This window comes from Perognathus longimembris, chromosome 20 (assembly GCF_023159225.1).
Source record: "Perognathus longimembris pacificus isolate PPM17 chromosome 20, ASM2315922v1, whole genome shotgun sequence".
In the NCBI taxonomy this organism is placed as follows: Eukaryota; Metazoa; Chordata; class Mammalia; order Rodentia; family Heteromyidae; genus Perognathus; species Perognathus longimembris.
In genome coordinates, this window is record NC_063180.1 from 30,370,767 (window position 1) to 30,509,797 (window position 139,031).

Consider the following 139,031-nt stretch of genomic DNA (forward strand, 5'->3'; position numbering starts at 1 on the left):
AGCATGGGCCTAGCAAGGTGGGACTGTGCTCCACACAGCACCTGAGCACAATTCCAAGAAGCACAGGAAAGAGAGATTGGAAGGGACAGTGAGAGGCCAGAGACCAGACAGCCCATCCCCTACCTCAGCCACCTGGATACAAAATTCCAGCAGACCGGCTCTGACTGAGGCATTCATGCTGAGGTCCCCAAGACAGAGGGTTGGAACCAAGGACACGACGTTGTTAAAGTGTATCAAGATGGCCCGGATGCTGCGGGCCAGGTGCGGCTTTCCCCTGCTGTACCTCTGGGACCAGTTGTGTAGCATACACTGGACGGGCTCCGCCTTCTCAAAGAGCTCCTGTGGAGGAAGGCCAGGGTTGCCAGGCTCTGTCACACAGAACAGTGCCCACGCCGAGGCCTGGGATCCCTGTCCCCACACAAACACGAGCACGCTCAAACACACACACACACACACAGAGACACATGGCTCTGGAGTTCAGAGCAGGAAGTAGGACAGCCCAGCCCCTGGGATTCTCTGGATCTGCTGGGCTGACTGCCCAGCACACCAAGCCCCACAGGGACTCCAAGGGAACTAAGGTGGGAAGGAGACAGTGTGCTTGACCAAGTGCGCTCAGTCTTCCCAAATGCCTTTCTGACCCCTGAAAAACTTCATTCGCCCAGGCCCAGCCAGCACATGTCTGTGTCCAAAACCACTGGTCTAAGTCCTACCACAAAAACTAGCACCCTTTCCCATCCCTGGCCTTAGCTCCCATCACGTTCACTTCAGGTGCCTGCTGAGGGAGTGAGGAGACCACCGGCGCCTGGTAATTTAGGCTGAGCTCTATCCTGCCTGCCTCTCTTTCTGCTCCACCGCTTGATTCCACACAGTTCCTGGCATGGGAGCAGGGCTCGCCTCTTTAGGGATTGCACTTAACCAAATGGTCCTAGACAGACAGGTGCCAGGTGTGCTGGGGCTGGGGCTGGGGCAAAAATCCTTAGGCCCCAGGGAAAGGAAGCTCAGGCCTGGGCAGCAGAGGGCACAGGGAACCCAACCCCCCACATGCAGCCCAAACCAGCCCCTCACCACATCCATCCTGGTGAGCTGTTTCGAAATCACGTCGGGAACTGCAGTCAGGGCAGGAGCCACCTCCTGGCTGGCCCCAGTCTCTCTGCCCACCACAGGATGGTGGCAAGGTTCTTGGGCAGGAGCTGCTGCCCAATGCAGCTGCGAATGGCCAGAAGTGGAGGGAGCCTGCTTCTTCACCACGGCCAGGCAGTTATGGGACACTTGCTGAGGTCTCCAGGCAGCGAGCCCTGGAGCACAGGCATCGCCTGCTGCTGTTGAAAGCAGGCCCAACACCGGAGTCGAGCTTCTCGGGCATTCCCTCTCATCCCCGGAGGCTGCTGTGTCCTCACGCCTGAGATCTGAAACCATGGTGGAATCTGGCCCCATCCGAGCACTCCATGATGGTGTGTGGGAAATTGGGGCTCCTACGAGGAGGAGCACAATATATAGTGCTGCTCCAACACACAATGCCAGAACTGGTGTTTGCACCAGAGACACCATCGCAGCCAGGGGCAGACACACGTCCAGGTCTGCACTGGGGGCTGCGACTCTGACACTGAATCCTGGAGCCGAGCTAGATCGTGGCTCCGCCGCAGGCCTGGAGGGTGGAGCTCCATCTACACTGTTCACCTGAGCCCAGGTGGCCGATGGCTCCAAGTCTGCGTGACATTCTATACCTCTGACCACGGCAAGAACCATGGCCGGTACTCCAACCAGAAAGAGCACCACAGCTGGTGCTCCAAGAAGGTAGAACAACAGACCTAGGGTGAGAAGCACCTCCAGTTCTGCACTGGAGTCTGGTTCTTTGAGACTGAGACGAGGAGACAAGGGAAAACTGGGCTCCTTGTCATCGCTACTTCCCATTGCTCCTTGAGCACTGTGCACCAGAGCCAAGCTGGTAGGTGACTCTGATTTGGCACAAGAATTGAGTGCTCTGAAAGCATGGAGCAGCAGCATGAGTACTCCCACAGCTGAGAGCAGCCGGTCGGGTCCTCCGGAGAGAAGCAGCGCCAGGGCCAGGATCAGGAACACTGGCAGCTCAGCACTAAAGGCCGGCTGGCTGCAAGGGAGCACACGAGCCCAGCTGGCACACGGCTCCCTGTTGGCAGCACTCCATGCTGGAGCTCCATCAGCACCGGGGCCCCGAGCCATGGGGGAAGCTGGCTCCGATGGGACACAAGAGCCTACAGCTCTCATGGCACAGAGCAGCAGAGTCAGTACTACTAATCCAGAGAGCAGCCCAGCTGTAGCTCCCAGGACAAAGAGCAAGAGAGAGAAGGACAGAAGCAGCTCCAACTCAGGACTGAAGGTTGAAGAACTATCGCCTAGAAGGGGAGCCAAGGTGGATGCTGGCTCTGCCTCAGCGATGGCTTCTGCTGCAGGCTGGGCCCCAAGCACAGGCGACAAGCTGGAGCAGGGCTGCATCTCCCCAGCGCCCACTGCTGCTTCTCCTACACTCAACCCAGGAGCCCCGGAGCAGGAGGGCTCCAGCTCAGCACTGGCCGCCACTGGTCCCTGGCCACTAAGCTCCGAAGCCCAAGTGGGGGATGATGACGTTTCCCCGCGGGCTGCTCCTGCCCCTTCAGGCCGTGGCAGCAGAGCCGGCGTGGCCCGTGGTTCTTCATCCACACACACTGGTTGGGCTCCCAGAGGCCTGCAAGCCGGATTCAAGGCTGAAGGGGTCTCCGCTTGGGCAGCCGTCCGTGCTCCACCCAGTGTGCTGGGGGCCACCTTTAGACATGGAGCGCAATCCAGCTCGGGAGTCGGGGTCACAGTCACCAGTGGGGCTGCTGCTGGAGCTGCAGGAAGACACAAGACCATCTCCACGACTGCTTTGCAGCCCAGTCTTTGAGGAGTCCCACAACACCCGCCACCCTGGGGTTTCCCAGCATGGCATCTTCCCCATATCCTAGAGCTCAAGCTGGGCCCATGCTTGTCTTGCTCCGGTTCCAGGGCTCCATTGGGAGCCTGCTCCCTGGGTTGCCCTGAATCATCCACCATGCCCAGCCCACAACTCTGAAGCAGGCTCCGCACCCATGGACTTGCCCTGGATGGATTCCTGGATCCCCAACTGCGCCAGGAGATGGGAGACACCGCGCTCCACCTCGGAGCCACACATATGGAGCCGCAGATGAACCAAGAGGCGCTGGAGGCACGGATGCTGGGCAGCTTCTAAAAAGTCCTGGGGGCGATGATCCAGCCAGGTGTTTATGAGACCCGAGATGGCACTGGAGGCACATGGGTGGCAAGCAGAGTCTCAAAAAAGGCCAGCACCTCCCATGGTCTTCTTTATCCCCCTATGTTGCTCAAAGTCCTGGCAGAGACCAGTATTTGCCAACACGAGCACCTTTGAGCTATGCCACCAGTGCCAAGCCATCCCAGGCCAGGCCTGCAGACAAGCTGCAAGGAGCGCTGCAAGACCCACAGCTGGAAACAGCTCTGTCCTCTTCTGCAAGTTGCACCACCTTCTTGCTCTCTCCCCTGGGCCTCTACACGCTAGACTCCAAAAAGGCTTGCTGTCTTGCCTGGCACGCACAGGGTTCTGACACATTTCCTTGGAAACTCCTCTGCCTCCTTCCCCAGCAACCCACATGGGCTGTCTACACACTTCACACCTTCTACTTGCTGATGTGCCTCAGGGTGGCCCTGAGCTGTCATCCTGGCTCCTAACAGCGTGTCCAGGGACCTGTCCAAGGACACATGTCCCTTGACCTAAGCTGGACCTTAAGGAGAGCTGGGCAAGCCTGGATGACATGGGCTGTGCTGAGGATGGATTCTCACAGGGCTCTGTGCTGAGCCTCAGACTCCACTGGTATTGTATACTAGTACCCAGCCCCTAGATTCTTCCTCCTCCCACAGATGGAGCCCGCAACCCAAGTCTCTGGTGACAAGTACAAGAGCAGAGGGCTCCTCGGTTAGCCAAGCCTCACCCTGCAAAACACACACACACACACACACACACACACACACACACACACACATTTGTCAGCACTGTGGAGGCATGGGCCTTCCCTGGCAATCAAATTCCACTCACTAGCAGAGCTGGTCCCGAGGAATGACCTCCTGGCTGCAGTGGGGAAGGGCAGCCATCTGTCCTGAGGAGCCCATGGGGGCTTCACAAGTCTTGAACCTGTGGAGGAATTTAAGTATCACTGGCCAGCCCAGGACAGCTGGCACATCCTGCTCTTCTCCCATCTCTTAGCTCATTGCCTGCATCATGGCCTTACCATTCGTGCTACTTGTTATCTCTGCCCTGCATGAGGACAAGCAGCTCTTGCCCTGATCAACTGATGAGTCCAGGTGTCTTGCCTCTGCCCTAGACATGCCTGCTCTGTCTACATCTAGGTTGACACCCTTCGCCCAGCAAGCATCGCTTTCCTTCTTGCTAATGAGAGACACTGCTTTGTGGGAGGCCTCAAACAAACAGAGTCAAAGGGAAGAGCCCGCAGCCCCACACGGGACAATGGAAGCTGCCAGCCAGGCCTGGCCTCTCCAAGGACTTCCCTGCTCGATTGCCCAGGCAAAAACAACTGCCAGAGAGTGAGTTTCTAGGCACACTCATTCCCAAGGCTCCCAGTGCAGCTGAGGAACCCCATCCCATTCCAGTTGGCACTCACCTTTGGAAAAGTAGATCCAGGACCTCCTGGGTGTCCTGAAACATCCTGTAGGTGTCTAAGAAATTGTAGATAAAGATGGAGTCCTGGATCAACTGGGCAAGCACCAAGCGCTCTACATGCTCCTCCGGTGTGCCTGCCTTGAAGAACTCGGACCCGCAGGCCACCTCCATGCCTGGGGCCAAGCCATCTTCATTCTAGAGGACGACCATGGAGGGACAGGTCAAGTGTGACCAGAAGACTCATCACCACTCACTTGACTCAGGTACCTGAAGAGAAAAGACCCCACACAAAAGAAGGACACACACACACACACACACACACACACACACACACACACACACACACAAACACACGGCAGGGAGAGCCTATGAGGGAGCCTGGTGAGTCGGCCCACCAGTTTCCGGCCCTTCACTGCCCCATGTCACCTGTGTTGTCCTCCGGAACAATCTCCGGAGGCGACGGCAGAGGCCAGGGCGCAGCCAGCATGGACAGACACGCGCCAAGCAGCCTCTCCGCCTTTCATTCAGGCCTGAGCCTCGACGAATTTGCCAACAACAACCAAACATTTTTCAATAGTCACGATCCATACAAGTGCACGGTCTGTGGCTTGTATGGACTGTGGCTGCCTCGAAGCACCAGGGCTCTAGATTCTCTGAGCCATTGTGAGGTCATCGCTCCACAGCTCATCAGTTGAGCCTTTCTGCCCTCACCTCTGCAGAGTACCCTCCCTGTTCATGCCTTGGATGGGCCTACCCCAGACCCCCACTGGCCAGGGTGACCCCACCTCCAGCTCAGTGTCCCAACCTAGCCCCTGACAGTGGTGTCCACCTTCAGGGAGATCAATCCATGTGGTGTCCTAAGCACACTGTCTCTCCCCACCCACATGGGACCCTGGAGGTGACATTTCTCAGAGGCTCCAAGGCCACTTGGCCCTGATCCCTGGGGATCCCATTCAGGCTACTTCCTGCCAGATCATCAAATGTTGGGGCTCCTAAGTCCCCATCTCACCAAGAACCAGAAATGGCCCACGTCACTCAGGTTCTCCCTTGGCAGCACAGAAAACTAAATGTGTGGTGCTGGGAATATGGCCTAGTGGTAAAGTGTTTGCCCCATATACATGAAGCCCTGGTTCAATTCCTCAGCACCAAATATATAGAAAAAAGCCAGAAGTGGCACTTTGGCTCAAGAGGTCGAGTGCTAGCCTTGAGCAAAATGAAGCCAGGGACAGTGCTCAGGCCCTGAGTTCAAGCCCCACGACTGGCAACATAAACAAAACAAAACAAAACAAAAACAAGCTGTTTTCACGTGAATGGCTTAAAAGAAAATAAGTTTGCTGATCTAACAATTAGATTAAAAAAAAGAAAAACTAAAGGCGTTGGCTCGGAATATGGCCTAGTGACAAGAGTGCTTGCCTCGTATACATGAAGCCCTGGGTTCGATTTCTCAGCACCACATATATAGAAAAGGCGAGAAGTAGCGGGTGGATCAAGTGGCAGAGTGCTAACCTTGAGCACAAAGAAGCTTGGGGACTGCTCAGGCCTGAGTTCAAGCCCCAGGACTAGCAAAAAATCCTAAATGCAACTTGAGCAAGCCCTAGGCTTCTGCTGTGCCATCTAGAAAATGCTGCTTGAAATTCTTTGTAGGCATTCTTGGGATCCTAGGCAGATGGGAATGGCTGAGACTCAGAGACCAGGCCCTTGTGCCATAGACCTGCCTGTTTCCTTCCAGGACTCCCAGAATTGAGCCCTGTGGCTTGGCTCTGCATGTGGCCACTGAGCTAGAGGACACACTCACAGGAGCTTCTTGGTGCCCAAGCCCCTAGGGCCCTCCCCTCCACATAGTCTGCTTCTCCACACCTGACTGCTAAGGAATGGGACAGGGGGAATGACCACCAAGTTCCAGGCCAGAGAACTTGGGACTTGGGGTGGCTCTGTCTCTCTTCTTCCTCTCTCCTTCCTGTCTGTTCCACCTCCCATCCCTGATGCCAAGGACTCATCTGCGATAGTGTGGGCTGCTGTTTGGGAGGCCTCAGGGTTCAAGAGCCCCCAGGGCCCATCCACCAGACAGAAAAACAACACAAAATGGGGGCTCAGTTCAACAGGGCACTGCTACTGCCCACCTTCTGCCTCAGTGGAGCCCATAGCCACCTCCTCTTGGAAACCAGAAGGACGAGGCCTGGCTGGAGCCTGCAGGGTTCGGGGATCCCAGGCCTTACTCCGTGTGTGGCTGGTTGTCAATGCCGCTTTGGGAGAGGCTGTTCTTTGGGCCCTGAGTCCTGTCTTGTCCACCCTCCTCCAACCTGTCTCCAGCCATCCAGGCCTCCTCCCCGATACTCAACTCCTTCTGCTCCTTTCCTGCTGTGGATTTCTCTTCTTCCCCTATGCTTTCTTTTCCTATGAAATTGTCACCCTAAGAGAGGTCTTATTACCCTGAGATGTCCAATTCCCATATCTCTGTTCACCAGTGGCCCACAGAGGCACTGTCATGTCTAGCCCCAGGCCAGTGGCAGGTGAGGCTCAGGGAAACCAGGAGGATACCCTGATCCTTTCCATCCCCAGTCCACCAGGCACTGAGGCCATGACAAGGCAGTGAATGCTCTGGCTGATGGGTGTGGCTGAGCAGTCACCTTGGCCAACTGCACATGCGCTGCCCGCTCAGGGTGTGGTGATAGCTCCATGCCTGATGGTCACCTCTGTGGTGAGGATCACTTTTCTAGGCAAAGGCATGATGCCCAGTGTGTTCAGGACATGGAACACCCTCATGGGTCATTTTGGCCTCGTTGGTGACAGCACAACTACAAGGCCCATGACTTGGAACGACCTCCAGGAACAGCCAGCCAGGCACCAGTGGCTCATGTCTGTCATTGTAGCTACTCCAAAGGCTGGGCGTCAAAGCCAGCCCAGGCAGGGTGTTCTTGACACTCTGAAGTTCCAATGAAGCACCGAAAAGCCATGTTCTGAACATCGCTTAAAGTGGTAGAGTACTCGCTTTAGGCACATAAGCAGAGAGACAGTGCCCAGGCACTGTTAAAGGAATTTCACTTTGTTTGCTCTTTTTACATAGCAGATAGTAGTAGCTCCCTTGTGTTCCCGCCTCTGTTGTCATCTCCGCTAGTACTTGCCGCCAGAGTCAGAAAAGCTGTAGGCTTCACAACAAAGAGTCACAGAATTACGGTTTCCTACAACCTCATAAAATTGATGTCCAGGGCTGGAAATATGGCTTAGGTGTAGAGTGCTTGCCTAGCATGCACGAAGCCCTGGGTTTGATTCCTCAGAACGACATAAACAGTAAAAGCCAGAAGTGGCGCTGTACCTCAAGAGGTAGAGTGCTAACTAACGTTGAGGACAAAAAGAAGAAGAAGCCAGGGACACAGCTCAGGTCCTGAGTCCCAAGCCCCAAGACAGGCCTAGCCACGACTCAAGGCCTAAATAAGCTGCATGGAGGGGCATGGCAGAGAACACTGGCAAACACAACAGCACCCACCAAGCTGGGGTCAGAGCCCTGCATCCAGAGGGTGCTGGGGGGGGGGGTGACAGTGTGGGGGTCTGTGGCATTTGGGTTTGTGTGAGATTTGTTCCAACTGTGGCCTTCTACGTCTGAAGGTGCTGTCAGTCACCCTAAGCTTTCCCAGCCACACAGCTAAGCCCACGTTCAAGCACACTTCACAGCAGAAGCCATTTTTGTTACACTTCCAGGTTTACTGGATAAAGGAAAAGCTGAGTTTCAAGTCAAGCTGTACCCATTAAGTAACACTACAGCTGAGCATGAGAAGATCCGTGGTTTCGTGGTTAAGAATGTGTGTGTTGAACAGGACTGCCCGCATCCTCTTGGGTGTCCGAGCTGTCTGCTGTGGCAACCTTCCTTACACTAGGACACGACTGTGAGCAGCAAACCATAGCGCGCAGTGAGGGGAGAGCCGTGTTGGCACCTAGTGAACTTCAGAGGTTTTAACTTAAACCTGCTCTTTCTCTTGGTGTTCAGACTTCAGGAAAAGGGTCTGGTCACAACTTCTAGGATGCCTGAGAACATTTTATACAAGGCAACTTGGGTCTTAGTTATGGCGGAAGTGCAAACCTGGTACTTGGATCTTCCCAACTTTAACCTTAGGTCTGAGAGTGGCCTTTACCTGGATGAGGCGAATGTGTGCCTCAGGCACCACGCGTGGGGGCTGGCCCCGAGGTCTTCCTGTTTGGGGATGTCTTCAGAAGCCACACGGACAGTGTAGTTGGAGCGTTCATCCACCTCCACCTCCCAGTAGATTTCCCATGACGGCGACACACCTGGGTTTACAAAGTGGAAGCATGGCCCAGGGCTTCCTCCCCCACCCCTTGTTTCCTGCCACACTTCACTGTGAACTTTCTGAAATGCAAATCTCATCCTGCACTAAATCTTCCAACAGTCCTCTCCTCCTTGACTTTGTCCTCCATCCCCCCATTTCCTCCATGGCCCGCCCTCTGCTGCAGCCTGGTGAGATTCCTTGTACTATTAACTGACTCCTGACCCTCCTCCCATCCCGTCCAGAGGGCCCGCCCTCCCAGAGGTCACCTTCAGATCTCCCCTGCCTGCACTGGCCTCAACCTTCCCACCAGCTATGTCTGTCCATCTGCTTTTCCCTCTGTGACAGTGTGGTTAGGGAAGTCTCCAGAACGTTCTCAAGGGCCATGCGTTATGTACCTGCTGAACCGGGTCTGGCTGGGTGGTGGCTCCCTGGCTGGGGTTTTCCTTTCGCTTCGAACCACCGTCAGCTCTTCCTCAGCAATGGTCAGCGCAGGATGGCAGGTGTCCTTGTTCAGGTGGAAGGCACTGCCTGTGGGGAGGGAACATGGGGGAACCCCGGGCAGTCACTCTGTGCAGTGGCGGCTCTCAGTTATTCAAAACAACCTTTTCCCAGAGGACAAAGAAGAAGCATAGAGTGCACTTCAGCCTTCTTCCTAGGTAGAGAAAGGGCCAAAACCTTTAATATCATCTCCCCTTGGTCTGGCTGGACAGGGGCTAATCACCACAAACCTACAGTGGCCCAGGCCTCCTCTCCCCTACATTCACCTCCAATCCTGAAACCCTATGAATCCTTCTTTCACAATCCTATTTTAAGTGAAATATGGCAGCCTAGCCTATTAGAATGTTACAAAACAAATACAAAAAAAAAAAAAACAACCTAACAAACAAAGTAACTCTCTACAGTGACCCTTGTGAGCCTGGGGGGGGTGCCAACTCCTTGGGGGAAAGTCACTGGAGAGCTTCCTGGAGGGAGATAGGATCAGCTTCTTTGAAGAGTCATGAAGTCACACTGTGTTGGGCTTCCTGTAGCCCTGCTGACATCCCTGGTGGGTCTCCCTGAATCACAGAGCTGTAACAAAGCACTCTGTGCTAGTGGTGTGAGCAAATGTCTCATTCAGGAGCTTGCCATCGTGGGCCGGGAGAAGGAAATTTTTCCTGCTCTAAAGAGTGTATGCTGTGTTTTGGGGCACTTTGGGACAAGTGCTGTGATTGTGGTGGTATGTGTCATCCTCGGAAGTACAGTGACACTCCTCCCACTTCAAAGAGCACAGTAGAAGAACTGCATGAGCCTATCCCCTCTCTCTTCAGGGCTCTCACAGAAGGAAACACCCAGTTGAATTGAAACTTTGTTTCCTTCCCTCGTGCAGAAGAACTTTCAGAACATGAGAACCTGGTTTCATTTTTAGAAACTGTGAACCAGCCTCATTACCCAAATGTGTGTGTTCCAAAAAGTAATGTTCATGGCCCTTATTCCAGTGACAAATTGCACCCGTTTACCGTGGTCTGTTTTGATGACCGCATGTCCATACATCAGTGTAAAATATCCTGTGAGTCTATGAGAGCATCCAACTACTGCTAGTTTCATAACACCCGCTGTGAGTACAATGGTCCCGAATGGGTGGACTATGGTAGTAAAACAATCAAGTCTATGAACTGTATGTTTTTTTTTCAATTTATTAATTAAATTTTGTTGACAAGTTGTTGTGTGAAAGGGGTAAAATTACATACTAGGGCAGTGAGTACATTTCTTGTGATATCTTACACCCTCATTTTTCTTTCCCTTCCCTAGATCAGGTAGGCATACATACAATACCCAGTGTACCAAAAACATATGCAGTAGCCTCGTGGCATACGCCAAAGGAAATTCAGCTAGAACTTTAAATATAATGACAACAAAAGAGTTTGCTTATCCTTGTCTTATGTGATCATACATATATAGCTTTTGAGCTATTGTGATCCACTGAGAGGTCTATTTTAGACCTTTCTATGTTTAGCAGTTGTTTGGTTTTAGTTACATAATGTAAAGTCGCTGACCCAAACCTGTGGGAAATACCATTTGACAAGAAGTTTTTTGTTTTACAGACTTGGTCTCTAGTGTCCCCCCCCCCCCACACACCTTAATAGTCATATATCATGGAGACCATGCCCTTTTGTTTCCTGTGTTCTAGGCTTGTCTCACTCAACATTAATTGTTCAAGTTCTTACCATTTCCTTGCAAATACCAATATTTTATCATTTCTAATCACTATGTAGTATTCCATTGTGTATAGGTACCACATTTTTTGGATCTATTCACCTGTAGAGGGGCATCTGGGTTGTTTCCATATTTTGGCTATTGCGAATTGTGCAGCGATAAAAATGGATGTGCAGATGTCTTTTTGATATCCTGGGAGCTGTTGTTCAGGACAGATGCCTAGGAGTGGTATGGCTGGGTCATAGGGTAGGTCTATGTTGAGCTTTTTGAGGAACCTGCATACTGTTCTCCAAAGTGGTTGTACTAGTTTGCACTCCCACCAACAGTGGAGAAGGGTTTCTCTTTCCTCGCATCCCCTCCAGCATTTGTTGTTGCCTGAGTTCAGAGTATAGGCCATTCTAACTGGAGTGAGGTGGTATCTCAGTGTTGTTTTTATTTGCATTTCCTTTCCTGCCAGGAATGTTGAACATTTCCTCATATGTTTCTTTGCCATTTTTATCCCTTTCCTGTGAAGTCTCTCTTTAGCTCCTTTGCCCATTTAATAACTGGTTTACTGGGCTTGGAGGGGCTTAGTTTTTTGAGTTCTCTGTAGATGGCAGTTATTAGGCCTTTGTCTGTTCCTGTGCTGGTGAAGATCCTTTCCCATATGGTTGGCTGTCTTTGTAGTTTGGTGGCCTTGTCTTTACCTGTGCAGAAACATTTTATTTTGTAGAGGTTCCATTCGTCGAGACTCTCCTCATCTGCTCTGCCCCTGGGACTCTGTTCTATCCTTCCTGTGCCTATAAGTTCTAGCGTCTTTCCTACTCTGTCCCTCAGTAGTTTCAAAGATTCAGGTCTGATGTTGAGGTCCTTGATCCATTTTGAGTTGATCTTGGTGGATGCTGATAGGCTAGGGTCTACTTTAGGTTTTCTACATATGGCTGCCCAGTTTTCCCAGCACCAGTAGTTGAAGAGGCTATGTTTTTTTCCATTGTATGTCTTTAGCTCCTTTGTCAAATATCAGCTGACTGTAAGAATGCAGCTTTATTTCTGGGTCTTCTGTTCTATTCCATTGTTATTCAGGTCTGTTTTTATACCAATACCAGGCTGTTTTTGATATGATGGCTGTATTATAGAGCTTGAAATCTGGTATTGTGATACCTCCTGCACTGCTTTTTTGCCTGAATTGCTTTGGCTCTTCTGGGTGTTTTGCTGTTCCATATGAATTTATGGGTTGCTTTTTCTATTTCAGTGAAGAATGTAGCTGGGATCTTGATGGGATTGCATTGAATTTGTATAACAATTTGGGCAATATGGCCATTTTCACTATATTGATTCTGCCTACCCATGAGCATAGGAGGTCTTTCCATCCCCTTGTGTCCTCTTTGATTTCCCTTTTTAGATTTTTGTTTGTTTGTTTGTTTTGGCCAGTCCTGGGGCTTGGACTCAGGGCCTGAGCTCTGTCCCTGGCTTCTTTTTGCTCAAGGCTAGCACTCTGCCACTTGAGCCACAGCACCACTTCTGGCGTTTTCTGTATATGTGATGCTGGGGAATTGAACCCAGGGCCCCATGTATACGAGGCAAGCACTCTTGCCACTAGGCCATATCGCCAGCCACCCCTTTTTAGATTTTTATAGTTCTCATTAAATAGGTCATTCATGTCTTTAGTTAGGTTGATACCTAGGTAATTTATTCTTTTTTAGCTATTGTAAATGGTATTATTTCCATAATTTCCTTTTCTGCTTGTACATTGCTGGTGTACAGAAAAGCTGCAGACTTTTGTGGGTTGATTTTGTATCCTGCTACTTTGCCAAAATGGTTTATTAGGTGTAGGAGATTGGGGACTGAGTTTTTTGGGTCCTTCAGATATAAGATTGTGTCATCTGTGAATAGGGATAGTTTGATTTCTTCTTGGCCAATGTGGATCCCTTTGATGCCCTCCTCTTGCCTTATTTCTATGGCTAGGGATTCCAGCACTATGTGGAAAAGAAGTGGGGAGATTGGGCATCCTTTTCTTGTTCCTGAGTTTAGGGGGCTGGTTTTAGTTTCTCCCCACTTAATATGATATTAGCAGTTGGTCTGTTGTATATGGCTTTTATTGTTTTAAAGAATGTTCTATCCCTGTTCTCTCCAGGGCTTTTATCATGTATGGATGTTATCATGTATTTTGTCAAAGGCTTTTTGGGCATCAACTGAGATGACGATATGATTCTTGGTCTTAGCTCTGTTTATGTGGTGAATTACTTTTATTGATTTACAGATGTTGAACCATCCTGTGTCTGTGGTATGAAGCCCACTGGATCATGATGTATAATTTTCTTGATCAGTTTCTGGATCCTGTTAGCTAATATTTTGTTGAGGAGCTTTGCATCTGTGTTCATTAGTGATATTGGTCTGTAGTTCTCTTTTTTGTTGGGTCTTTGCCTGGTTTGGGGATGAGTATAATATTAGCTTCCTAGAATGAGTTTGGGATTTCTCCCTCTGTTTCTATTTCGCGGAAGAGTTTGAGGAGTATTGGTATTAGCTCCTCACTAAAGATTTTATAGAATTCATTGGTGCATCCATCTGGGCCTGGGCTTTTCTTTGTTGGGAGGCTCTTGATTATCCTCTGTATCTCCCTGTAAGTTATTGGTTTAATTACTTGATGTATTTCTTCTTGGTTCAGTTTGGGCAGTTTATACTTCTCTAAGAATTGATCCATTTCTGTAAAATTGTTGTTTAGTGAGTAGAAGTTCTGGAAATAGTTCCTTATGGCTGTTTTAATATCATGTGTATTTGTTGTAATTTTTCCAGTGGCGTCCCTGATCTTACGGATATGAGCCTCTTCTTTTTTTTTTGTAAGTCTTGCAAGGGGTCTGTCAATTTTATTTATTTTCTCAAAGAACCAGCTTTTAGTTTTATTTATTTGTTGATCTATTTTCAATCAGATTTATCTCTTCTTTAGTCTTTGTGATCTCTCTCCTCCTAGTCATTTTAGATTCAATTATTTCTTTTTTTTTTTTTTTTTGGCCAGTCGTGGGCCTTGGACTCAGGGCCTGAGCACTGTCCCTGGCTTCTTCCCGCTCAAGGCTAGCACTCTGCCACTTGAGCCACAGCGCCGCTTCTGGCCGTTTTCTGTATATGTGGTGCTGGGGAATCGAACCTAGGGCCTCGTGTATCCGAGGCAGGCACTCTTAGCCACTAGGCTATATCCCCAGCCCAATTATTTCTTGTTTCTCCAAATGTTTTAGTTTCATTGTGAAGTTATTCACCTGCTCTGCTTCCATTCTTTTAATGTTTGTGCTGAGGGCAATGATCTTGCCCCTCAGCACTGCCTCAGCTGTATCCCATAGGTTTCTTTGTGATGTATTTTCATTGTTGTTGTGGCTTACGAATTCGTTAATTTCATCCTTAATTTACTCTGTGACCCAAGTGTTAGATAACAATGAGGGGTTTAGCACTTCAAGAGCCAATCTAAGACATTAATATTTCTATTACACAGATAATTCCATGGATTGCCAATTTTTCTAGGGCATATGTGAATTACAAGTACTTTAAAAAATACTTCTTTAAAACACATATTTTAGTATATAAAATAGATCATGTTTGGATACATTTGTAAACACTAGTTGTTAGATCATTTATAACACTGTAAATATTATAAACATTAAAGCCCTGGGACTGGGAATATGGCCTAGTGGTGGAGTGCTTGCCTGGCATATGGGAAGCCCTGGGTTTGATTCCTCAGTACCACATATATAGAAAACACCAGAAGTGTCGCTGTGGCTCAAGTGGCAGTGTGCTAGCCTGGAGCCAAAAGAAGCCAGGGACAGCGCTCAGGCCCTGAGTTCAAGCCTGAGGACTGGCAAAAAGAAAGAAAAACAATGAAAGCCTTGATTTTTCCTGTTCTTTCCAATAAATCTAGTGAATATTCAACGTACTTTGGCCTTTTGAGAGGCTGAGGGTTATCTCATTTATACAATTGATACTTAGATATTAGTATGTCCTTTCTTACTTTTTACTTGAAGTACATTTGTTTAAAAGTGCCTGAAATCGGGGCTGGGAATATGGCCTAGTGGTAGTGTGCTCCCCTCGCATACATGAAGCCCTGGCTTTTGATTCCTCAGCACCACATATACAGACAAAGCCACAAGTGGTGCTGTGGCTCAAGTGGTAGAGTGCTAGCCTTGAAGAAAAGAAGCCAGGTACAGTGCTCAGACACTGAGTGCAAGCCCCAGGACTGGCAAAAAAAAATAAAAAGAACAGGACAGTGAAGAAGAGGGAGACAGAAAGAGAGAGAGGAAGGGAGGGAGAGGGACAGAGATAATAAATGAGAATCAGATGTTTTGGTATTTTTGCCAAATTGGGGGCTTGTGAACTCAGGGCCTAGGCACTGTCCCTGGATTTTGGCTCAAGGATTACACTCCACCATCTGACCCCCAGCACCACTTCTGGCTTTTTCTATGTATGTGGTGCTGAGGAATCCAAACCAGGGTTTCATGTACGCATGTTAGGCAAGCACTGTACCGCTAAGCCACATTCTCAGCCCTTGGTTTTGGCCCTGTTTTTTTTACCCACCTGCTCACAAAAGCCACCTTCAGGTATGGCTGGCCATGCCTCAGAAATTTGCTGTGACAAGTTCCCTATTTGATAGATTACATTCGAGTTGACTTGTGCTCACCTATAACATGGCAGCCATTCCTTCTTCCTAGTACACAAGGAAAAGAATAGCCACACAGTAGCAGGTGCAGGGATGAAGAAAACCAAAAGTCCAATGTCCTTTAGCACATAGAGTACACTCAAGTCTCAGTCATAATAGGACAAAAAGGCCAAGTACAATGTTCAAGGTTCCTCACTCGTTCTGGTAAGGACAGTCTGGCCACCATCTGTCATGATTCCATCCATATCTACTGATATTACGGTTGTGTCCCAATATTATGCTCTCCTGGCCTTTCCTCACTGGATAACTGCATTATGTTAGAGCCCCTCTTGCTCTATGCACTGAGCTGTTTTTCTCACAAGGTCCTCACCTCCCCACTCGATACTGAACCAGCACTGCACCACTCCAGCACTGCTTCAGCACTCTAACCTTAGCACCTCTAGGCTGCCTATCCCACGAAGGCTGTTCACACTAACCCTGGGCTCATGTGTAACAAGCACACCAAATAAAACATGCTGAGGAAATGAGTGTGATCGGCATTGGCCTACTGCTGCTGCTGTGAGGGACGGCAGGGTTCTCCCGCACCCACTGCAAAGGACCTGTGGCCGGGGGGTAAACACCAGGGAAGGAGAGCGTAGCTGAATGGTGAGACTTCTGGTACAAAACGACACACAACCCACTCCTGGGTGTTGTGCAGATGAGGAACTGCCCTGCAATGTGCAGGAAGAGACTGGAAGCCAAGACCTGGGAGGTGTTGCTGTCCGGCCCATGACCCTGGACAGACACCCATCTTCCACCACTGCCTCCCTTCAAAGGGAAACCACTCTGGGAGGTTTATGGTCCACCGAACAACCACCAACACAGTCTTAGCAAGTGCACAGAGCAGCACGGCATCCTGGAGAGCAAAGTGGACCTTGGGTGCCTGCCTCACCGCTTGGCCATCTTAGCTGCATTCTGTTACCCAGTTAGCACTGCACACAGCACACCGAGGCTCGAGTCAGGCTCCGAGCAAAAACTCCACTCATGAACCAATGCAGACACAGTTCCAGTACTGTGCCTCTAAGCACAGGCCTGCCCTCTTCTCATCACCTAAGATTTTGTTAGAAACAATCTAAAGCCTGGCACTGGTGGCTCACACCTGTCATCCTAACTACTCTGGAGGCTGTGTTCTGAGGATCACGGTTCAAAACCATCCCAGGCAGAAAAGACCCATGAGATTCTTATCTCCAACTAACCACTCAAAAACCAAAAGTGGAGCTGTGGCGCAGAGAGCTCCTCAGAGACAGCACCCTAGCCATAAGTAAAATAAAAATAAAGATAAAAATAATCTAAGCTGGTACCCCTCACTCTCCACTGAACTGTTTCAGTTTAAACAGTAGCACGGATTTTAGAATTAACCACTTACCCTGACAATTTCTCACACACCACCCCCTTCCTTGCCCCAAGATGAGGTACAGGAGGTGTAAGCACAGAAATGGCTCAGATTTTAAACAACTGCAATAGATGTCCACTTATTCAGATACATTCTTAGTATATGATGGGGCAAGGGTGAATTCAGGCTCTACTAGGCTTCATGGAGTACTTCACGTTGTAATTGTTGATGAACGGAAAAGTGGATAAGAACTTGACACTGTAAGACTTTAATAATACTTTTATTTAGCAAGAAAAGAGCTACTTACAATTACCTTTGACCTGAAAATCCTGTCAGAGGAAACCAGAGACTACTTTGCAGCACTGTAGTTCTCAGCCTGCCGGCCTGGGCCTCTCCATCTTCTCCAAGAAGAAAAATTAAGTCCAGAACAAATAACCCCCAAAAGCTTTTTACTTTTCCAGTAAGGTACCTCAATTCCTTAAAATAACCATGAATAATCTGATGAAACTAAATTTCAGCGAGGAAAAGGTTTACCTCATGGAATTGCTCACTGGAAACTTGTTGACAAGTCTGTTAGAAAACAAAACAGAAGACATTTTAAAACTCTTGACCACTGTAGCCACAATCCCTGACACTGGGAGATTAAACAACAAAGGATATAAAAATCTGTTCTTCTCTTAGCTTTACACATATCAATTTTAAACCCTTAAGGTAAGTCATTACACTAGCTTTTGCGCTTCACATTAACAAAGGGAATGAAGGCCTGGGTAAGTGATGGAGTAAATGTCCTGGAGTTCACATTCCAGTGCCCCCCAGCCCCCACAAACAAGGAGGGGGGTATGTAAAACAACCACAGAGCCTTTGTGAATACTAGCAAGTATGGGTGTATGTGTGTGTTTACCAGAGCTTGAACTAAAAAGGACTAGAGCTCTCTGCTTTTCTGCTCACGGCTGTCACTTTACCACTTAAGTTACACCTGTAGCCCAGCTTTTTTGTTGGTTAGAGAGACTTTTCTGCCTAGGCTGACTTCAAACCTTGATCCTCAGATCTCAGGCCACCAATACCTTCTTCTCCACCTTTCTCATCTAAAAATTCACCACTCTTACTTTCTATAAGACAATGGAAAGTATCCAGTTGCTGTTGGTAGATAAGTAGGTCTTGAATTTACTTTGCAAACAAGACCTGTTCTATCTACCTTTTCCTTTAGGAGGCTAAAAGCAGAGTCGACTTGACTTCAAGGACTCTATTTCCTTAGTCTCCAGGAGAACACGGTCCAACACTGGTCTTTACCATGTCAAGATATTACAGGAAAGATAACTGAACTGCAAGCTTCAAGAGATCTGAATTCTTCACATATGCTTCCTTTACTGCAACCTATGGTTAATTAACCAGATGCAAGATGAGAGTTTCTGTTTGGAAAAACCAGCTCATCTGGTTTGTTTGGGTTTTTTTTTTTGCCAGTCCAGGGGCTTGAATTCAAGGCCTGAGCACTATCCCTGGCTTCTTTTTGCTCAAGGCTAGCACTCTACAACTTGAGGCACAGTGCCACTTCTGGCCATTTTCTGTATATGTGGTGCTGGGGAATTGAACCCAAGGCTTCATGTACACAAGGCAAGCACTCTTGCCACTAGGCCATATTGCCAGCCCCCAAACCAGCTCATCTGAAGTGGTGCTGTGGCTCAGTGGTAGAGCACTAGCCTTGGGTTGAAGAGCTCAGGAGCAGTGCCCAGGCCCAGAGTTCAAGCCCACACGTACAGCACAAATGAATGAATGAATGAATGAATAAATAAATAAACAGCTCATCTAGTCAGCACCTGCCATTAGGAAAGATGACAGGAAAGGGTGACTGGGACCCACACACATTGGTCCTTGTGCTGAGCTGCTACCACACTCCAGCTGCCACACTCTGGTGGGTTCTCGTTTCACACAGTATGCCCCACCGGCTCACTGTTTTCCACTACCACCTATCCCAGAAAAATTAAGCACAAGTTTCTGACAGCCTGCTTTTTCTTTCAACAATGAGATGTTCTTGCTGTTTTGCTTAAAATCCTGGTGGGATTAAATTATCATGTATGCGAACAGCTTATAGTTGATTCAAACAACATGTAATCTTACTCAATCAAAACCTTCTTGTAGTTTGAACCCAGATCCTAATCTTACTATCTCCCCATTTTCATTCCTAAACCTAAATGTGACTCTTGTTCCTTAAAAGGAATTTAAGGGCTGCAACCTTCCAAACTGACATTTCTCACTTGTCCATTTTTTAAAGCAAGAACACATTTTGGAAACAGATTTATTGGGTATATACATTAATATTTTACAAGTCTGTCTCTTCTTCTGCCATGCAGAAAGGCCTACTTTCCTATTCCCTTTCTCATCTAAGATCCACTGAACTGAGAGGAAAGGAGGAGAAAACAAGCCCCATCCAGAAGTTAGGACAACACTGAGTAAGTTTTGAGACAGCATCACTGATTTTTTTTGTACCACCTACAGTTTATAAAGCAGCTCATAAAACAGGTCTGCCCTTCCCTGTCCACCTAATTTCTGTACAGCTCAAAAACAACTTCTGAAGCCAGGCATCAGCGGCTCAAGCTTGTAACTAGCTACTCTGGAGTTGGAATCTGAAAATGGTGATTTGAAGCCATCCAGAAAAACCTGAAAGACTCTTTTCTCCAACTAAGAAGCCGAAAGTGGAGACATGGCTCAAGTGACTGCTAGAGCACTAGCCATTAAGTTTAAAAAAAGAAAAAAAAAAAAAAGTCAAGCTGAGCAAGACTGTCAAGCCCAGAATTCAAGCTCCAGAACTGGCACCAAAAAAAAAAAAAAAGTCAAGCTGGGCACTGGTGGCTCACACCTGTAATCCTAGCTACTCAGGAGGCTGAGATCTGAGGATCATGGTTCAAAGCCAGTCCTGACAGGAAACTCTGTGAGACTCATCTCCAATTAACCCATAGAAAGCCAGAAGTAGCACTGTGGCTCAAAGTGGTAGAGCATTAGCCTTGAGCTGAAGAGCTCAGGGACAGTGCCCAGACCCAGAGTTCAAACCTATGACTGAGAGAAAAAAAAAAAAAAAATCAAACAAAAACCCCACCTCTGGGAAGCACTACCAGACTGCTCCTTCCCTTGCCCCAGCCAAGTTCTGTGCCACATACTCACCTGCTTTACAACAATGAAATGGCTGTTCTGCCACCACTGTGTCTTCTCCACCTGGCTGTAAGCAGATCAAAGACAAGAGCTGTGCTCCCGTAATCTCTGAGTGACCAGAACCTGGGAACAACTGCTTTCTGCTTCTAGGGAACTTGATCTGAAAAGAGAATTAAGACGTAAATGTCTTCAAAGTTACAGGAAAAAATGCTTTCTCGGAAAGCACAGCAGCTGGGGAGTGAAGAGCAAGGTGAGGAGCTGAGGCTCTGAGAGGACAGCCATCAGGTTGAGAGGAGAGGTGACAGGTGACTTTTTATCTGATAAAAGAAGGGATATAGAGGAACCTGGGGGTGGGGGTGGGGGAAACAGATGTGGGAAAGATATGGTTCCTGAGTGCAAGAAAGCACACATTTAATACATAGTATAGTTTTGACTATTCCTAAGACAGCCCAAAAGCCTATGCATGTTTTAAATTTGGCTCTTGAACCCTTCTAGAAGATAGTATGTGGAAATCACTGCAGCCCCCTTGGTGGTTGTTTTCTTTCTTTCTTTTTTTTTTACCTTTTTCTTCCTTTTTAAAATTGCTATTGTTATTGTAAAGGTGAGGTATGGAAGGGTTTCAGTTACCTAAGTGAGGTAATGAGTATATTTCTTTTTGGACGGTGTCCCCCCTTCCTTTGCTCTCTCCCTTGGCATTTAAGGCACCACGTGACTGTGGCTATCTGCTCCTTTTAAGATCTAAGGCTTTTTATAAGGAAATGATGTCCTGAACAGGTTATGCCAAGCTTAGGGGCTCACAGCGATCGCGGATGCTTCCTTCTCACAAAAATAATTGTATAAGAAGCCCGCCCCTCCCCCGAGTAATACACAGCAACAATTCAAGAGGCTCAGTATTTGAATCCTCCACCCCCACCCCATAGGCAACTTTTTGCCAAATTTATGTGTTCTCCGTAGGGTAGAAATCAAGCAGAGGCATCCATCGTCACTGACATCTCCTTTCCTGAAAGGATGTCTAGGGTTCTCCGGGAGTGGAATCCCATCTGGCCTTATTTTAGGTCATCCATCTATGCTCCCAGCCCTGCAAGGCTCCAAAGGAGCTGTTGCCAATTTCAAAAAGCACCACCCAAACCCTCACCTGTGCCTGCCGCCGGCCTGCCTCCGAGGAGGGCGCCTTTGGTCGAGAGGGGCGGCGGGTGCGGGACACCTGGCTGGCTGACAGAAAGGGAAAGACTGGAGGCCGGGCGACCCCCCCGCCGAGGCCGCAAAACCCTCTCCTTCCGGCGGGAAAGAGCCGCTTCCGGTTCCCTTGAGAGACCGGAAGTCCCGCCCCACGCAGCAGCGCGGCAGAAGCGGATTTCCGGGCTGAGTTCCCTCGGCAGGTGAATGGGCGCCGTGGGACCGGGCGCCGCCCGAGTCTGGCGGGCTGGACTGCTTCCGGCGTCCGCGGCACCCCTCGTGAGGTGTCTCAGTCTGGGACTCCCGGTGTGAGCTCCTCACGGCCCCTGCGGGGCGCCGGGAAGTGGTCACAGGGGGTCGGGTGCGAGCGCTCCGCTCCTGCCGGCGGCGTGTAGGACCCCCGCCCAGTCCGGCCTGATCGGAACTCCGTGGGCCCTGAGACTCCTTCAGTCCCGGGACGGGCCTGAGCCTTTATGGTTGACTAGTGTCGACCAGCTGACGACATTTTTGAGGACCAGGCAAACCAGGGGACCACGATAATTACGACTGCGATGCAGCTTAGTCCCAGCGTGGTTCTTTGGATCTGAACGAGGTCTGTGGGTCGGACTGAGAGAAGTCCTACGGTGTCACATGCAGAGTTCTAAATAAGAACATCAGTAGAGAAAAGAGCTGACATACAGGCTGAAGAGTTTGGGTTCTGTTCTCTACTTAAAACTAGGAGCAAACCAACCTTTCAGCAGAATACTTGTGCCTTGAAGGATGAATTTGTTAACCGTTTGAGCCAAACCCACTTTGAATTCTCCGAAGTTTAAGAGGACCTGGCTCCTTTTCTCTATTCCCTGCTGGGGCTGGAACCTGTACCAGTGCCTCAGGACACACTGCAGTGGAGGTGTGTGCTAGAGTGGCAGCGATGACAGGGCTATTAGCACGACATATATCATACGAGCTTTGAAAGATGATTGACAGTTAAGAAAATTGACAGGATGGAAGAAAAAGATCCTGTAGTCTGAAAAACATAGAGGTTGAGTCCACCATGCTGGAGAGGCAGGACAGAAAAATGGAGAGGGCTTGATATGGTGGTGCTGTACACTTGTACCCTTTGCTGGTACCCATTATATTCCTAAATACAGAACAGAGATGTGTGCAAACTGTAGAAAAGGTTCTGCAGGTTGGTTTAAGACCTCAGAGGTTGATCTGATTCGCTTCTGTTTGAGACAGGATACTTGAAATCCTCCTGCCTCAGCCTTCTTACTGCTGCAATTGCATTCATCTGATTGCTAAAGCCATTTTGTTCTTAAAGAGTTTCTTTCTAGCATCCAACTTGTGTATCTTTGAATGAAGCCACCTAGAGCCTTGTCAAGAGTTCATTCCTATCAAGATCCTCCCATTGGGTTGGGGAGCCATGGCCCAAGCCCTCGCCTAACAAAGCACCAGGCCTTGGGTTCAATTCCCCAACACAAAAAAATCCTCCCCTGAAGGACCCTTGCTCATCTTCAAGCCCCTATTTATCTCCATCTCTGACAGCTGCCCAGAGTGAACTACTGCCTCTGTACTATCTTTGTTTGCATTTGGACATTGTAACACTCACCTCAATAGGCCTTTGTTCTCACTGTTAGGCTTGCTACCTTGATGTACCTTGTACCTTGATTTGGATGTCACAGACATCCAAATGTCTGGCACACAGTATACATTGTTGAATAAAGCTTTACAGTATTTGTGAGCTTTTGCTCCCAGCCAAGATGGTGTAATAGAAACTAGATTTATTCTGCCTAGAATAACAATAAAAATGACAATATATACAAAACAAAATTTCAAGACAATGAATTCATGCAATGGACAGTGACCTCTGAGAGATGGAAATGTGAGGGAAACCCCATGATTGCTCCAGTTTAATGTCTTCAAAAGAGATTGGAGGGGCTGGGAATGTGGCCTAGTGGTAGAGTGCTTGTGTAGCATGCATGAAGCCCTGGGTTTGATTCCTCAGTACCACATATACAGAAAAAGCTATAAGTGGCCCTGTGGCTCAAATGGTACGGGGCTAGCCTTGAGCAAAAAGAAGCCCCAGGACAGAGCCCAGGCCCTGAGTTCAAGCCCCACAACTGACAAAAAAAAAAAAAAAAAGATTTGAAAGGCTAAGGCAGAAGGATCACAAATTTGAGGACAGCCTGACCTACAGTAATGAGAGCCTGGAAAGGGAGAGTAGAATGGGGGAAGAGAAAATGAAATAATAGGAAAAAGGATGAAATGGTTACACAATAAAGGGTTAAACCCAAACTCCCAAGTTTGAGGTCAAGCTTTTCAGCTAATTATTAAATATTGCCAGTTAATCCAAATATCAATATTTTAGAGGTTTTGTTTTCTGTTTTTGTGACTTTTACCAGTCCTGGGGTTTGAACTCAGTCTGAGCACTATCCCTGGCTGCTTTTTGCACAAGGCTAGCACTCTACCACTTGAGCCACATTCCCAGCCCCGTCTAGAGGTTTTTGTTGTTTTGTTTTGTTTGTGATGGTCTTGGGGCCTAAACTTTAGTCCTGAGAGCTGCCCTTAATTTTTTTTTTTCTCAAGGGGTAGCATTCTACCCCTTGAGCCACAGCTCCACTTCTGGCTTCTTTGCTACTAATTGGAGATAAAAGTCTTACAGAAGCTAGACGCTGGTGGCGCACACGTAAAATCCTAGCTACTCAGGGGGCTGAGATCTGAGGATCAAGGTAGAAAGCCAGTCCAGGCAGGAAAGTCCTTGAGACTCTTATCTCCAATTAATCATTAGAATTTGAGCTGTGACTCAAAGTGGTAAAGCACTAGCCTTGAATTGAAAAGCTCGGGGACAGCACCCAAGTCCTGAGTTCAAGCCCCATAACTTACGAAAATCAGACTTTCATGGGCAGTAAGTACTGCCCAACTGGCTTTGAACCCTAATTCTCAGATCTTAGCTTCCTGTGTACCTAAGATTAGAGGCATGACCCACCAGCTCAGGAGACCTTTTAAAAGTCTAAAATCTGTGGATGTATCCTGCCAAATATCCATTATGTGATTTTTGAAAAAATAATTGGAAGTGTAAAACAAACCCATAATTTTGACAATAGAAAAAAAATGAATGGAAGTAGATAAAACCACTCAAATGTTGGGAAAAAATCCAAAGTAGGTATTTATAAAAATCTACAAAAGATTTCAATGAAAAAGATAATCATATGATCATATAAATAAGTGAATGAGAAATCTAGAAAACAGCTCAGGGTTTTTTTTTGTTTTGTTTTTATTGTTTGGTCAGAGGTAGGGCTTGAACTCTGGGCCTGGCTGGTATCCCTGAGCTCTTTAGCTGAAGGCTAGCACTCTATCACTTGAGCCACAGCACCACTTCTAGTTTTCTGGTGGGTAATTGGAGATAAGAGTCTCACTGACTTTCCTACCTGGGCTGGCTTTGAATGATGATCCTCAGATCTCAGCCTCCTGAGTAGCTAGGATGACAGGCGTGAGCCAAGGGTGCCCAGCCAAAGAGAATTTTTTAAAATGGAAATTCAACTAAAAATAAAAATTCAAAGATGAGGTTAATAGAAGACTGAGAAACTTAATAGAAGATTCTTTGAAATCAAAGAAATAGTGAGATCTCTGTCTCTGAATAAAATGATATACCAAACAATATTAAGGTAACAGTAGTAGACTTTTAGAAGATAAAAGAAATTGGGATGGAGAAAAATATGAAGGAATAATGGCCTAAATTCTTCCCTAGGAACATCATTATCAAATTACTGCAAGCAAAGAAAAAGCAAAAATCCTGGGCAGGGTGTGATGGCTCAAGGCAGAAATGCCAGCTAGGAGAGAAGTTGAAACAAACAAGAGGATCACCGTTCGAGGCCAGCCAAAGCAAACAGTTATTGAGACTACATCTCAACAAATAAGCAGGGTAGGGCATGGTGGTCCTCGATGGGATCCCAGTTACAAAGAAGACCATCATCTCTGGGCAAAAATGGAAAAGCCTATTTGAGGCAAGCACTTTTGCCACTAGGCCATATTCCCAGCCCCAAAGGAAAGCGTATTTGAAAAAAACAACTAAGGCCAACAGGGCTGGAAGCATGGCTCAAGTGGCTGAGCACCTTCCTAGCAAAGAAGAGTTCAAACTCCAATACTGCCAAAACCAAAATATCTTCAACACAGCACAAAATTTCGCCTGACTGTATAATACTTTGAGTATTCATCGGCTAATTACTGAAAATCATCAATTTTAGGTATTAGTAGAAGAAAATCTGAGAAGAGCTATAAGAAAAAGAATATTAATACAGAACGAATGAAGATAAAATTCTCTTTCTGCATGACTGAGGACTGAGCTCCCACATGCAAAGGCCTTGAGCCATCCACCCAACTCTTTGGATTCTCCATCTCGTCCTCTCAGTCCCCAGTAGTTCAAATTATTAGGGTGCCATCAATGGCACTCAGATAAGATAAAGATCTTTTCAGATAAAAGAAAGTGCTTACAGTTCCTTATCAGCTGCTTTGCACCACAAAAAAAAATGCCTTGTCTAAAAGGGAGAGCATATCAGCAAAACCTTTGCCCTTCAAAAATTAAGATTAGAAATTATTAAATAGCCAATTAAAGCACTATAAAAGACTTTTTTTTCTCTTTGAAGCAGGTGAGACCATTGTAATGTCCTCTATAGTGTATAATAGGGTCAGGATGGGGGCAATGGACCCATAATTCTCCATTCTCCATTGACTGAATGTGAAGTCACACAGTGTTATCTCTAAGTAGACTGTGAAAAATTGTTACATTGTAATCTCCAGGGAGCACTGAATATATAAAGCAAAGCAGTAGAGCTGAATATCTGAGGTATTAAAGTATAATCTTTTTAACACTTATTATTATTATTATTGCCAGTCCTGGGGCTTGAGGACTCAGGGCCTGATCACTGTCCCTGGCTTCCTTTTTGCTCAAGGCTAGCACTCTACCACTTGAGCTACAGCGCCACTTCCGGCTTTTTCTTTTTATGTGGTGCTGAGGAATTGATCCCAGGGCTTCATATATGCTAGGCAAGCACTCTACCACTAAGCTACATTCCCAGTCCAAAAGTGGAATCTTTTTGTGCAGGTCCTGGGGCCTGAACTCAGAGCCTGACTGCTGTCTCTGAGCTTGAGCCTCAGCTCTGCTTCTCTGACTTTTTGGAAGTTCATTGGAGATAAGAGTCTCACAGACTTTCCTGCCCATGCTGGCTTAAAACCACGATCCTTGGACCTCAGCCTCCTGAATAACTAGGGATACAGATGTAAGCCACTGGTGCCTGGCTAAAATGGAATTTTTATAAAATATTCTGATCACACCTATAATCCCTGCCGCTTGAGAGGCTGAGATCAGGAGGATTGTGGTAGTGTAGCTGGCCATTCTAGCTGCAAGGGAAGTATAAACAGGAAATGTAAACAGGAAGATCACGCCCCTGACTGGGGCATAAACATGAGACCCTATTCCAAACATCACTAACAAAAATGGCTGAGGTGTGGTGTAAGGGGTGGAGCATTTGCCTAATAAAATCATAGTAATGGTTAAAAAAAAAAAAAGAAAGAAAAAAACAATAACCTCATATTGGATGCAATAAACCTAGTTCAGGACAAATGTCACATGATATAAATAGATATAGATGACTGATTCATGTATATCATATATGTATATCACAAACATGTATATGTGTACATATACATGTTTTTAATTGTGAGGCTAGTTAAGACTAAGGGGGAGGAAAAGAAAACATTAAATGGTAAGCAATACCTAAACATTGCATCTGTGAATGAAGATAGAAAATGTTTCTAAATCCACAGAACAAAATTTGGGAGGATTAAAGGAAGAAGTGGACCCTCTCAGAACCATAGCTGAAAGTCCTAATGCAAGCAAACCAACAGTCACCAGCCCTGGACAGCCTGAACAGGAGCTCGGCCTTCTGACGCACAAGGCACAGTGGCAGCTAGGCAGGGAATGAACACGGCTGCAGACACTGCGGAAAGCTCACCTGTTGTTTAAAGGGACTGGAATCCCAGGCTGTTCTCTGGGCACAGTTGGTAGAGGTGGAGCATCTGAGCCACCCTTCACCCAGGCATCGAGCTGGAACAGCAGGTCTGGGCTAAGAAGGAAAGGGTGCCAGTCACCTACCTGGATCAAGCCTCTCAATCTGGCTTCTCTCCTTCCCCCAGGGCCGCAGGAAGAATGTGTGCTGCCATTAGACTGGCTTGGGCAGTGTTGCGCAGAGCAGGGCCCCCAGCACTTCCTGCTTGATTTATATATCTGCCAGGGGCATGGCCAGCTTGTCCTCTCTGCTCTGGCCACAGAGCAAGGCGTGGAGGGTGCCACTCCAAGGTAAGCTGCTGGGCAGGGCACTCAGATCCAGTCATCACTGTAGGGCAAAGAAGGGCTGAGTGCAGGCACATGGCCACCTCAGCAGGAAGCTCTGACCTTGTGCTGGATGGAGGTAGCTGGTGGAGGACAGTCACCCCCAAACCTTGCCACACATGGAGGTTCCTTTTGCCCAGAGCTAGACTGAGGGTGAGGGGCTGGATGTTAGGCCAGATCATGGCTAAGGGGGACCACAGTAGCCCCCTGAGGCACAGGGACAGGACTTCTCCAGGCTGAGGTCTAGCAGCCCTCCAGTTGTGGGGTAAAGGCAAGGCCTTCCCAGCCAAGGAGCCTGGATTGGGTAGGCAGTGCTGTCCTTGGGCTTCTGTAACCCTACTCCTTTCCCTTACATGCAGCAGTGCTTGGCTCGAAGCCATGTGTCAGAGTGCTGTTCCTCCAGGTCAGGAAAGCTACCGTATTTACTACTAGATGCAGAGGCTAGTTATTCCTGGTGGGGTCTGGGGAAGGAGCACCTGCTGTGCAGGCAACATGCAAGGCAGTCCTGGGGACACCCAAGCCCCAGCCAGACCATCTCGGCTCAAATCCCACTGGGCCTCTCTCTAGCCTCAATCTCCTTGTCTGTAGTGGGAGATCAACAGTATGTTCCTCCTGGCATTGCTGTCAGGCTTAGGAGGCCATTTCATTCTTCCTGGCAATCCTTGCTTTTATTGGTGTGGATGGAGCCCACACATAGATCCCTAGATCACCTAGATCCCTCTCTGAAGAGCATCGTGTCACCCAGACCCTACTCAAAGCCAAGGGGCCTAGCTGACAGTGGCTAAAATGCCTCCAACACCAGCCCCAGTTGGGGTTTGTGAGGGAGAGGCAGCCTTTCCAGTTGGGTGATTCCTGTGAGCTCTGGGGCAGGGGTCACAGGGGTCACGGAGCTCTGAGCTCTTCTCTGAGCTGAGAAACACATATTCTGCCCTTCTTCCTGACACCCAAATCTGCATACTTGGGAACAGGCCTAGGACAAGCCTGCCCTCCTCCTGTGCAGCTCACAATGGCTCTTAGTGCTTCACACCTGTACTGTTTGACCACTCTCCACCTTCCCGTTCCTGATGAGGGCACCGAGGCTGAGAGAGGGGGTGGCTTATTTGATGTCCCTGTGGAGGTGACCAAGCCAGGACTGGGTTTGTGACCAGCATTCTCAAGAAGGCTTGTGGGCATGCTAACTATACATCCATCTACCCACATAGACAGGCAACCCACAGATGCAGTGCACAGGTGGGCCAGGGGCATGGAGGCAGAGTGGCTGGTGGATAGCTGGTGTGTTTTGTTTTTCTTCCCTAGATGAGCTTCAAATGCCAGGTATCTGGAGCCGAAGTCCCCAGCTCAGCTTGTCCCCCAAGGCCAGGCACCGACTGCCGCGGCACTACCCTTCTACCTACTGGATGGTGGGCTGTTCGCACAGCAGGGTCCTCAGCACAGCAGGGACCTTCTGAGGATAGGGGATGGGAAGCCTGGTGACACACTCAAATTTTCTGGGTTCCTGAGATGCACAGCTTTCCATTTCAAACATGGGAGTCCTAGATGGTCTAGGTTAAGTTGGTTACCTGAGGCTTCCCAGGGAAGGGGAAAGGAGAAGGACATGGAGCTGCACACGGGGGGGCGGGGGGGGGGGCGGGGGCATTTTGTAGTTTGCTCTGGGGCAGCTCCACACATTAGGATCTGAGTTCTTCCTGCACAAGCTGGATCTGCTGGCTGGAGTTAACCCTAGCTTCCCACCAAGACACCCAGAGACCTGGAGCAATGCTCATTCCTTGTTCCAGCATCTTCCTCAGCCTGGGAGAGCTCAGCTCCCCCAATGGATGCTACCTGCGCCTCCTTTCCCAGGCTCTCAGAGTAAAGCTTAGGCCTGGCCAGGCCCCTGAGGCCCTCTGTGCCTAGCTGAGCTGGATTTCTCACCTCCTAACAGAAGTGCAGAGACACAGACAGTCGCCAGGGTACTATGCTGGCGAGGTTCCAGAAACCCTGTTTCCTTATCTGAACATGGGCACAGCTGTACCCTTCTCGGTAGAACCAGCACCTGCGCAATAGAGGTTTACCGGTGAGGAGGGGCCTGGCCTGGCCTGGCCCATATCTCACTCAGGTTCTCCTGTTTCTCCAGGTCTACAGCTCAACAAACCAGGTACCAGCTGACACCCAGACCCAGGGTTACTTCCAAGAGTGTCCAGGCAGGCGCGCTAGTAGAAAGGGACCCTGGAGCTGGAGGAGGGGAGAAAGAAGAGGGACAAACAACTGTGGGTGGAGAGGGGGCTCCGATAGCTGGAGAGGGGCTGAGGGAGTGCTGCCTGGTCTCCTGAGCCCTGAGCCCAGGACTGTGACCCCCCCCCCCCCCCCCGCGCGCTTCTCCTGCTATGCAAACGCCCTGAGGTCTGTATGCTCCTTTCTTCCTTTCTCCTAGATGGTCTCTGGGGCAGTCAGCACCATTAACTTCTTCCTCTGGGAGGCCTTCCTGGGCCAGCACTTCGATACTGTGGAGCTGCAGGGAGGCGAGCCTGAGCCCGGGGACCTCTTCCTGTTCAAGCTGCTGTCCTCCACCGGGCCCTGGTGCGGAGCCCACGTGGGCGTCTACTGTGGGGATGGAGAGATCATTCACTTCGAGGGTGAGCGCGCAGCAGGGCGCACCCGGGGAAGACCCCGGTCCCACGCTGCGGAATCTGGGGTTGCAGCCCCCAAGGGGCTCTCACCTATGCCTGGCCGGCCGTCCCCGCAGGCTTAAAGCCCGAGGACAGCGGGGGACTGCGGACCTACCTGAGCTCCTGGAAAGGCGTGGTGTGCAAGCAGGGGCGGCGGCCGCTGCAGCGCTCCCGAGAGCTCTGGCGCGTGCTGCGGAGGCGCGGCGGCGTGGATCGCGCAGGGCTGGACCGCCGCGTGCGTGCAGCCATGGACACGGACCCGCCGCCCTATCACCCCACACGCAACAACTGCGTGCACTTCGCGCTGCGTCTGCTGGACGTGGGCGGGAGCCCGGACAGTGTGAGCCGCCCGGGCAGTGAGGGTCTACCCCGGCGCGATTTGGGCGTTGGAGTCCCCAAACTCGGCCCCGCCCCAGCCTTTCCACTGCCCAGGCCCACCGCCCCGCCCCGCCCGAGCGCCAGCTCCGATGCCCACCACCCCTGCCCCAGCGTGGCTCCAGCAGGAGCCCTGGCCGCTACCCCAGACTCTAACCCGTTCTCTCCCCTGCCTCCTAGGTGTCCTTGGACTTGGACCTATCCCGAGAGTAGGCGAGGCCTCGGGCCCTCCCGAGGTGGGCGGCTCCGAAGGGGTCATTAAATGACATTCCGAGATCCACTCACGTTCTGGTCTCAAGCCTGGTCCCTCTCCGTCCACAGCCCGCTAGGGTTCCCGGGTGCCCCGGGCCAGGCGCCGGAGAGAAAAGAGGGGCAGGAAATGCAGCAGCCCAGGCTTCTGAGGCTGCCCGTCCTCCAGTGCCCATCCTCTGGTGCCCGCCCTCCGGTGCGTCCCGGCGCAGCCTTAGTCCCCCGCCCCTTCCTTCCCCTGAGGCGGGCAGGGGTCCTGGTGCCCAGTCCTGGGTGGGGGTCCGCTCCCCTACGCCTGTCCTGCAGTCGGCCCCGCCCCAGGCCCGGCGTCCCGGTCCTGGGCAGGCGTGTTTCCGCGAGGCTCCGCCCCTCCCCACGCCAGCGAGTGCGCGTGCGCCGCGCCTTTAAGAAGCTGTGCGCGGCCCTGATTGATAAATCCAATCGGCGCATCCCGGGGCGCCGGTGACCGAGCACACAGGACCCATGTCGGCCGCCCCGGCCTACAGCGAAGACAAGGGCGGCTCCGCCGGCCCCGGAGAGCCCGAGTATGGCCACGACCCCGCGAGCGGCGGCATCTTCTCCTCCGACTACAAGCGGTGAGGGGAGCGCGCGCGGAGCCGGGCACCATGGACAGCGCCCCGGCCGCGCTGGGCCCCACCCGGGCGGGGGCGGGGGGGGGAGGAGGAAGCAGGGGGGTGGGGCCGGGGGCAAGGGTGGGGGACCCAGGGCGGGAGGCGGGGACTCGGGGGTCCGCAGGCCCGCCCAGGCGTTCCTCAGTCTGTAGCACCGCGGCTCCTCAGATTCCCCGTGCCCAGCGCGTTCGTTGGCTTAGGAGAAACCGAGCCTAAACCCGACGGCCGGGCCGCAGATGCAGGTGCAGAAACGGGGTCCTCCCAGCGTTGTTCCCGCCCCCCCCACCTCGGCCTGGCTCATCCCTGCCCCACCCGCCCACACCCTGAGCCATCCCTCTCTCCCTCCTTCCTTCCTTCCTTCCTTCCTTCCTTCCTTCCTTCCTTCCTTCCTTCCTTCCTTCCTTCCTTCCTTCCTTCCTTCCTTCCTTCCTTCCTTCCTTCCTTCCTTCCTTCCTTCCTTCCTTCCTTCCTTCCTTCCTTCCTTCCTTCCTTCCTTCCTTCCTTCGCTTGGTGGTGGACCCCGCTACAAGGGCTTACTACATACAGGCCTTTAACACGGCTGCCCTCGGATCTGCCCTCAGGGGGCGCCGAGGAAGCCTCAGTGAGGGAGGAGGCCAAGAGTGAGGGGTGTCCAGGGGGTTGGGGGGGGTAGGGGAGGCGGGGAGGAAGGTGCCCTGGGTTCCAGCATGGAGCAGTGTGGCCGGATGGAAGCTGGACGCAAGCTGCCCAGGCAGGGGTGCGAAGGGGGGCGCCCGGGGCTTGAGGTGGGCCTGTTGGTCGGAGCACCTGCTTGTGGAACCCGCCTAGCCGGGGCAAAAAGTTAACAAGACCTACCGTCAAAAAAAGCCCAGAGCTGGGCATGGGGGCACACATCTGACTCCCCAGCCGCTGGGAGGTGTTAAGTAGGGTGAGGTTGGCCCAGCTTGGACCCCTGGCAAAAACAGGAGACGCTGTCTCAAAAATAACAAATCCATGGAGTACTGGGGCCAGCTCACCCCACAGCCTGCCTAGCAAGCACAAGGTCCTGAGTTCAAACACCAGTGCTGGATAAATACATAAATAAATAAATGAATTTAAACCTGGAGACCTAGCTCAACAGGTACATCACAAGCATTAAACTCAAGAGTTCAAACCCGAGTACCCCCCCCCCCAAAAAAAGACCACTGCCAGGCACCAGTGGCTCAAGCCTGTAATACTAGCTACTCAGGAGGCTGAGATCTGAGGATTGTGATTCAAAGACAACCCAACCAGGAAAATTTGTGAGACTCTTATCTCCACTTAACCACCAGAAAACCACAAATGGTACTGTGGCTCAAAGTGGTAGGGTGCTAGCCTTGAGCAAAAGAGCTCAGGGACAGCGCCCAGGCCCCCAAGTTCAAGTCCCATGACAGACAAAATTAAAAAAAAAAAGAAAAGAAGAGGACTGGGAATGTAGCTTAGTGGTTGAGTGCCTAGCATGCATGAAGCCCTGGGTTTAATTCCTCAGCACCACATAAGCAGAAAAAAAGCCAGAAGTGGCGCTGTGACACAAGTGGTAGAATGCTAGCCTTGAGCAAAAAGAAGCCAAGGACAGTGCTTAGGCCCTGAGTCCAAGCCCCAGGACTAGAAAAAAAAAAAAAAGACTGTGCAGAAGAGATTTGGAAGTGAGCTAGAAGTGCTCTGGGCAGAGCAAGTGGCAGGCAAAGGGGTATGGAAGCTGACAGGCAGGGCACCAGGGTGGCCCAGCCCAGGGGAAGGGCAGAGGGTCTGAGGCCACCACAATCTTCTGGTACTTCGATGACTGGATTTGGGAGACAGCAGGAATGGTCTCCATCGCTCACTTTGCGCTGGCTCCTGCAGCTAGGTCCCTGGTGGTGCTGTTCTGTGTAGACTCAGACTGCAGGAGAGAATGTTAACTAAAGCCACCAGGTGCGTAAAATGAGTTCAGCTAGGGCACATGTCTGAACCCTGAAGACACCAACATGAGGGGGCCAGGAACAAGAGTGCTCCAGAGTGCCTGAGAAGAAGAGAGCCAAAGGCAGCAAGGAAAGAAAATACAATTTCAAGAAGATAACGATCTAAAGTATATCAATGCCTCTCAAAGTCAAGTCAGACAAGAAAAAAATTGAACCCATTGGTTGACAAAGGGGTCAACGTTAAGCTCAGATACAGTGGCTTACCTCACCCTAGCTAGCTACTTGGGAGAGGAGATCCAGAGGACTGTGGTTCAATACCAGCCCAGAGTAAGTGTCAAATGCTAGTGGTTTATGCCTGTAATCCTAGCTACTCAGGAGACTGATATCTGAGGATTGCATTTCAAAGCCAGCCCATGCAGGAAAGTCCATGAGACTCCAATAAACTACAAAAATGAACAAACAAATCAAAAATGGAAGTGGCACTGTGGCTCAAGCAGTGGTGGAGTGTTAGCCTTGAGCAAAAGAAGCTCAGGGACAGCGCCTAGGCCCGGAGCTCAGTTCCCCGTACCAACAACAAAAAGAGTAAGACCCCATCTCAACCAATAAGATAGGCACTTTGGCTAGTGTTTATCATCCAGACTATGCAAGGGGCAGAGATCAGGAGAGTTGAGGTTCAAGGCCAGCTGGAGCAACAAGTTAGGGCCACCCCATTTTAGTCAATAAGCCAAACATGTTGTATGTGCCTGTGATTGATTCCAGGGGGTGGCTAGAAGGGCTCCAGTCTAAGACTGCCCCTTGCATAGACATGAGACCCTATCAGCAAAATAAGGCATGAAGGAATGACTATGTACTTAAGTGGGAGAGCACCTGCCTAGTAAGTGTGGGGGCCAGGACTGCCAAAAGCAAAAACAAAAACAAAAAAAACAAAAACAACAGAAGACCTTCATAACAGAGATTTGTTCTTTCCTTTTTTTTTTTTTTTACTATTTGGATAGGGGAGCCCAAAGCAAGTTTAACTGTGGATGAGAAGGAGGCAGCAGAGAGAAGAGTGGAAGAGACTGAAGGAAAGGAGGGAGGCCAGGTCCCTGAGCCATGGGGTTGGGGCTCATGGAATCTGGGTTGCCAGCGGGAGCAGCTGTGCTCAGAGGAGGGAGGGCAGTGTGTGTGGGGATGTGTATGGGTGTGCGCAGATGTGCAGGGGAGGGGAAGCATGTAGATTCTTGAGGGTATGCGTGGAGCAAGTGGATGTGTGTGGGAGCTGCGGGTTTTAGTGCAACACTTTTCCTTTTTCTGTGAGAAGCAGGAAGGCCTGACTCTAGTGCAGAGTATTGAGGGCAAGGCTATAGGTGGGCACTTGGGGTGGCATGGGTTGAACTATCAGGGTGGCAGGGGGCAGTGGGACAGGAGGGTGGGGGGCTGGACTCCTGGTAGGGAGATGAAGATGCCAGGACCTAGTTGTGAAAGGTCTCAAGAGGAACAGGAGTGAGGGGCCAGGGGCAAAGGGGGTGGGAGCAGTTCTGGGGAATCTAGGACCCAGTTGTGGTGTTCGTTTATAGGGTCTCAGTTCCCCTGGTCCCTAGTCTCCTGCTTAGAAATTGGCTAGTCCCCAGGTCCCTGCTCTCTGCCCCTCCTGAGGCCTCCTGTCTGAGGGAGGAGGAAACCTGAGCCTCCCTCCTGGCCAGTGTCCGGTTACTGGGTTTCAGAGGCGTGCATCTGGTGACAGACACAGGAGAAGCAGCTGGCTGGCCTGGACTAGGTCCCAGCCTGGAGCAGGACCTAATGCAGCGGCTTCTGCAGCTCCCGGGGACTGTGGTGAGGCCAGGGGCCCGAGGGGCCTCTGGGGCCGACCAGGAGGCTGCCAGCCCTGTGCTAGACCCTGAAGGTGGGCCGCCACCCTGGTACCAGGCCTTGCAGCCCGAGGAGCTTCGATGGCTCCAGGCTCCAGAGGACGACACAACCCCAGAAGCATCCCTGGAAGGATCTTGCCTGGAGGCGGGCCAGGGCCAGGGTCAGAGCCAGCCACTGAGGTACAGAGGGATGCCAGGGTCCCCCCTTGGCCTGGCCAGCCAGTGAAGGGCCGCTGCCTCTAGCCAGATGTTGTCAGGGGTCACCCTCTCCCTCGGCTGGAGGAGGGCTAGGCTGGCAGAAGGGTTCCAGACCAGGTAGAGGGGCACAGGGCCTTAAGCTGAGTGAGGGAGTTCAGTGGCTTCACTTCCTGCAGGCTCTGAAGTGAAGGTGCTACAACAGCAAAGGGTTCAAGGGTAGAAGTTCCACCTTGAGCTCTTTCTCCTTGCGTCTTGGCTGGAAGGGGCTCAGTGTGAGAGGTCTGAGCAGCCTTTCTTAGCTGCTGGACTGGGAATCCAGTGGGGAGGTGAGGGAAGGAGGTGTGGGCAGGAGAGGTGAGCCCGCTGGAGTGACCCCATGGGTACTCCAGCCACAGTCAGGACAGCCCCATGGAGTGCACCTCACACGGGGTGTGCTGTGGCATTGAAGCTCCCATGGTCAGCCTGGGCGTGGCAGTAAAGAGCAGCCCAGGGCTGTTTCAGTCCCCACATTGGTGCCTGGGCCCGTGGGCACCACTGAAAACCCAAGGCTCCTCTCCAAGAATGTGGGCACCAGCTTGGCAGGAGGGGTGCCCTTGGGTGTGCATTTGACAGGACCTGTGGCATTTGGGGGTGTGGTAAGGACACCCTGGTGTGAAGTCTAGAGAACACCCAAAGGTGGAGACTGAATTCTGCAGGCCAGGGAGGGGTCCCCCAGGCTGGGGTTCCGGAATCTCTGAGGCTAATGTCTTACCTTGTATCTCTGCAGGATGTTGTGTACAGGGCTGCATGTTGGGGTTGGGTTGGGGGTTGGGTATAGCAGTGCACATTTATATACTGGAGAAGCTGGGCCCTAACCCCTTAGTGCTACCCAGGCCCAGCTGCTAGGGATAGAGAACTCAGCCTGGCCTGTACTCTACTCTTGTCTGGGCCATGGAAGAGGACAAGGTGCCTTTTGGTTGGGGGCAGGACATCTGACAGAGAGATCGGAATTCATGAGTAGGCCTGGATGCCATCTACCCTTATCTGACTGCCCTCACTGGACACTAGCAAGGCCTTTGTGTTTGTTTGGGGTGGTGGTAAGGGTCAGCTTTCCACTTGACTATTTCTGTTGAAAAATCTCTTGAGAGAGGCTGGGAATATGCCCTAGTGGTAGAGTGCCTGCCTCGTATACACGGAGCTCCAGGTTCAATTCCTCAGCACCACATATACAGAAAAATCCATAAGTGTTGCTGTGGCTCAAGTGGTGGAGTGCTAGCCTTGGGCAAAAAGAAGCCAGGGACAGTGCTCAAGCCCTGAGTTCAAACCTTAGGACTGGAAAAAAAAAATCTCTTGAGATGATATGGTGGTGCATACCTGTAAACTGCTACAAAGGAAGAGGTTTGCAGTTTGAGGCTAGCCTAGGCAAAAAGCTCTGAGACCTTGTCTCAAAAAATAAGCCAAACATAGTGAGTCACATCTGTAATTCCAGGTATGTGGGGGAGGAGGTAGGAGGATTGCTGTCTAAGGTTGGCTCAGCAAAAAGCACAAGACCATAACTGAAAAAAAAGGCTCCAGCAAGGAGTGCTGAAGGAATGGCTCAAGTAGTAGAATGCCTACCTAGCAAGTGAAAGGACCGGAGGAAAGACGTGAGCTTTGAGTGCTGTCTTTCCCTCCCTGCTCCATTCTTCTACTCTGCCCTCCTGCATCTCCGCAGCCAGGGACACAACATGCTAAGTTGCCTGTCTTAGCATTGGCCCCTACTGTCGTCTCACCATCAGCAGTGGCCACCGTGACCTTTTTATTTTTGTCAGTCATGGGGCTTGAACTCTGGGCCTGGGCGCTGTCCTTGAGCTCCTCAAGGCTAGTGCTTTACCACTTGAGCCACAGCACTATTTCCGGTTTTCTGGTGGTTAACTGGACTTTCCTGCCCAGGCTGGCTTTGAACCGCGATCCTCAGATCGCAGCCACAGATGACAGGCATGAGCCACCTGCACCCAGCACCACCATGACCTTTATGGTGACTGTCATGCACTTCCCTCTCCCAGCTCCTGATTTCCAGTTGTTTCTAGATGATCCACAGGTGTGAGTCACCTCCTACACATCTTCCCTGGTCCTTCTCAATCCAGATGCTTGGATCAAAAGCCTCAGTGAGCATCGCATCATCAGAGGAGGAGTGTGTGCCCATCCCTTCAGCCGCCATCCCTCTCCCACTCTGGGAGCTGGAGCATGGGGTTGAACTTCCCAACCTTCTAACACAGAAAGGATTCTGGGAGACTTAGGGATCAAGTGAGCTATACCTTATTCAGGCACTTGAAAGTGTGAAAGTGTTCTAGCTTTGGTCCTTTCTTGGGCTAGCAGAATGTAGCACTATGCTTTCACCCAGCTGTGCGAGGAGGTGGGGCAGGCTAAACTGCAGACTGTTGAATCCATGTTTGTCTGCATAGTATGTTCACCTTATATCCAGGTAGCCCTGGGCTGTAAACCAAGGAGCATCTTAATTACAGCTTCAACCAATCTATTTCCAGATGAAAGTCCATTCAGGGGCACCAAGGTTTTACCTAATACCTGCACATTTCTGCCAATAACCCAGGTCCCCTGGCTGGCTGCCTCTCCTCTCCTCTAGTCTTGCCTGAGGCTTCCTTGTCTATATCCCCCTGCCCCTCCCTCTTTTTGTTTTCTCCCAGTACTATGGGTTGAACTCGAGGCTCTCATTTGCTGGGCAGGTGCTCTACTGCTGAGCCACACTTCTATCCCTTTTTTGCACTGGTTGTTTTTGACCTAATGGCTCACTTTCTACCTGGGTACATGCCTGGACCTGCAACTCACCTATTTCAGACTTTCTATTGCAGCTAGGATGACAGGTCTGCACCACCATGCCACACTTCCCTCTGGAGAGATGAACTCTCACAGATTTCTCTGCTCAAATGAGTCTAGAACCATGATCCTTCTGATGTTGGCTTTCCGTGTAGCTGGGATGTGATAGGATGCACCACCCCTCACCCTGCTATTGGTTGAGCAGGGGTTTCTCAAACTTTTCTACCATGATCCTCCCTCATCTTAGTCTCCCAAGTAGCTGGGATTACAGGTGTGAGCTACCAGCACCTGTCCCTTCTGTGTGCCTGGACCCCAGTGATCCATGTCACACCCCCTCCCCCACCCCAGGCCCTCCACTGATTCTTGTGCCTCCCTGCCAGGCACGACGACCTGAAGGAGATGCTGGACACCAACAAGGACTCACTCAAGCTGGAGGCCATGAAGAGAATTGTGGCGGTGAGGGCCGAGGGCCCCTGGGGAGGGGTCTCCACAATTGTGACCTTTACCTCACCAGCCACGCTCCATCTTTCCTTCCCTCCCTCTCCTGCCTGACCCACACCCAGATGATTGCCCGAGGGAAGAATGCCTCAGACCTGTTTCCTGCTGTGGTGAAGAACGTGGCCTGTAAGAACATAGAGGTGAGCACTGCCAGGCGAGGGCGGGGACCATGGTGAGGGTGGTCAGGGCACACCTGTCCCACAGTGCCAGGGCCAGACCAGCTGGGCGGGGGCCAGGGGGTGAGGAAGGAAGAGCTGCATGCCTGGGCTCCTCTGACTGTGGACGTGAGGATGAGGCTGAAGGCCCTGACACCCACTGGAGGATGTGCTCACCCACGGAGGAAGCACCCCTGTGTCCTGGCTGGTGGTGTGCGGATCCTGGGATGAGCACAGCCCTGCTGGAAAGCTGCCATCTCTCTGTAGGTGAAAAAGCTTGTCTATGTGTACCTGGTGCGCTACGCCGAGGAGCAGCAAGACCTGGCCCTGCTGTCCATCTCCACCTTCCAGCGTGGCCTCAAGGTCAGTGGCCTCCATTTGTTTCTGGGGCCTGAGTCTTGTTGGAGCTGTGTGGGAAGAGGAAGGTCTTGAGGAGGCTCCTTCCTGCCTCCAAAAGTTGGGAGGGTCAGGAAAGCTGACCAGGCCCATGGGGAGTAGAGGTTGGGCTCAGACGGGCATGAGGATGAAGTGAATGCCCAGGGCCTTTGCCTGGTCACCTGTTGTTCAGGTCTATTTTCTTTGGCTATTACTGAGTAACATGGGTTCTTCAGCTCACTAATCTGGGGGGGGGCACATCTGACAAGGCTTGAACTCAGCGCTGTGTCCCTGAACATTTTTGCTCAAAGCTAGTGCTCTACCACTTGAGCCACAGCCCCACTTCTGGCTTTTTTGGTGGTTAATTGGAGATAGAGTCTTGAGAACATTCCTGCTCAGGCTGGCTCGAGCCACAATCCTCAGATCTCAGCCTCCCGAGTAGCCAGGATTACAGGTGTGAGCCACCAGTGCCTGGCTGGCCAGGGTCTCCTTGCTAGCGGGAACTCTGCGGTCATGAGGTGGCTCAGGCATCACACGAGAGAGGGGCATACATAAGAGGTCAGCACTTTCTAGATAGCCCACTGACCATTGATTCAGCATTTTCTTGACCCCTCTTTCATTTGGGGAACAGGGATCTCATTGGAATTTGAACTCAGGGCCTTGATTGAGGTGAGAGTCCTGCAAACAGGGATGCTTTCAATGTCTCCCTCCCAAGTAGCTGGGATAACAAGCATGAACCACCTCGCTCTGATATATCTTCAAGAGGTGTCTTAAAGGTCCCATTTGTCCTTCACATCTCACAGTGGGAATTACATTTCAACACAAGTTTCAGTGGAGACACTAAAAGTCTGCAGGCTGCTTGCAGTGGGGGTCACATGAGCCACTAACAGTGGATACTGTCTGAGCCTTCTCCATTGTGCGACCCTGTGACCTGTGGCCCACATCCAGCATGCCTTCACAGGTCACTCCCATAGTCCTGACACTCAGGAAGCTGAGATCTGAAGAATCATGGCTCAAGGCCAGCCCGAGCAGACAAATTCACTAGAACATATCTCCAAAATAACCAGTAAGAAAGCTAATCTGGAAGTGTAGCTCAAGTGGTAGAGCTCCAGCCTAGCAAGTATGAGGCTCTGAGTTCAAATCCCATTGTTGCAAAAAAAAAAAAAAAATCCGGGGCTGGGAATATGGCCTAGTGGCAAGAGTGCTTGCCTCCTACAAATGAAGCTCTCCGTTCGATTCCCTAGCACCACATATATGGAAAACAGCCAGAAGGGGCGCTGTGGCTCAGGTGGCAGAGTGCTAGCCTTGAGCGGGAAGAAGCCAGGGACTGTGCTCAGGCCCTGAGTCCAAGGCCCAGGACTGGCAAAAAAAAAAAAATCCACAGTCCTGGCATCTACAGCCTAAGTACCCTATCAAAAGGGAAAGCAGATTTTTGTGGCTCTATGCTCATTTCCAAATAGAGTGTTAAAGTAAATCACAGCTTTCTGATTGATATAATGTGATTTGAGTCCTGCTATTCAAGTAAATGTTTCTAAACTACCCATTTAAACATCATTTTCAGAATTTTGCTGGGAATTACCAATTTCACCTGCAGTTTTGTGGATCTCTTTTTCCATTTTAGAAAGCTGGTAGCATCTATCTGAAATATTCCAGCACTTGCCATTGGTATCTCTGTGATAAAATAGTGATGTATAGCCCCTGCTGTAACTAGCAGTGGGGAGACAGCCGTGGGCTCCATGGGTAGAATCCAGGGAGGCCCAGCTCTGATTGGGTGTATGTGGGATACACAGCTCTTCTGATCAGGGTATGTAGGTTACAGTCAGCATAGGGGAGGGCCTCACAGTTCTTCTGATGAGGGTGCATAGGATAGCACAGCACAGGAGAGAATCTCACACTTCTTCAGTTTCCAGCAGCATAGAAGAAGAGAAGCTTCTGAGAGATTTCTGGGAAAGGTGTATGAGGGAGAAATGCCTGGAAGAGTGATGGGTTTGCATTCGCTGGTCCTGCCCTGTGTATGTACACACAGACTCCTTGCTCCTAAAGAACACCAAGTGCTTCTGAAAGGTCTTCAGTTTTTCCCACACCTGGGCTGCCCCTTGCCACACAACTCCGGTGTCATTAGGTTTGGGCTGCCAGTACATCATCCAGCCTCAGGCCTGCAGGAAGAGAATAGGTAGTAGCCAGGGATAGTAGCTCTGCCCATCCGAGGCAGCTGGCACCCTCTCTCATGGCTCTCTCTACTTCTGCTGTTAGGATCCCAACCAGCTGATCCGTGCCAGTGCTCTTCGTGTCCTCTCCAGCATCCGAGTGCCCATCATAGTGCCCATCATGATGCTGGCCATCAAGGAGGCTGCCTCAGACATGTCGCCCTATGTGCGGAAAACGGCTGCCCATGCTATCCCCAAACTCTACAGGTAGTCCTCTCCCCGTGCCTGCCTGACCTCAGGGCCAGCCCACCCCCATCCCCCACGACCCTTGCCCTCTGCCAGGCTCACAGGCAGCTCCTCACAGGGCTTAGGAGAGCATAGAGACAGTGAGAGGTGAGGGAAACGGTGGGGTGCAGGAGGTGGGCACGGTTCGGCAGCTACTGGGGGAGCTGTGGGAGTTAGAGGCAGGAGGGGGCAGGAGGGGGCAAATTCCTGCCACCATTTCTCCCTCAGTTTGGACTCTGACCAGAAGGACCAACTGATAGAAGTCATCGAGAAGCTGCTGGCGGACAAGACCACGGTGCGTCCTCGCACAGGGGCGGGCAGTGCCCCCCTCCCAACCAGGTTCTGTGCCCTCCCTGGTCACCACCCTCCCTCCCTTGCCTTTGTGCCTCAGCTGGTGGCGGGCAGTGTGGTGATGGCATTCGAGGAGGTGTGCCCCGAGCGCATCGACCTGATTCACAAGAACTACCGGAAGCTGTGCAACCTGCTGATTGACGTGGAGGAGTGGGGGCAGGTGGTCATCATCAGCATGCTCACCCGCTACGCGCGCACACAGTTCCTGAGCCCCACGCAGAACGTGAGTGGCTGGCATCCGCCTGCGCCGCCGCGGCATCACGGGCACACACAGGGTCGCCGAGAGGTGCCCACTTCTCACCTGTCCCCGCCCAGGAGTCCCTGCTAGAGGAGAGTCCGGAGAAAGCCTTCTACGGCTCCGAGGAGGACGAGGCCAAGGGTCCAGGGTCGGGGGAAGCGGCCGCCGCTACACTGCCCGCCCGGAAACCCTACGTCATGGACCCGGACCACCGGCTGCTGCTGCGCAACACGAAGCCGCTGCTGCAGAGCCGCAGCGCCGCGGTGGTCATGGCCGTGGCACAGCTCTACTTCCACCTGGCGCCCAAGGCGGAGGTGGGCGTCATCGCCAAGGCGCTGGTGCGCCTGCTGCGCAGCCACAGGTGCGAAGCCCCACCGCCCCCAGGCAACACCACGCCCCCCCACTCTACGAGGCCCCGCCCTTCGGCGGTCACGCCCACAAGAAGGAAACACTCTCCTCATCTCCCCTCTCCCCCCCCCCCCCGTGCCATGCCCCTTGCAAAAGAGGCTCCACCCTCCTATCGCCCCGCCCAGCAGAGGCCCTCCTGATGCCCCGCCCCTTGACCCACCCGGAAATGCCACGCCCACCTTGAGACTCCGCCCAGCCTGTGCCACGCCCACTGTAAAAAGAGACACACCCCCGCCTCCCCTACCTCAGCTCAGATTGTCCACCTCTGCCCAGGGCGGCCCAGCCCTCCTGCTCCCCACAGGCCTGCCAACCTCCCACCTGTTTTCTGCTCCAACTACTTGGCCCACCTTCCCTCCTGCCCAGCCCTTACTCCCATCCGGGCCTGCAGTCGGTTGGGACTCTTAATTAGTACTCTCTGCAGTGAGGTGCAGTATGTGGTGCTCCAGAACGTGGCCACCATGTCCATCAAACGCCGGGTGAGCATGTGATCAAGGCCTGCCGTGCCTGACCAAGGCCTGCCCTGAGGGTTGGGGAGGTGTCTGTTGGGGTGGGGAGCTGGGTTCTAGGAAGCCCGGGGGGCAGATTGCCCAGGCTGTACAGAGTACCGAAGGGTGACCCTAAATGCCCATTGGTAACAGGGCCTGGATACACTGAAGGAGGTTGCCCTGTGAAGGGAGAGCCGGAGGGCCGTGTTGAGGCCGGAAGGGTTGGGTGGGCTGGGTTGCCCTGGAGCTCCCCCACTCTCTTGTGCAGGGAATGTTTGAACCCTACCTGAAGAGCTTCTACATCCGGTCTACTGACCCCACCCAGATCAAGATCCTGAAGGTGAGTGAGGGGTGCCAGTCTCCCTACCCCATGGATTGCTGGAACAGCTCAGTGGCCACCTGCCTGCTCCTGGGCTGGGCCCCTGGCTCGTGAGAGTGAGGAGCCCTGAGTTCAAGCCCCACCACTAGCACAAGTGGAAGCTCAGGGAAATAATGTTCCTTCGGAGATCACATAACACTGCTGACTAGAAGGCTGGGCTTTTCCCACTGCATTTTCTGTCTCTCACCCACACACGGCTCCCTTAGGCTTTCCTGCAAACACTCCAGCAGGAAAACTGGCAGGATCCCAGCCTCCTTCCTTTGCACGCCCACTCTGCTGCCTCATTACCCAGCAACTTCCAAGCATCTACTATGTATCAGTCTTGTAGACCTGTGGTTCAAGATGGAGCAAACTCATCAGGGAAAGAAGCACATCCAAAGACCCTGAGGCAGGAAGGGTCGGGACTGGGCATTCAGGCCTAGGAGCCTAGTGCTGGGTGAGGGTAGGCAGATAGCAGAGCATCCTAACCCACAGGGTCCCTTGGTCCCCATTCTAAACGTGTAGGCAGCTTTAAGGTTGTAACCGAGGTGGGAGGTGGCCTACTGCACCCACTAGCACCCAGGGTGAGAATCCACTTAAGAGGAAGCGGGTTATCATATGTTTGGGTATTCTAAGTCTGCTTTTTTGATGTGTGAAGTGGTGTTTCAATGAAAGCACAGGGGGCCCTCACTACCCTCCCCTTCCCTGACTACCATCTCCCTCCCTGACTCCCCTCCCCCTCTTATTACCCTCCTCCTCCCTGACCACCCTCCCCCTCTCTGACTGCCCTCTCCTCCCTGACTACTATCCCCCTCCCTGATTGCCCTCCCCCTCTCCCTGGCCACCCTCCCCTCCCTGACCACCCTCCCCATCTCTGGCTGCCTTCCTCCCTCTCCCCCCCCCCCACCTGCAGCTGGAAGTGCTGACCAACCTGGCCAACGAGACCAACATCCCTACGGTCCTGCGGGAATTCCAGGTCAGGCGAGGGGCAAGGGGCTCTTCCCATGGCTGTGTGAAGTGAGGGCTGTTTGGGGTATCATGGCTGCTCCTTGCGTTGGAAAGATGAAGGCACTTAGATTATCTTGGAATGACCTTCCAGTGCCTTCTGCTGGCTCTTGGGTGGAGGAGTCCCTAGGTGGGGGTGGTGCTGCTTCTTCCAGGATTGACTAGATGGTGAGTCGTAGAATAATGAGGGGCCTTGAAGGCCCCTCACAGGAGCAGCGTCACTGAAGGCTGGCTCACCACCCACGTCACTCTTGTGATGTCTCACAGACCTACATCCGCAGCATGGACAAGGATTTCGTTGCAGCCACAATCCAGGCCATTGGACGCTGTGCAACCAACATCGGCCGAGTCCGGGACACCTGCCTCAATGGCCTGGTGCAGCTCCTGTCCAACCGTGATGGTCAGTGTTGGCCACTGTCCAACTCTGCAGGCGGGTGGGTAGCCTGTTAACCTACATGCAAAGTGTGCCCTTGGTCAGCCAGCCTCAACCACTGCCCAGGTGTTCCTGCACCTCCATGGGCTCTAGAGAAGGGGTAAGGGAAGAGACCAGGGGCCCTGGGGAGTTGTCAGTGTGCCTGCCCTTCTGGCTGTGGCCATCTGACCATCCTGGGCTTCCACACTTGTTCTCACTGCCTAGAGCTGGTGGTGGCAGAGTCGGTGGTGGTCATTAAGAAGCTGCTGCAGATGCAGCCAGCGCAGCATGAGGAGATCATCAAACACTTGGCAAAGCTCACAGACAACATCCAGGTGAGGGCGCCCTGTTTCCCATCGCACCCCTGCACCGTCCCAGGACGTGAGATCCTGCCATGAAACGACTCTCATCTTGCCAACATCAACTTATAAGGCTTCCACAGTGGCTTGGGAAGGTCTTTGGGTAGAAGCAGAGACTAGACCATGCAACCCTAACCTGGCTGCCCCTAACCAGGGTCACCTCCTCCTGGGGCTCCTTGTCTGAGCTCCACAGTATTGACCAAACACTCCTGTTTCCTCCCGGAAGCTCTGTTTTTTTTCTGCTGTACTGTGGGTTGAAACATCTACATTTGGTGGATACAGTGAATCCAGAGAATCAGGACTAGGCCTGAAGGCTCTGCTTCCACTCATGGAACCCCGAGGAAGGCAGGGCTGGAAAGTGCTCACCTTTCTATCTGTGCCCCCATTCTGGAGATCTCTGATACCCCAGCCCATCCTGGCCAGGGGAGAACCATTTTCTGGGCAGCCTACCTTCCTACCCACATTCCTGCCCCTCTGTCCCACAGGTGCCCATGGCCCGAGCCAGCATTCTTTGGCTCATTGGGGAGTACTGTGAGCATGTCCCCAAGATTGCACCTGACGTGCTGAGAAAAATGGCCAAGTCATTCACAGCAGAGGAGGACATTGTAAAGTTGCAGGTCATCAACTTGGCAGCCAAGCTCTACCTGACCAACTCGAAGCAGGTAAAGACCTAGAGCTGTTCCCACCAGTCCTCAGTGTGCATCCTAGGAGATGTGGGCTGTGCTTCATTCCAAATCTTGGCCATGGCTGGCCAGTCTGTGCTGTAAGGGTCAAGGCTGTCCTTCAGCCTTAGTGGTGCTGGGGACTAACATCTTTTGATCCCAGGCTGTGGTCCATTCATAAATTGAGACTTCTAGGTGTTAGAGCCTCTCGGGTGTCTGGCATCCCCTGAGATGACCCCAGGTGATTCTGAGAATAAAGCACGATGCACAGTGCGTGTCAAGGTGTTGGAGACATTGAACACAAGGATAGCTCCTGCTCTCACTGTCCCACTCAGCTCAGCAACAGTGACCGACAAGCTCTTACCCCTGGGCAAAATCTGATCTGTTGCTTGTTTTTAGAAATAAAGTTTTTTTTTTTCTTTTTTTTTGCCAGTCCTGGGGCTTGAACTCGGCCTGGGCGCTGTCCCTGAGCTTCTTGTGCTCAAGGCTAGCACTCTAGCACTTGAGCCACAGCGCCACTTCCATCTTTTTCTGTTTATGTGGTACTGAGGAATCATACCCAGGGCTTCACGCATGCAAGGCAAGCACTCAACCACTAAGCCACATTCCTGGCCCAGAAATAAAGTTTTATTAGAACATGCCATGATCATTTAGTTCTGTATGGTTTATGGCTGCTTCTGTGCTCCAGCAACAAGAGATGACTGCTTGAAATAGTCTGTGTGGCTCAGAAGGCCTACAGCAGTTACAAGTGTGGCCCTTATAGAAGACATTTGCAGACATTTGTAAAACATGGAGGGAATGACTAGGGTCTGCCTCAGGGGTAGGCCCTGCAGAGTGCAGTACCCTGTCCAACCTGAAGGTGGCCTCTTGGCCATCTATGATACACTTGGTTTCTCATGGCCTCCAGCCTCAGCCCCAGGGACTCCTGTAGGTAGGGACACTGGGGGCCAGAACAGTTGTGGCTGTTTGTTATATGTTTATTGCGTCCTTTGTTTATTTACCATACATTCCCTGACGCCTTTTTATTTGCCTGGCATTAGGTTAGCCATGTTCTGGGGATATAATCATGCGTGTATGACAAATTTATTAGCCTCCACATGCTCATAGCCACATAGGAGAAAGAATACAGAATAAACATTTTAAACATGGAGCTGCAGTCAGAGGTGACACAGAGAGCTGTGAGTACATGTAGTCAGCTAGTGGACAGGAGGGTCCCAGCCCAAATCGGGGTCCCCAGAATGTGCTGTTCAGGAAGTTGACACTGACCCCCAGATCATACTTCACTGGAAGTTGGGGCACTGGCTCTTAGAATGGCTCTCTGAATCGGCTGAAATTTTCTTCCTCTCCTTCCCCTTTCTTTCTTCCTGGATTGGGAGTGAAGAAGCTGGCTTCTTGCATGGGGGGGGGGGCGGGCTTTTTCTGTGCACACAGCTTTCCTGCAAAATGGTTGTTTAGCTTCTGCTTCCCCTCTCCTGGTGCTATGGATGACGGGGTTCAGGCTGCTACAAGCCCCACAGAAGTCCCAACTTTCTGACGCCACTGCAGGCTAGATCCCAATCAGGCCAAGGAGATGAGGCCTGTGTCCTGCTGCTGGGCAGCAGGTCCTGAGTCTTGGTGAGAGGCCATGGAGCTCTGTGCATCGCAGTAACCAAGGGCATGGGGGCTCAGTGGCAGTGAAAGGGTCATCACACAGGAAAGCTACCCAGAGTGCGTCTGGCAGGTGAGCTGCTTTCCTATGCCAGTAGCAGCACAGATGTGCTTGGAGATCCTGGCTGAACAGAGGAGGTCCAAAGCCTCCTGTGTCCTCCTGTGCCCTCCCTTGGTCAGCAGCTGTGCCACTTCTTCTTCTTCCTTCAGACTAAGCTGCTGACCCAGTATGTGCTGAGTCTAGCCAAGTACGACCAGAACTACGACATCCGAGACCGGGCACGCTTCACCCGGCAGCTCATTGTCCCATCGGAGCAGGGTGGGGCCCTCAGCCGCCATGCCAAGAAGCTCTTCCTGGCACCCAAGCCAGCCCCAGTCCTGGAGTCATCATTCAAAGGTGGGAGGCCTACATCAGGGAAGTCTCCGTGGGGGAGTCAGGAAGCAGCCAGTCTCCCCGCCCCCTGCCCCAGTCCTCAGGCTTAGCCAGGTACAAGGCTTTATTCGGTAGCAGAGGAAATGGCTGTTTTGGTCTCTGGATCACCCCTTTCTCTCCTGCAGCACCTGGTGCCCACTCTTCCATCCACCAGAGCCACTGCCTTCTCTCTGGTCAGGAGGAGCTCCTTCCTAGCTTCTGGCTCCTGTCCTCCCAGGTCTCCCTTCCAGCTGCTTCCCAGAGCAGGCTTCACCATTGGGAATTGACATCAAGATGTTAAATACCAAGGACTGGGCTGGGAATATGGCTTAGTGGTAGAGTGCTTGCCTAGCATGCATAAAGCCCTGGGTTTGATCCCTTAGTACCATATATACAGAAAAAGCCAGAAGTGGCGCTGTGGCTCGAGTGGTACAGTGCTAGCCTTGAGCAAAAGAAGCTGAGGGACAGTGCTCAGGCCTTGAGTGCGAGGAGGAGGAGGAGAAGGAGGAGGAGGAGGAGGAGGAGGAGGAGGAGGAGGAGGAGGAGGAGGAGGAGGAGGAGGAGGAGGCGGCAATAACTGGGGAGAGGAGACAGACAAGTGATGACACAGAGAGAAGTGAGTCGTGTGCTTATAAGGGTCCTCAGATCACCTGTGGTCAGCCCACCTGTGCCCATGGCCTTCAGCCTCATCTGCTCCAGGGCCTGGCCTGAGAGAACCGGTCTCTATCCAGCTCTCTGGACCACAGGACCAATGCTCGGCTTTTCTAGAGTGCTTCTCATCTCACTCCTCTTCCCTGGATCTCAGGAATGGGGGGGCGGGGGTGTTCGGCTCTGGGTCTCCCAGAAGGAAGGGCAGCGGTCCTAACTTCTAATTTGTGTCTCTAGATCGAGACCACTTCCAGCTGGGCTCACTGTCCCACCTTCTCAATGCCAAGGCCACAGGCTACCAGGAACTCCCAGACTGGCCAGAGGAAGCCCCAGACCCATCTGTGCGCAATGTGGAGGTCAGCAAGGGTGTGTGCATGTGTGTGTGCATATGTGCGTGTGTGTGCACATGCACACATGTTGGGGGGATAGGCAGCAGAATCCCTGGCCATGCTGGCCCAGCCCCTTTGATGCCCTCCCTATGCAGGAAGAAGACCTCTCCTTTATTGAGACCCGCGTGGGCCTGTTGGGCGGATACACCGAGGTTCCCTCTGTGTGCCGTGTGCTTTCCTCTTCCTGTATACTGCCCCACCCTGCACGGGTTCCTCCTTGGTTGGCAGTGCCCCTCCTTTCTGTGGACTGGGTCTCTCTCCTCCCCCACTCCTCGCTGGGGCCAGGACCAAGCAGGGCCCCAGGAAGATAGGAAGGGACCACATTGTCCTCCCCCCACCCCGCCCCCATGCATAAAGAAACGCTCTCACCCACTCCATCCAGGTGCCTGAATGGACGAAGTGCTCAAGCCGGGAGAGGAGGAAGGAGAAGGAGAAGCCCTTTTACTCCGACTCTGAGGGGGAATCTGGCCCCACTGAGTCTGCAGACAGTGGTAGGACAGCAGAGCTGGGCCCCCTGGGCTCCATTTGTGACAGTCGTCTGTGGTCAGTGACTGTGCTGTGTGTGTGTGTGTGTGTGTGTGTGTGTGTGTGCGCGCACACACACATGCTTGGCAGCGAAGCATCTCTACCTGTGTTCACCTCAGTTCTGTTTGGTGTCTGGGGTGCTGAGTGGTTCAGAGGGGTTGGAGCTTTGGTGCTGAGTCTGGAGCTGGGACCCCTGAGTTTCCAGCCAAGGAGGTTGGCTACCCACGACCCTGTTCCTTGCAGAGCCCGAGTCTGAGAGTGAGTCAGACAGTGAGAGTGGCTCCGGAGCATCCAGCAGTGAGTCGGAAGACCAGGACGAGGAGGAGGACAAAGGGAGAGGCAGTGAGAGGTTAGAGAACCCCACTGGGTGGGGCTGAGCATGGGGGCTCAGGCATGGCCCCTGTGCGTCTGTGAGGCAGAGTGGGCATCTGGGTGGACCTGGACCCTGCTTTCCCACCCTCCTCAGTGAACAGAGTGAGGACGAGGGCGAGAAGAAGACAAAGAAGAGGAAGAAGGTGGCAGAGGGTCACGGTGAAGGCTCCTCGTCAGATGAGGACAGTGACTCCAGCAGCAGCTCCTCGGAGTCCGAGATGACGTCAGAGTCAGAGGAGGAGCAGGCAGAAGCCACACTGTGGAGGCAGAAAACGGTGAGGCCTGGCCGGGGCCTTCCTACCCCGGATTAGATGCAGCTCTGGTGCATCTGGGGCTCTGGGGCCTTTCCACAGTCCAGCTGGAGCAGGCTCTAGGGCCTGGGCCTTCTGAGCCCAGTCATGTATCTCTGAGCACCTTTCTATGTCTTCTCGTTCTTATACCTCATTTTTCTCTTTCAGCCCCCCAGCAGCAAAAGTACCCCTGCAGCCAAGGAGATCTCCCTGCTTGATCTGGAGGACTGTGAGTTTGAGTGGCAGAAGTCTTGGGGGACAGAGGCCTGGCCTGCAGGAGGTCTGGGCCATGCTCCTTAGGTCCAGCCAGGCCCTGCTGCCTGGGAGCCTCTAGGCCACCCGCTGTCCATGGTACTGAGCAGTTGCTCCTTGTGTCCTGGGCTCCCCTCAACCCACACCACCTCCATTCTGCCTCCCCCACAGTCACTCCTCCCAGTGTCCAGCCCGTGTCCCCTGCCACGGTTGTGTCTGCCAGTCTGGTTGCTGACCTCGAGGGCCTGACGCTCACAGATTCCTCTCTGGTGCCCTCTGTAAGTGGGCTGGGCGAGGGACATGGCCGGGTCAGGGGCCCTAGATTGGGGAAGGCTGGGACCCACAATCCTTCCTGCTGTCTGCTGCACCTGCTCCCCTCCTCCCTCCACAGCTGCTGAGTCCAGTGTCCAGTGCAGGAAGGCAGGAGCTGCTGCACCGGGTAGCTGGCGAGGGGCTGGCTGTGGATTATGCCTTCAGCCGCCAGCCTTTCTCAGGGAACCCCCACATGGTGTCTGTGCACATCTACTTCTCCAACAGCTCTGAGATGCCCATCCGGGGGCTGCATGTGGGCACCCCCAAGCTGCCTGCCGGCATCAGCATCCAGGAATTTCCGGAAATTGGTACAGAAGAGTGTTGGGCAGGGCAGAGATTCCTAGGCAGGACCCATCTTGTGTGACTGCTGATACCCAATTTAGGCCAAGCCAGGGGGACACAGAACTGGCACAGCACGAGGCTGTGCCCAGGTGCACAAGACACACTGAGACAAGCTAGGTCCCGCTGGACCTGCACTTGGAGTGGCAGATTTGGGCCTTGGAGTGAGGATGGGCAGGGGAAAGGTGTTTGGATTTCAGGAGGAAACTGGGGCACAGAAAGCTAGGACTCCGTGGAGGGCTGGTGTGTGCTGACGGGAGGGAAGGGGAGCGGAGTTGTACTGGGTCCCAGGCCCCTCGGGTGACTGCCTCCTGTGCTCCCTTGCCTGCCGCCTGTTAGAGTCGCTGGCACCTGGAGAATCAACCACTGCTGTCATGGGCATTAATTTCTGTGACTCAACCCAGGCTGCCAACTTCCAGCTGTGGTAGGTGTCCCGTGTGTCGTGGAGGTGGGCAGGTGGGCTGGAGAGAGGTAGGTCCCGAAGGCTAGAGCTGATGGGGGTGACAGCAGATCTGGAGGGTCTGGATTCACCTTTCTACTGCCTGTTTCCACATCCTGCCTCTAGGGGAGGAGGGAGGTTGGCCTCATGTCCTGTCTCTTTCCATCCTTCCTAGCACCCAGACCCGACAGTTCTACGTCTCTATTCAACCTCCTGTTGGGGAGCTGATGGCCCCTGTGTTCATGAGTGAGAATGAGTTCAAGAAGGAGCAGGGTGAGTGCTCCCTGGGCTGGAGAGGGAGATGCCCACACCCTCCGGGGGACCGTGGGGCACTGGCCCATTGCCTTGGGCCGAGAGACCTTGACTTGAGGAAACAGAGTCCTCTTTGGGAGGAGTTTGGCCAGAGGGTGAGGGCATTGGAGCATTGGCATGATGGAGGATCTCCCAAAAAGGATTTTCTAGAAACAGACCTGAACATGGCCAGACTGAAAGTAAAGAGACAAGATCATGAAGATGGAAGAGACATGAGATGGCCATCTGTTCTGCAGAGGGAGGGAAGGCTGACAAGGGTACCGGCCTCTGCCTGCAGGAAAGCTGATGGGCATGAATGAGATCACAGAGAAGCTCGCGCTGCCGGACAGCTGTCGGAGTGACCACGTCGTGGTGCAGAGGGTGACAGCCACCGCCAACCTGGGCCGAGTCCCCTGCGGGACCTCTGATGAGTACAGGTACCCGCAGGGAAAAGATGGCCCCTTGGCCGAGTCTCTTCCCCACTTGGTGGTGTTCAGCCATGCGCTTCACCCCTGCCTCTACCCCCACCCCAGGTTTGCGGGGAGGACGCTGACCAGTGGGAGCCTGGTCCTGCTCACCCTGGATGCCCGGTCAGCTGGAGCTGCCCAGCTGACCGTCAACAGTGAGAAAATGGTGATTGGCACCATGCTGGTGAAGGACGTGATTCAGGCTCTGACCCAGTGACTCCTCGTCTGGGGCCCTCTCTTCTCCTCCTTTGTCTCCCATCAGCCTCCTCATGCCAGGCAGCCTCCCCAGGATCTTCCTTCCTTCCTCTCTACAGTTTACCAGGCTCGACCCCAACACTTAGTGACCTGTACAGACTGACAGCTGCTTTCTTCTCTCTCCCAGCTTTCTGTAGCTATTTATGTAGCTGACTCTCAATAAAATGACTTCTCCCTAGAAGCCTGCTCACCTTTCTTCTCCAAGGCTGAGAGCAGAGCCTTGAAGGGTGGTGTTGGAGCTTGGAATTGTCCTTGGAACTTTCCAAGGAACATTTCCATGGAACATTTTGATTGACAGGGTTCGGGGACACACTCTGACAGCTTGAGATGTAGGAATTCAGCTTCTGACTCTCCACAACCTTAATTACTCCCATCCCTTTTCTGTTTAAATAAAGTCCTGATATACTCCAATGTATATAAAGAAAAGCCACTGAAGTATGGTTGCTTAAGCCTGTATTTGTAGCAACTTGGAAGGGAAAGATGGCCATCTCTAGTCCAGGCCAGACAAGCAAAACAGACAAAGTTCGAGACTCCTGGGTGGGTGCAGTGGTGCAGGCCTGTCATCCCAGCCATGTAGGAAAAGCACAAGTAGGGTCCTGGTCCAGACAGCTTGGGCAGAAAGCTTGACAATAAACAACATACACAGGAGACCAGCAGGGTGGTTGGAGTGGTAGAGCACCTGCCTAGTAAGCAGAAGGCCCTGGATTCAAACTCCAGAATCACCAGAAAAAAAAAAAAAACATAGAACAAACCCCATCTGTACACTGATCACTCAAGTCTAAAGCATTTATCAATCCAGTTGAAACATCACCCCACCTTGTCCCAGGCTCCTCCTTCCCACCTGAAGTAAAATCACCTCCCGGAGTTCTCAGTTCATTAGTGCCAGCGTTTTCAGGCACTTCTAGTATGTACATTTCTAGACACATCTGTATTTTGTAACAGTAGTGTACCACACATTTTAAGATTATTAAGAAATGTCCTTTTTCTTCACTGCCTTTAAACATTCCTAGAAACTAAAATGCCTGCAGTTTCATGTATTGCAAATACTCTCTTCCACGTTATGCCTTCCTTGCCTTTCTGTTTTTAAATACCCTTTTCATAAAGTTGTTATTTTCCAGTCCTGAGCTTGAACTCTTTGCCCAGGTGCTGTCCCTGAGCCTCTTTGTGCTCAAGGCTGGTGCTCTACCACTTGAGCCACACCACCACTTCTGGCCTTTTCTGATTAATTTTTTGGAGATAAGAGTCCCCCAGACTTTCCTGCCCGGGCTGGCTTTAAGCCAGGATCCTCAGATCTCAGCCTCCTAAGTAGATAGGCTTATAGGCATGAGCCACCCCTGCCTGGCTCATAAAGTTTTAAGCTGTAATATGGTTAAATTTTATACCCTGTTTAGTTTCTCATTTATAAAATTTATCCACAGGCTGAGGTCATTAAAAAATGTTCTTATGGCTTTCTAAAAATTGCAAGTAAAGCTTTTGACATTTCAATCATTTTAAATTTACATTTATAAATATGAAAAGCGAGGTTGATCCACTGTCTTTTATCTCACTGGAAAGGACATGAAAGCATGAAGAGTTGGTTTCTGCTGTGGAGAGACTGTGTCCACTTTCCCTGGTGGTCTTGAGTTCTCAGCTAAGGGATCTCCCTTCTGATCTTTGCAACTGGGATCAGAAAGCCACCATTTTCTCCCAGCAGTCTTTTTTTTTTTTTTTTTTTTCCTTTTTAGCTCCCTTGCCAGGGAAGCACTGCGCACATGAACATATGGACTACAGGGTTCTATCACCCTGTGACATTTAAAACTTCATCAATTATAATTGCATTTAAAACCTGCATTGTAGATTCGGAGCTTGACTGCAGAGATGGTGGTAGGCAGACCTGGACTCAATGTTTGTTTCCACTATTTTTGCCAGTGGTCAGCTGTGGGGACTTGAGCCCCTGGCATCTCCACCCCTGCCACTGTCCCTGTAGAGAGGATTTACCTGTCCCTGCTCTCCACCCCTGAGCACAGGCTGTCCCAGGCCTGCATTGCCTCTTCTATCACCATCTGCAGCTCTGGGGTCACAGGGAAATGCACACATAAAGGTGTTATTAGTTTGCTCTCGTGGGGCTGGGAGACTGGAGGACTGCCTGGGTCTGAGCCCTTGCTCTGCGCCTGCTAGCTGGGGGTATTTGGGCAGTTTCTTTGTGCTTCAGTTGCAACTGGGAAATGAGTGGACTTGGGGGACGCACCGAGGACGGCAAGCACACAGTAAGTGCTCAGTTATGAGGTGCTGCCATTGCCTGCAGCAGGGAGTCTGGGTGGCACAAGTTCCTAGGCTAGCCTCTTGAAGAGCTTTGAAACAGGAAAACAGCGCGCAGCTACCGATTCTGGTGGCCACAGGATCCTCGTTTCAGATTATCTTGATTAGCTTCCGGTCAAGGAAAAGGATGGGAGATGGGGGGTTACAAATTGGCATGCAGGAGATCCTTGGGTTTAAAAATCACATTGACGATTCTGCATTAGAAATAAGGTATTTTCAGCTTTGCTCGGAAAGACAGTGCTGGGCCGGGACCTGGCTCCTACGGGGTGCACTGGGCAGCCGGGCCTTGTCAGCTGTGCGGCGGACCCTGGGTGCGGCAAGGCCCCGGGCCAGGCTAGCCCGGCCGAGCTACAGTGCCCGGCCCCGGCCCCGCGGGCGGCGGCGGCTGCACTCTGTCCCCGCCGGCCCGGCCGAGGGCAGCCACGCGCACCGCACCACCTCCTCCCGGCCGCTCCATCCCCGTCTCCGACACCTGCGGAGCACCGGCCCTTCCCGCGCCGGCGTGCGGGCCTCGGTATCCTCGTCCCGGTCAGACCCGGCAGCTGGGCTCCGTCTCCTCCGCCCCGCGCCAGCCTGGGCTTCCGGCCCGCCCTGGCGGCCCGGTCCGCGGGGGGTCTGTGGCCTGGGGGCCCCCGCCCCGTCCCTCCTCCGGGCGGCCTGGCGGGTGCGCGGGCGGACTCCCCGGGGAGCTGCAGCCCGGCGCGCTCCCGCAGTCTTTTAGAACTTTCTGGAATCCCCTCCCCGCTCGCGGCGCGGCGGGTCTGAAGCGCCCCCGAGATCCGGGCAAGGGGCGCGGCGCGCGGGGCCTCACCCGGAGCGGCCCCTGGAAGAAGAGGGCAAGGACGCCGGGCTTTGCGGACAAGTCCGGCCCCCGCAGGGGTTTGTACGCCGCGCCCTATTTCAGAAGGGGGAAACTGAGGCTCAGGACGGCGACTCGCCCGCAAGGTCGCCGGCTGGGCGCCGGGACGGGGCCCTGGGCGCCGCGCGGCCCCCGCCTCCGTCTGGGCCCTGGCTCCGGGTGGGCGGCGGAGCCCGGTGTGCGGGCGCGGAGGGGGCGGGGGCCCGGGCGGGGCCGACACAGGTGCCCCGCATCCGGCCTGCGGGCGGCTCGGCTGAGCCTTAAAAGCCGCCGAGGGCGCGGCGCCGCGCGGCTCCTGCCCCGCTGGTGCCCACGTGCGGCCCTCGCCCCGCTGCCGGCCCGCAGTCGCCAGGCTCGGAGGGCCCTGCCGGCCCCATGGCGTTCGCGTTGGTAAGAGCGGCCGCGGGGCGGGCGTGGCCCGGCGGAACACTAACGGTCCGCGCGCCCGCGCCCGGGCGGGGCGCGGGTCACATGCGGCGGGCGTGGGGCCCCGCGGCAGTGGGAGGGCGGGCGGGGCGGGGAGGGAGGCAGACGAGGGGAGGGGGGGTGAGCGAGAGAGAGCAGGGAGGACGGGGAGGAGGGGGCGGGGAGCCTCCCCGTGACTCAGGGCCTTTGGACTTAAAGGCGCCGCGGCCCTCAGGGGCGGCCCCTCGCCGGGGCCAGGGAGTCTGCGCCGCGGACGCCCCGTGCCGCGAGCGTGGTCCCAGTCGGGAGCTGGCGGATGCACCCGACTCCTCCGGCCTCGCAGCCTCCGCACGTGGGGTCAAGGCCGCTGGAAGCTCCCGCGGGCGGGCGGGCGGGCGGACGGGCGGAGGCGGGCCGCCCCTTCGCGGGGAGCGCCGCGACGGCCGCACGCGGCCCCTTTAAGGTGGAGGGCTGGGCGCCGCGTGCCGGGCGCGCCCGGGCGGGCGGTCACGTGGCTTCACACGTTCGGGGCGGGGGGGGGTGGGGCGGCCCGAGGGGCGGGCGGGACCGGGGCGAGGCACGCGCGGCGGCGGGGCGGGCGGGCACGTGCAGCTGGGCTTCGAGCCTGGGAGCCCGCGAGTCCGCGGCTTTGAGGTGGGTCCCGGGAGAGGCCGCCGTGCGGGGCGCGCGGGGCGCGGGAGTGGACCGGCGGGGCCGCCCGCGCGCTCCGCCTTCCCGCCACGGCAGGGCCCGACGCTTGCAGGAATCCTCTCCTAGGGCGCCTCAGCTTGGCCTTGGGGCTGCGGGTCCCCGGGGAGGTCGGTACGGCCTGGGGCCTCAGGCTGCGGGGGAGGCCGAGGCAGAAAGGAGTCCGGAGGCCCTGGGAGAGCGCCCCGGGCTCGGCAGCCTCGGGCATAGCGCCAGGCCCTCCGCCCCGAGGGGCCTTTACAGGCGGTGCACGACGCCCTGGAGTGGGGCTGGCGCCGGGCGCCAGAGGCGGGTCCCTGTGCCCCGCCGCGCCCTTTAGCTCCACGGTGGAAGGACTCTGGAGGGTGCGGGCCGGGCGTGGGGCTACCCTTGCAGCGCGCCCTTGGGCTCCTCTGGGCGTCTACACGGTGGAACCCCTCACCGCAGGCTGAACAGAACCTCGGGACGACGATAGTTCTCTTGGCACGGGTAGGAAGGTGGTGGGCCCAGTCTGCGTCGGGTCTTCTAGGGTCAGCATTCACTAGATAGAAGTTTCTTCCCGCTTCGAAAGCGTCCTGGAGTAAAACTTTGTGCTGCCAGCGCTGGCCTGCAGGGTTTGTTTTGGTCTTAAACCGAAGGCGTCTGGTGGTTCAGTGTGTGGAGCACCCTTCGGTGCATGAGCTGGAGCCCTCCCCTCCCCCACTTGCCATGTCTGCCTCTTCCACTGTGAGAAGGGGAGGCCTTGCTATCTATCCTGAGCATCCACGGGGAGCTGGGGGCAGTCCCCTGCCTTGAGCAGTAGTAAGAACACTTGCAGTTAGTGCCTCTGGAATCTTTTCTTGGACTACACCACGTAGAAAAGCAAGATGAAATCGTAAGATTCCAAGTTCAACACCGAACTCTAGATATTAGGAAGCTAATGGCTGTGGCTGTCCCATAACAAAGTCATTATTCATCTTTTTTTTTTTTTTTTTTTGCCAGTCCTGGGGCTTGGACTCAGGGCCTGAGCACTGTCCCTGGCTTCTTTTTGCTCAAGGCTAGCACTCTGCCACTTGAGCCACAGCGCCACTTCTGGCTGTTTTCTAGATATGTGGTGCTGGAGAATCGAACCCAGGGCTTCATGTATACGAGGCGAGCTCTCTTGCCACTAGGCCATATTCCCAGCCCCGTTATTCATCTTTAAAATGGGCTGTGAACAGAAACTCTTCAAAGCCCCAGGAAACAATGGCATGAAGGAAGTTGCAGTCAGAAGCCACAGTTGCCAAGCAAATACGGGGACCAGAGTGACGTGAAGTTCAAAACCCCTCATTTCTTAAAGTTGGCACTCTTTTAATGGTAAAAAACTTTTAAATTACTGGATGCCACCAGGGGTTTACACCTGTAATCCTAGATATTCGGTAGGCTGAGATATAAGGATCCCAGTTCAAAACCAGCCCAGGCAGGAAAGACTGTGAAACTCATCTTTTAACCACAAAAACAAAAAAAAAAAGAAGTGGCTTGGCACCAGTGGCTCACACCTTTATAACCCTACGTGCTCAGGAGGCTGAGGTCTGAAAAAATCCACCTTCAAAGCCAGCCTGGGTAGGAAAGTCCATGAGGCTTTTATCTCCAATTAACCACCAAAAAGCTGGAAGTGAAGCTGTGAGTCTAGTGGTAGAGTGCCAACCTTGAGCACAAAACTGTGAGTTCAAGCAAAAAAATTTATGGGGTTGGGAATATGGCCTAGTGGGTACAGTGCTTGCCTCATATACATGAAGCCTTGGGTCCAATTCCTTAGCACCACATATATCGAAAAAGCTGGAAGTGGTGCTGTGGCTCAAGTGGTAAAGTGTCCTTGAGCAAAAAGAAGCCAAGGACAGTGCTCAGGCCCTCAGTTCAAGCCCCAGGACTGCCTCCCTCTCCCCCCCCCAAAAAAAAAAATTAAACACACTTGAGTGTATGCAAGGCAACTTAATGTTGGGTTTCACCCCGAAAGCTTGCTTTGGGTCTGTCCTGGGACTCCAGGCTTCTATGCAGTCACCAGTGGGGGGATGGGATTCTGGGCCTCAGCCTGCCACCTTAACATGGGTTCTGCTGTAACTAGCACCATGGGCTGTCACAGACGGTGTGGATTACAGGTATTCTGTGGCTGCTCTCAGCCTGTAGGCTTAGGTCCCAGCACCCTGGTGGGCTCTGTTGCTGTAGAAGTCAGGGTGGGTCTCAGCACTAGTGGAGCAGTGTTGATGGCAGCTGGAATGTGCTGTGTCCTTCATTCTGTGATGGGTGTCCAAAGTTAGCTGATGGGAACGCACAAACAGCTCCTCCCACTGTGGGGCCTGGCCCTCCAGATAACCCAGGCCTCACACAAAAAGCTTTCCTTTTATAGAGGAGCTGAAATGCCAACCTTCTCTTGAGACAAGGCACATTTGAAATTATGCTATTAAGGATCAGTGCAAGTAGAATTGAGATTAAAAACAAACCTTACTTCCTCTCCCCAACTGCTGGGGCTTGAACTCTGGGCCTTGAGATTTCATAGCCAGCTTTCTACCACTTGAGCCAAACTTCCAGCCTCAACTTTTTTGCTGATTAATTGGAGGTAAGAGTCTAGCACATTTGTCTGCCTGGCTTTGAACCATGGTCTTCCTATCTCTCCCTCCTGAGAAACTAGGAGTTTAGCCTGACTAAATACCACATTTTCTGTCTTTGCTAAAATTCCCATAATAATGTGACTTAGATTTCCAGAAAGAAGAGGCAAATTAGTCATTGTTTTTTGCTTTGTTGTTGGTGCTGGGTATTGAACATAGCGAGCACATATTGTAACCCTGCGCTCTCTCTGTAGCCCCTAATAAAGGCACTACTTTTGCTTAGGTGGTCAGTCCATGGTAAAATCTTCAGGATAAGCTCCAGAGGCATAAAAGGCACTTGCCCCTGGAATGAAGAGCTGAGTTTTAATTATGAGTAACACAGAATCCTCAGTGTCAGCATTTGTACACAGAAATATTAACAAATTAAGGGGTGATGAGCATTTAGTTCTGTATCTTACATCCAAGGATTTAAAGCTGCAAAGAAAATAGCCAAAGCCTTTGCCAAATGGACTTTTCTATAGGAATGCAGATTCAAGCATGCTGAGTAGTTTTCTTACCTTTGGCCTGTAGAGCATAAGAAAAGAGGAGCTTTAAGATGTTACCCAGCCCTGGCCTCTTCTCTAGCAACCAGTACCACCTGCCTGCCCCCCACCCCCAGGTGTGAGTTGGGAGAGAATGTATTTGGGGAGTGAGTCAGGGAGGGGGCTGGGGTCCTTTGCTGATGTTATCTGTTTTGTGTCAAGTGTCATGTGCACAAGCATTCTTAGTGGATTCAGGCCCTTAGCTAATTGGTCCCGAAAACTGCGTTGTTTAAAGGGCAAACTACTTAGTGAATTGGGACTTCTGGCTTAAAGTCTAGGATGTACATTATTACATTGACTATTGACTTCAGTAGCTAGTGGTGGAGGCAGTGAAAGAATCACGGGACCAAATAGTTTATTTTTTCTGCAGTGGAGGAGCTATGCTCATCTTACATTGTCTGAGATCTGCTTTTCCTGGACACACTGACTAGAAACATTTTCTGGAAGCCCCTGGGGCAAAGGAATAGGAAAGAGGCTGGACCAAGAGGTTATGGTAGAGGAGGTACCAAAAAAATGTGGCTTTTATCTTTGTTTGATTTAAAACCCAGAAGCACTGCTGCCTCTGCTCTCCACGGTGCGGCTTGGAAATAAATGCCTCTGTTGTTGCAGCCTGTTGCATTTAAGCCTGCTTAGGAGAGCCTTGTCTTTTGCAAGCGCAAACTCAAGTGCTAAAAGATTTCATGTTGAAGATAGGACCCCCAAGTAAAGCTCTTTTGTCCCTGCCCCTCCCTTTTCCTCTCTTCCCTCCTTCCCTCCCCTCTCTCCCTCCCTCCCTCCCTCCCTTCTTTCCTTCCTTCCTTCCTTCCTTCCTTCCTTCCTTCCTTCCTTCCTTCCTTCCTTCCTTCCTTCTTTCCTTCCTTCCCTCCTTCCCTCCCTCATTCCCTTCTTCCTTCTGTTCCTCCTTCCTTCCCTCCTTCCCTTGTTACTTGGGCTTGAACTCTGCTCAAAGCTGATGCTCTACCACTTGGGCCTTACCTCTACTTACAGCTTTTGGTTGGTTATTGAAGTTTCTCTGATTTATATGTTCAGGCAGGCTTCAAACCATGATTCTCAGATTTCAGCCTTTCAGATTTCTGCCTCCTGAGTAGCTAGGACTACAGACCTGAGTCACCAGAGCCAGGCTCAAGTAGATAATTTCTAATGGTAGTATTACTGGCTGAAAAGATTCAACTAAAAGGTTCCTAATGTATATTTAGTGTTTTTGCAGGGAAATTATCTGACTTTTACATGAAAAATTAGTATATAAATTTTAGAGTTTTAAATTCACATTACAGATATTTCTAGTGATTTTTTTATACTGAGATTTAAAAATACTAGTGTTGGGAATTATTTTGCCACTTTAATATTCATGTGTTTTTAAGTAAGCATGTGAAGGGTGTTCTGGTCAGACGGGGCTGAGCTGGCTATGGGTGGCTTTTGAGGCTCCATTTTTTTTTAAGTATTCCTTTATGGCTGGAGCAGTCACTTTAGATTTCAGTGAGTTAACCAAGGCATTTTGTGTTGACTTCCTTCCAGGTAATTGGAGAATCCCCAGAAGGACAGGTCTAAAGATTGATCTCTGTGAAAAATGGGTTAGTTGATTGTGAGAATGGCTATCCTAGTGAGTTACTGGTTTCTTTATTCCTGGCCAGCATAATTTGCTGGATTAGTTCAGTCCAGTTGGCTTAGCACCATCACCTGCAGTCTGCTTTGAGAAAGCCAGACCACAGCTTTCCTCTGTTGGGAGAAGGGCAGGTGTGTGGTAAGTAGGGGCGCAGCATCCTTGGACAACAATTTACCACAGTGTAACACCTGTGCCCTAACAGTCTGTCTGTTTACCGCCTGAGTTGGCTCTTTCTCCTGAGACTGTTTTTTTAAGCTGTAATCTTGGAATTGTTTTGAATCTAAGAAAGTGTTAAGAGACCTGTCTCCCAGGTGTAAGTTGGAGGTGACACCAAGCCCAGGTTATAATTTCTGACTCCCTCTTTTCCTGGACAAAGGAGAATTAAACTTAGAATGAAAAGTGATTGTCTTAATTTTATGCAATGAATGGTGATAGAGCCAGAGGTAGAACTCACATTTCCTCATTTCTAAATGAGAATTGCTTGTAGAATTCATATGCCTATGCTATCTCATTTTACTTACATTTCCACTTGACTCCTAGGACTCCATCTTTTCACTTTTTCTTCTTTTCTGCCTGAGGAGTCTTGTCTTGGCACTTGGAGGCTTTTCTCCCAGTGCTCTCTGCCTGTAGCTGGCCAGCCGTCCGGCATACACGGGCCATGGTTCTCATGGCCATACCAGTGTTCCAAGTGACCAAGTTTTAGATTGAGTGCTTCATACTCAGGGTGTCCAGGAGATCTGTAGTTCTAATTGGGCTGCTGGACGTGTATGTATCATCTGTGTGTGTGTCTGCTGAGTATATGTGTGCAAATGTCTGATGCTAAATGTGTCTGTTGCATGTTGAAGCCCCATGTGTTTGTGATTCTAAAATCAGCAGCATCTTTTCTTTCCTCTTCTGGAACTGATCTCATTCTATCCTTTCACCCAGTTACTCTTAATTTTTTTCTTTTCCAGCTAGTCTTGTGTCTTCTTGGGGCAAGCACTGTATTTTGTTTTTCCCTGTAGTGGCTCCACTACAGGAGGTTGCTAGGTAGTTACTGTTTTTTGGAAACCTCTTTTTGATTTCTGTAACTAAAAACCTCAATGTGATCCTCCTACCAGTGTGTTTCCTGCAGCCCCTGTGCCCTTTCATTCCTTCTCCATCCTTAGCCTGTCCGTCCTTTCGTTCCTTATGCATTCTTCCCATGTCTCTTGAAGGAGCATTTCTTTTTTGGTGGTGGTTCTGGGCTTATATTCTTGGCCATGGACTTTGCTCTACCACCTAAGCTGTACCCCAGCTCTTTGTGTCTTAGTTTTCCAGATCAGACAGCAACCCTATTTCTCTACCTCTCCAGTAGTTGAGATTACAGACATAAGCCACCACATCCAGCCACCGGTGGGCTCCCCCACCATGGCCTCATTGCTTCTTTTTTTTTTTTCTTCAAATTTTTATTATCAAACTGATGTACAGAGAGGTTACAGTTTCATACATTAGGCATTGGATACATTACTTGTACTGTTTGTTACCTCGTCCCTCATACCCCCTTCCCCCCTCATTGCTTCTTAAGCATTCCTGTATGGTCCTCGGTCCTTAGTGAACTGTCACTCCCAAGCTGGATAGTGAGTTCCAGAAGAGAGAACCTTCTCCAGGACCTTGCCTGTCCCTACCCTTTCAGGATAAAGGTAAATTTTCACCATAAGCTCTCAGTCATTTCAGGATTTAGGGTTTTATGTCTTGGATAAGAAAAGATTTCATGTAAACAAAACAGAGAACCTATGAACAGTTACAACACAGTGCTTGGGGACTAGCGGTGACAATTACATTTTTGCTTTCAGTTGTGTTCTAGGAGCCACTCTAGAGGAAATAGGAAATGGGGGTGCCAGGCAGCTAAGTGGAATGTTGGCTAGGGTTGTTAAATGCTAGGTACATCCTAAGACCTAGGTAGGAGTTGCACTTAGGCTCCTGTGTTGGAGAGAAATGAGTGCTTGTGACTCTGAAGGATGAAGGTTTGAAGGGAACAAAGTACTCATCATGTTGGATGATTCTAACCAGAGTACTTTAAGTCCTTATATGACTTATAGTTAAAAAAATAGGCAAAATTAATATATTGGTGCCAACAGAAGTGTGTGTGACAAGCTTGGGGCGGGGTGGGGGGGCAGGGGAAGAGGTACAGGAAAACAAGAGGGAGAGAGACACTGTCTCACACTGGGTGTGGTGGGTACTGGGTACATGGACAACATTGTACCCTCATGACTGCTCTATACTGCATGTAGGTTAGCCCCCACCCAAACGGGGGGTGGGGTGGAGGTGGGGATGGGGAGCTAACTTGGCCACTAAACTGAGGGCAGACCACGAAAGGGCATTTTATGTCATGGCTAAAGTCCAAACCTTTAAGAAATCTACAGTTGGAGCCACCAGTGGCTCGTGCTTGTAATCCTAGCTACTCAGGAGGCTGAGATCTGAGGATCATTGTTCAAAGCCAGCCCAACCAAGAAAGTCTGAGACTCCTATCTCCAATAACTATCAAAAAGTTGGAAATAGAGCTGTGACTCAAGTGGTAGAACGCTAGCTTTGATCACAAAAGCTCACGGACAGTGCCCAGGCCCAAGGTCAAGCCTTAGGGCCAGCACCAAAGAAAAAAAGTCCACAGGCACCTTGGCTTTTGCTCAAAAAAATCCCAGCTACCCTGGCAGGCTCAGAGGGAAGATTGAAGTTTGAGACCAGCCCAGACAAAAAAGTTCAGGAGGGGCTGGGAACGTGTTTTAGTGCTAGATAGAGTGCTTGCCTAGCATCCATGAAGCTGGGTTCAGTTCCTTAGTACTACATAAACAGCAAAAGCCAGAAGTGGTGCTCTGGCTCAAGTGGTAGAGTGCTAGCCTTGAGCAAAAGTAGTTCAGGGATAGTCTCAGTCCCTGAGTTCAAGCCCCAGGACTGACAAAAAGAAAATTTAAAAATATGGAAAAAATGAACTGTCCTAATAAACTGCTCTGGTGAATGGCAACCCCCTTGTATAGCTGCTTAAAGATAATAAAATATATTTTTAAAAAGTTCAGGAGACTCCTTGTGGACTAACATGGGATGTGTTAATAGGCAGATCACATAGGCAGGAAATGAGACCCCCCTCTAAAACATAGTACAAAAAGAAGCACTGGAGGCATGACTTAGGGTGGAGAGTGCCCACACAGCAAACACAAAGCCCCCTGAGTCCGAAGACCAGTACCAACAAAATCAAAGCTATTTTTGTAATTCTAAGACACCAGTTTCTTTGTTAACTGTGTTAACATTTGTGCAATGGTGCAATTAGTCCATCATGGTATTTGTGTGGTACATTGCACACAAGCCTGCTGATACTAGGACTTAAACTCAGGGCTTGCTACTCTATCTTAGCTTTTTTGCTCAAAGTTGGCAGATATTCTACTGCTTGAGCCACATCTCTACTTTTGGCTTTTTACTGGCTAGTTGTAGATAAGAGTCAGAGGTTTATCTGGGTTAGCTTTGAACCGTGGCCCCCAAGTCTTAGCTTCAATAGCTGGATTGCAGGTGTGAGCACCAAAGCCCAGCTTCCAGCATTGTATTATTCATGCTCCACATTCCCCCAAAAAGCCAGTTTCACAAATAGATACCCTTGAGGAAGCAGTAAAAATTAAATGTATTAAATCTTGAACCTTAAGTATATGGCATTATATTCTGTGTGACCAGCAGGAAGTAAGCAGAAGACACTTTTCTTCATCCCCAAATGCAGGATGATAGAAGGAAATTTGTTTTCCCCACAGAACAACTCGTCTTACTTGAAAGAAGGACCAGCAAATTATGATTATTCAACGTTGAGTATTTGGCAGACATTTTCTTTCTTTTTCTTTCTTTCTTTTTTTTTTTTTTGCCAGTCCTGGGCCTTGGACTCAGGGCCTTAGCACTGTCCCTTGGCTTCTTTTTTGCTCAAGGCTAGCACTCTGCCACTTGAGCCACAGCGCCACTTCTGGCCATTTTCTATATATGTGGTGCTGAGGAATCAAACCCAGGGCTTCATATATACGAGGCGAGCACTTTACCACTAGACCATATCCCCAGCCCCCAGACATTTTCTTGAAAGTGAGCAAATAAGCCATTCACTTCATAAAAAGTGACTTACAGTATTTGTAGCCAGTGATAAAACGAGCTTGGTAATACAGTAAATTTTTTTAAAATGCTTGACACTTTCTCCAATGTCCTTAAAGACTCCTAGAGTGGTGGTGTATTGAATGGTACATCAGCAATGTAGCATCTACATAACTCAGTGGAGCAGTCACATGGTGAACATGCTGATAGTCAGTGATAGGTAAAGATACATCCCAAACACAAGCAGACTGGTGAACTGCTGTGTAACAGCATGTAAGTGAGTGTTTCCAGATTCCCCACTGCTACCACCTTTACGAGGTTAACACAGCCAGGCGCTGGTGTCATCCTAGCTATTCAGGAGGCTGAGATCTAAGCACCATAGTTTGAAGTCAGCCCTGGTAGGAAGGTCCGTAAGATTCTTGTCTCTAATTAACTACAAAAAAGCCTGAAGTGGAACCGTGGCTCAAGTGGTGATGCACAAAAGCTCAGAGACAGCACCTAGGCTCCAAGTTCAGGCCCAGGACCAGCACCAAGAAAAAAAAGTTAACACTTGAAGCAATGTGCCAGTGGCACATGTCTATAATCTTGGCTACTTACAAGGCTGAAATCTAGAGGATCATGGTTCAGAGCCAGTTTGAGTGGAAAATAACTAGTAAAATAGGAAAATAACTAGTAAAAAGCTGAGCTGGAGGTGTGACTCAAGTGGTAGAGTGCCAGCTGACAAACCAAGCAACGCTAGGTCTTGTCAAGCTGGAGGGCAAGAGTAAGGGAGAGGCAATTGACCACAGGCTTCTCTGTTCTGAGGCTGGAGGGAAGAGCTGACTACAAGATGGGTAAATATGGGCCAAGGGGCCTGAGTGAAAGTGATGTGTGTGCAGACAGGTAAAGGGAGTGGTGGAGATAAAAGGTTCAGTGGGTTGAGCAAAGATGAACTTAAGAGCTGTTCTTCCCATAGGGAGAAGAACAGTCCTGGGATAAGTGGAGAGAATTGGTAGTAGTAGAAGCTGTTAAATTAGGTAGTGTGGGGTCCAGATGACCCAGTTTTTGTTCCTCATTCATCCTGTAGACATTAAGGATGAAAGATGCTAGGAGAAATTGAAACGCCAGGACAAAGTCACCCTAGTAATAGGATACTGGTACATTCCCTCTCCTGCAGCAGGCAGCTCCAGAAACACTCTTTGGGACAGCTGGAGGCATGGCTCAAGTGGTAGAGTGCCTGCCTAAAAAGCACAAGGTCTGATGGTCAAATTCCAGTACTGCCAGTGGGTGTCATGATTTGGGGGTAGGGATGTGGCTCAGTGGTAGAGCACCTGCTAGGCAGGTGTAAGCAAGGCCCCAAGTTCAAACACTAGTACAAAACAAACAAAAACCCCAGGCCAGGACTGGGTTCAGCTCTGACACAACTCTGCAGCCTTTGTTTCTGTTCATGAGAAGTTGTCTCTAGACTTAACTCGTATCTTAAACAAAAACTATTGTCAAAGTGATGACAGAGTTACAGTTTCATACGTAAAGCAGTGAGTACATTTCTTGTTCAACTTGTTACCTCCTCCCTCAATTTTCCCCCTTAACTGGTATCTTGAAGTGATTTTGAGTGCTGAGTGTTTTTACAGAAGAAAATTTGTGTGTGAATATTTATCCTTATCTACCTTTTTTCCTTCCTTCCTTCTTTCCTTCCTTCCATTTATTTTTTGCCAGTTCTGGGGCTTGAACTCAGGGCCTGGGGCACTGTCACTGAGCCTCTTTGTGCTCGAAGCTAGCAGTCTACTACTTGAGCCACAGCACCACTTCTGGCCTTTGCTGTTTATATGGTACTGAGGAATCCAACCCATAGCTTCATGCATGCTAGGCAAGCACTCTGCCAGTAGGCCACATTCCTAGTCCTCTTTCTTTCTTCCTTTCTTCCTTCCTTCCTTCCTTCCTTCCTTCCTTCCTTCCTTCCTTCCTTCCTTCCTTCCTTCCTCTTTCTTTCTTTCTTTCTTCTTCTTTCTTTCTTTCTTTCTTTCTTTCTTTCTTTCTTTCTTTCTTTCTTTCTTTCATTTTTTGCTGGTCTTGGGTCTTGAACTTGGGGCCCAGGTGCTGTCCCTGAGCGTTTCCACTCAAGGCTAGTGCTCTACCTCGGAGCCACAGTTGCATTTCCGGTTTTCTGGTGGTTAATTGGAGATAAGTCTCACAGACTTTTCTGCCTGGGCTGGATTTGAGCTATAATCCTTAGATCTCAGCCTTCTGAGTAGCTAGGATAACATAGGATCACAGGCATAAGCCACTGGCCCCTGATTGTCCTGATTTTTCTAAAGCTTAAGGGAATTGCTGTTTGCAGAGGTGGAGGGGGTAAAGCAGCTGTGATGCAGCCATAGATGCCTGTAGCTTTTGTATGCATCTGGACTTAGTGCCTGCAGATACCCTGCAGTAGATTCAAGCCTCGGAGGGCCGTGCCTTCCTCTACTGGGAGACAGTAGTGCATGCAGCTAACAGTGGGACTGCTAAGAGTCCACAGGGCTGCAGTCCTGATGACTGGAGCCATCCCTGTTCTTGAGCAGTATTAGCATTAAATATTCCTGACATTCTCATAAACCTGTTCTGGAAGGCTGGTAGCAGAATAGAGGAAGAGCTCAAGGTGATGATTTAAGTAAGGAGGGCTTGGTTTGGTTTGGTTTTGGTGCTGGTACTGAGACTTGAACTGGGGATCTCATGCTTTTGCTTGACTTTTTTGCTTAAGGCTAGCATTTGAACCACACCTCTACTTCTTTTTTTTTTTTTTGGCCAGTCCTGGGCCTTGGACTCAGGGCCCGAGCACCGTCCCTGGCTTCTTCCCGCTCAAGGGTAGCACTCTGCCACTTGAGCCACAGCGCCGCTTCTGGCCGTTTTCTGTATATGTGGTGCTGGGGAATCGAACCTAGGGCCTCGTGTATCCGAGGCAGGCACTCTTGCCACTAGGCTATATCCCCAGCCCCACACCTCTACTTCTGGTTGTTGGTTTTTTTTTTTTTCCTTTTGCTGGTTAATTGGAGATAAGAGTGACTTTTCTACCCAGGCTGGCTTTAAACCTCGATCCTCAGATCTCAGCCTCCTCTGAGTAGCTAGGATTACAGGCATGAGCCCCCAGCCCCCAGTTTGTACTTTTTCAGGTTGCATGAAATAGTAAGCATTCTAAAACTCTTACTCTTGCCTCCTGAGAAATCAGTTTCTCCCGTAGGACTCTGTCTGTGTTCCCAGACTACTGTTGCATTTCTCATTGTCATTGTCTCCTGTGTGGTCCTGGCAGACTCTGCATACCCTGATACAGTGGTCATTAACTTGCCTTTAGATATGACCTAGAGCTAGAAATCCATATCTCCCTATATAACATAATGTGTTAACATAACACATAATCTATTATATATGTATTAGTACTTCTATTACAGGGAACAAAATTAGACCAATTTTTGTGTATTAAAAGGAACTTTTAACAGTGTGGTAACTTCTGATATAGAAGGTAATACTAATCCTCACTCTGGAGCACGAGGCCTTATAAACTCTTTTGTACCTAATGCCTCTGCTCTTTGTGTGCTCCAGACCTTCCTCTGTTCTTTCCACATGTAGGTCCTCCTCCCCCCTCCAGTCACTTCGGTTAGAGGATGGAGTGTGCTTACCTCACATGCCAGTTGTATGGTGGCTGTTCACAACATGATCAGCTCTTGGGTCCCTGTCCAGAATTCAGCATTTTCTTTTGCTTGTGGATGTCTGATGTGCTGAGCCTTGGGTGTTCATTGTAGATAACAGGCAGTGGTTGGTGTTGCTAGGCAGTGAAGGAAAGAAGCACATAGACTGCAATGCCTGCTTGCATGTCTGCCCTTATGAATTTACCTCAGTGCAGTTGACAGTCATCTCAGAAATGTGCACTTGTGAAGGGGGCCCAGTGAGTTGCACTTCAGAAAGGCTGGGAAATTACCTTGTAGGGTTGTATGTTCTGTGTATGTGTGTTATAAGCACACGCATGCTGATTTCTGGAGCTTGAACTCGGGGCCTGGGTGCTAACCTAAGCTTTTGTGCTCAAAGCTAGTGCTCTACCACATGCACTAGTCAATTAATTGGAGATATAAATAAGTCTCACTGACTTTCCTGATGAGGCTGGCTTTGAACCATGATCCTCAATCTCAGCCTCCTGAGTAGTGAGGATTACGGACGTGAGTCCCTGGTGCCTATATTCCAGTTGTCCTCAGAGCTAGCCTTTCTCAAGGAGTTTGAGGATGAAATGGACTGAAGGCATTCCTCACTAGAGAGGAACCCTATCAGCAAAGCAAACCATGGAAGGGGCGAGGACTGCCAGAGACCCGCAGGTGACTCCCCATGTGTGGTGTCTTGACTGAGTCTGCATGGCCCTGAAGCCCACACTGCTGCAGTGCTGTGGAATTTCCTGCCTGCATCCTCTCAGAGTTCTGAGTGCTTTGTCCGTGTAATAAATCACCCACTTAGTGTTTTGTTTTATTTATTTATTTGTTTATTTATTTATTTGTTTGTTTGTTTGTTTATTGCCAGTTCTGGGCCTTGGACTCAGGGCCTGAGCACTGCCCCTGGCCTCTTTTTGCTCAAGGCTAGTACTCTGCCACTTGAGCCACAGCACCACTTCTGGCCGTTTTCTGTATATGTGGTGCTTGGGAATCGAAACTAGGGCTTCATGTATAGGAGGCAAGCACTCTTGCCACTAGGCCATATTCCCAGCCCCCACTTAGTGTTTTAATGCATAGGAGAGACACTGCAGACCTTGTTACCCTGACTGATGTTGTAGGGAGGGGAGTGTGGCCATGAATAAGCACGTGTAGCCTAACTATCCTTTTTTCTGTGTTTAGGAAGAAGAAGTGGGAAGTATCAATGCTTGCTGGGACAACCAGGAGGCACCTGCACTCTCTACATGCAGCAATGCTAGTATCTTCCGAAGGATAAATGCCATACTGGACAATTCGCTGGATTTTAGTCGCGTCTGCACTACACCCATAAACCGAAGAATTAATGATCATTTGCCAGGTGATTTAGATTTGAAAATTTGGATGCCTGAGACTTGTGTACAGAACTGCTTTCTGATCTTTGGGTCTCTTCAGGTTTAAATTGTCAGAACCCTCATGTACAACCCTTTATCAGGAAGGATTTGATGGGAATCACATTGACTCTCTCAAACATTTGTGGGTAGTTGATAATGCTAACAGGTCTTTTTAAGGTCATGTAGCTGTTTTATCTTTTCACTTATCAGGTCATCTTTAACTTTTCTCCATGTTTTGTTTACGTGTTGTACATTCTTTGCTAAGTTTGTTTCTAGATTTTTCAATTTTTTTTGGTGCCATTACTGGGGCTTGAACTCAGGCCTTGAGCATTTGCTCTTTTTTGATTACCAAATACTTGAGCTACCCCCTTCACTTCCAGCTTTTGCTAGCTAACTGAAATAAGAGTCTCTTGGTTTTGTCCATCTGGGCTGGATCTGAACCTCTATTCTCAGATCCCAGCCTCCTGAATAGCTGGGATTACAGATGGGTATGATCAGTGCACAGTAATTTGTCTTTAGGTTTTTGTTGTTGTTTTTTTTTTTTTTTTTGCCAGTCCTGGGCCTTGGACTCAGAGCCGAAGCACTGTCCTTGGCTTCTTTTTGCTCAAAGATAGCTCTCTGCCACCTGAGCCACAGCACCACTTCTGGCCATTTTCCATATATGTGGTGCTGGGGAATTGAACTCAGGGCTTCATGTATACGAGGCAAGCGCTTTTGCCACTAGGCCATATTCCCATCCCCTGTCTCTAGGTTTTGGTGGAATTTTTTTTGTCAGTTGTGGGACTTGAACTCAGGGCCTGGACACTGTCCCTGAGCTTCTTTTGCTCAAGGCTAGCACTCTACCACTTGAACCACAGCACTATTCTGGCTTTTTCTGTTTATGTAGTACTAAGGAATCGAACCCATGGCTTCATGCATTCTAGACAAGCACTCTACCACTAAGCCACATTCCCAGCCCTTGATGGAAGTTTTGAAATACCAGTGTTGGGCTGGAAGTGTAGCTCAAGTAGCAGAGTTCCTGCTGAGTAAGCATGAGGTTCTAAGCTCACAACCCAGTACCACCCCCCAAAAAAGTGTTTGACACTATGGTGGGTAATATTTGAGGGGCATTTTGTTTGCTATTGCTTGACAGTTCTCTGGTGTGGGATTCCAAGCTGGGTGTGGGTTTCAATCCTTTGGGTCTCTGTTATGTGCAAATTAACTTTATAATCTTCTGTCTTTTTTAAGTATTCTGAAGTTTGAGGATGTGAGTAGTTTTATTGGTTTTGTTCATCTGTGTGCGTTTTGGAGAACTGTATGGAGACATTTAGGATTAGGTAAATAATTTATTTCGAGAACCAGAAAGTCTATTCTTGCTATTCTTGTTTGAAAAAAATCATATGTGTACGTTGGTGTGCAAATGCCTGTCATGTACATTTTGTGGCAGTGGGTTGATGCAGGGCCTTATGCTTGCTAGGCTGGTGTAGTGCAGCCCTGTTTCTCACTGGTTAATTTGTGATAGGTTCTCACTTCTTGCTCAGATGTGTGTCTGAGCTGCAGTCCAGTCCTCGCTGGAACTACAAACACATACTCCTGTGTCCACCCAGCTTTTCTTACACGAAGATAGAGTCTTATGAACTTGTCTGCACTGGCTGGCTTCACACCATGACCTCAGCCTCTTAATTAGCTAGGATTTCAGGATCCACCAGTACTCAGTTCTTTTTTTTTTTTTTTTTTTTTTTTTTTTTTGGCCAGTCCTGGGCCTTGGACTAAGGGCCTGAGCGCCATCCCTGGCTTCTTCCCGCTCAAGGCTAGCACTCTGCCACCTGAGCCACAGTGCGCCTTCTGGCCGTTTTCCATATATGTGGTGCTGGGGAATCGAACCTTGAGCTTCATGTGTAGGAGGCAAGCACTCTTGCCACTAGGCCATATTCCCAGGCCCAAGTACTCAGTTCTATATGTATATTTTTGTGTGTGTATGTGCCAGTCCTGGGGCTTGTTCTCAGGGCCTAGATGCTGTCCCAGAGCTTTTATGCTCAAGGCTAGCCCTCTATCACTTTAGCCATAGTTCCACTTCAGGCTGGTTTGGTCATTAATTAGAGATGAGTCTCACAGACTTTTCTGCCCAGACTGGCTTTGAACTGTGACCATCAGATCTAATCCTCTTGAGTAGCTAGGATTGTACGTGTGAGCCACTGGTCCAACTATGTATTTATATATATATAAATATATATGCATTTTATACAGTCTGACTATATGTATTTTTAAGATAAACTTGTTTTTAGTATAGTTTTTTTGTTTTGTTTTGTTTTGTTTATTTTGCCAGTCCTGGGCCTTGGACTCAGGGCCTGAGCTCTGTCCCTGGCTTCTGTTTTGCTCAAGGCTAGCACTCTGCCACTTGAGCCAAAGCGCCACTTCTGGCCGTTTTCTGTATATGTGGTGCTGGGGAATTGAACCCAGGGCCTCATGTATACGAGGCAAGCACTCTTGCCACTAAGCCATATCTCCAGCCCTTTAGTATAGTTTTTTAATCTATAGAAAAATTATAAAGATAAGCCATGGGTCCTAATGCACACTAATCCTAGCATTTGAGAGATTGAAAGAGGATTGTAAAATTTAGGACATCTTTGGTTACATGGATATTCTATGTCAGAAAACAAAACAGAAAGGGACAAACCTAGTGCAGAGAGATTTTGTATATCTTGCACAGAGTTCTTTTATTTACATCTTATGTTAATACAGTGGCTTCTTCATGCCTAATAGGCCCACATTCAATACTGTAGTCTATGCATCTGTTATTTGAGTGTCCTTATTTTTTACCTAATGTTCTTTTACTGTACCAGGATGAGAGCAAGGGCATCCTATTATGGGTCAGGTATGCGTAGGCTCTTCTAAACCATGTCAGCATCTCTGATACTTCTTGGTTTTGATCCTTTGACAATTCTGAGTAGTGTTGGTTTCACTTGGGAAAAAAATGGAAGCATCTGTGTGTATCTATGCACAAACTTGTATGCAAATGTTTTTATATAAGAGCTCCAAACTGGAAATGGCCCAGATGTCTATCAACAGGTGACTGGATAAACAAATTTGGAATGTCAGTACCAAGGAGTATGCTTGATAATAAAAATAGAATGAACTTGATGTGTGATATGAAATGGATGAGTTTCAGGATATTATGCCCAGTGAAAGATGCCAGACAAAAACATATATACACACACACACACACACACACACACACATATATATTTTATTTTATTTTATTTTTGGCCAGTCCTGGGCCTTGGACTCAGGGCCTGAGCACCGTCCCTGACTTCTTCCCGCTCAAGGCTAGCACTCTGCCACCTGAGTCACAGTGCCCTTTCTGGCCGTTTTCCATATATGTGGTGCTGGGAAATCGAACCGAGAGCTTCACAAAAACATATATTTTATAATTCCATTTACAGAGTTCTAGAAAATGTCAGCTAGTCTTTGTGGCAGAAAGCCCAGGGGTGGATGACAAAGGATAAAAGTGTGTCCCAAGGTGCCTGAACAACCTTAGAGACAATGAGTATGTTTGTTAATCCGTTTTCAGTTGTGATCATTTCATAGTGCATGCAGAGGTTAATATGTAACAAGTTAAACATTTTAAATACATTTATGTCAATTATTACTTTAATATTTAAAATAATCACTGAATGATATGATTTAAATACACTTATTTCTTTGTGTCAGGGGTATGTGTGTATGTGTATGTGCTAGAAATAAGTCTTGAACTCAAGGCCTCATAGTTCCTACTTTCCTGCTTACAACTGATACTCTACCATTTGAGCCTTGTTTGTAGTCTGTCATTTTTCTTGTTAACTGGGATATGGAATCTTGAGGACTGTTGTGCTTTGAACCACAGTCCTCTAATTCTCAGTCTCTAATAAGTAGGAAGGATCACAGGCATGAACCATTGGTACCTCACTTAGGTAGTACTAATATTTGAACTTGGGGCCTCTTTCTTGCTCCTCTGTATTCTTATCACTTGAGACATACTTCCAGCCCTGCTTTTTGCTTGTTACTTTGGAGACGGAATCTCAGAGGTTTTTCTGCCTGGATTACAAACCTTTATCTTCTAGATCTTACCTGGAAGGATTATTCTTTCTTTTGTATACATTCAGCTTTCTCAAATGTTTTCTATCTTCTGTTGGTTGAATCTTAGATATGGAGCCTGTGACCCCGGAGGGCCAGCTGTATCTCAGCTCAATCTTCATCTCCTTTCTCCTCCCAAGTCCACACTTTGACAAAAGTAGTTCAGAGAAAGGAAAAGCTGTGGCCTGGCCCTTCTGTTACAGTGCGTTTGTCCTTGTTTTTATTTAAGTGGGAGTAGAAAGTAGCCAGAGATGGACAGCTATCTCCAACTTGCCTGGCTGCAGGGAGCACACAAAATCCTTTCTTTTCTCTGTGTAGGTTTCACTAAAGTATTTAAAAATTAAGCCTTATGCCATACTGAGCGTATGCTATTATGAGCAGCTTATTTATGAAACTCACCCATGTTTGCATACCACCATGGTTCATACTGTCATGTAATAGTTTAGTTTCTCAGTTCTTGTGTTTGACATTTAGGTTGTTGCTACTTTTTTGGCTTTTAGACAGAGGTGCTATGAACATTCTGGTGTATGAATTCTGGAGCACAAATCACGTAGAGGACATGGAGTAGAGTATTTAGGCATAGAACCCTCAGGATTAGCACCAAACTTTCCCCCAGAGCCTGAGGCAGTTCATATTCCTATCAGAAGGGAACATCATTGCCAGCCACTTCATACGCTTAACGACTGTGGCTCTTCTCAAGTAGCGGCCTTTGTGCATGAAGTGGTGCTCCATGTGCTTTAACTGGTGTTTTCCTGATTGACAACTAGGTTGAGCATTTTCAGATCTCTATTGGCTATTTCCAATCTTCCTCTGCAGTGCCCTGGTCCTGCAGAGTTGGAAGAATTCTTCATTCTGGAATGGAGCCTTCAGAGATGGAAGCATTGCTGACAACTTCACTTGACGGCCTTGCCATGTGCTCTTTTGCTCTTCAGATTTGCTCTTCATAGTTAACATTTTCATTTTAAACTTCAGTAACACTGCCTTTTTCAAGGACATAAAGATTTTCTTGTTTTCTCTTTGAAAGACTGATTTTTGTCACGAATACTGGTGATGGTATTTAAAATTTCTCAATTCCTAACTGTTGGCTAGTGTATAGAAAGAGAAGTGTTTCACATATTGCCAATATATTCAGTGACCTTGATTACTTATGTACACATACTGATACTTTAAATACACATGTAGATTCTGAGGTTTTTTTCATACAGTCATGTTACCTGAAAACCATGGTAATTTAGTTCTTCCAAACCTTTTCCCTTTTTCCAGAGCCTCTTGCTAGGCAGAGGTCTACTCTGCATACTTGAGCTACACCCTTAGCCCTTTCTGTGTTGGCTATTTTTGAGAATGGTCTTGCTTTATGCCCAGGGAAGCCTGGACTGTAATCTCATTTGTACCTCTTCACATCACTGGGCTGTGACAGGCGTGGGCCACTGTAGCCAGCCATTGGTTATGATGGAGTATCCTGAACTTTTTTGCCTTGAACCCAAATCATACATATTTCTGCTTCCTAAGTAGCTAGAAATACAAGTTTGAGCCATCCTGATTATTTTTCCTTTTATTTACTTTTTTTTTTTTTTGCCAGTCCTGGGGCTTGAACTCAAGGCCTGAGCACTGTCCCTGGCTTCTTTTGCTCAAGGCTAGTACTCTACCACTTTAGCCACAGTGCCACTTCCGGCCTTTTCTGTTTATGTGGTGCTGAGGAATTGAACCCAGGGCTTCATGTATGCCAGCCAGGCAAGCACTCTACCACTAAGCCACGTTCCCAGCCCCCAATCCTTTTTCCTTTTGGCTCCCCCACAGACTGGCTCAGATCAGTAGACAGTGCTCCTCAGAAGTAGGAACCCGCATTCCTGTCTTGTCTGCTGTCTGGATGAAGGCTGTGGGAGTGGAATGCTTAGCATCTGAGTGTGGACTACAGGGCTGTACTGTGTGAGCCTTAGTGTGCACAGAATGCTGTCCTTTTTGGTGCCTTATGGTGGTCTTATCATGCAGAGAAGAAAATTATCAAAATGAGTCATCACCATCAAATACTACAACTTTCATTCTCATTTGAATTCCCATTTCCTTTATAAATGGAACCATTTTAAAAAGCTATTCGTTTTTTAAGGTTTCCCATGTTGAATTTCTGCTAACTTAAAAAAAAAATTGGGGTGGAAACATGTCCAGGAATTCATGGAAATAAAACTGACTTAAAGACTTGTGATTGCTTCCTTTGTTCAGAAAGTTAAAAGAAGATATGTGACTTATTTAATTTATTCCTACCTAGTTTTTAAATAAGTCCCTCTGAAATACTTTAAAATGGGCTTACACTAGGCAAACACGTTGAGAACTTAAAAAATTTTTAAATAAAATATTAATGCTGGCTAGGAATAGTAATTACCTTGAGTTCACACCTGTGTGGCTCTGCGTCCTTAAGTATAATGGTTGTGTGTATCAAGTCCAGATTAAGAAATGTTGTGTTCTTTGATTTCCTTCCTGAGGAGTGCAAAAATCCAAACTAGCCTACGAATGATGGGACTCATGATGCAGATCAACTGAATCTTTTTTATACCACATATCTGCACAAAGTATAACTGAAATGACATTTTGATCTGATAAGAGCCCAAAGAAAGATCAGATTTGTTTAATAAAAGCATTATTTTTGGAAATTGTGTGTGTGTGTGCGCGCGCGCATGTGCGCGCGCGCATTCTGTGGGAAGGGAAGGAAATCTGCAAAATAAGATCTTGGGCTGAGTAGGCTCCTTATGGCAGAATCTTTGTCATTGCATTGTATTCATCCTCATTTCATTTTGTTGAACTCCTGATGTCAAATTTGAAATCTCCCTTTAATATGGATCTTTCTTTACGGTAGCTAAGAATATTTTAAATTTAGTTGGAGGCTGTTAAATCTTAGTCCCCTTAACTCTAGTTATACAACTTTACTGATATATTTGTTTATGGAAATGCATCTTGCCATACAGTTTTCCTCCCTGTCTCCACTGTCACCAGTGCCAGGGCAGGGGAGTTGACCTGGAGAGTGTCACTCTGCATGTGGTCATCAATTTGGTTTTTCATAATGAATCTGAGCCAAAGGATCTGAATCACAGAACATGCTTATATGTAAATGACCAAACTCATAAGAACTCACTTCAGGGCTAGGACTATGGCCTAGTGGTAAAGTGGTCGCCTCATATACATGAAGCCCTGGGTTCAATTCCTATTACCACATATACAGAAAAAGCCAGAAGTGGCGCTGTGGCTCAAGAGGTAGAGTGCTAGCCTTGAGCAAAAAAAAAAAAAAGCCAGGGTTTTTTGTTCTAAGTGGGAACATAGGGTGGATACTTGGTTGTCATTTAACCCCTTTGTTTTGATTTTCCCTGTACAAAAGCCACTTCCTATTTTATATATAACAAACCTCTAAACACCTATCTAGCAATTCCAGTTCTAGGTGGACACCCAAAGGACTTGAAACTGTTTATACTTTAGTGCTCAGAAAAGCACTGCTCACAGTAGCTGAAGGATAAACCAAGTGTCTGTCAGCACAAGTTAATAAACAAAAAGTTATATATTGACATGGTGGAATATTATCAATCTTGAAAGGAAATTTTGATACATGCTACAATGTAGATAAACCTTGAAAATATTATACTAAGTAAATAAGCTAGACACAAAGGAAAGGTATTATGTGGTTCTACTTCCTATGACTTCCCTAAAATAGTCACATTCCACAGAGACAGAGTAAAACAATGGTCTGCAGGAGGCTAGGAACAGCGTGTCACTGGTCAGGCCTTCAGCTTGGGATAAAGTTCTGGAAGTGTACAGTGATAATGATGACTCAAAAATGTGATTGTGTTAAGTGCCTTTGAACGGTACATTTAAAACCAAAGTGGCAAATGTGTATTTTACTCTTAATAAAAATTCACTATGACATATTGCTTGCACCGTTAACTCTATAATAGAAAAGAAAATGAAACCCTAGCCTCTCTTGGCATGTGGGAGGCCTTGGATATGACCACTAGTGCCACATTTAAAAGTGTAAATGGGTCTGTAACAGTGGAAAATTACTCTGACCTCAGCCTTGCACTCTCTGGGCAGGTACTCTCCCATTTGAGCCAAGGCTTCTGGTCCTTTTCGCTTTTAGTTTGTCAGATGCTAACTTTACTCTATCTGGCTTGGAACTGATATCTACCTCCTAGCTTCTGCATTCCTTTTCTCATGGACTTATATGTCTAGAGCACTTCTGCAGTATTATGCTACTATACTGTAATACTTAATGCTTAGGAGATGATCACATGCATACTTAGCTGCAAGAAGAAGGTACATGAATAGAAATTTTAAATGATTTCCTGTGACTGAAAGGCTGTATGTGTTGTGGACTGTTTTGACGATTGATGTAGGCAATCTAAATGTTACACGTTTTGATAAAAATGGCTTGTGATGATTGGAAGTGTGTCTTAGATACATGAAGCCTTTCAAAACTAACTCGTGTAATTTTGAGTGACGGGCCTATTGCTGGAGTGACTCAGGGCTTTCAACACTTTACATTTCTGCTTTTTGTTTTTATAGGTCCTGTACTCAGAGTAAATGTGTCCACATAAGAAAAGCAGATGGGCAATGAGGCAATGTCAGTCAGTTCTCTGAACTGTCTGAGTTCTGTGCAGAGTATCAGTCATCTGTCATTGTTTTTTGTTTCTCCTTGCTGACATTCTCATTCACTCTTCCTTCATATTTGTTGAAAAGAAGGAACTGAGGACCATCAAATTTGCAAAAAGGTTACCTAGTTGTATCAATGTGGAATTACTCAGCGTCTTGGATGTATACTAAAATACTTGATCAAGATTTTGGGGAGGACCATGTTTGTTTCTCTTAGAGATGCCTTGGATACCTTGTTTGACTCTGTACACCTAAAGGATTGAGAAATACGTAAATGCTATGAGTTTAAAAATATCTTGCCAACAAAATATTTTAAATGGCTTTTACTTTATCACTTGCATTATGTTTTGTCAAAATCTTGGGCCTATAACAATCTACAGAGAATGTCTTCTATTAAAAACCTGACTTGAGGGCTGGGGATATGGCCTAGTGGCAAGAGTGCTTTCCTTGAATACATGAAGCCCTGGGTTCTATTCCCCAGCACCACATATATAGAAAATGGCCAGAAGTGGCGCTGTGGCTCAAGTAGCAGAGTGCTAGCCTTGAGCAAAAGGAAGCCAGGGACAGTGCTCAGGCCTTGAGTCCAAGCCCCAGGAATGGCCAAAACAAAAACCTGACTTGACAGTTCTTACTGTCAAACCAGTTAGTTCACACAAACTTTTTGCAGAACACGTTTGATTTCATTTTTCCTCAACATTTTATTATGACTATTTCAAGCATTATAGAAAAAACTGAAAGAATTATCCTAAAGTGAAAACTTCCTGGGTGTTGGTGGCTCATGTCTGTAATCCTAGTTACTCAGGAGGCCGAGATCTGAGGATCATAATTCAAAGCCTGCTTTGCAGGAAAGTTCATGAGACTCTTGTCTCCAATTAACCATCAGAAAACCAGAAGTGGAGCTGTGGCTTAAAGTGGTAGTGTGCTAGTAGCCTTGAGTCAAAGAGCTTGGGGACAGTGACCAGAGTTCAATGAAGCCCAGGACTGATAAAAAATAAAAAGGGTAAAAACTCATGATTCCTATCACCTAGATTTGACAGAGATTTTTGTCACAATTGCTTTTATCATGTAGCCACTTATTTATCTCTTACCATTCATCAGTACATCTTATTTTTATGATTTAAAAGTTACAGGCCTGGAGCTGGGAATATGGCCTAGTGGCAGGAGTGCTTGCCTTCTATACATGAAGCCCTGGGTTCGATTCCCCAGCACCACATATATAGAAAACGGCCAGAAGTGGCGCTGTGGCTCAAGTGGCAGAGTGCTAGCCTTGAGCAAAAAGAAGCCAGGGACAGTGCTCAGGTCCTGAGTCCAAGCCCCAGGGCTGACCAAAAAACAAACAAACAAACCCCCCCACCAAAAAAAAAGTTACAGTCCTGTGTATAGTTCAGTTCTAAGTATTGTCACATACATACATAAAACTAGTGTTAAACATTCATTTACGACTTTATGCTAAGATTTATATAGAATGAAACACAATTTTAAGTGTACTGTTAGATACATTTTGAGAAATGTACACATTCAACTCCGTGCAAAACTTGAGCCAGACATGGTGGTACATTCGTGTAATCCTAGGCCCATGGCAGATAGATAGGAGGATTGAGGCTCAAGGCTAGCTTACATGAAGTTAGTGAGAGGCCCTATCAGAAACACAAACTAAAAGATCAACAATTAGGGGCATGGCTTACATGGTAGAACACTTACTTGCCTCGCAAGTAGGAAGTTTTTAATACAAGCCCAGTACCACACACAAAGAAAATATTGACCACAGGCTGGAATTATAACTGTAGTAGAGCATTTGACTGTAATGCACAAGTCCTGATCTCTGTATGTAAACACATAGACTCATATTTGTGTGTATATACACGTATGTATGTGTGTGCATGTATACATATGTACACACTGACACTAGAAATTCAAGTGGTCATAGACATACTCTTACATCTTTTAGTCATAACTGAGGCTTGGCTGTGTCTCATGTATTCGATATTCTTTGTTGACAAGCACTGCTGCAGTGTGCGTAGAATCGATCTTGTTTGATTAGCACTTGCCTGGATTCACCAAGCTTTGGCAGTTACCATCACCAACCATTCTTGTGTGGATATTTTTTATAGGAGTAGAATTACTAGGTCTTAGGATGGTGTATATTGTGTAAAAAAAATTATCAGGTGGGCTGAGACGGCTTAGTGGTAGAGTGCTTGCCTAGCATGCATGGAGCCCTGGGTTCGATTTCTCAGTTCCACATAAACAGAAAGAAAAAAAAATTATCAGGGTTGGGAATGTGGCTTGGATGTAGAGTGCTCACCTCGTATATATGAATCCCTGGGTTTGATTCCTCAGTACCACATAAACAGAAAAGGCTGGAAGTGGTACTGTGGCTCAAGTGGTAGAGTGCTAGCCTTGAGCAAAAAGAAGCCAGAAACAGTGCTTAGGCCCCAAGTTCAAGCCCCAGGACTGGGGGAAAAAATAGCAGGCTTTTTTCCAAAGTGATTGTACCATTGTATGGAGATGAATAGAAGTTCTGATTGGCAGCACCAAATATTGAAGACTCTGGAATAGTCCTTTTGGTCTTACCTGTTAGGCAGGTGTGTTGTCTCAAAGTTTAGATTTCAGGAGCAGGGGTACATTCCCACAGTCCTACCAATTTGGAGATTGAGGTATGATGATTATGAATTTGAGGTTAATCTGGGCTGCACAGGGAAGTCCTGCCTCCAGAACAAAACAAAAACTTCTGAGCACCAACAAAATCAGAATTTTGTCAGGTTTCCAGGTGATGGTGTGCACATGCAAGCGCAGAACCGGGCTTTGCACAGAGAGACCTATTGGGTCTGTCAGTGTCAGTGTCATTCTTTCCTCCTTTTGTCTTTTTGTGCTGGTTCTGGGACTTGAACTTGGGGCCTAGGTGCTGTCCTAAAGCTTTTGTGCTCAGGCCAGTGCTCTACCACTTCGAGCCACAGCTCTACTTCTGGCTTTTTGGTAGTTAATTGGAGATAAAGGTCTCCTGAACTTTTCTGCCTGAGCTGGCTTTGAACTGTGATCTTCAGATCTCAGCCCTCCTGAGTGGCTGGGATTATAGGAGTGAGTACTGGCACCTGGATGGACTGTGTATTCTGATTTTCCTCAAAGTTTTCCCGACTCACACTCATTTAAGATGCCTGGTTTGATTTTTCACAATTAGCATATTTTTGAAAACAGTATCCAATCTTTTTAGAAATATATTTTCTGAAATGATACTGTCAGCTTGCTAGAATTTTAAGAAAACCCAAAAATCATTGATTTCAGTAGTTTCAGCTGACTGAAGTCCGTTATTTCAGAGCTTGTTTGGAGGTTCTAGCAGGGAAGCGCAGCTACTCATATACCCTTGCCTGAAGACTGGTCCTCCTCTATCGGGGATGGTGTCCTCTTCGACAAAGCGCGTGAAGTCTGTTATTTGAAAGAAACTAATGTGAACTCATTGTCTTTGTCACTCTTGGAGACTATATTTGGGAATGGAATAAAGATTTGACAAAAGCACTTAAGTGTGGTTGTGATACAAGCCACAGTAATGTATTTGTTAAAAGTCTAGAAAGGGGCTGGGGTTGTGGCTTAGTAGTAGAGTGCTTGCCTAGCATTCATGAAGCCCTGGGTTTGATTCCTCAGTACCACATAAACAGAAAAGGCCAGAAGTGGCACTGTGGCTCAAGTGGTAGAGTGCTAACCTTGAGCAAAAGAAGCTCAGGGACAGTGCCCAGGCCCTGAGTTCAAGCCCCAGGACTGGGGGTGGGGGTGGGGAATGTCTAGAAAGAAGCCAGGTGCCAACTACTCAGGTGGCTGAGATCTGAGCATCCTGGTTCAAAACAAGCCCAGGAAAGTCTATGAGACTCTTATCTCCAATTAACCACCAAAAAAGTCAGAAATGGAGCTGTGGCTTAGGTGGTAGAACACTATCCTTGAGCAGGAAAGCTGAGGGACAGCAAGCACCCAGACTTTAATTTCAAGCCCTAGGACCAGTGTGCATACACACACAAGTCTAGAAAGAATAAGGCAAGAAAAGACAGATTTTATTTTTTATTACTATGATGTTTTACATTAGCTGGAGGATAGTAGCTTCCTTAGCAGTCTAAGCTAACATATTAGCTGTTTTAGTCTCATTCCTTAACCAATGTTGTCCTTCAAACACAATCCAATTCCATAGGTCACAAGTGGGGCCTGAGATTTAGTATTTGATGCTTATGGTTTACTGTGCTGCCTTTTTTTTTTTTTTTTTGCCAATCTTGGAGCTTGGGCTCAGAGCCTGGGTGCTGTCCCTGAGCCTCGTTGTGCTCAAGGCTAGTGTTCTACCATTTGAGCCACAGCTCTACTTGCAGCTTTTTCAGAATAGTTAATTGGAGATAAGAGTCTCACATACTTTCGTGCCCAGGCTGGCTTCCAACCATGATCCTCAGATCTCAGCCTCCTGAATAGCTAGGACCACAGGCGTGAGCCACTGACACCTGCCAGCCCGCTGTCTTTTAGTAGTAGCCATAGCAGCTAATGGTTAGATTTTCTCTACTTGTAGTATGAGGGTGCTGTGACTTTAGAGGAGGAAGGAGAATAGCTCTTTCAAGACATAAGATGTCTGAGATTAGTGTAGAGAAGGAATATATACATATATGTAAAAACAAGTAATATATAGTTATATAATCATAGTAGCTGAGAATATTCTTTCCTGTTTAATGGAGAATAGACACTTAAATATGCATGCTTTTAAGGGAGGCATAATGTGTGGGGATTAACTGTGAATTTTATCTTTTGCATGAAGAAGCAGGAGGCAGTGGCGTGAGAGAGGGTGGTCCAGTGTGACAGGTTCCTGCACAGACCGTGCAGTAGTGAAGTGAACACAGCTTAGATAAACACAGACAGGGAGCAGGCTGAGTATCTGCAGCCAGACGGGAATATTGTGAATGGATGACACAGCAGGAAAGCTACAAAAATAAATCCTCTGAGGGGACACGTCCTTTGTATGGACTGACTGTTTCCCCTTGTGCTCTGTGCCTAAGCACGTTCAGGTATACTGCAGGAGCCTCTGCTCAGCAGTTCCCATGGCTAGCAGCAACATCCCCCTCTGTTCTGCCTGGCTCAGATCCTCCCCAGGTGGGCCAGCACTTAGGTCTTCTTGCTTGTCCTTGCAACAGGGAAGAGCAGACAGATGGAGTGTGCATGACCTTCCTGCCACGGCTCAGGACCATTGCCCTACCTACCTGCCCTAACCCCTATAAAGAGGAAGCCCAGGGAGCAGGGGTTGGATTGGGAAAGGACTGGTGCAGGTACTGGTGAGGAAATAACAGGCTGTGAAAGTTGAACTTCTTAGACTTTGCTGCTGGAGCCATGCATGGTCACAAAATAGGTTCTTGGTTCTCAGGAACTGCTTGGGAAGGCCTGGCAACTTAGGGTACCAGGCACACCACTGGGCACTCTAACCCTGCAGGCTCCTGAAAGGGCAAAAGCAGGGAGCCTGTGTGGAGGGTGTGGGTAGAGCTTTCCTGTGGAGGCTGTCAGGTATTGCTTTGTGAGCACAGTCATCATCAGTCAGTAAGGCAGTGGCAGGAGCGGGGAGCTGGGCTCCTGGGTTTGCTCACAACTAATGCTCATCCTTTTGGTGTGTGGGACCTGGGATGGAGGGGTATCCTAGGGGGAGCAGCCTCCTTCCTTGTGTGGCATGGGGTTTGTGGACCCCGCCCCAGGTGTGTGAGTATTTGCTTCAAATATGCTGGCTACTTTCCTCAGTGGTGAGCCTGGAGCACCAGCTGCTGTCCCCAGGGCTCCAGTGTGCAGGTTTTCTGAAGATGACCCCTTCCTCAGTGGGAGGCACTGCTGTGTCAGGGCCCACTTGGAGCTGGCAGGCTGGTGATGCTTTGCATTGGGCTGCAAAGCCAGGGTTTGTGCCAGCCGCTGGAAAGCATCCAGGACTAGAGTGTTTGGGGGTTTGGGGGTGGGGGACATGGGGAAGGGAAGGGCGGGGCAGGGCAGGGCAGAGCCACGTTAGCAGGATCCTTAGCCATGGCTTTAGCCTTGCCACTGTCAGCAGAGAGGACTTTCGTGGCACCTGAGGGCCACTTGGCCACCATTGCTGGAGGGCGCTGCCTTGCAACCCTGACTTAGCAGCGCGGCATCCGGACTCCTCCCGGGAGGCAAGTCTCCTCCCCGCATCCCCTCCTGCTCCTCCCCCGTTCAGTGAGGGAGGACGCAGCTCCTTGCTCCTCAGCGGCGGCGGCGGCGGTGGCTGATGTCACTGGCAGCGGGCAGCATCAGCAGCCTGGTCACATGCTGCCCCTCTGTAATGCAGACGGGATAGGGGTGTGTGTGGGGAGGGGGCTGGACGGCAAGGCTTCTGCTCGAACACCCCCAAAAGTGCAGAGGTAGCGGCTGCAGCATCCATCCAGCTTCTGGACCCAGGGAAACTATTATTAGTGGTATTTACTGTGGGTAATACCCAGGAAGACAGCGCTTAACTCTGGGGTTTCTGCTATCCTCCTGTCCAAAGCAGACTTCCAGGACTCCGAAGAAGCAGTTACCAGCAAGATGCTTTTCCCCACCTCCACGCAAGAGCCTTCCCACGGCCTCTCAGATGCAAATGACTTGTGCCTTGGCCTGCAGTCCCTCAGTGTGACGGGCTGGGACCGGCCCTGGAGCACCCAGGACTCAGACTCCTCTGCCCAGAGCAGTACACACCCGGGTGAGTGCCAGAGAATGAGGTGGCTGGGGGAGGGGCGCATGGGGTGATGAGCAACAGTTGTGCTATTCCCCGTTGAAACACGCACACACACACACATACACATGCACACACACGTAGCTGCTTTGCAAGAGATGGAAATGCTAGCTGTAAATGTGGCAAGACAGATGGCTTCTCGGAAAGGAAGGCATGGCTTTTCTACTTACCCTGATAAATTCCCTGGAGTTGTTAGTCTACACCTGGGCCAGCCCTGAGCAGGGTCCCCAAGGTTACAGCCTTACACAGAAAGGATCCAGTGAACCCCTGGTGCCCAGGCCCATCTTGGAGATGATGAAGCAAAACACTTTTAGGTGGGGGAGGGGACTTATAGGCTGACTACTGGATGACCAGATTCTGTTTCTCAGTGGCTTTTAAAACTATGGACTTATATGTGAAAGGCAGTGGTCTCAGCAATGGCCTAGGAAGAATTTTCACCTCTGGTGAGGCTAGATAATTAATGCTGGGACACAGAGATTGCCTTAACTAGGTGAAGAAATGAGCCCCAGAAAGGGGTAGGCACTGTGAACAGGGTGGGGTAACTCCTGGCTTCAGAGGCTTTTTAAAGATTCCTTTGTGTCATGGACACCCAGACATGGAGTCAAGCCTCTTCCTGTCTTCTTTCTCCTGTCCTCCCGTCTCCTCCTTTATCTTATTGGTATGATTTGATGGGGTCAGGTTGAAAGGACTTGACAAATCTTGAGCTGCTTCCACCTAGGTCTTCCCATTACCTGTGTGTCTTCCTCTAAAAGAAGGATTGGCCAGATAAAGACTTAAGAGTATTCAGAAGAAATGTGAACTTAAATGCTGTAGTTATATTGTGTATACTTAAAATATGCATATTTTTCTCTATGTAAATTACTCCATAATAAAGTATTGGCAGCAGATTCTATAAGAAGGCAGAGAGGTCGGGGGTGGGTGCAGCCATTTGCTCTTGGTGCTGGCAGTGGGGTGTGCCTGCGGTCCTTTCTTGCCTCCCTGGTTCAGGAGCCAGCTGTCATGGCAGCAAGGTACTGCCATGGTGATGCTCTGGCCTCTGCCCTGTTTGGCACGGATATTTTTTTTTAGAATTCTTTGCAGAACTGGGACTCTTGTGTCTGTTAGGCATTTTAATACCTTTTTTTGTTTTTAGAGTAAAGTCCATTTGGGGTAGGGGAATTTGATTTATTTGTGGGTCAGGGACAAACTTTGCTTTAACCCAGGTTTGGGAGGGCAGTCTCTTGAGTACTGGCCACAGCTGACTTGGGCTTTTCTGGGAAGGTTGCTAACTGTCCTGTTTTCTTAGGCCAGGAAGTGTTACATGACTGTTTGGTGTCCTCTGTCTGGACCTTGGATGGAGAGGCCATAGTCGTGCATTTGAGGCCAGCCTTATCCCATCCTCACTCAAATGGGATTCATAGGAGATGGACCTGTGTTTGTGGGTTGCCTGTGTTTGACCGAGCACTTGTATTAGCCTTCAGGATGGGTGTGGCCCTTCTTTGGCACTGGCTTCTCTTAGCTATAAGGGTTCTTCTAAAAATCTAGCTTTGGGGCTCATAGAAATTTAGAGGTGTCCAGCATCAGATTGAGAGAGCTTGGCCTCAAAGTTACTGGGAATTAGGTGATAAAAAATAACTTGTCTGGGAAGAGGACTGCATACCTGTAACCCAGACCTTAGAAGCTGAGGTAAGAGTATCACTTGTGGAGACTGCCAGGAGCTTGTGGCCAGTCTGGGTATCACAGCGTGACCCAAGCTAAAAAGAAAAAAGGCTAGATGGTGTCGCTATCTATCTCTGAGGGTGGGGGTGATTTTTCTTCACTTTTCATTTCAAATACTTTAGTGAAATTTTACATGATTTTGTGGCCCAGGGAAGAGTGCATTCTGAGCCTCAGATTTCATAAGGACCAGAGAAATACCCGAGTACAACGATGAGGCTAGAGCAGGGTAAGTGTGGGTATTTCTTCTCAATGAGTGTGAAGGTCTCCTCCATCCTCAGTCGGTGGCAGCTGAGAGCACTGGGCCTTCTTGGAAAGCCCACCTCCTCAAGTAGGAGGCAGCCCTCCCACCAGCCAGCTGCAGCACCAGATCCCGCACCCTCGCCGGCAGTACACGCACATGCAGCATCTTACACTGCCTTCCCTTCTGAACACCAACGTGACTCAGTTTCTTCAGAGAGGGGGAGATAATGCAGTTTCAGGAAGATAGTTCAGGACCCTTTGCCCAGGCTTCAGGCTTATTCCCTGGACTCTTTGAATGATAGTGCCTCAGGCCGTATGGCTTTACATCTGCCCTTTTCTACCATTCTAATAAACTATCAGACAGGGTGCAGAGCAGTGAGGCAAACGGAAAGCTGGAAAACGGGGCTCATGACCAAAACTCTTGGCTAAATTCACTCATAGACATTAAGCTCTGGCTATGTAGCAGGTGCTGTGCTGGGCCCTGGGGTTGTGTCAGTGAGTAGAGTCCAAGATGATCAGAGAAACACAAATGAAGAAGCAAGCATTCCAGATGCAGCCCAGTGACTGCTGTGAAGGGCTTCCATTTTCTCCCCTAATGATACTTTTAGATTGGAACTGCCAGAGCCAGCGTGCCCCCACCTGGCAGATGTGTTCAGACCCATGAATGTGCTTGGAGAACCTTGTGGAGATGTGCCTGGAAGACCAATTGGGTTTGGCACTTGGTAGGGTCTCTCCCCTTGCTAGGCAGGAAGCCTTTCAACCATGGTGAGTGGTAAGTGCGTTTTCTTGGAGACCCTAATGGCACCTCTCCACAGGGCTGCCTTTGCCTTTTTTTTTTTTAATTTGTCAGTCATGAGGCTTGAGCTCAGTGCCCTGGGCACTGTCTCTGAGCTCTTTTGCTCAAGGTTAGTGCTCTACTACTTTGAGCCACAGTGCCACTTTAGTTTTCTATTGGTTAATTGGGGATAAGAGTCTCACCGCCTTTTCTTCCCAGGCTGGCTTTGAACCATGATCCCCAGCCTTCTTAGTAGCTAGGATGACAGGCATAAGCCAGCAGTGCCTGGCTACCTCTGTCCTTCTTGCAGTATCTTAAGTCCTATGATGGAACAGCAGAGCTGCCCTCAGCTTCGTGGGGTGGGATGAGTGACTAATGAGCACTGATTATCGACTACCTTTATGTTGAACACATCACATGATTACAATGCTTGCATAGATGCAGGAATAGGCTCACAGAGTTTGTAAAGTACCAAAAGTGATACTACTGGCCAACCCGGGATTCCATCCTTGTCTCTTTGGTTCTAAAAGCCTCATGCCTCCTTTTAAACTTGTTTCCTATGACCCTGATGTGCTGAGCCAGAGGACTGGTGGTCTCTGGTGCAGGTACTGTGCAGCAGGACAGGCACATACAGTATAGTGCACATAGCAAGGCCTGATGGCCCTTGCGAGGCCCCCACCATGGGACGCCCAAGGGAAAGTGTGGGCTCCCTCTTGACCCCTGCGCTGTGCTGCCGCCTGGATGTGTCTCACTCCTTCCCTGACCCCTGAGATGTGCCTCGGCCTGGATGCGTCTCTTTCCTTTCCTCTGCGACTCTTGTGGGTTCAGCATTACTCAGCAGGTCAACAGGGTGATTTTGAGACTATGAGAGGGGCCCAGAAACAAGAACTCTTAATGAGTAGTTTGTACAGAAGGAAGCTGAGGGACAAACCAGATGCTCAGTCTAAGGTGCCAAGGACACCCCACTCCCTTCATTCAGGTTTCTTGTGGGGATTAACTTCTTCATCCTCTTTGGTTTCTGCCTTGCTAACCAGTGAATGGAAGGTTCTCTGTGAATGATTTCTGCAGGGAAACATTTTAGGTGTGCCCTTCTAGCCTCTCCCAAGCCCTTTTGTTTTGTTTTTTTGCCAGTCCTGGGGCTTGGATCCCAGGGCCTGAGCACTGTCCCTGGCTTCTTTTTGCTCAAGGCTAGCCTAACTCTTAACACTTGAGTGTTGGCACCACTTCTGGCTTTTTCTGTTTATGTGGTGCTGAGGAATTGAACCTAGGGCTTCATGCATGCATGGCAAGCACTCTACCACTAAGCCACCATCCCAGCCTCTCCCAAACCCTTTTGGAAGCCACATTCAAAACACTTAGGCCTCTTCCATGTAGAACAGTGACTTCTGAGGCCCGCCAGTTCTCTTAACATTCTCCACTGCTGCCGTTCTAGCGTATAGCACAGTGTCTAGCTAAGTGATCAGTGCTGTTGATCCTGGGTGTGTTTTTTGTTGTTTTTTTATTGGTGGTGGTGGTTTGTGAGTCTTTTGCGTTTTTGGTGGTAGGTGGATGGTTTGATTTCTGTGATGCTAGATAAGAAACGCAGGATGTCACAAATTCTGAGTAAGTATTCTACAACTTAGCTGTATCCCTTCCCCATCCTAAGTATTTGCTTAGTTAAGACAAGCTCTACCATTTTTCTGTCTTCTATATTAATTAGTCAGCTGGACTGCCATATTCTTCAAAAATTAATCTTTCTGAATTATAATAACATCTAGAGAATGTTGATGCATTGCCACAGTTTTCATCCTATACTGAAGCATGAGATTTTTTTTATGTAGTCAAGTAGTTTATTTAGGAACAGCTTTCTCTATAGGGAGAACAGAAAACATAGGAAGCAATGTTACAGCAGGTGCCTCCTGAATGAAAAAGTAGAAATGATTGGATGTTAGCTGATCTTTCTCCACAGGTAATAGAACTTTTCCAGTGTTCAAGTTTTTTCCATTGTTCAAGATCGGGATTAGACTGTGTGGGGAACTGGAGTAGGGCTCCCACCTTGGACTTGTGAGATCCATGCCCACATTTATAAGTCCATCACTTGAAATGGGCTTTGGTGTTCAGTGTGGATTTGGAGTCACAGCCAAAAGGGTCTCTGTTCAGTGCTGCCTTCCCCTTTCCTGCCTTCAGATAGGTTCTTAGATTGTAGTCTAGAACCAAAGATGGCAGAAGAGAAGAAGGGTTCCAGGCTGTGTATGTGAGGGTAGAAATAATGGCTTCTTCCTATGACCATTCTCATTAGAGTCAAGTATTGATGGAGGAATGCTGGCCACTCCCTGCTCAAGCAGGCCTGGAGCTCAGCCCCACTGTGCAGTGTAGGCTCCAGTGCCACACACTGTCGCAGTCACTGCTGTCAGACTCGATCCCTTTGTACTCTTGGGGAGGCTTCTGAAAATTCCAACAGTGACTCAGCTGTAAAGCCCACAGGAGCTGGCATAGAAGGGTGAAAGTAGACAAAGTTAACAGTCTAAAAATATTACTGCTGATTTGGTCTCTTGCCGTCTCTGAGGTGGTATTAATGAGTTGGAACCCTCTGCCAGGCTGGGCTGTAGAGGAACAATTAGGTCACTGTAGGGCATCAGACTGGGTCATAGTTTCCAGAAACTTGGTTCATAATATGGGCTAAAGTAAACCTCACGCTAACTTTCTACAAATTCTATTACATTCATTTTATCCCATCTGCTTTATTATTTGTACATATTTTCTCTTGTGCACACACACATATATAGAAAACATCTTCTGAACCATTTAGAATAAAGACAATCCTAACTATATATACCCAAAACTGTTATAAATTGATTCAGTGCTCTTAACTGACCTGCCATCTCTTTTTCTTTTTCCTTTTTTTTTTGGCCTTGAACTCAGGGTCTGAGCACTGTCCCTGGCTTCTTTTTGCTCAAGGCTAGCACTCTACCACTTGAGCCACAGTGCCACTTCTGGCTTTTTCTGTATATGTGGTGCTGAGGAATGGAACCCAGGGCTTCATGTATACAAGGCCAGCACTCTACCACTAAGCCATATTCCTAGCCCGGACCTGTCATTTCTTATTCCACTTTTTGCAGGTAGTGCAGGAATTCTTTTTTTTTTTTTTTTTTTTTTTTTGGCCAGTCCTGGGCCTTGGACTCAGGGCCTGAGCACTGTCCCTGGCTTCTTCCCGCTCAAGGCTAGCACTCTGCCACTTGAGCCACAGCGCCACTTCTGGCCGTTTTCTGCATATGTGGTGCTGGGGAATCGAACCTAGGGCCTCGTGTATCCGAGGCAGGCACTCTTGCCACTAGGCTATATCCCCAGCCCCCGTGTGCAGGAATTCTTTTTTTTTTTTTTTTTTTGCCAGTCCTGGGCCTTGGACTCAGGGCCTGAGCACTGTCCCTGGCTTCTTCTCGCTCAAGGCTAGCACTCTGCCGCTTGAGCCACAGCACCGCTTCTGGCGGTTTTCTGTATATGTGGTGCTGGGGAATCGAACCTAGGGCCTCGTGTATCCGAGGCAGGCACTCTTGCCACTAGGCCATATCCCCAGCCCCAGGAATTCTTGAATAGAATTTTTGCTTTTCTCTCAACACCTGTTTGCTCCAAGCAGTAGCCACTTAGCAAACCCCTTGTTTCAGTATGAGTTTGCAAAGTACTTTGGCAGTCTTGAATGTCTTTCACAGTGCTCAGCCACTACATTTCCTGAAAGTGTCATGCTCCATGCCACTTGGCCTGTATGTTCTTTCTTAGTCCTGTCTAAGTCTTACTACCTCTCTCTTCTCCCTCTACCCCACCAGTGTTTTCAAGATCAAAGTCTTTGGGAGACCAGGTTTAGTTACCTTGGCTTCTTGTGCTCCCCTGTATCTAAATACTTTTGAATGTTGTTGTACTATGAGAGTTGTGTTTACATAACTGCCAGTTTTCACGTGAAGCTAAATAATCCCATATGAGGAATGTTTTGGGAGTAGTTAGGGCATTGATTAGAAACTTGAAGTACTAAGCCTCAAGTTTTCTAAATGAGTGTTTCTTTTTTAAATTGTATTTTTATTTTATTTTTATTCTGGTCCTGGGGCTTGAACTCAGGGCATGGGCACTCAAGGCTAGTACTCTACCACTTGAGCCACAGCCCCACTCTGGCACTTTGGTGTATAATTGGAGATAAGATTCTCATGGACTTTTCTTTCCAGGCTGGCTTTGAACCATGATTCTCAGATCTCAGCCTGCTGAGTAGATAAGATTACAGCCACCAGTGGTTGGGAATATGGCCTAGTGGCAAGAGTGCTTGCCTCCTATACATGAAGCCCTGGGTTCGATTCCCCAGCACCACATATATAGAAAATGGACAGAAGTAGTGCTGTGGCTCAAGTGGCAGAGTGTTACCCTTGAGAAAAAAGAAGCCAGGGACAGTGCTCAGGCCCTGAGTCCAAGGCCCAGGACAGGCAAAAAAAAAAAAAACAAAAACCAAAAAACCCAAAAAACAAAAAAAAGATTACAGCCACCAGCACGCAGCTCCAAGATGCATTTTATTTTTTGGGTGGGGAGAAGATTTGAGCTCAGGGCCTGAGTGCTGTCCCTTAGCTCCTTTGCTCAAAGTTAGTGCTCTACCACTTGAGCTACAGTTCCACTTCTAGTTTTTTAGTAGTAATTGGAGATCAGAGTCTCACGGGGACTTTTTTCCCCGGGGCTGGCTTTGAACTGTGATCCTTAGATCTCAGCCTCCTGAGTAGCTAGGATTACAGGTGTGAGCCACTGGCTCCCAGATCAAGATGTGTTTTTTAATGAGTTCTTAGAAAGGCAAAACCGTGGCTAAGTTTCAAGGCCTGCATGTACCATGGCACTGATTTATTGTAGATGGGGCTGTTCATCTGTAGTTGATGATCTGAACACAAAAGAGACATGCAAGAACAAGAAGACAAAGGTGGGGTTCTGTCAACTCTGTGACAAGTAGCCAGTGAGTGGTGTACCATTGAAGATGAAGATAGGAGTCTGTGAGAACGAGGTGTCCTGCCAACTTGTACACAGTGATAGCTCTCTGACCATATTTCCTTTGTGAAGATGAAGCAATACCCACTTGGTAGATAATTCAGTAAACGAAAGTCTCTATTAGTGAAATGAAGGAATATGACCATTATATGTGGGCTCTTCAGGAGCTGGACTGAATTTGTGTGTGGTGTGAGCTGTCCTGCCACTCTGGTGTAGATGGTAGAACATCTTTGCCAGCCTTGGCAGTCTTAGCGCTCTCTACTCGCCCCCATGACACTCCCCTTTCCTAGCTAGTATTAACAAACTTCCTTGATCTTGCTCTTCAGTGGTGAGTGCTGTGTCAAACTTCTGCTGTAGCTGAAATGTTAGTCATTTGTTCATTTGTTTTTGCTGGTACTATGACTTGAACTCAGGGCCTCAAGCTCTCCCTTGGCTTTTTTTTTAAAAATCGGGGTTGGTGTTCTACCACTTGAGCCATACCTCCAGTTCTGTTTTTTTCCCCTGGTTAATTGAAGATAAGAGTCTTACAGATTTGTCTGCCTGAGCTGGCTTCAAACCACAATCCTTGTATCTCAGCCTCCTGAATAGCTAGGATTATAGGGGTAAGTCACTGTCCCGGTGCCAAAGGCTTTGATACTTCCTTGCCAAGTTGGAGCTTCCCAGCTCATCTACCTCAGGGTACTCATTTGTCCCACTTTGTCTATCTCCCAATCCTTCCTTATCTCTGGAGACTTCCACAGCTGTTTTTTGTTTAACTCAGGCCCAGCTATCACCATGGGTTCCTTTCATGTCTTTACAGATCCTTGCTATGTTTCAGACCTCTCATTCCAGCTTAGTTTCCATTTCCTGGACCTCCTCACCCTTAGAGCTCATAATATTCCCTGTCCTTCCTCTACCCGTCTGCTTCCTCTGTTTCTCCTAGAGCTATGCCTCCTCCCATCTGCCTCTTCTACTCCTAGAACTCTACCTCCTCCCATCTACCTCCTCTGTTCATTCTGGAGCTCTGCCTCCTCCCATCTGCCTCCTCTATTCCTTGTAGAGCTCTCAGTTCATGGAAATAGCAGGTTTTCCATTTATTTGCTTCCAGTATATTAACTCTTTTGTCTGTAACATGTAACACCCAATCCATTCTTTAATTCTTCATTGTTATCATCTCATTTTCTCCTTCACACCCCCCAATGGAAAAATAATAGCCCTCTCTGGGTCTGGTGTTTATCCAGGCATAGAAAACCCTTCAAGTCCAGTGTAAGAACTCAGTCTCCCTCTCTGCACATGCCGTCCTGGACCTTTCTTCTGTTTCCCTGGCCCACCTCCTGTGCCATCCCCAGAGACTCTTCAAACCATCTCTTCATACTCTCTCAGTTACCCTCAGGATGAAGTCAAAACTAACTAGGTTGTCCAGGATCACTCTTCACTCTGAACTTGTTTTTGTAAAGAGTGGAGGAGGAGGAGATCTGGGTTTCAGTGCCACTTTAAAGCAGTCACACATGCTCTGTGGATTTCCACGGTGCTGTCTGCCAGGTGTCAGGGAGGAACTCCAGTCAGTCTGCCCCTCTCCTGCCCACCAAGCCTGGGCATGGGGACTGGACTTCTCATTCCGTGGAGGCGGGGGTTCACTGAGGATCACTTGAGATGTTTGTCAGGGATTATTTCTGATGGGCACCAGAATCTAGGTAGTTTGAGACACAGTTATGCAGTTAAAGCTGGTGCTTTGAAAATGGATTTGAAAGACTTAGGTTAGTTTTGGGGCTGGGAATGTGGCTTAGTGATAGAGTGCTTGCCTAGCATGCATAAGGCCCTGAGTTCAATTCCTCAGTACCACATAAACAAAAAATAAAAAACAATTTTAAGAATGTTTCCTTGACATAATAGTAGCAAACTATCTCTTTGGAGGATATGGCGCAGTTTCCCTGCTCCCCATGGATATTAGACAAGCCTTTAAAGGTATTAGCCAAGATGTAGTAGGGCTGAAACTCAGCACCACAGATCGAATGAGGTATGTTTACACTGTAGAATAATAATCTGATAAATACACCCACACTATAGCCTCTTCATTAAAACAGTGTCGTGCAGGGTGCCAGTGTGATCTGAGGATCATAGTTCTCTGCCAGCCTTGGCAGAAAAGTCCATGAAACTCTTATCTCCAGTTAACTATCAAAAATCTGGGAGTGGAGCTGTGACTCAGGTAGTAGACTGTTAGCCTTGAACACAAAAACTCAGGGACAGTGTCCAGGCCCTAAGTTCCAAGACCCAGGAGGCTCAACACACACAAGAAAAGATGTTACAAATACAACCAACTACTATATCTGGTCTGGGAGGGGAGTCGGGAGTCATGTGCTGGGGGATGGGAGTCCCATGTGCTGCTCTGAGCCCATGGTAGCAGCTGCCCTGGGTCTCTTGCCACATCCCCGAGAGCATGCCTTGACTTTAATTTCACTGGTGGAGAGGTTTATTCTTGTCTTTTGGGACTCTTCCCCAGCCCTAGCCAAGCACGCATACTAGCAGAACCCTGGGAAGAGTAGCCCCGGTAACCTGTATTCTACCAAATTGCTGATTGGGTCTGGAATGGACCCAGTTACAATCCTGTTAACAAGCATGTACATGATTGTGGTTTTACCACAGCCATTTTGAGACCTATTTTCCCTCTATTCTCCCCAACTCAATGGCTGTGCTCTCTATTCCTTACTCCTTGTCCTCATGGATGAAAGCTATGCTTTGCTCAGGGTCCTCATTTCCTAAGACCGAGTGTGGAAACTGGTGCTCTTTTGTGATGTTTGATATCTCATTTTCTGCTGAGTCCTTTCCATCTGTTCCCTGATAACTGAACCCTTCTAATAACAGTGTTGTGGAACCACTGGTACTCTACCCAGGATGCTCAGAGAAGCCGGCAGAGCTTCCTGGAGCCTCCCACAGATGTCAGACCCAAGGTTCCAGTTCAGTCAGCTAGTAGACTTAACTCTGTTACCTTCCTACCATCCTAAATGTGCAGAGAAGGAGACTTACAGATGGTGCAAGTTTGCATAAGATTGTCTCAGATAGCAGACATGCTCTATTGTACTAGACCTCTGAGGTATTGAGCACGGTTCTGTATTTCAGCATATGTATGGCATCAGAAAGGTGGGACTTCTGATAAACACACTGAAGCAGCAGGATGGCTTGGGATTCTTTATTATGCTGCAGGTGTATCCAGACACTAATAGCAGCTGTGACCAAGGTCCCCAGATGCCAGCGAACCCTAGAGCAGAGAGGAGCTCTGCTGCTCCAACAGCAGTCAATTGTGGAACTGCACCCACCAGCCCCTCAGCGACCAAGTTCCAGAAATGGATCATGCCCTGTGTTTTGCCATCTTCTCAGTGGATGTGGGAGAAAAGGGAAAAGTTCTTGTCTGGGAAAAAAAAAAGAGGTCATAAAATTTCCTCTTTTTTTTCTTTGTCCTCTAGTGTTGAGCATGCTTCATAATCCATTGGGAAATGTCCTAGGAAAAAACCCCTTGAGCTTCCTGCCTCTGGATCCTCTTGGGTCTGACCTGGACAAGTTTCCAGCACCTTCCATTAGAGGATCCCGCTTGGACACCCGGCCCATCCTGGATTCCCGTTCTAGCAGCCCCTCTGACTCAGACACGAGTGGCTTCAGCTCTGGATCAGATCATCTCTCAGACTTGATTGTATGTACTGAATGCAGGAAGCAGGGCATAAAGGCAGCGTGGCCTGTGTGTCCATTGGGAAGGAGGGTAGAGGGCCATCTGTCATAGAGCCTGAGCAAGGGAGCCTGTCAACCCAAGTACAGGCTGGGAGTTGGGTGTGGGAGTGTGGAGGCCATCCTGCATCTCTGCAAAGCCTCCTGTCCCAGCAGAATGGGGGAGTCTGAACACCCACGAGCAGTGTGTTCTAGGGAGCCTGTCCACCCGAGTGTGGGCTGGGAGGTGGGCATGGGGGCGTGGAGGCCATCCTGCATCTCTGCACAGCCTCCTATCCCAGCAGAGCGGGGGAGACTGAAAACACACGAGCATTGTATTCTAGGACCTGGGCTAAGAGCTCTCCTTTTACTTGTTACTCAAAAAGCTGTTTGAAAACAAGCCATCTGAAAGGTAAATATAGGTGTCCTGGTAGTGTTGTGTCCTGATATACCTGGTGTTTTCTTCAGACTTCAAATGGTTTCATTTACATACCTTTATGTATACTATCTTAAAGTTTAAAATTTTTTATTATTATAAAGATAATGTACAGAGGGGTTAGTGAGTCATAAGTCGAGTAATGAGTAGATCTTATTAAAGATTGTAAGCCTGGTGCTGGTGGCTCATGCTTGTATTACTAGCTACTCAGGAGGCTGAGATCTGCAGATTGTGATTCAAAGTCAGCCTGGGAAGGAAAGTCCACAAGACTCTATAAACTCCAACTAACCACAAAAACCAAACAAACTGGGAGTTGGAGCTGTGGCTTAAGTGATAGAGCCACTAGGCTTGAGCACAAAAGCCCGGGCCTTGAATTCAAGCCCCAGAACTGGCACACACAAAAAAGATTTTAAGTAATAATTAAGTGACATTAGTTAAGTAGCAGCCCTAAGATTTTAATCCAGTTCTGACTGTAGCCCCCGTATTTATCCCCTGACTCATGCCAGCACTCAGTCTGAAGCTACCACAAATTAGTGCAGCGTTGCTTCGAAGCCGATTGGTGCCTTCATGTTCTCTGTCTACAGCTGTATGTGGCATGTCCCCAGGCCACACTTGGCGCCCGCCATGCCTCGTGGAGGTGGCATGTGGCTTAGAGTAGATGGAGGGAAGACAGGCTCACGTAGCTGACTCACACTGACGGCACAAACCCATGGGGACAGAGCAAGCATCTCCCTGAAGTGCACAATTTCAGGAACCACTTGAGCCTTGCTTTTCTGTTACCAGATCCCCTGAGCTGAATGTTCAGCGAGCAGATGTTTTTCTTACCCTCGTCTCTTCCATATCAAGGACTGGCATCATGCAGTGGTTGTGGACTTTAGAGTTCTTTCTCCCTGTCAGCCTGGCCTTGGTGGAGGAGGCTAGCATGGGTGTTCCCACCACAGCCCACTGGTTTTCATCTGTTTTGGTTGGATTCTTAAAAGGGCATCCCAAAACAAGACCCTCCACTCCCCCTGCAGCCACATGAGGTGTTGCCAGTCGTAACATTACTTTTGATGGAGCTCATCTTGGAAACTTACTCCTGACCAACTATTTTGTTGATGAAACTTTTGCAGATATCCTACCCAAGGGTTAATTGAGAAGAGGACAAGGATGACACAGAAGAAGAATAAACAGTTTTTGAATTTACAGAAAATAGGGCTGGGATGTAGCTCAGTGGCAAAGCACTTGCCCAGCAAGTGCAGTGTCTGGGTTCAAGTTCCAGTACCAAAAAAGAAAATACTCTATAAACCAGTTATTTAGATGTTTTGATCATGTGTTAAGTTAGAATGGTAAGCCTTGGCACATGTGTCCAGGATTGTTTCCCATACATCTCTTGTTTCAATAGAGGCAGTAATAAGCAAGGTCTCCCTGTTTAAAGCCCAGGCTGGCTTTGAACTCCTGGTCTCCTCCCTCAGTCTCCCTAGTGCTGGGGTTACAGGCAAGGCCAGCACATCCATGTCCCATGCAATTCTGACAGAACACAGAGCCTCCTAGAAAGAACGTTGGCATTCTTATGCTAGGAATCTGACCAAAGAAAATAGAATATAAACAAGCTATATCTTAGCTACTTAGGACTGAAAACTTGAAGACCATTTAGTGTTCATAGTGCCTGTCATGGTGATGCACACGTGTGGTTCCAGTGACTTAGTAAGGTGAGGTGGGAGGATCAGGCTTTCAAACCAGCCCAGAGAATGAACCTGCCTCCAAAATAACAGACAGATCCAGTCTTTAAACAGCAAGAGAATATGAGCTGTAGGTGGAGCTGTAAATATAATGTAAACTCACTAAGATGATTATGAAAACTATATGGTGGTGCTGGGTACTGCTGTCTCACACCTGTCGTCCTCAGAAGGCTGAGATCTAAGGATTGTGGTTCAAAACCAGCCCAGGCAGGAAAATCCATGAGACTCCTCTATCTTCAATTAACCACCAGAAAACCAAAGTGGAGCTGTGGCTTAAAGTGGTAGAGTACTAGCTTTGGGGAAAAAAAGAGATCAGGGACAGTGTCCAGGCCCCGAGTTCAAACCCCATGACTGACAAAAAAATATATATATGGCAATATGGATAAGATGTTGAATGGGCAGGGGTGAACTTGATTTAATTACAGAATAGCCTACAATTAATCATAAGTGCATGAGAAGAAAGTCTAAAGAAAATATATTAAGTAATAAGTGTACGTTAGATATTTTTCACAATTTCTGTTGTACAATTATTGCTTTATAGCAAAGCTGTCCTTCAAAAATCCCGTGTCTTCCTTTTTCCTTCCTTAGTCAAGCCTTCGCATTTCCCCTCCTCTGCCCTTCTTGTCCTTGACTGGGGGGAGTCCCAGAGACGCTTTAAAGATGGGAGTTGGGTCCCGGATAGACCAAGAACAGGCAGCTCTTGCTGCAGTGGCCCCCTCCCCAACCAGTGCTTCGAAGAGATGGCCAGGAGCATCTGTGTGGCCGTCCTGGGACCTCCTCGAGGCGCCCAAAGACCCCTTCAGCATTGAGAGGGAGGCCAGGCTGCACCGGCAAGCTGCAGGTGAGTGGGGCCCGAGGCCTTGTTCTGGGAACAGACTCAGTGCCAGTGCTCACCCCGACCTGGTGGACACCAGTTGATGGTAGTTTCCCCTGAGGTGCACAGAGTCCCTGCTCTGGGCAGTAAAGAGCAACTTGGAGACTGGGTATGCCAGGTTTGGGCCCATCTCGCACGTGCTTCTATGGAGGCTGCGCAGTCCTTGCTTGTGGGTCTCCCACTAGTAGGTGTGCGGGTGAGAAATCCTGGGAGCTGTGCCTGGAGTCATGTCTGCTTCTGTCCGTGGTGTCCTGGTTGGTGTGCTCAGGCGCGCTGCAATGGGCCGGGGGTGGGGGGGAACATGACTTTTTTGTTACCAGAGGTTGTTTGATATTTATAATGCCATTTTTGGCTATACAGAATTATCAATACCAGCAGCCGGCCTTGGGCAACTGGCAGGTAGCATACCTGTTTATACACCATGTACCAAATGCTTTCTTGGGCCTTCGATGGGGCCATTGTTCCCCTCTAAGATGTGGGAGTCACCAAGTGCCCCAGTTTCCTAGGAACCCTCAAGCATCTGTCGTTTACGTAAACACATATTGAATCTATTTTCCATTTTATGCTGTTGCTGAAAGTAAGTGAGCTTTGCTGATACTTTGGGGAGGTGCTGACTGATAGCTGTCCTAGGGTTGATGACTTAAGTGCATGGCAGTTTCTCTGTCCCGTTTGCCTCCCTAGGCTTCCCTCTGCCTTTGTCCTCAGTGCTGCTCCTGAGCTTGTTTTCCCAGTAGTGCTGCTGCTCAGGTCACAGATGGGGAGGCAGCTGCATTGTTTTCGTGAGATGATATTACCCTGGTTTTAGATGAGGCCATTATATTGACTTCCATTTTTGCCATAAAATATTGCTGGCAGTGCCCAATTTCTTGCCGTAGCAACACATTGGGCCTGTTTCCTTTTCAGGAATATCCCTGTCCTGTTGGAAGTGAATGTCTGCCACAGCGCTGAGGGGGGAGGGTGAAATGGACCTGTAGTGTTGAGAGAGGAGGGTAAAATGGTCCTGCAGCACTGAAGGAGGGAGGAGGGTGAAATGGACCCTCAGCACTGAGGGAGGGAGGAGGGTGAAATGGGCCCTCAGCAATGAGGGAGGGAGGAGGGTGAAATGGGCCCTCAGCAATGAGGGAGGGAGGGAGGAGGGTGAAATGGGCCACGTCCAGCTCGTCCCCACCTGGCTCAGCCTCTGATCTAGAAAGGCTGCCTTGGTTACCAAGAACAGGCCTCAGAAAGCAGGGACAACTTGGCAGTACCTACTGTGACCCCAGCATTCAGAGAGGATGTGGCAGAGGATTATGAGTTTATGAGTTTGAAGCCAGCCTGAGCTACATACTCTTTTTTGTTTATTTTTGTTTTTGTTGCCAGTCCTGGGGCGTGGACTCAGGGCCTGAGCACTGTCCCTGGCTTCTTTTTGCTCAAGGCTAGCACTCTACCACTTGAGCCACAGCGCCACTTCTGGATTTTATCTGTATATGTGGTGCTGAGGAATCGAACCCAGGGCTTCATGTACACGAGGCAAGCACTCTACCACTAGGCCATATTCCCAGCCTCACATACTCTTTTTCAAAACTAAACAGGAATAAAAAAGAAATAGAAGACCAGTGTTTGGAGACAAATCCACTCTCAAATCATATAGGCAGAAAACAAGGCTGTGTGGGGGTTCTGGTGTTATAAAGATAGCTTTTGTAGTTGAGGGTATGATTCTCACTTGAGAAACCATTGGGAACACCTCCATCTTGGTGAGTTGCTAGTGGTAGGGTGTTTTTTTCCTTGCTAGTCCTGGAGCTTGAACTCAGGGCCTGCGTATTATCTCTGGCTTCTTTTTGCTCAAGGCTAGCACTATACCACTTTGAGCCACAGTGCCACTTCCATCTTTTTCTGTTGATGTGGGTTTGCCCAGGGTTTCGTGCATGCTAGGCAAGCACTCTACTGCTAAGCCACATTCTCAGCCCACTAGTGGTAGTTTTTATTGGTAGTATGACTGATGAGTTTAGAACCCAGAGAGGGAAATAATACAACGAATTAGGTTAATTAAGCCACCAAACACCACGCAGTATTCAGGCAGGAGAGAAAAGTTTAGTTCAGAACTGCTGTCCTGGGCTGGGAATATGGCCTGGCAAGAGTGCTCGCCTCGTATACATGAAGCCCTGGGTTTGATTCCCAAGCACCACATACATATATAGAAAATGGCCAGAAAACAGCCAGAAGTGGTGCTGTGGCTCAAGTGGCAGAGTGCTAGCCTTGAGCAAAATGAAGCCAGGGACAGTGCTCAGGCCCTGAGTCCAAGGCCCAGGACTGGCAAAAAAAAAAAAAAAAATTACATGAGAACTGCTGGCCTATGGACACCAATATTACATGTGGCTGGGGGACTGAGTCACCACTGGACCATGCCTTATCTTGGACTGGGGTGGGCAGGTATGGCCAGGTGTGGGGAGGTGGCTGCCTCCAGGTGTGCCAGTTACCTAGGTAACACAGGTACTGGGCAGAGACTTAAACAGGCAGGGGGCATCTGCATGAGCGCCGCTCCCCCTTAGATGACGTTCCTTTTTGAACACTTGAGGAGAAAGCCTGCTTTGGTGAGTAAGCCTGCAGGAGGTATGGATTAGCACTATAAGCAATAACAAGATAAAGATGCTTTGTGGCTATAGTTCATCAGTCACACGTTTGAAAATAAAGTTAAAGAGTCTTTTCACCTTCTCTGTCTGGTATTCCTTTCCATTTTAGGGGGGCACAGCTGGTGAGTTGGGATTAGCAAACTCAGCTGACTCACTTTCTGGAGTAGCCACGGCTACCTGCCTGGACGGCAGGCCCAGCTGAGGCCAGGGGTGGACAGCAGCCTCTGGGCTCTCTGACCCTGACCCCTCGTTCCTCCTTTTTGTCCTTGGCCAAAGCTGTGAATGAAGCCACGTGTACCTGGAGTGGCCAGCTTCCTCCCCGGAGCTATAAGAACCCTATCTATTCCTGCAAGGTGTTCCTGGGAGGTGTCCCCTGGGACATTACGGAAGGTGAGCCGCTTCCACAACCTCCGCTGAGGGAGTGTGGGTGTTGTCCAGGCCTGGACCTCTGCCTCAGCACAGAGTGAGGGCATAGCCCCCAGAGGTCACCAGAGGTCAGATTCATGGAACCTGTGGGGGAGATACATGCTATCCTGCACTGTGCCTTCCCTGTAAGGGGGGTGGGGGCGGGATGGACAATCTGTTTCTGCTGTTCTTTCCTGGTTGGGTGGGGGTGGGGGGCATGCCTCAGCTCCTGCTGTTCTTTTCTGCCTCTTTGCAGCTGGATTGGTTAATACCTTCCGTGTTTTTGGCTCTTTGAGTGTGGAGTGGCCTGGTAAGGATGGCAAGCACCCCCGGTGCCCTCCTAAAGGTAATATGCCTAAAGGTAATAAAGACATGGTAGGAGCTTTTTTTTCCCCCCTTTCTCGTGTGTTACTGTCCCACGTGGTGCCGGGATGTCCCAGCGCATGCTGGTAATTTGGTGGCACTCTGGGGCCTTGTCCTCCCTCTTCACCCTCACACACCTCCTGGCCTCTGTTTCCCCAAGCCTGTTCTGTCTGTCTGCACACACAGTGGGGTGAGAGCGGCCTCCACACCCGATCCCCAGGACACGTTCCACTTGGAAAGAAGCTACTGAAGAGCTCCCTCTCCCTTGCTCCGGTGCCCAGTTAGGTGGTGGCCTGACCTAATTCTGAGATCCCTGTAGAGTAGACAGGAATGAAGACCGAGAACCTGATTCCTCTCGATCTGAAATGAGATCCCGTCCCTGTGCTATTTTGACTCTGTGCCAGGGGTATAACTGGGCTCCTAAAGCAATCCTGCATCCCCTGGCAGGGCCCCCAAGGCTGCTATCTGTCCTGGTTCTGTGGCCCCAAGCGTGCCCGTGTTCTGGGATGAGACAGTGTGCCTATGGTGGGACCCTGTCTCAGCTGGGTAGGAGGTGCTAAGCAGCTCTCTCCCTTGGCCTGGACCTAGGGCATGGCTAGGGCTTCCATGCAGCGACACATCAGGAGCAAGCCTCCGCTGCCAAGCCAGGGAGCGGAGTCAACTGCCCGTGTGCTCAGGCACTGTCTCGTCTTGTTGGGAACAGGATATGTGTACCTGGTGTTTGAGCTGGAGAAGTCTGTGCGGGCCTTGCTTCAGGCGTGTTCTCATGACCCTCTCAGCCCGGATGGCTTGAGTGAATATTACTTCAAGATGTCCAGCCGTCGGATGCGCTGCAAGGAGGTGAGTCAAGCACCATGCTTGTGCCTGCTTTCTGGGTCGAGGGTGTCAGTGACGTGCTCTTGCTGGGCCATGGGTGTTCGTGATGTGTTGTGGCATAGGGTTCTTTTGGCTTGGTGTGGATGGGCAGGTGGCAGGGGAAGCGCAAAGTCACCTTTTCTTGTCCCACAATAAATATGCCTGTTATCTCAATTATATAGAAAACATCTTGGAGCCAGATGCCAGTGGCTTACACCTGTAATCTAAGTCACTCAGGAGGCTGAGATCTGAGGATCACAGTTTGAAGCCAGGCTGGGCAGAAAAGTCCCCATGAGACTCTTCTCTCCAATTAACCTGCTCAAACCCCCAAAGTGGTAGCACGCCAGCCTTGAGCACAAAGAGGCTCAGAGACAGCACCCAGCCCTGAGGTCAAGCCCCACAAGTAAAATAAAAACCTTAGGGCCTTACTGGCAAGGGGGTAGTGTGAATATGTGCGTATGTCCTCCTGCCCATGGAGATGAGGTGATCCCCCGCCCATTCTACCTTTCCCAAACCCTTGTCCTGGGGGTGGAGGTAAAAGCAGCGGCTCTCTTGGTATGGATGTAGCTGATGTATGCCCTGCTCTTGAGAGCCTCCTCCCCTCCTCTAGCCCATACCCACTATGGTTTCTTCCTTCCCACTAGTGGTGTCATTTTCCCTGTCACACTATCTGTACACCTGGTGACATCAGAGCTGTGTCCCTGCCATCATGGAGTTGTTTCACTTTGGAGACCTTCGTTGCAGTTCCAACTGGAATTTGGAAATCTCTGCTTTATTCCAGCTCTCAGAGTGGTTCTAGTGGATGGAGTTGGAGAATCACTTGTTCTGGGTTCAAGAATTTGAGAGCATATCACTTTTGTGGCGTGGGATTAGACAGTATCTCTGAAAGTTCACTTCCTCATCTGTAAGACAAGGAGCTAAAATTACTTTTTTTTTTTTTTTTTTTTTGCCAGTCCTGGGCCTTGGACTCAGGGCCTGAGCACTGTCCCTGGCTTCTTTTTGCTCAAGGCTAGCACTCTGCCACTTGAGCCACAGCGCCACTTCTGGCTTTTATCTATATATATGGTGATGAGGAATCAAACCCAGGGCTTCATGCATGCGAGGCAAGCACTCTACCACTAGGCCATATCCCCAGCCCCTGAAATTACTTTTTTAATTAAAAAGATCAGGAGTTGTCAGGGCTTAGTAGGGAGACAGGAATGTACAAAGCCCAAACTTTTCAGGTCAGTAAAGCTACTCTGGTTTTGTAATAGGAGGTAGATGTCATTACACCTTAGTTTGAACCCATAGAATACACAACAGCAATCAAGCGTGAGCCTTAAGGTTAACTGTGGCCTTGAGGTGGGACGTGTTATAACGCATGCACCTGAGTACGGAATGTTAGTGGTACATGACACTGTTGGTGCCTTCTGCTCAGCTTTACTAGAAACTTGAAACTCCTTTAAAAAATTACATCTACAGTTTTAAACTTTTAATGTAAGAGGTAAATGTCTACTTTCTCAAGATGGTTAAAATGACCTATTAACCTTTTTTTAAATAGTTGTTTCCAATATTATTCATGTTCTATCTTAGTGACAGCAAATGTATCCTCTGGCTGCCCACAGCTCCCCTCTTCCCGTTGGTCCTCTTGCTGCATGGAGCTCAGGCAGCAGGCATGACCTCCTCACATGACACCTGCTTTTCCCTCACTCCCTGTTTTCACACACAAGAAGGCTACTCCATAGAGCACCAACCCTGAGGGCCCTGCTCCCTCCTCATTGCCTTACAGAAATTTGTCATCTTTCTGTGGTGCAGGCTGTTCTACTTCTCTAACTCTTCTTTTTCCTTTGTGTCTTCCCCCTGATTCCCATCACCATAGCCAGTGTTTCACTCCTTCTTTCTTTCCGCTCTGGATTAAGTACTTATTTCATGGCTAGGCCCTTGACTATAGACCAGATTGTCCCAGGTTTCAGCTTCCTGTTGCCTTTAGACCTGGATTGGCCTGGGCCTCAGCTTCCTGTGGGACCCTCCTTTGGGATGCCCTATATTCCCAACTCTTCTTTGCACAATGCGAGTCTTGTGTTAAGATTGCTTCCCTGGGTAACTTTTGCCAGGTACTTTATCCCTAGGTTATCGCTCTGGACTCCTTTTGCCAGTCCAGGCAGTCTGACTTTGCAGGCTCCGCTGTTCTGTGCCCGCAATGCCAGTGTTGCCATCCAGGGCTTGACTACAGCTCCTTTGGACTTGGCTAGTTCCTTCCACAAAGTCTCTAATTGTTTTACAACAAGTAAGATCATCATTGATTAACTCTCCCAAAAACATCTATTGGCTGGCTGTCTGTCTGTCTGTCAACTCATTTCATAGTGGACTCTTCCACCTATACTCTACTGGGTTTTTTCTGGCCTTAGAAGATTTAGAGGCGAAGACACTTGTCAGCTCCTGCCCAGCATACTCATTTTGCGAGGCCTCTATGTCGACTGAGCTCTCCCACTGGTTACTCCCACTGTTCCTGGCACAAAGCCCCCCATGCCAGTAACCATCTCCTGAGTATCAGACCTGTCTGCCCTCGGCTACCAACTGCTCTGTGAATCCTTCCTGTCCTGAGGACTGGCTCTTTCCTTGAGGACAAGTGCTGCTATTTATTCCTAGTCTCCAGGACCCTTGGTGGAGGCTATACACGGTGGCAGGTTCCCGGGCTGACAGTTGGTATTTTGTTTACTCTCCAGGACGTTCACGTGAACTCAAGTTGTGTTGATGCTGGTGCCTTCTGGATGCCTGTACCTGGCATGGGTGATAATGTCTTTTCAGCCCTGTGCAGCTCAGGACCCGGCTGGTACCTCTGGACCACATGCCTGCCATTCAAGATATTCTCTCTGGCTCTCTGCTAGGGCTGATGTTCCTTTTTGGGGGGTTTCAGGTGCAGGTGATCCCCTGGGTCCTGGCTGACAGTAACTTTGTCCGGAGCCCGTCCCAGAGGCTGGACCCCAGCAGGACGGTGTTTGTGGGAGCCCTGCACGGGATGCTCAATGCCGAGGCCCTGGCTGCCATCTTGAATGACCTGTTTGGTGGCGTGGTGTATGCCGGGATTGACACGGATAAGCACAAGTACCCCATTGGTGAGTGTCCTGCTCTTGTGAAGGCAGTGTGGGGGCATCTGGGCATCAGTCATTGTAGGTCTCCCCTGGGGCGGGAAGAGCCCTGACCCAGGCCTACAGCTGCACACATGCCAAGCAGCACCGTGTCTCCCTCTGACAGGTCACCAAGTGCCAGCCCCAGCTCCTTTGCACTCAGCCTTGTGCTCCCACCTCCCATTCAGGGGGAGGACAGTGAGAATGAGGGAGTAAGGTAGCTCAAAGTTGCTAGCCGAACCAGTTAGGACAGACACCAAGTGATAGTTCATTACCACACTCTCCTGAACTAACCCAATGTCCTTTATGTAGAAGTTTCTGAGAACACAGTGGCTGCTGTCTATAATCCCAACTACTTGGAGGCAGAGATGAGGAGGATCACATTTCGAGGCCAGCCCAGGCATAAGACCTTGTCTTAAATTAGCAGGGCATGGTGGCTTCTGTGGCTGTGATCACCACTGCTCGGGTCCAGGTTGAACACAGATAGGAGATCACAGTCTGAGGCTTTCCCTGAGCAACCATAGGAGACCCTGCCTGAAATAAAGCATAGGGCTGGAGTTGTAGTCCAAAGGATAGTATGTCTCCCTATCAAGTTGCACGGCCCTGGTTCAAGCCCCAGGACTTCCAGAAAAGAAACAGGTTCTTGAAATGCTCTGGGCTGTGTAGAGTCAATGGCCATGCCGGCTGAAGGAGGACTTTCGGAGTGACTCAGGAAACAGTGCGATCATGGCCTCTGTTTATGGGAGTCTCTGGGTCTGACCACTGAGTTCTGATTAGCTCCTCTGAGAAAGGTTCTTTTACAGACATGGAGGTAGAGTTTGGGAGTGGAGGTGCAGTGCAGCTGGAACTCTGTGGTGAATACATGTCAGCACTCCCCCCCCCCCCAACTTTTGGTCTGCCGCCTACACGTCTGTCCTGGAAGGAGCACCGGGTGCTGCTAGTCACTGCTCTGACAGATGGGAGCAGGGGCTGTGGTATGCAGGTGGCACTTGACAGGACGGGCCTCGGGGTCTACTGGGGCTCTAGGGGCCTATGTTCCTTCTGCGTGGTGTTTCTACCCTGAACCTTCCTCTAACCTCCCAGTCTGTCTGCGTGGAGGCACCCTTCCCATCTCCCTCCCCATTCTTCCTCCCCGCCCCCCAAGGAGTGTCTACCTACATGGGTATGCTGGGCACTACTGATTGTACTGGGACGGTTTAACACTTGAAATGAGGTTTTGCCACATGTTAAAATGGTTATTTTGGATACACAGGTTCAGTAAGATATTTTATTAAAATTAAACCTACCCTTTTGAGACAAAATTGCTACAAAATCAGAAGTTAGATAAATGCTCTTCTTATACTTGGGTTGGACAGCACTGGCCTGACACAGGGCATGGGTAGGGCCGGCAAAGGTGCTGGGAGGTGAGCTGAGCCCCTATCTTGCTCCCAGGGTCTGGCCGTGTGACCTTCAGTAACCAGCGCAGCTACCTGAAAGCCGTCAGCGCCGCTTTTGTGGAGATCAAGACCACCAAGTTCACCAAGAAGGTGAGTGGGCTGGTTTCTGACCTCTGGGGGTTTGGGCCTGCTGCAGAATGAACGTGAGGTGTTAGGGGTTTGGTTGTCTGGTCTTGATGGACCAGCAGGAAGGAAACCGGTTGAGCTGCCTACATGTGCAGGGTGCCTGCCTTGTGTGACGTCTGTCTGCTGAGCAGCCCTGCTTCCCCTTGTCTGGACTTTCTGAACACCTGCTTGGTAGGAACCATTGGAGGAGAGAGGCAGCAAGGTGTGGGGCCCTGAATCCAGAAGACAGCCTGAGCCAGCATGGTCTGAGCTGCCTCCTAGGACCCCTGTTTGCCGCCCACACATCTCTCCAGCACCTTGCATTCTCACATGTGGCACCACACCACATGACCTTGATGACCTTGTGTATCTGGCCTCTAGTCACAATGATGCCATGACCTTGCGTATCTGGCTGATCAGAAGAGTCATTTCACCTCCTCTGTGTTTTTCTGCAGGTCCAGATTGACCCCTATTTAGAAGACTCTTTGTGCATTATCTGCAGTTCTCAGCCTGGTCCTTTCTTCTGTCGTGATCAGGTGGGTCCTGAGCACTGGAGAGGTCTGTGAAGTCTGTTTGATTAAAAATTGTTAAGCCAGAGGCTGGGAATGTGGCTTAGCGGCAGAGTGCTCACCTAGCATGCAGGAAGCCCTGGGTTCACTTCCTCAGCACCACATAAACAGAAAAAGCTGGAAGTGGCGCTGTAGCTCAAGTGGTAGAGTGCTAGCCTTGAGCAAAAAGAAGCCAGAGATAGTGCTCAGGCCCTGAGTTTAAGTCCCAGGACTGGCAAAAAAAAATGTTGCTAAGCTCTATTTGTGACATTCGTTGATGGGAGTTCTGAGGTAGAATAAAGGAGGCAGTAGACTGATGGGTGGCTTGACCAGAGCTCCTGGGTGCTTGTTGAATGGAGTCGTCTCACACTGCACCTCGCTGGGCCTTGTTTACATGTAGGTTCATGAGTGGTGTTGATGCTGCTGGCATGAGTGTTCTAAGGGACAGTGGGACACCGGCATCCACATGTGCTTAAGTTTGCTTTCCACAGTGATGCTGGTGCTCTGGGTGAAGGCTCTGCAGTGTGAGCTTAGTAAGGGTAGGTAGCATCTGGTAAGGCTCACTAGTTCCAGGTAGTTGCTCAGGCTGGGGGCTGCCTGAGGTTCCCCAGCCAGCAAGAGGTGGGATTGACAGGGAGGTGACTGTCCCTCACTTCTTGGGAAGAGAATGGCGTGACTCCACCTACCACGTGTCCTGGTTCCTCCTTGATCCTCTTCACACAAGGGCGGCCACGTGGTGACCCTGCCGCTGTGGAGGAGGTGGGGCAGTGAATGAAAGAGCAGCTGCAGGCAGGAGGGGTGCAGGAAGCTATCACTCATGTAATGGCACCCCTGAAACAAGATGGGACGAAAGGCCTCTTTCTGCTGGCTAGAAGGGCTCGCGCAGAGCCCTGGGTCTCTGCTGAGGCTGCCATGCCTTCTCCCTTCTTTCTCTCTCCACCCAGGTCTGTTTCAAGTACTTCTGTCGCAGCTGCTGGCACTGGCGGCACAGCATGGAAGGCCTGCGCCACCACAGCCCGCTGATGCGAAACCAGAAGAATCGGGATTCCAGCTAGAGGCGCTGGCCTAAGCCGGTGGCCATCCCTCGCCATGGCGACCAGGGAGCTGGCTTCTTGAGGACAAGGGAAAATCCTAGTCACCTTTGCACTTGCTGAGTCTGTCTTTGTTTCTGCACTAATTGATGCACAATGAGTTTTGTCGGGCTTTGTTTTCAGGGTGAGCGCCATGGCAAGCATCCTCTCGCTCACCCCAAGCAACTCCATCCTTTTCCTAGATTTCAATTCCTCATTTTGCATATGAAAAGCAAAAAAAAAAAAAAAGGAACTATGTGTCCAGACAGCGTTGATGGGCTGCCTACACCTAGGTTCATTTATGAGCGCATCTTGCATTCCTTGCAGTATGGAGGGGATGCGTGCAGGCCTCATTGGTTTCGTTCTTGCGGTTGCCATACAGTGCCTTTCCATTTATTTAACCCCCACCTGAACGGCATAAACTGAGTGTTCAGCTGGTGTTTTTTACTGTAAACAACAAGGAGACTTTGCTCTTCATTTAAACCAAATCATATTTCATATTTTACGCTCGAGGGTTTTTACCGGTTCCTTTTTACACTCCTTAAAACAGTTTTTAAGTCGTTTGGAACAAGATATTTTTTTCTTTCCTGGCAGCTTTTAACATTAGCAAATCTGTGTCAGGGGGACTGCTGGTCACTGTTCTCAAGAGTTGCAAATTCAAAGCATTTGCAACCAAGAAAAAAATTTTTTGTTTTATTTGGAACTGGACCGGAAAAACAGTGTTTGAGCGGCTGCTGTATATAGTTTTAAATGGTTTATTGCACCTTCTTCAGTTGCACTTATGTGGGGGGAGGGTTGATAGAAGTTTTTAATCACAAAGTCACAGGACTTTTTTCTTTTGTAACTGAGCTATAAAAAAAAAAAAGGGCTGCTTTTCTGGTGGGGGCAGACGAAGGCTCACAGGAGCCCTTCCTCTCAGAGGGGGCAAGTACCCTTTCTTATAGTTTTCATTTGAGGAATGTACGAATCAACAATTGATTGAAATGCTACTGGAATTTGAAAATGACTTTTTTCTTTCCATTTCTTTCATTTTAAATTACTACTTGCCCTTCCTAGGGAAGCTGTGTGCCAAAGAACCAGTGTCATAACCCCTCCCCCACCCCCGCTGAGCTGACGTTGCATTGTCGCTATCCCAGCTACTCTGTGGGTTTTGTGAAGCTGTGTGTGAAGTCTCTACCTCATTGTAGTATATGCAGGCAAGACTGCACTCTCCTACAGATGTGGAGTAAGCTGTGGTGTAGTTTTTTTGGCACATAATAAACACGTTGCAGCAAAATTTTGGTTTTGTCTCTATGCCTGAGGTGTGGAAGCAAGTGGGTAGTGGGTAACAAGATTTAAAAAGACCTCAGAAGTGGCGCTGTGGCTCCAAAGTGGCAGAACGCTAGCCCTAGTTCAAGCCCCATGATGGGCAAATCTTCACATCTCCCTGGATCTTCTGTGAGGGATGCAGCCTAGGACGATAGCACCACCAAGTGCAGTTGAGCCTGTGACACTTCCTTTGGAGGTGCCTCTCCAGCTGGTGGGTGCCCCTGGCCATGTGCTCAGAGCTCAGGCTCTGCAGCCTCCAGAGGCAGCCAGAGAAAGCGCGGCAGCGCCGCGGCACAGAGCCTGGCTGGGGTCTCCTCAGAGGCTTCTTGCTCCCTGGACTCGGCCAGTGCTAACCCAGTTCTCTTGGGCGCATCCTCGCTACACTGCAGGCTCGGAGCCCGCGCAGCCTCGGACTTGACTTCTCAGCGGTTCCGCCTAGGGGGGTCTGGACCTGGCGATTGGACTGATTCAAGCTTGGGCGCGCGTGAGAGAGGCCCGCAGCAGCTTCACCGGCTCCTGCGACTCCCAGAGATTTACATGCACATCCACATAACGCGGACACAACACGTACACACCCCCACATAACACGCATATACACACATTCGCTCACACACACCCTCATTTTGGGTCTCGTAGTAAATCCTGCAGACGGCATCCCCTCTCCCTGGCTCCCGCTAGCCCTGGGGCTTCCCGCAGGGGAAGGGCCTCCAGAAGTCATCGTTGGAAGTCGTGGTCCTCGCCCAGGCGAGCTGAGGACCCCTGGGCCCTTGACACACCAACCTAGTAGCCCACTTGCCTGACGTCAGAGCCCAGGCGAGGCCGGGCCTTCCCCACGCTGCCCAGACCCGCGGGGGGCGCAAGGCCTGCGGCCTTCGTGGGTAACTTACCGGGGCGGGTAACTTACAGGGAGGCGTGAAGACGGCGGGTCACCTGCTGGGCGCGCCTTGGGTGGGCCCGGGCCTCACTACACCGTTCACCTGCGTACCTGAGTGCGTGCGTGCGTGCGTGCGTGCCTGCGCTGCTCCAGCGCTGGGGGCCCTCGCCTGCCAAAGCAGCCCTGCTGCCAGGGAGCATGCCTCCCCCCAGAACACAGAACGCGGCCCGGCAGCCTCACCGCACCGCCGGGCGACGTGGCCCGATGCTCCGTGCCTCCATCCGAGAAGGTCCAGCCACCCAGGAAAAACAACAAGCTCTCCCTATGCGCCCGCAGGCCGAGGGGAGTCCAGACCCTGTACCGCAGCTCCGGGCGGGCTGCCTGTTTCGGGACTCCAGGGCCTCGGAGGCTCCCCCATAACGCGACGTGCAGACGCTCTACTTCACAGGGTTTCGAGCGGGTGAGAAGCGCCAGCAGCAGCCTGAGTGGCTGCGACGGCGGAAGTCCCGCCCAGTGGGGGGGGGAAGCGAGCGTTGTCCCGCCCTCCGTGTCACGCCATTTCCACCCCGCTCCGTCAGGGGGCGCTGTGGGCTCGACCGTGCACGGCGCGTCCGGGGCCGGGCGGAAGCGGCCTTCTGGCTTGAGCCTTATAGATCTCCCTGGTGCTTCCGGTTTCCTCTTCCACCAGGACCGCCAAGATGGTAGGTGCCGATCTGCGGTCCCCGCTGTCCGCATCCCCCTCCATCCTCGGCCCTCCGCGGCCCCCTGACCCCGGCCCCCGGGGACCCGGCAGGCTGGAGGCCCGGCGCCCACGCTGCCGGTCGGCCGGGCCCGTCGGTGGGGCCCGTCGGCGGGGCGGCCGGTGACTGACTCTCTCTACCCGCAGGGCCGCGTTCGCACCAAGACCGTGAAAAAGGCGGCGCGGGTCATCATAGAGAAGTACTACACGCGGCTGGGCAACGACTTCCACACAAATAAGCGCGTGTGCGAAGAGATCGCCATCATCCCTAGCAAGAAGCTGCGCAACAAGATCGCCGGGTGAGAGGGGCACGCCTGGCGCCCCGCCGGGCCGGGCCGGGCAAGCGGGGCTGGGCGCTTGCGAGCGCAGCCCTGGGGCGCAGCCGCCTGCCCCGGACTGCTTCCTTCTCGCCCGGGACGGGATTGACTTGCGTGTCCTGGTGTAAGGGTACGAGAGGGAGTTGACGAGAGCTCTTGTTCTGGGCCCGCGTGCCCGCAGGTATGTCACCCACCTGATGAAGCGGATTCAGAGAGGCCCGGTGAGGGGCATCTCCATCAAGCTGCAAGAGGAGGAGAGAGAAAGGAGGGATAACTACGTCCCGGAGGTAACATTCTGGGTTCCTCTTCTCCAAGCCTCTGGCTCGTCCTCACCTGAGGATGCGTGGATTAGCCAGCTGTAGATAGATGCCTGTCACCTGCCCTAACCGGAACAAATGAAATCGGTCCTTTTTCTCACAAGAGGCCTTTGGCAGGTGAAGTGCTGCCCCAGGCTTACCTGACCACTGAACGGACTAGCTTTAGCACCAGCGATTTTTTCCTCCCTGGCATCTCGATTACGAGCCTGGTGGCACAGGCCCGTGAACCACCTTAGGGTCTTTGGCGCTTGGGGAGGCCGAGGATGAAGAGGATTGGGAGGTGAGAGCGGCTCAGTGATGATTTGGACCTTACCTTCTAGGTCTCAGCCCTGGATCAGGAGATCATTGAAGTTGATCCTGACACTAAGGAAATGCTGAAGCTTTTGGTGAGTGGGGCTGCTGAAAGGGGTCGGGAGCCATCAGCAACTTTCTGCTGCTGTTGGAGGTGAACCAAACCAGTGCTACTGACCCCACAAAGAACTGGTCTCCTTCCCCAAGTGCATTTCAGGCACTCCTTGGCTTCCAAGCCTCTAGTCAGAACGTTTCCTTCTGTGTTGACCTTAGTCTGTATAGTGTAGTGAAAGGAACAGTTTGAAGTCATTCCTAAAGATGACAGAATGGACTCCCATGTTCCTGCCATCAACTTTGGGAACCCAGAACTGTTGAAAGACCTGTTTTCTCTTCTGGAATCACTGTTCTGAATGCGGCTTCTTTTCCCACTGGGAAATGGTTTTGAGCTGGGCCTGAGACATGAACCCGGCCGGGTGCTGCTGTCCCTGGGCTTTTCTTAAAGCTCATTACCACATGAGCCAGTGCTCTGCTTCTGACTTTGGTGGTAAATTGGAGAAGGGAGTCTTGTGAACTTTCCTGCCCAGGCTGGCTCCAAACTGCCATCTCAGATCGCAGCCTCCTGAGTAGGGTGGGCTGCACGTACAGAGCGGCCCTCGAGTTCTGCACCCCAACCTTCAGGCTATGCTTAGGGACAGGCCTAGCCACCCCTCACCGCCTGGTGCATTTGCAGTAGTGACTCGGTAGTACTGTGCCAGGGCTGGACCTGGAAAGGCCAGGGCCTTGTGTATACTTGGGTACCCAGGGGAAGGGTTGCTCTGAGGACACCCCCCTGCACCCCCTTAAAAAAGCCTGACAATATCATGATGTGCTTGCAGGACCTACATTCTTTCCTGCTTGATAGTGGGGCTATTGGCCCAAAGGTACACATTCTATATAGAGTGACGTTTTACTCCTGTTTATCACGGAGGGTGTCTGGTAGTTGGCCCTGTTCCCGTAGGGCACTTGGTGGCATCAAGTGGGGTGCCATGTGCAGGAGCGCCCGTTGCAAAGCCTGCCTGAGCGACACGCAGAGCAGTGCTCCAGTGAGGGTGGGCTGGGGCGCCAGCTTGGGCAGAGGTCCTAGGGAGTGTCATGTTAAACCTGGGGAGATCCCTGCCCAGTGGTCTGCTTAGAGGTGATTGGGGAAGCAGCCACTGGGGCAGCCTGGCCACTCACGCTATGTCTGTTCTGTTCTAGGACTTCGGCAGCCTCTCCAACCTGCAGGTCACTCAGCCCACCGTGGGGATGAATTTCAAAACGCCGCGGGGAGCTGTTTAACCTACTGTGCTGTAATATTTTCAATAAACTGGGGCACCAACCTCACCTGTGTGATCCGTGCTGGCGGTTGCGGGTGGAGCCAGGGCGAACCTTCTCCCCCGCACAGACCTGCTGCCTTCCCGGGGGTCGGCCGAGGAGCAGCTGTTGGCTGTGCAGATGCCAAGGCTCACACGGTCCTGGTGGCGTGGCTGTGCGGTTTGGGCCAGTTCCTTGGGCGATGTGATGGTGTCAGACTTCCAGGGCTGGTTGGGTATGTCCTGTATTGAGCTTAGAACCCCCGTGTAGGGTTTGGGGGTGGGGGGTTATGTTTCATTGCAGTGCTGGGGATCAGAACCAGGTTGTTGGCCTGCCAGGATGGGCACTGGGAGAGGCGGAGTGCCCTCACCCACAGAAAGCAGCTCAGTGGGCAGGGTGGTGCTGGGCCGTGGTGGGAGTGGCAGCACTGAGACTTCAGCGCAGGTCAGGCAGTCTCTAGAACCACATGGATTCCAAGCAGCACTGCGAGCCTGTTCCCTTCACGTGAGGGGGCCCGGCCCGTGCACCTGGGCTTGTGCTTGGACCTCATCCGGTACTCGGTGCTCAGCTGCTTGACAGCTCTGCCAGCCTTCGGACACTTCAGTGTTCCTTGGTGTCAATTTGTCGTGGGAGGGATCCACTTTGGCATGTTGCCTGTGTGTGTGCAATGCCTCACACTCCCCTTCTCCAAACCAGGCTCCATACTTGTTCTCACTTGGGCACATTCACCCCACCTGCCCATGGGCCAGGGCCACAATCAAGCGCACGGTGCCAAACCTGGTGAGGTTCATCTTAAAGTTCACACCAGTGGTAAAGCCCTCGCAGGAGGGGGGTAGATGGCGAGCTGAAAGCACTGCCCCACACAGAACGAGTCTGCCCAGTAAGGACCCTCCCTGGCCCAGTGTAAGTTTCCTGCCCTTCCCATCCTTTCAGGACTAACTCCAGCTTTTGGGAAGGTACTAGTTTGATGTTGGCTCCCCAATTTAGCATCTGCCGTGAGCTGTGTTGTAGAAAGGAGTGCTGGGTTTCTGGGTCCCCAGTGATGGTGGTTGCTTCAGTGTGTGGTAGCTGTGGTGCTGTCTCAGCCCTGTCCTGTGTGGGGTGGGAGGGGGAGGGGGGAAGAACCGGGGCCAGGGCTTGCTGGGCAGCCCAGGCCCAAGCCCTTCAGGCCTTTCACCTGTGGAAGTAGCCTCCAGCAGTCAGAAAGGCAGCAGCATCTGCTCAGCCTAATTTACAGCACAGTTGCAGAAATGTGTGTAGAACAGATGAAGGGTTGTTTGGAGGAAATTCAGTCTGCAGAAGTAAAGGGTTTGGGGGGGGGGGGAGTTAAATTTTTGCCAGTCCTGGGGCTTGAACTCAGGGCTTGGGCACTGTCCCTGAGCTTTTTTCCACAAGGCTTGCCCTCTACCACCTGACCCAGTGTCATTGGGTCACTGGGGTCTGGGACAGCAGCCCCCACGCCAATGGCTCTACCTGGCTGGGGCTGCTCTCCTGGGCATTTATTTTGTGGCACCTGCTTTATCCATGGTTCCCCCAGGGGCGGGGAAGGCCTTGTGATTGACATCAGGGTGGAGTAAAGTTATTGATCTGGTAATCTGTTCTATAAAGATCAAAAGGTTAAATATTTAAAGTATCATAGTACCAAACTCTAGAGAAATGGCAAGAAATTATTTCTTTAAAAGTTTAATTTTATCTGGAAAAATACAAGTTTAAAATGAAATGAACGCTGACATATCTAGTGTCATACTTGTTCAAAATGTGACAATACAGAACCTAACATCTAGAATCAAGAGATCACACAGATGAAAACAGGTGGCTGTGAGTTGTCACTCTATTAGATGGGTTTGCTCTTTTCACTTGTAAAATAAGGCAGGCGTTGAGAATTCAATTAAACTGCCAGGCCCTGACTCAGTCGCTGCGGGCTCTGGGAGCTGTGCTGCTGGCCCCACCCCCGGTGCCAAGGGCATGTCCTACCCAGCCTGCCTCACAAGTATCTCAGGCTCTTGCTGCTCATTGGGTCATGGCAGCTGATACCGGCTCTATTTAATTCATAGAAAATATTGAACTAATAAATTAAAACATTTTATGGGTATGATACTAATCAATTTGGAAGTGTGCTGCTGTGTGGAGAAGCACCCTCCATGCGCTTGCGTGGGGCCGGTGGCGGGGCCGGTGTCGCCTTGTCCAGCAGGAACTGCTCCCGTGGGCTCCAGCGCCCCTGCAGAGCCTGGGCTGGTGGCCACAGGCTGCAGCTGTCCCCGTGCTTTCAGGGGAGCCGCTAGGGGCTCTGGGGATGCTCAGGGTTTTCCGGGGTTCTTGGGGGGTGGCCGCAGGGTCCGCAGCTGCATCTCATCCAGGCCTTTCCAGTACTTGAAGTTGTTGTCCAGGTGCTGCATGAGGTCAGGAAGGTCCAAGAAGGCTGGGGGATGAGGCAGGGTTCTGGGTTCAGGCCTCCCTCCTACCTTTCTGCGTGCCGGGAGTGGGCAAGGGAGAGCACCCCACCTGAGCTCCTGGACTTGGGCTAAGGATGGCGCATCCCGGGGGGGGGTGGGGGTGGAAAGACACCCCAGCAGTGCTGACTTGCCCCCCCCCCCGGGGGCTGTGGAGGCGCTTACCGTCCCAGGCGTCGAACATCTCGGTGATGAAGTAGTCAATGAAGGAGATCTGCGCCTTGGGGATGCTGCACGTGCTGCGGTCGAAGGCGGGCATGACCACCGGCAGGTTCCGCTGCTTCTCCTCATCCGTCTGCAGGGCAGAGCCTCAGTGAGCCCACTGCAGGGTGCCGGAGGACCGTCCCCCCCAGCTCAACCCGCCACCAGCACCCGCATGCCATCACAGAGGTCTGACGCGGGCCTATGTGTTCACGTGGACTCCAAGCCACCACCAGTGACGGAAGCGCTTGGCTTAGAGACACTTCGCCTGCACAGGAGAACAAACCTGAAGGGGAGCAAACACTTCCTAACTCATTCTAGAACATTCCCCCAAGAACAAGAAAACCACAGGATGGAAAACTGAGGGAAAGGTGAGCACAAACCCAGCAAATCACAAAGACAGCATGTGAACATCGCAAGGCGATGATGGCTCAGTGTCTGAAAACCATGAAAATAAACAAGCTGGGCGCAGAGGCCATGCCGGTAATCTCACAGGGTTAAGATCGGCCCGGGCTGCCTCCGAAAACAAAACCATGCAATACAAATGGCCAATTTCGTTTTAAACGGTGACAGCGGTGTGTGTGCACACGCGCATGTACGCACGCACGCGCATCCATGCTCATGTTTACTGACCATAAGCAGTGTCTGCTTTAGTAGAATGTCCATTAAAAGTATCTCAGCTGAGCCCAGTGGCTCACGCCAATTCTCATGTCTGCTGCAGGTTTACCCTTGAGACCTGACTGTCCTTTCTAGGTATACTACATCTTGGTTAGGCTGTGTGTTGGCAGGGCGTTTGCTCTATGGTGTTTGAGACCGTTTCCCTCTGGAGCCCAGGCTGGGTGAGAGCTTGAGATCTGCTTCTTGAGTGCTAGAATTACGTACCGCCACATCGGAGTAATCTGTTCTGATGTCTAGTCCACTCCTACCTACTTCATGAAACTGGATATACAGGTATTCCTGTATTTTTCCTCTCCTGCTTCTTATCTTGGTGTGTTCTGGGATTCTACCATACCATGTCTGCTAGCGTTAAGTCGCCGTGCTTGCTCTGGTGTGACAGTGGGTTCTAATGTGCGGCCTCATCTCTGACCCTGCTGAGTTGACTGCGCATTCCCTGTAAACCAGACCCCTTCCCCGGGGCCACGAGGACCACGCACGCACACAGTCGTGGCTATTTTCTTACCCTAGTCCTGTGCATTAGAGAAACTTAGAACAAAAAAAAGCTTTAGTTATTCAATTACTTTCCACTTCGGGTGCTTTTAAATCCTGAACTCCCACATCTGTGTTTCTTGTGCTGTAGGATTATTGGTAGTAAATTCTATTCGCTCTTACCTGGGAATGTGTCTATCCTGCTCTGCTTCCTGAAGGGGAAGCTTCCTGAAGGGGAAGGTGCCAGTTTTGGGGCTTGAACTCAGCTTGGACGATGTCCCTGAGCTTTTGTGCTTAAGGTTGGCACTCTACCACTTGAGCCACAGCTCCACTTCCAGCTTTTTAATGTTTTTTGTTTTGTTTCAGTTGTGGGTCTTGAACTCAGGGCCTGGACGCTGTCCCTGAGCTTTGTCACTCAAGGCTAGTGCTCTACCACTTTGAGCTATAGTGAGTGCCACTTCTGGTTTTCTGCCCGGGCTGACTGAACCACGCCCAGCTAGAGAGCTCTGGGTTGCTATTTTCTTCTACTATCTAAGGTGAGATCTCAGCTGCTTCTACTGCCACAGGAAGTCAGAAAACATGAGAACGACTTGCTTCTTATATCACGTGGGGTTCTGGCTTGGTGTGGCATGCGGTGCTCCCTCCCTCAGCCTCCCGGGCAGCTGTTGCAGTGGAGTAGGCAGGGCAGGCGGGCCTTCACCAAGTGCGACTGGGAGAAACCCAAAAGCTCAGGGTTTAATCCCCTGCAGGGCTGAGGCCGTTGTAGCAGAGTGTGCACAGCGCATTTGTGCACCCTCTCCCTGCAGCCCCGTGTGCAAGGTGTACCTGGGTGAAGTACTCCTCGGAGATGCGAGCAGCCCACTTGATGCACAGCTCCAGGGCCCGGCAGGGGTTGGACACGTCCGCGCACTTGATCATCATCCGCTTGATGAGCATGCGGTTCTCCGGCATCTTGAGCATGGCGCTTATGGCTTCCTGGTCCTTACCCATCTCCTAAGCCACGGGTGGGATCTGAAGTAACCAAGGCGGGCCTTCCCCCAGCTGCCCCAGAGGGTGCAGTCCACACTTGCGGGGCCATGCTTGCCTTTCTAGAAAGGTTTTCACCAAGGGCAGCCGAGTGGGCTGGCCTCGGCCAAGTCCCCTCACCTCATTCTCCATGAGCAATGCCAGGGGCTGCGTGACACTGGTGACGAATCTGTTGACATGCTCAAAGTGCTTCGTCATCTCCGTGGCAAGGACCATGTCCACGATTCCCTGGCGCAGCACGCGGTACTGGCTCCTGTGCAGGCAACAGGCAGGGCTGCTGGGGGCCCGGGAGCGCCCCGCAGGAACAGATGGGGAAGATGGGCGCTGGCGGCACCCCACTAGCCTCTGCCCTGTGACCGATCAACCAGGGCATCTCACTCTCAGAAGAGGACCAGAGGCTGAGGGGGCACGAAGCCCATCCCCCACCCACACGCCTGCCAAGGCAGCAAGGACCTGGTCTGCACCTGCAGTTCCCTGAAAGTGCAAAGCCTCAGAACCCAGCCTCCGCGAACCCTTCCTGCAGCCCTGGCTCCCTTCTCTAGAGGCCCAAATCCCTCAGCCGTGGAGAGGGAGTCTCGTGAAATCAGGTTAGCATTTGAAAATTTCCATATAAAACTCCCTTAAAAATCTAAATAAGCCAGGCACCAGTGGCTCCCGCCTGTCATCCTAGCTACTCAGGAGGCTGAGATCTGAGGATTGTGGTTTGAAGCCAGCCTGGGGAAGAAAAGTCCCTGTGAGACTCTTCACCTCTAATGCACTCAAAAACCAGAATTGGGAGCTGTGGCTCAAAATGGCAGAGTACCGGCCTTGAGCAAAAGAGCTCAGGGACAGCACCTAGGCCCTGAGTTCAAGCCCCATGATCCACCCCCAACACCCCCCCAAAAGTCCAAATTAAAACTTTGTTCATGATGAGATCTTTTGTTTCTTTGCAGATAGGTATTAAGTCCTGAGTATATAGCCAGCTAGGCTTTAGACTGAGGTACAAAATAAACCAGGGCTGGGACTGTAGCTTAGTGGTACTGCACTTGCCTAGCATGCATGAAGCACCAGGTTCGATTCCTTGGTACCACATAAACAGAAAAAGCTGGAAGTGGCACTGTGGCTCGTGGCAGAGTGCTAGTCTTGAGCAAAAGCTCAGGGACAGTGTCCAGGCCCTGAGTTGAAGCCCCAGGACTGGCAATAATAATAATAATAATAAAACAACCAAAGACACATGACACCAAGACCTTATGAAGCTTAGGAATCTGAGCCAGGTGTGGTGGTGCATGTCTGTAATCCTATCGTGTTACTCACTAAAATGCTGCTTCAGGAGAGGAAAAAAAAATCACCCACCCCTCTCCCCAAGAACACTCATCAAAGTACTTTTGCAGTGCTGGGGATGAAACCCCTGGCCTGTGTGTGAGGGGCAGGGTTCTGCCTGTCTCAGGCCCCAGGGCCAAAGGCCACAGAGGGGGTCCGTGTGAGGAGTGGGGGCCATGCACACAGGTAACAGGTAGAGCAGGCACCGCACTCAACGTCCTGCCTGTGGCCGCCGCCCCCACCTCTCCATGTTCTTGAAGATGTTGCACTTGTCGTCCCCCACGGTCAGCTGGAAGGCCAGGGCGGCGTGGTGGCTCTCCAGCACGGCGATGTCGTTGTACAGGATGGCCAGCTCGCTCCCCGAGTTGCACAGGAACGCGTTGGTCCTCCCAGGGTGGTCCACGTCATGAATGGTGGCCGCGATGAGCGCAGCCACCTCGTCCACTGGGTCCAGAGCTTCCTGGAGACAGAGCGCTTTGAGGAGCCTGCAGCCTTGCAGTGCCGTGTGGAGGAGCGGGGCACAAAGCCAGCGCCCTGCTGCGCCCACCACCCCTCTCCACACTCACCACAAGACATGTCCTCGCTCGGCTCTCCGTTTAGGTCAACATAAATGAGAAGTCGTGGGGGGGGGTGGTATTTGGGTTTAAACGCTAAGCTTTGTGCTCTCATTCAGCTTTTGTTCTCACAGCTGACACTACTGCTCAAGCCCAGCCTCCACTCCAGCATTTTGCTGGTGGAGATTGAAAACCAGTCTCAATGACTCTTCTGCCTAGGCTGCTTCCAACCAAGACCGCAGCCTCCTGAGAGGCTGGGATTACAGACGTGAGCCTCCAGCTTCTGATCTTAGCCCTTGCTAGCTTGTTAGGACATCAAGGCTATTGAACTGTTCTGCCTTAGTTGGCCCTGAACCTTCGGAGTAGCTGGGATTATAAGCATTAGCCATTAGTACTCAGTTTAGAGTATATGTGTGCATGTGTGTGTGTATGTGCGTGTTTCCAGTCATGGAGCTTGAACTCAGTGCCCAGGCACTCTAAATTTTTCTGCTCAAGGCTAATGTTCTACCACTTTGAGCCATACCTCCACTTCCAGTTTGAGGGAGTCTCATGAGCTTTCCTGCCTGGGCTGGCTTTGAACCATGATCCTCAGATCTCAGCCTCCTGAGTAGCTAGGATTACCCAGCAAAAGTGGACATTTTAATACTCTGTGCCACATGGATGCTGTCTACCCTATGGGGTCCTTTCCTGGTCCCCACTCCAGTCATGGTGTATTAGAACAGAAGCACTGGGCTGGCTGTAGTTCAGGGGGAGTGAGCGGGACGGTCTGGTGACTCCATGCCACAAAACACTATAACTTTCAGGGACAGGGAGCTGGGAGGGAGGGACAGCTGCCCTTCCCCCCCCCACCCGGGCCCCCCCCTCCCCCGCCAAGCTTCTCAATCTCTCCTGCGCCTCCTTGCCCTGGGCCTAGGAGGGAATGAAAGGCCACTGGGAGACAGGAAGGGGCTTCTGGGAAGTCCTGGTGGGGGAAGCAGGGGTGAGCATGTGGGGCAGTGGTGGGGCAATGAGACCACCTCGGGCTGCATCCTGCAGTCTCTATGGCACTGAAGCGCCTCTTGGTGCAGGCCTGTGGTACAGGGAGGCCTGAGGGGCTTGGCTGGCTTCCCTGGGACGCGATCTTACTACCTGCTCTCCACAAAATGGCTGAGTGAAGGCATGAGGGAGCCCCGCTATGCCCGTCCCAACTGTCGCCATACCTTTACCCTCTCCCTAGAGAGGAAGTAGGCCGTGGCGTGCAGCACGTCAGCCGCGTGGGTGGAGTTGTGGTAGGGGTTGTCCTTGTGGTAATTGGCCTCGATAACTTCTAGCCACGCCCTCAGGGTCAACTCAGAGCAGTTTAGGAATTCACAGATTCTGAAGCGAGCGTAGGTTTTGAGAGCAAGATAAACCAACGGCCTAGATGGAAGCATTTGCAGTGATGAGAGAAGAGGAAGAGACACCAGGACCTTGAGCCCTGAGGGTCCTGGGAAGAGGCTGCTGCCCGACCTGGGGTACCTCACTTTCTAGAGTAGGGGTCTGCCTCTACCTGCACCTCAAGATAATCACCTTTCCAACTAAACCACACGGCCAGAGTCTGTGGTCTCCTCAGGCTTTGGCACTGGGTGACTGCCACTCCGCAGTGCAGGCGCCAGGTGACCACCACGCCATGGAGTGGGGCATCATGTGACTGCACCTCCATACTGCCAAGGAGGTGACTGGCTGCCTAGGTCCTTCCTTGAGAAGTGGCCTTGACCCAACCCCTGGCCCCACTGAGGCCTATCTGAAGTGACCACAGGACTGGGCCTGGACCTGGAAACTGGATGCTGAGAGCCAGGGCCACGTAGCAGCTCAGCCAGACTGGGGGTGGGTGGGAGGGGAGCTTCCTCCTCCTGACACACGCTCTGTGTGCCAAGGTCCCTTTGGGGAATGGTTCCAAACTGAAGGGAACCCCCTCACCCAGGTGAGAACAGGCTGGTCCTCTAAGCCCCAGGCCCACCACCACCACATGACATGGCTCTTATAAGGGCACAGCACACCAAGGCTGGTGGAGCTCCGTGGGGCTCCGCGCTATCACCCGGGGAAGCCCCCGATGTGGCCAGGCCTCGGGCCCCACACTCAAGGCCACACATTCCCCAGCTTAGGACCCACATCCTCCCTGGCCACCACCGGGCCACACGGGCTCACTGATTGTACGTGACAGCCTCCAGTCGGAAGATATCAAAGTCCCAGTGTTCTTCATCTTCCACGGCCTGTGCGATCCGTGACGGGAGGTCTTGCAGGGAGGAGTGGGTGGCAGGACTGCGGGCCCCCTGCTGAAAAGCTGCGGGGGCAGAGCAGGCAACAGAATTACCAGGAGCTTTGCAGAAGGCGGCCAGCCTGCAAGCCAGCCGCTTGGTTTCTGGGGCTTTATGAAATACCATGGCACTTGAGTAAAGAGCAAGTCCATCTGATCATTTAGTCGTGCTTCTAGTATTAGAAACCAAAAAACAAACAAACAAACTTACTTGTTGTTCCAAGAACATAATTAGTCCCTGGTAATCTTTGCAGACCGTCCTGATAAAACCAAGGGAGAAGAAAGGAGAGGTCAAAGCTCTTCTCTGCCTGCCAACTCCTGGCCCAGCCATCCTGTGCTCACCACTGCGGTCACCCCAGAACCCAGACACTTGCTGGGGAGCTCCTTGGCCTGCTGCTGGGCTGGCCTGGCTCTGCAGGGGGGGGGAGGCGGGGGGGCGGGGGCAGGCCAGGGCAGGGACACTGTAAAGTTGACCTCAACAGGGGTTGAGGAGCCACACAGTTCCTGTCTTGCCAAGAACCACTGCTTCTAACTTTAGCCTTTCTGTCCCGGCTTCCCCTCTCACCTTCTAAGTGACCCCCCTCACCGTGGGACACCCCTTCCTCCCAGGGCCTATACCAATGAGCCATACTGAGTTCTGGTATGCAACCATTCGATATACATTTTTTTCTTGCCTCAGATTTGTTTGTTTGGGGGACTGAGGTTTGAACTCGGGACTTTATGCTTGCTGGGCAGATGTTCTACCACTTGAGCGACCCTCGGTGTTTTCCAATGGGGTCCTGAGGGTCCCCTGGCTGGTCTGGACTGCAGTCCTCCTATCCACCCTTCCAGCGTGGCCAGGATGACAGGTACCTGCCGCCATGACATCTGGCTTTGGGTCTCAACCAGTAAAACATTCTATCTGGGCTGGCGCTGAACTAGTCCTCCAGACCTCTGCTTCTGGATTAGCTAGTATTGCTGGTGTGAGTTGCAACCAGCTTCTGCCCCACATCTTGAAAGCATTTTGGAATTTTTTTTTTTGAGGTAGGTTAGCCTCATACTTGTAATCCTCCTGCATCTGCCTCACAGTATGAACACTGTGTTTGGCCTCTTTAAGTGTGTAAATCCAGCTAAAAATGTTTAAATGACTGGCAAAACCACAGTAGCACTGCAGAACCCATTCTGGCTGTCTAGAACCAATCAGGCCATCTAGAACACAGTCCCTTTCCTAGCTCAGCAGTCTCAGCCCGGACAGAGCCAGCATGGAAGCGCTGCTGGCAGAGATTGGGCAGAGAAGCTTACAGACATCAAGCCCCCCACAAGGTCGGTGGCGTGAGGGTCATCGTCCTTGGCGTTGAACTGCGGCGAGTACAGCTCGGTGGTCCTCAGGATCTCCAGCACGTGGTCCAGGGCCTCCGTCACAGGCATGGGGCTGCTCTCCTGGGCTGCGCTGATAATGTTGATGGCCTGTGTTGGGGAAGGGAAGCTTTGAAAACAATGGGAGCCATTGGGGGTCCGCCCAGGCCAGAGCTGCCTTCTGCACCTAGCCACATCCTCTCTGCAGAGGAGGAGCACCACAGGGCTCTAGGAGCAATCCCACATCATTTAGTCCCCACTCTCGTTAGGAAAACAATCTGTGGGGGTGCAGGGAGACTGAACACCGTTGTCACCTTGGTGATGGGTGCCTCCATGGTCATGGAATGCATCCGGGCCAGGGAGGAGTGTCGCCTCTCGCTGTACGCTGTAGGGGAAGGGCTAGAGGTGAGGGGCTTGGCCCTGAGACCCTGTTCTGACTGCAGAGGGCGCTGTGGTCCCCCTTCCACCCCCACCCCCACCCCAAGGGCAGGCAGGCTCTGTGATGGATCTAGTCACTCACCTTCATTTGTTCGAGAGCCAGCATATCTGATGTCCAGAGAGCTCTTCCTCCTGTCTTTCCAGTTGCTCATATGACCACCTGTGGAAATGATCACAAACCATCTCTGAGACATTAGCAGCACATGAGCAAAGGGAGTCAAGTGAGCCAAACCCCTTTCTCTCTAGAGGCGAGTTACAGCAGGCATTTTGCCATACTAATGCACACACCCAGCATTAGGGGTAGTTTGGTGGGGAGCAAGGTAGGTAAAGTGAGTCCTTCTGGAAGGGGGTGCAGGCCAGAGCGCTGGCAGGAGAGGCAGGGCGGTGTCACAGGCAGGCAGGCATTTGCTCCTGTGCCCTGAGCACATGTGGATGGAGAGAAGCACAAGGCCAGGTGCAGAGCTGAGCTAAGTGGGAGAGGAACCGGACCTCCATCCTCTCCTCCTATGGGAACAAGCTGTTCCTGTGGGTGCTAAGTCCTCAGGGTCCTGGGCCTGTGCTGTAGCACTGCAGAGATGCTTCTAGCCAGCTAAGCAGCCTCACTTCTCCCCTCTGCTTCCCCGGTGTCTTCACGCCTGTTCCCATCCTGTGGACCCCGGAGCCCCCAGTGCCTCCATTCCCACCCAGCAGTGACGGGCAGGGACAGCGCCTGACTCCTCTCCTCAGCAACCTTTCTAGCCACCTCCATGCTGTCATTCTCTGGGGTGCAGCCTGTCTGTCCCCTCTCCTACCTTTGCATGGCTGGAATGCTTTTTCGCCCCGCCTCTCCCCACTGCCATGGTCCTGCTGGCCCTCTCCAGACCCTGTCAGCCACGTCTTCCTTTCAAATGAAAGCCCAGCCTGCTCTGGGGTGCTGTAACAACTGTTCAGAATGTGCTCGCAATCTCAAGATCCAGCCCCACACTTCATACATGAATATCCTTAAGCAGATGATTCACCTGTCAGTTTTTCATTGTAAAAGGAGGACATGGGGGCACCACTGGTAGAACACCCATGGCCTGGGGTTACTCCAAAGGCTCAGTTATATATACTATGTAAAGCATTTGGCACAGTACCTTAAAACAGCACAGTGCTCAAACACATAGTACCTGCTGTCAGAATGAACACATGAGTGGATATGAGTGGCTCGAGAGGACAAAAGTTGCGTCTTTTCCCAGAGGCCCTGATAGCCTTGCCAGTGACTAGTGTAACACAGCAGAGGGAGAGCCCTCCCCATCACCCCTCCCCTCCTCCCTCCTTTCCCCAGCATCCCTCTCTTCCCCATCGCCCCTCCCCATCACTCCCTCCCACTACCCATCACTCATCCCTCTCCCCTTCATGCCTCTCACTCCCCCTGGACCCTCCCCCCACTGTCCATCCCTCTCCCCATTGCACCTCCCACTCCTCACCACCCATCTTCTCCCCATTGCCCCTTCCCTCCCAATGTCCCTCCTCATATCCCCTCCCACTTCCCACCACCCATCCCTCTTGTATGAGGGTCAGAACAGGAAGAGGCTGGCTGTGGCCATGATGTGTTTGAGTCAGCAGGGGACACGGGTGTGATGGTGTCCTTCAAGTGCTTAGGAAACAGGAGGTCAGGGTGGGCAAGTCACCGGACTCAGTCTGCCTCCTAGGGCACAAGTCCTGTCCTCAAGAGGTGGAGATGGCCGGTTCTTTCCTCTGGGCTTAGGGACACATTCTGTGAGTTGGTCAGGATGCCCACTGGCACAGGTGCTTCAGCTTGAAACCCACCCTGGGGTAGCCATGGCTTAGAAAGACAGTCTCCCTACTGCCTTGGGATGGCTTGACACAGACTGAGCTCACCAAACCCTGAAAATGGAGATGGGCCCCCATACCTGTCTGGCTGTCAGGCGCCACGCATTCATGTATCTCCTCAGTCTAGAAGTGGATTTTATAGGCTGTTAGTTTTAGCTGCCCGGAAGTCCCGCCGGCTATCCCTGTCCTCACCCTTACCTACCTTGCTGGTGCCATTACACACGATGGACACATAGTGTCTGATTTTTCTGTAACAAGAAACAGTACACTATTTGCCTCCTGACTGATTGGATGGGTGTGTTCTTAATCTTTCATTTCTGGCCAAGCCTAACCATTTACACCTCCCCTGGCGTTGCTGGAAAGAAGTGACTTCAGTACAACCAAAATTTTTCCCAGTTCTCGCAACAGGCGATTAAAAATAAAAATGCTGGGCCAGGAGTTTGGCCTAGTGGTAGAGTGCTTGCCTAGCATGCACAAAGCCCTGGGTTCGATTCCTCAGCACCACATACACAGAAAAAGCTGGCACTGTGGCCCAAGTGGTAGAGTGCTAGCCTTAAGCAAAAGAAGCTCAGGGACAGTGCCCAGGCCCTGAGTTCAAGCCCCAAGATTTGACAAAAAAAAAAAAGCTTCTAGGAAGCCCATTCACAACCAGAACCTTCCATCTGCCTGCTCTGCCATCTCTCTGCAGCTCTCTCCAGATCTCCACAGCCAGTCTGCAGCCGAGCTGGGGAGCGGCAGGGGCTCCCCCTCTGTCCCTGCAGTAGCCCCTGCCGCCGCATCCAGCCTGCACACTTCTCTCTACATAAAGAGCTCACACAGATCCAGCACCCAGGCACTGCCAACTGGCAGCAACGCCTGGTGACGAAGCCCATGAGCAGTACGGTCAGCACCGGGCACTGCCATGCACAGTGGCCAGGGCCAGACACAGGATCTATGTGCACCATGTCCTTGTCTCCCAGGCTGCCCTCCTGCAGAACCCGGCCCTGCTCCCCCCACCTTTCCTCGATGAGCCTGTGATTACCCACCAGGTCTGGCTTGCACCTGTTTATCTGTGTTTCACGGGCCTACCTTGTAGGCCTCCCATGACCATCATTTACAGTGGTGGTGTGTCTTGCCTGTTGGGTGTTTCCCAGTCATATTTGTTCATTTTCTACTTTTATTAACTCAGACAGATTCTGAGCAGCCTATCTGAAAGTTTAAGGCTCCTGATACACATGTATTGCCAATCAACAATCACATTTGTTTCACCAAAGAATTTCCTAACTTGGTAGTCACAAAATTCTTCTTTACATTGATGGGCCTATTATAGAAATAATCATCCAATTCAATTTTTTACATTATAGAGTCTACTAGCAAGCACTGTTGGCAAACAGTTTAAAAACCTGACATTCTGACTTAAATATAAACATTCGGTTTCTCATGCATCCCTGCAGCTTAAACAAGACTGTGCCAATCTGGTGGCTCTGGATGGAGGAGGGGGGTCCCCAAGGACGCATCATCCCCGAAGGCATTCTGCAAGACATCTGCCTTGCCACACCACCAGCCCCTTAAACTTCTCAAGCAGGTCCTCAAAGCAAACCCGCTGACCCACCGCAGGGGTGCCCACCCCACCGCAGGGTTCCTCCACTTACCCTCCCTGCCCCACCACGGGTATGATCTTCACATTTTGTTGTATATTGTCTCCATTTTTATTTTTGGCATAGTAAACTCCTTCCCACTCCTATGAATAGAATGTGATTAAGCATCATTAGGCTTGGAACCCGGAGCATTTTCTACTCTGGTTCCCATTCATTCTCCACTTTGAAAGCAATTAGAACCCAAAAGTGATCCCAATCTCAAACCCACTCTCCCAGTCCCCCCAAGTGCTTTCCCTCCTGCACCATGGCCTGTGCTGGGCTTTCCACATCAGTCCTCCTAACTCCTGCCGGCTGCAGGGAAGGGGGGGCATTGGCCTCTGCCTTGGGACGGGAAAAGTCTCAGGAGTGGAGCACAGAAGGGGCCCCCACCATGGTAGGCTGCTGCTTAGGGTAAAGGGCTGGTCCTCCATAGTGGGCTGTGACCCCTTAGGAGTATGGGATGAACTCGGGGAGAACCAGCGGGCACAGTGGGCATGCGCTCCAGGCCCAGGGAGAACCAGCGGGCACAGCCATCACGCCCGGGTCTGCTATCACATGCATGGTGCTGACAGGACCAGAGTCAGGGCTCCCCTAGCGAGGTGCAGCCAGGTGAGGAGGCCTTGCAGGACACGACTGTGCTGGGAGGAGGGGAGCCAGGGACCTCAAAGGTTCTGAACTCTCACCCTAGGCCCTGAGCTGTGGAAATTGGACAGGTGCATGTGACCTAGTGCTGATCATGTGGCAGCTGCAGTGGCTGGGCAAAGTCTCCAGTCCCGACCGCTCACAGAGAAGTTCTCAAATCCACACTTGGGCTATGGCAAACACCAAAGCCAAGACTCTGCAAATGGCCCAGGGAAGTCCAGCGAGGGGCCAGGCACTCCCACAGAAGCTAAGAAGTTTACTGGCGTCCTGACGTAACTCTGTACACTGTGAGCACCGAAAGATGATGCATGGCAATGGAGACCCTAGCTCCCTGCTCTCCTCACTCCATAGCCATGAGAGGCACAAGCCTTACAGCTCATACTGGAGAGGCCTGCATCCAAACCAGCAAGGGCTGGCCAGGGAACCCCAGGCAGGAGAACCAGACCCTCTGCGTCCCAGCACACTGGGACACTGCAGAAGCTAACAGGCAAAGGCTACTTTTGAATTCATTATTGAGGGTAACATAGAAATGGTGTTCGCACAACTGGGTGAATATTCCAGAAACCACTGGACTGTGTACTTGAAATGAGTAAGTTGTATGACATGAAGATTGCATAGCATCAGAGCTGTCATGTTAAAAAATGGAGGGAAGGGAAGAAAAGGAGGGAGGGAGAAAGGAAAAGAAGAAAGAGGACAGAGAAACAGGAAATTAGTTCAATCAAGCAGTCAGCACTGTGAAAAATCTCTCCAGGATTTCTTCCCAGTCCCCTAAAGGAGACGATTAGCCAGCAATTGGCTCTGAGTTTTCTAGTCATGCACAGAAGCAAAAGATATTTACTCAGGGGCTGGGAATGTGGCTTGGCAGGAGAGTGCTTGCCTAGCATGCGTGAAGACCTGGGTTTAATTTCTCAGTACCACATAACCAGAAAAAGCCAGAAGTAGTGCTGTGGCTCAAGTGGTAGAGTGCTAGCCTTGAGCAAAAGAAATTCAGGGACAGAGTTTAAGCCCCAAGACTAGGAAAACAAAAATTACTTAGCATACACTATATTCATTTATCATAAATATGCATCCTACGTTTACTGATCTCAAGTATTATGTAAGTTTGAGTTCCTGCAAACCTATCATGGAGCCTGAGAAAGCTGATGGAGTTGACGTATGGGTGGATAATGCACCCAAGCCCTCAGCAAAGCCCTACCCTGCTGCGGGCCTGGAGAAGCCAGCCTGGTGGGGCGGGGTGCAGGCCTGTTCCCGGGTGAGCTGCCCACTGCATGGCAGGAAGGTAGTAAGGTCTATGCCTCCCTTGTGTTCAGTTGTGGCCATTGATGCCGTCCCTTTGGGCTCCATTGTTTTAAGAATGAAGTCATCACCACTCAGCTGGGCTTATCCCCAGGGCTTATGCATAGTAAATATTCAGAGCACTTGTGCTTTTGTTTACTGGAGGACAGTGACCACCAACCAGGCTAAGGAACTCAGGCTCTAAGGAGGGAGCATTCACTCACCCACGGTGCAGGGGGGGGGGGAATGGAGTGTGTGTGCGGGAGGATCCTGGGTGACAGTGACTGAGCAGGACCAGCCACACGTAGTGCAGAGGACTGGGGAAGGGGGAAAGACCCTTAGTGGCAGTAACAGCTGAGCAGGACAAGCTAAGCGCAGGGAAGGGGCTGTGTGTGTGTGTGTGTGTGTGTGTGTGTGTGTGTGTGTATCCTGGGGCCTGCTCCAAGTGAGGGGGTTGAAGCCATCAGGATTGGTGAGGATGGGAAGGAGACGGTGGTCAGGACAAGGTGAGGAGGATGGAGATGGAGAAGCAGGGTGGGACAAGGAGGTGAGGATGGGATGGAGATGCAGGGCGGGAAAAGGAGTGGAGCACTGAACTTACACAAGGCTGCTGCCCACAGGCAGCCCCTCACCCCAGACAGGGCATCAAGAGATAGTCAGAGCTCCCTGGGGAGCTCAAAGACCACCTTTGTCTTTCCCCAGGAAAGGCAAATGGTCAGACTCTAGAAACAAAGTAGTACAGGGCCAATATATGACCTCCTACTGGGGCCCCTACCCAGCAGACAGAAAAGATAAGCCACCAATTGTGCAAATGTTCCAGAGAATCAAAGTCTTGACGAAATTTTGAAAAGAGGGAAAGCCTGGCAGAAAGGACTCAAAATTTGTGAACAGCAGCCAGGAGGAGCTCCTGCTCTCATCCGACCCGAGAGCCTGGTGAGTGCGAACCTTGGAGCTAAGCATCAGGTGGCTGTGCAGCCGTCTCCTCCTTCCAGACCTGGAAATAGAATCCAGCTCTGCTCTTCCTCAACAAGGCTCAGAGAATTGCTGGGCAAGATGCGCTGAGGATGACATGCTACCTGGCCGGCAGCTCTTACCCAGAACCTTGCCACCACCTGGCATCAAGATCAACTCACCCAGCGCAAGGACAAGCATGACAGTTTTAAGCATCAAGTCATTCTGCTTATCGACTAATCATATCATCACTTTTAGGCCTCAGTTTCCTCATCTGCAAATGGGGAGCACAAAAGCGACATGACTTTGCTTCCTGCTGCTGGGAAGAGGAAGGCACTAAGTCGTCCTTCCTCACTGGTGTGAAAGGAAGTGCACCGACTTCCCACTTACCTTGCCTATTCTGATGCAGGAATTTATTCTGTCCAGCAAGTCTGCCTTCTTTTCGTTTATAGGTACTTCAGCCAACTCCTTCCCTATTAGTTCACCTGACTGGTAGCCCATTGTTGTCTCAAATGCGGGATTTACGTACTGGGAAGAGAAGAGAGAAAGCACCAAGGGGAATTGGGAGGCATTAGAACCCAGGGTCTCTGTCTAAGCCCACAGTTTTCTCCTCAGGAAGCCCAAAAGCCCAGGAGCTTCTGTTCAGTGACACCGGTTGGGTTTTCCAGCTGTGCTAATAATGGGTGATCCAGTGTCTCATTTTTCTCATTTGTAGTTGTTTCTGTTTAATTTCAGCATGTTTCAACTATTTCCAATACCAGAGGGAAAGAACAGTGGGTTAGGCCTGCAGATGCCATGGTTCTCCCTGCTGCACATGGTATCTGTCAGCACAGGTGTTTCTCCTTGCTACGCACAGACAGGGACACACACTCACACTCACACACACACACACACACACACGTGCGCGCGCACATGCACACACAGCAATACACGGACACACGTTATATCCACATTTTCTGAATAGTGTAACTAATTACTAGTATCTTCTCTTATCTAGAAAACTAATTTTGTTATATATTTTATTGATTTTCTTATAATCCTCTAAAGAAAGAAAGGAAATAAATACTATATTGGTTCAATCTTGAAAATGAGGGCAAACAAAACAAGCAATTTGAAAGGATACCTTTCCAAACAACAAACCTGTATGACATGGTTTTCACTTGTAATTTCAATTGCATCTTGACTCTTCTCTAATGCAGTGAATACTGAATTGCAGGCCCTTTATGGGTAGAAACAGAAGATCTGATTAATACAAATACACAATCTTCTATGAACTTGGGGGATTCACGGGCGTAGTTAAATATGCCTTTGTGTGATTGGTAAAGGTAAGGAGTGCTCATTCAAAAGGTTGCAAGGGAATATTAAACATAAAGACACCGCCCTCTGCAGCCCCAGTGCACTCTCCCCACGCATGTGCACACTGTAGTGTCTCCTTCAATTGAGGTGCAGGGGCCAGGGTGGTTAACATAGCTCTTCAGGAGCCTGCCTGCCTGCAGACTGAATGAGAGAGATGGTCAAGAGTGCATCATGGAGCCTGGCAGAGAGAAGGAGAAGGCCATTTGTGGCTATTAGCTTAAGTTGTTTCCAAAACTTGGGGGCTCTCTAGAATGCCAGCTCCGTCTTCGGCTTTCTTCAGAAAAACTCAGAACATAAGAAAGCATTTGCCATGTCCTTAGTGTTTGAAAATGGTTTCTAATTATGCAACAATAAATGTTTACTGGCAAAAATTAGAAAGTAGAGATAAATAGTAAATGAGATCGCACATCACTCCACAGGAGTGAGGAACAGGCAGGCAATAGCACGCACCAGTGAGAAACTCCCAATGCTGAGGGTGACTTGGAAAAGATGCATATGCAAAATGGTACAGACCTTTTTGTAAAAGTCTGGAAGTTCTTCAAGTAGCTAAATACAGTCACCATACAATCCAGCTATGTCCCTCTTGAACATACACCCAACAGAAATGAAACATCCTGAAAAAGCTTGTTTATCACAGCTAAGCTTAAGTCTAGCAGTCAGCAGGCAGACAACCCAAACGTTCATCACTGAAGAATAGGTGGACAGAGGGTGATATATCCATTCAGTACGATATCATGCAGATGTGTGTTATGACACTGTTTCAGTGAAAGAAGCCAGTCACAGAGGCCCACAGGTTGTTTGGGGCCATCTGTAGGAATGTCTAGCAGGCACAGGCAAGTCTACAAAGGCAGTGAGCAGTAGTGTGACCTAGAGCTAATGTAAGTGCTCTACACTTGTGGTGGTGGGCACACAGCCCTGTGAAAATGTAACTGCTATGAAATTATGTACCTTAAGCAGGTGAAATGTGTGGTATGTCAATGACAGCTCAATAAAACTGCTAAAAAAAAAATTGAGATCACTGGTCACTGGTGGCTCATCCCTGTAATCCTAGCTGCTCAGGAGGCTGAGATCTGAGGACTGCAGTTCAAAGCCAGACTCATCTCCAACTAACCACCAGAAAACTAAAAGTGGTGCTGTGGCTTAACGAGTACTAGCCTTGAACAAAAGGTCAGGGAGGGCACCCAAGAACTGCGTTCAAGCCCCATGGACAATACACATACACACACACACACATACACACACACACACACACACACACACACACACTACTGTTTTTAAAATTGGGTCTTTTTTTTTTGCAGCCTCATTAGATAAAATAAGCTCCAATATCACCTATTTGAAATGAACTCTCCTTTCCCTGAGATCTAAGAGTTGCTTTAGGACCAGAGTGCAGATGGGTGGCAGTCTACTACAGCCTCCCTCAAGAGTCTGAAATAGACTTTGTACAGCACCCAAGCCTTCAATACTTCTGCAAAGCACCACTTCTGGGCTAACTCGTGGTGCCTGTGTCTATGACGTACTTTTCTTCCCTGTATGTGGAACCTCACACTGCTCCATCCTAACCTAATGTTCCGCACCAGGCATACACAAACACAGCAGTGCACTCATCTCTCCCATCCTCGGTACAGGAAATGTTAACAGGACATTCCAGGAAGGAGTGTAGCTTTATTTTCCTCCTGCCCAGCTGATACAGGTTTACTATGTTTTCTGTTTCACTCAGAAAATAACTTACTTTTACTCATTTGCTTTAGAACAAATTTCTTTATCAAGAGCAAATTAAAACCTAACCATGGTCGTTCACCCTGCAATCCCAGCTACTTGCGAGATAGAGGCAGGAAGATAGAAAGTTCAAGGCCAAAAAGGGAAGCTAGCAAAAACATCATTTAAACAAACATGGGGTGGAAAGATGGCTCCGGGGGACTTGTCAGCAAGGGCCCGGCTCTGCCTTCCATCTCCAGTGCTGCACAAAAAGGAAGGGGGCAAATTACAGAATTCTTGTAGAGAACAAAAATGTCACCTGCCACAGGCGGTTCCCATGTCAGTAGAGGGAGTTCATAGGATGACTTTTTAAACTTTTCACAGCAAGTGCAGCTTTGTGCCCCTCATTCACTCACTCTCGCATGGGGCGCCCGGTAGAAGGGAGTCCCCATGAGCTAACAGGGCCCCATGAGATCCCCACGTAGGCTGTGTGGGTAGAGCTGCCCACCCCACCCCATCTCAAGGGGCGGCCCTGCTCAGGAGTTACCTGAGCTTCAGCTGGGACCGCACCTCCCCAAATTCCAGCTGGAGCAGCTCGTTGTAGCAGGCCATGATGCTGGGGTTTTCTGTGTACCTCTAAAAACAGAAAGGGGAATTTTGTTGGAAAAACAAAGGAGCTTAAAGATTTAAGTATGTATGCAATGAAAATGATATGAAACAAACTCAATGTGGCAACTGAAAATTTAAAAATACTTTGTAATCATTATTGCTGAATAGAAGAAGAGATGAAAGTTATGGGCACCAAATAAGCGGCTGAAACATGAAGGTTCTCTCAGCTCACGAGCAGTGGTCAGTGCATCAGAGACAGCAGGGCTAGGCAGCATAAGACTGTGTGGCCCATGTCCCGTTTCTTTCCTTTATCTTCAGCTGCTGGGTGCACTGGGGAGCAGAGCTGCCTGGGTATGTCTACCCAGCATGTGTTCTGACCTACTGTACCCACCTTTCCACACTAAGGAGGATCTGAGCACATGTGTTCTCCCTCTGCCCCTGCAGTTCCAAGGCCTCCAGCTCAGCTCCGCAGTGCTGTCCACAGGTCGGCACTGGCAGAGGCCATGGCTTGCTGCTCAGTGTCAGATGATGCTTTTCTTTTCATTTCTTCTCCTTCTTCTTTTTATTTATTTATATATTTTTTGTTAGTCCTGGAACTTGAACACTAGGCCTGGGTGCTGCCCCGAGCTCCTTTTGCTCAAAGTTGGCACGCTACCACTTAAGCTACAGTGCTATTTCCGTGATTAATTGGAGATAAAAAGGTCTTCTGGATTTTCCTGCCTTAGATCTGTGGATCCTCAGATCTCAGCCTTCTAGTAGCCAGGATTACAAACATGAGCTACTGGCACCTGGCTCAGATGAATGAAGCCATGTTACAAGTCACTGTCACTCCTCCCGGGGTCTGGGAATACGGCCTAATGGTAATGTATTTGCCTCGTATACAAGTCACTGTCACTGTGTGCCATGGTGCTTGTGCTTTCCTCCCTCCTTCTGGCTGGCCCCTCTGCGCTGGGTGTCCTGCCGCTGCCTGACGTTCCAGGAGCATCGCACCACTGCAGACAGATCCACTGTGCTCATCGCTCTAAAAGGCCTGACGCGGAGTAGAGGCCAGGTCAGCCTCCCCAGTCCAGAGACCATGGTGCCAGCTAAGCTCACCCACAGGCCCTAACCTTGGTGTGGTGTGAAACGGGTGAGCAGGGTGTACGAGATGCTCGCAGACCAAAGGAGGCAGTGGCCCGGTGGGAGGTAGCAGATGGTAAGGAGGTGGCAGACCAGAGGACAGACCCTTCCAGACCTAGGGCTGAAGGCAGTGGTGCTGACATCACCATGGGCTCTCTGGAGCAGGGAGCGTTCTTCTAGAAGTGCAGATTTTAAACTGTGTCTTAGCACAAGCCCCCGTGGAAGGAGGGTGGTGAGATTGTCAGGGAAAAGGGTCACTCTCCCCTCCCCACTTCCTCCTCCCTGTCTTAACCACTCTAATCCACGCCGGCACTGGATCCATGCTGCACACAACATCACTGCTTCTGACCTACTGTACCCACCTTTCCACACTCAGGAGGATCTGAGGTGTCCACAGGCCCCTTGTGTACACTCCACCTGACACCATGGCCATGGCTACAGGGTCTCCAGCCCCTCATTGACACAAATCTGGACTAGACTCTGTCCCAGCGCAGCCTCATGGCAGCCCTCTCCTCAGGATCTTCCAGGCCATTGCCTTTGTTTTTGAGACAGGACTTCACTCTGCACCCTGAGCTGGCCTGAACTGAACCCCCCCCCCCCACACACACACCCATCCCCAACCAGCTGAACAGCCCTGGGCAGCCTTTGGGCCTGGGAGAAGCCAGTGGATCGAAGGGGAGGGGAGAAAGGGAGCTGTACTTGTGTTGCTTCATTGCCAGAAGCGTTGAATTAGCTTCAAAGATCACAGTGCATGTGAATATGACAAAAACACTTTCTATGGAAGATTTCAAT

General features: G+C 50.3%; 4 protein-coding genes, 1 long non-coding RNA gene, 1 other non-coding gene and 1 pseudogene across 13 annotated transcripts in view; 4 read left to right on the top strand and 3 right to left on the bottom strand.

Moving 5' to 3' along the window:
• Nucleotides 1–9,901: 9,901 nt before the first annotated feature.
• On the top strand, nucleotides 9,902–11,848 carry LOC125368197 (annotated as a pseudogene).
• A 5,544-nt stretch (nucleotides 11,849–17,392) lies between these two features.
• On the bottom strand, nucleotides 17,393–22,006 carry LOC125368353. Its single transcript, XR_007214224.1, has 3 exons — nucleotides 21,406–22,006; nucleotides 20,283–20,430; nucleotides 17,393–17,696 (listed from the first exon to the last, which is right to left on the bottom strand). It is a non-coding gene; the product is annotated as an uncharacterized LOC125368353 (long non-coding RNA).
• LOC125339147 lies at nucleotides 18,262–18,388 on the bottom strand. The gene has a single exon (XR_007208436.1). It is a non-coding gene; the product is annotated as a small Cajal body-specific RNA 15 (non-coding RNA).
• Nucleotides 22,007–31,538: 9,532 nt separating the features above from the next.
• Ap3b2 (adaptor related protein complex 3 subunit beta 2) lies at nucleotides 31,539–52,785 on the top strand. 3 transcript variants are annotated; one of them, XM_048369354.1, is made up of 27 exons: nucleotides 31,539–31,678; nucleotides 38,828–38,903; nucleotides 39,011–39,085; nucleotides 39,368–39,463; nucleotides 41,729–41,889; nucleotides 42,136–42,202; nucleotides 42,299–42,481; nucleotides 42,574–42,857; nucleotides 43,326–43,380; nucleotides 43,658–43,729; nucleotides 44,661–44,723; nucleotides 45,020–45,152; nucleotides 45,390–45,499; nucleotides 46,009–46,185; nucleotides 48,043–48,229; nucleotides 49,130–49,248; nucleotides 49,377–49,433; nucleotides 49,664–49,772; nucleotides 50,050–50,155; nucleotides 50,273–50,453; nucleotides 50,637–50,697; nucleotides 50,892–50,998; nucleotides 51,112–51,340; nucleotides 51,711–51,795; nucleotides 51,986–52,083; nucleotides 52,400–52,538; nucleotides 52,635–52,785. In XM_048369354.1, exons 1-27 carry the CDS (start codon nucleotides 31,566–31,568, stop codon nucleotides 52,783–52,785), a joined length of 3,294 nt encoding a protein of 1,097 aa, XP_048225311.1. In that variant the 5' UTR covers nucleotides 31,539–31,565. The 3 variants fall into 3 exon arrangements, with proteins under 3 accessions (XP_048225311.1, XP_048225312.1, XP_048225313.1); XM_048369355.1 differs by lacking the exon at nucleotides 49,377–49,433; XM_048369356.1 differs by lacking the exons at nucleotides 39,368–39,463; nucleotides 49,377–49,433.
• Nucleotides 52,786–55,888: 3,103 nt separating this feature from the next.
• Nucleotides 55,889–112,532, top strand: Cpeb1 (cytoplasmic polyadenylation element binding protein 1). Of its 4 annotated transcripts, none has more exons than XM_048369471.1 (12): nucleotides 55,889–56,000; nucleotides 70,721–70,895; nucleotides 86,132–86,320; nucleotides 97,493–97,716; nucleotides 100,473–100,725; nucleotides 103,644–103,757; nucleotides 104,029–104,133; nucleotides 104,839–104,975; nucleotides 107,887–108,085; nucleotides 109,529–109,623; nucleotides 110,094–110,174; nucleotides 111,131–112,532. In XM_048369471.1, exons 3-12 carry the CDS (start codon nucleotides 86,167–86,169, stop codon nucleotides 111,239–111,241), a joined length of 1,473 nt encoding a protein of 490 aa, XP_048225428.1. In that variant the 5' UTR covers nucleotides 55,889–56,000; nucleotides 70,721–70,895; nucleotides 86,132–86,166; the 3' UTR covers nucleotides 111,242–112,532. The 4 variants fall into 4 exon arrangements, with proteins under 4 accessions (XP_048225428.1, XP_048225429.1, XP_048225430.1 ...); XM_048369472.1 differs by having other exon boundaries at nucleotides 104,029–104,118; XM_048369473.1 differs by lacking the exon at nucleotides 55,889–56,000 and adding an exon at nucleotides 56,975–57,039 and having other exon boundaries at nucleotides 86,129–86,320.
• A 1,496-nt stretch (nucleotides 112,533–114,028) lies between these two features.
• On the top strand, nucleotides 114,029–116,460 carry Rps17 (ribosomal protein S17). Its single transcript, XM_048329883.1, has 5 exons — nucleotides 114,029–114,139; nucleotides 114,325–114,476; nucleotides 114,676–114,781; nucleotides 115,132–115,197; nucleotides 116,339–116,460. Exons 1-5 carry the CDS (start codon nucleotides 114,137–114,139, stop codon nucleotides 116,417–116,419), a joined length of 408 nt encoding a protein of 135 aa, XP_048185840.1. The 5' UTR covers nucleotides 114,029–114,136; the 3' UTR covers nucleotides 116,420–116,460.
• A 2,019-nt stretch (nucleotides 116,461–118,479) lies between these two features.
• The window catches only part of Pde8a (phosphodiesterase 8A), a 26,306-nt gene continuing 5,754 nt past the window's right edge, over nucleotides 118,480–139,031 (bottom strand). Inside the window, exons 5-21 of one of the 3 annotated variants that reach the window (XM_048329872.1) lie at nucleotides 137,059–137,147; nucleotides 134,598–134,676; nucleotides 133,848–133,985; nucleotides 130,605–130,693; nucleotides 129,176–129,221; nucleotides 129,054–129,096; nucleotides 127,241–127,318; nucleotides 127,035–127,105; nucleotides 126,667–126,831; nucleotides 125,597–125,645; nucleotides 125,277–125,412; nucleotides 124,310–124,466; nucleotides 122,799–123,016; nucleotides 121,378–121,510; nucleotides 121,057–121,224; nucleotides 119,050–119,179; nucleotides 118,480–118,853 (exon numbers count right to left, since the gene is read on the bottom strand). In XM_048329872.1, the coding sequence (XP_048185829.1) occupies nucleotides 118,732–118,853; nucleotides 119,050–119,179; nucleotides 121,057–121,224; nucleotides 121,378–121,510; nucleotides 122,799–123,016; nucleotides 124,310–124,466; nucleotides 125,277–125,412; nucleotides 125,597–125,645; nucleotides 126,667–126,831; nucleotides 127,035–127,105; nucleotides 127,241–127,318; nucleotides 129,054–129,096; nucleotides 129,176–129,221; nucleotides 130,605–130,693; nucleotides 133,848–133,985; nucleotides 134,598–134,676; nucleotides 137,059–137,147 (1,911 nt within the window). In that variant the 3' untranslated portion in view covers nucleotides 118,480–118,731. Of the gene's footprint in view, nucleotides 118,854–119,049; nucleotides 119,180–121,056; nucleotides 121,225–121,377; nucleotides 121,511–122,798; nucleotides 123,017–124,309; nucleotides 124,509–125,276; nucleotides 125,413–125,596; nucleotides 125,646–126,666; nucleotides 126,832–127,034; nucleotides 127,106–127,240; nucleotides 127,319–129,053; nucleotides 129,097–129,175; nucleotides 129,222–130,604; nucleotides 130,694–133,847; nucleotides 133,986–134,597; nucleotides 134,677–137,058; nucleotides 137,148–139,031 lie in introns of all 3 variants that reach the window. The other 2 variants (XM_048329873.1, XM_048329871.1) reach the window with 2 other exon arrangements.

Bases quoted from the DNA above. Each gene is read 5' to 3' on its own strand.
- Cpeb1 (XM_048369471.1), top strand. From the start codon at position 86,167: ATGCTTTTCCCCACCTCCACGCAAGAGCCTTCCCACGGCCTCTCAGAT. The intron at 100,726-103,643 runs GTGAGTGGGGCC...CCTTGGCCAAAG, and splicing joins GCTGCACCGGCAAGCTGCAG to CTGTGAATGAAGCCACGTGT. The intron at 103,758-104,028 runs GTGAGCCGCTTC...GCCTCTTTGCAG, and splicing joins CCCCTGGGACATTACGGAAG to CTGGATTGGTTAATACCTTC.
- Rps17 (XM_048329883.1), top strand. The intron at 114,477-114,675 runs GTGAGAGGGGCA...GCGTGCCCGCAG, and splicing joins CTGCGCAACAAGATCGCCGG to GTATGTCACCCACCTGATGA. The intron at 115,198-116,338 runs GTGAGTGGGGCT...GTTCTGTTCTAG, and splicing joins AGGAAATGCTGAAGCTTTTG to GACTTCGGCAGCCTCTCCAA.
- Ap3b2 (XM_048369354.1), top strand. From the start codon at position 31,566: ATGTCGGCCGCCCCGGCCTACAGCGAAGACAAGGGCGGCTCCGCCGGC. The intron at 31,679-38,827 runs GTGAGGGGAGCG...CCTCCCTGCCAG, and splicing joins TTCTCCTCCGACTACAAGCG to GCACGACGACCTGAAGGAGA. The intron at 38,904-39,010 runs GTGAGGGCCGAG...ACCCACACCCAG, and splicing joins CCATGAAGAGAATTGTGGCG to ATGATTGCCCGAGGGAAGAA.